The sequence below is a fragment of the Tachypleus tridentatus genome, chromosome 5, assembly GCF_004210375.1.
Source record: "Tachypleus tridentatus isolate NWPU-2018 chromosome 5, ASM421037v1, whole genome shotgun sequence".
NCBI lineage: Eukaryota > Metazoa > Arthropoda > Merostomata > Xiphosura > Limulidae > Tachypleus > Tachypleus tridentatus.
In genome coordinates this window covers 1,441,963-1,586,141 of record NC_134829.1, presented here as the reverse complement: position 1 = coordinate 1,586,141, position 144,179 = coordinate 1,441,963, and the positions used below count along the sequence as shown (strand labels likewise).

At 32.5% G+C, this 144,179-nt stretch overlaps 1 protein-coding gene across 3 annotated transcripts; it reads right to left on the bottom strand.

The window, feature by feature from the left end:
• Positions 1 to 61,204: 61,204 nt before the first annotated feature.
• On the bottom strand, positions 61,205 to 121,700 carry LOC143250213 (glutamate receptor ionotropic, kainate 1-like). Of its 3 annotated transcripts, none has more exons than XM_076500696.1 (3): positions 121,303 to 121,700; positions 67,424 to 67,585; positions 61,205 to 61,402 (listed from the first exon to the last, which is right to left on the bottom strand). In XM_076500696.1, exons 1-3 carry the CDS (start codon positions 121,394 to 121,396, stop codon positions 61,284 to 61,286), a joined length of 375 nt encoding a protein of 124 aa, XP_076356811.1. In that variant the 5' UTR covers positions 121,397 to 121,700; the 3' UTR covers positions 61,205 to 61,283. The 3 variants fall into 3 exon arrangements, with proteins under 3 accessions (XP_076356811.1, XP_076356812.1, XP_076356813.1); XM_076500697.1 differs by having other exon boundaries at positions 61,205 to 61,356; XM_076500698.1 differs by lacking the exon at positions 61,205 to 61,402 and adding an exon at positions 63,218 to 64,903.
• Between the last annotated feature and the right edge of the window lie 22,479 nt (positions 121,701 to 144,179).

The following is a 144,179-nucleotide window of genomic DNA, read 5'->3' as shown; positions in this document are numbered from 1 at the left end:
TATTGATATAAACAGACTGACGGTAAGGTAACTGTAATATTATTGATATAAACAGAATGACGGTAAGGTAACTGTAATATTATTGATATAAACAGACTGACGGTAAGGTAACTGTAATATTATTGATATAAACAGAATGACGGTAAGGTAACTGTAATATTATTGATATAAACAGAATGACGGTAAGGTAACTGTAATATTATTGATATAAACAGACTGACGGTAAGGTAACTGTAATATACCTATTGATATAAACAGACTGACGGTAAGGTAACTGTAATATTATTGATATAAACAGACTGACGGTAAGGTAACTGTAATATTATATAAACAGACTGATAAACAGACTGACGGTAAGGTAACTGTAATATTATTGATATAAACAGACTGACGGTAAGGTAACTGTAATATTATTGATATAAACAGACTGACGGTAAGGTAACTGTAATATTATTGATATAAACAGACTGACGGTAAGGTAACTGTAATATTATTGATATAAACAGACTGACGGTAAGGTAACTGTAATATTATTGATATAAACAGACTGACGGTAAGGTAACTGTAATATTATTGATATAAACAGACTGACGGTAAGGTAACTGTAATATTATTGATATAAACAGACTGACGGTAAGGTAACTGTAATATTATTGATATAAACAGAATGACGGTAAGGTAACTGTAATATTATTGATATAAACAGACTGACGGTAAGGTAACTGTAATATTATTGATATAAACAGACTGACGGTAAGGTAACTGTAATATTATTGATATAAACAGACTGACGGTAAGGTAACTGTAATATTATTGATATAAACAGACTGACGGTAAGGTAACTGTAATATTATTGATATAAACAGACTGACGGTAAGGTAACTGTAATATTATTGATATAAACAGACTGACGGTAAGGTAACTGTAATATTATTGATATAAACAGACTGACGGTAAGGTAACTGTAATATTATTGATATAAACAGACTGACGGTAAGGTAACTGTAATATTATTGATATAAACAGACTGACGGTAAGGTAACTGTAATATTATTGATATAAACAGACTGACGGTAAGGTAACTGTAATATTATTGATATAAACAGACTGACGGTAAGGTAACTGTAATATTATTGATATAAACAGACTGACGGTAAGGTAACTGTAATATTATTGATATAAACAGACTGACGGTAAGGTAACTGTAATATTATTGATATAAACAGACTGACGGTAAGGTAACTGTAATATTATTGATATAAACAGACTGACGGTAAGGTAACTGTAATATTATTGATATAAACAGACTGACGGTAAGGTAACTGTAATATTATTGATATAAACAGACTGACGGTAAGGTAACTGTAATATTATTGATATAAACAGACTGACGGTAAGGTAACTGTAATATTATTGATATAAACAGACTGACGGTAAGGTAACTGTAATATTATTGATATAAACAGACTGACGGTAAGGTAACTGTAATATTATTGATATAAACAGACTGACGGTAAGGTAACTGTAATATTATTGATATAAACAGACTGACGGTAAGGTAACTGTAATATTATTGATATAAACAGACTGACGGTAAGGTAACTGTAATATTATTGATATAAACAGACTGACGGTAAGGTAACTGTAATATTATTGATATAAACAGACTGACGGTAAGGTAACTGTAATATTATTGATATAAACAGACTGACGGTAAGGTAACTGTAATATTATTGATATAAACAGACTGACGGTAAGGTAACTGTAATATTATTGATATAAACAGAATGACGGTAAGGTAACTGTAATATTATTGATATAAACAGAATGACGGTAAGGTAACTGTAATATTATTGATATAAACAGACTGACGGTAAGGTAACTGTAATATTATTGATATAAACAGACTGACGGAAGGTAACTGTAATATTATTGATATAAACAGACTGACGGTAAGGTAACTGTAATATTATTGATATAAACAGACTGACGGTAAGGTAACTGTAATATTATTGATATAAACAGACTGACGGTAAGGTAACTGTAATATTATTGATATAAACAGACTGACGGTAAGGTAACTGTAATATTATTGATATAAACAGACTGACGGTAAGGTAACTGTAATATTATTGATATAAACAGAATGACGGTAAGGTAACTGTAATATTATTGATATAAACAGACTGACGGTAAGGTAACTGTAATATTATTGATATAAACAGACTGACGGTAAGGTAACTGTAATATTATTGATATAAACAGAATGACGGTAAGGTAACTGTAATATTATTGATATAAACAGACTGACGGTAAGGTAACTGTAATATTATTGATATAAACAGACTGACGGTAAGGTAACTGTAATATTATTGATATAAACAGACTGACGATAACTAAACATTATTGATATAAACAGACTGACGGTAAGGTAACTGATATAATAAACAGACTGACGGTAAGGTAACTGTAATATTATTGATATAAACAGACTGACGGTAAGGTAACTGTAATATTATTGATATAAACAGACTGACGGTAAGGTAACTGTAATATTATTGATATAAACAGACTGACGGTAAGGTAACTGTAATATTATTGATATAAACAGACTGACGGTAAGGTAACTGTAATATTATTGATATAAACAGACTGACGGTAAGGTAACTGTAATATTATTGATATAAACAGACTGACGGTAAGGTAACTGTAATATTATTGATATAAACAGACTGACGGTAAGGTAACTGTAATATTATTGATATAAACAGACTGACGGTAAGGTAACTGTAATATTATTGATATAAACAGACTGACGGTAAGGTAACTGTAATATTATTGATATAAACAGAATGACGGTAAGGTAACTGTAATATTATTGATATAAACAGACTGACGGTAAGGTAACTGTAATATTATTGATATAAACAGACTGACGGTAAGGTAACTGTAATATTATTGATATAAACAGACTGACGGTAAGGTAACTGTAATATTATTGATATAAACAGACTGACGGTAAGGTAACTGTAATATTATTGATATAAACAGACTGACGGTAAGGTAACTGTAATATTATTGATATAAACAGACTGACGGTAAGGTAACTGTAATATTATTGATATAAACAGACTGACGGTAAGGTAACTGTAATATTATTGATATAAACAGAATGACGGTAAGGTAACTGTAATATTATTGATATAAACAGACTGACGGTAAGGTAACTGTAATATTATTGATATAAACAGACTGACGGTAAGGTAACTGTAATATTATTGATATAAACAGACTGACGGTAAGGTAACTGTAATATTATTGATATAAACAGACTGACGGTAAGGTAACTGTAATATTATTGATATAAACAGACTGACGGTAAGGTAACTGTAATATTATTGATATAAACAGACTGACGGTAAGGTAACTGTAATATTATTGATATAAACAGACTGACGGTAAGGTAACTGTAATATTATTGATATAAACAGACTGACGGTAAGGTAACTGTAATATTATTGATATAAACAGACTGACGGTAAGGTAACTGTAATATTATTGATATAAACAGACTGACGGTAAGGTAACTGTAATATTATTGATATAAACAGACTGACGGTAAGGTAACTGTAATATTATTGATATAAACAGACTGACGGTAAGGTAACTGTAATATTATTGATATAAACAGACTGACGGTAAGGTAACTGTAATATTATTGATATAAACAGACTGACGGTAAGGTAACTGTAATATTGATATAAACAGACTGACGGTAAGGTAACTGTAATATTATTGATATAAACAGAATGACGGTAAGGTAACTGTAATATTATTGATATAAACAGACTGACGGTAAGGTAACTGTAATATTATTGATATAAACAGACTGACGGTAAGGTAACTGTAATATTATTGATATAAACAGACTGACGGTAAGGTAACTGTAATATTATTGATATAAACAGACTGTACGGTAACTGTAATATTATTGTAAAACTGACGGTAATATTATTGATATAAACAGACTGACGGTAAGGTAACTGTAATATTATTGATATAAACAGACTGACGGTAAGGTAACTGTAATATTATTGATATAAACAGACTGACGGTAAGGTAACTGTAATATTATTGATATAAACAGACTGACGGTAAGGTAACTGTAATATTATTGATATAAACAGACTGACGGTAAGGTAACTGTAATATTATTGATATAAACAGACTGACGGTAAGGTAACTGTAATATTATTGATATAAACAGACTGACGGTAAGGTAACTGTAATATTATTGATATAAACAGACTGACGGTAAGGTAACTGTAATATTATTGATATAAACAGACTGACGGTAAGGTAACTGTAATATTATTGATATAAACAGACTGACGGTAAGGTAACTGTAATATTATTGATATAAACAGACTGACGGTAAGGTAACTGTAATATTATTGATATAAACAGACTGACGGTAAGGTAACTGTAATATTATTGATATAAACAGACTGACGGTAAGGTAACTGTAATATTATTGATATAAACAGACTGACGGTAAGGTAACTGTAATATTATTGATATAAACAGACTGACGGTAAGGTAACTGTAATATTATTGATATAAACAGAATGACGGTAAGGTAACTGTAATATTATTGATATAAACAGACTGACGGTAAGGTAACTGTAATATTATTGATATAAACAGACTGACGGTAAGGTAACTGTAATATTATTGATATAAACAGACTGACGGTAAGGTAACTGTAATATTATTGATATAAACAGACTGACGGTAAGGTAACTGTAATATTATTGATATAAACAGACTGACGGTAAGGTAACTGTAATATTATTGATATAAACAGACTGACGGTAAGGTAACTGTAATATTATTGATATAAACAGACTGACGGTAAGGTAACTGTAATATTATTGATATAAACAGACTGACGGTAAGGTAACTGTAATATTATTGATATAAACAGACTGACGGTAAGGTAACTGTAATATTATTGATATAAACAGACTGACGGTAAGGTAACTGTAATATTATTGATATAAACAGACTGACGGTAAGGTAACTGTAATATTATTGATATAAACAGACTGACGGTAAGGTAACTGTAATATTATTGATATAAACAGACTGACGGTAAGGTAACTGTAATATTATTGATATAAACAGACTGACGGTAAGGTAACTGTAATATTATTGATATAAACAGACTGACGGTAAGGTAACTGTAATATTATTGATATAAACAGACTGACGGTAAGGTAACTGTAATATTGATATAAACAGACTGACGGTAAGGTAACTGTAATATTATTGATATAAACAGACTGACGGTAAGGTAACTGTAATATTATTGATATAAACAGACTGACGGTAAGGTAACTGTAATATTATTGATATAAACAGACTGACGGTAAGGTAACTGTAATATTATTGATATAAACAGACTGACGGTAAGGTAACTGTAATATTATTGATATAAACAGACTGACGGTAAGGTAACTGTAATATTATTGATATAAACAGAATGACGGTAAGGTAACTGTAATATTATTGATATAAACAGACTGACGGTAAGGTAACTGTAATATTATTGATATAAACAGACTGACGGTAAGGTAACTGTAATATTATTGATATAAACAGACTGACGGTAAGGTAACTGTAATATTATTGATATAAACAGACTGACGGTAAGGTAACTGTAATATTATTGATATAAACAGACTGACGGTAAGGTAACTGTAATATTATTGATATAAACAGACTGACGGTAAGGTAACTGTAATATTATTGATATAAACAGACTGACGGTAAGGTAACTGTAATATTATTGATATAAACAGACTGACGGTAAGGTAACTGTAATATTATTGATATAAACAGACTGACGGTAAGGTAACTGTAATATTATTGATATAAACAGACTGACGGTAAGGTAACTGTAATATTATTGATATAAACAGACTGACGGTAAGGTAACTGTAATATTATTGATATAAACAGACTGACGGTAAGGTAACTGTAATATTATTGATATAAACAGACTGACGGTAAGGTAACTGTAATATTATTGATATAAACAGACTGACGGTAAGGTAACTGTAATATTATTGATATAAACAGACTGACGGTAAGGTAACTGTAATATTATTGATATAAACAGACTGACGGTAAGGTAACTGTAATATTATTGATATAAACAGACTGACGGTAAGGTAACTGTAATATTATTGATATAAACAGACTGACGGTAAGGTAACTGTAATATTATTGATATAAACAGACTGACGGTAAGGTAACTGTAATATTATTGATATAAACAGACTGACGGTAAGGTAACTGTAATATTATTGATATAAACAGAATGACGGTAAGGTAACTGTAATATTATTGATATAAACAGACTGACGGTAAGGTAACTGTAATATTATTGATATAAACAGAATGACGGTAAGGTAACTGTAATATTATTGATATAAACAGACTGACGGTAAGGTAACTGTAATATTATTGATATAAACAGACTGACGGTAAGGTAACTGTAATATTATTGATATAAACAGACTGACGGTAAGGTAACTGTAATATTATTGATATAAACAGACTGACGGTAAGGTAACTGTAATATTATTGATATAAACAGACTGACGGTAAGGTAACTGTAATATTATTGATATAAACAGAATGACGGTAAGGTAACTGTAATATTATTGATATAAACAGACTGACGGTAAGGTAACTGTAATATTATTGATATAAACAGACTGACGGTAAGGTAACTGTAATATTATTGATATAAACAGACTGACGGTAAGGTAACTGTAATATTATTGATATAAACAGACTGACGGTAAGGTAACTGTAATATTATTGATATAAACAGACTGACGGTAAGGTAACTGTAATATTATTGATATAAACAGACTGACGGTAAGGTAACTGTAATATTATTGATATAAACAGACTGACGGTAAGGTAACTGTAATATTATTGATATAAACAGACTGACGGTAAGGTAACTGTAATATTATTGATATAAACAGACTGACGGTAAGGTAACTGTAATATTATTGATATAAACAGACTGACGGTAAGGTAACTGTAATATTATTGATATAAACAGACTGACGGTAAGGTAACTGTAATATTATTGATATAAACAGACTGACGGTAAGGTAACTGTAATATTATTGATATAAACAGACTGACGGTAAGGTAACTGTAATATTATTGATATAAACAGACTGACGGTAAGGTAACTGTAATATTATTGATATAAACAGACTGACGGTAAGGTAACTGTAATATTATTGATATAAACAGACTGACGGTAAGGTAACTGTAATATTATTGATATAAACAGACTGACGGTAAGGTAACTGTAATATTATTGATATAAACAGACTGACGGTAAGGTAACTGTAATATTATTGATATAAACAGAATGACGGTAAGGTAACTGTAATATTATTGATATAAACAGAATGACGGTAAGGTAACTGTAATATTATTGATATAAACAGAATGACGGTAAGGTAACTGTAATATTATTGATATAAACAGACTGACGGTAAGGTAACTGTAATATTATTGATAAAAACAGAGTGACGGTAAGGTAACTGTAATATTATTGATATAAACAGACTGACGGTAAGGTAACTGTAATATTATTGATATAAACAGACTGACGGTAAGGTAACTGTAATATTATTGATATAAACAGACTGACGGTAAGGTAACTGTAATATTATTGATATAAACAGACTGACGGTAAGGTAACTGTAATATTATTGATATAAACAGACTGACGGTAAGGTAACTGTAATATTATTGATATAAACAGAATGACGGTAAGGTAACTGTAATATTGATATAAACAGACTGACGGTAAGGTAACTGTAATATTATTGATATAAACAGACTGACGGTAAGGTAACTGTAATATTATTGATATAAACAGAATGACGGTAAGGTAACTGTAATATTATTGATATAAACAGACTGACGGTAAGGTAACTGTAATATTATTGATAAAAACAGATATGATAACTGTAATATTATTGATATAAACAGACTGACGGTAAGGTAACTGTAATATTATTGATATAAACAGACTGACGGTAAGGTAACTGTAATATTATTGATATAAACAGACTGACGGTAAGGTAACTGTAATATTATTGATATAAACAGAATGACGGTAAGGTAACTGTAATATTATTGATATAAACAGACTGACGGTAAGGTTACTGTAATATTATTGATATAAACAGAATGACGGTAAGGTAACTGTAATATTATTGATATAAACAGACTGACGGTAAGGTAACTGTAATATTATTGATATAAACAGACTGACGGTAAGGTAACTGTAATATTATTGATATAAACAGACTGACGGTAAGGTAACTGTAATATTATTGATATAAACAGACTGACGGTAAGGTAACTGTAATATTATTGATATAAACAGACTGACGGTAAGGTAACTGTAATATTATTGATATAAACAGACTGACGGTAAGGTAACTGTAATATTATTGATATAAACAGACTGACGGTAAGGTAACTGTAATATTATTGATATAAACAGACTGACGGTAAGGTAACTGTAATATTATTGATATAAACAGACTGACGGTAAGGTAACTGTAATATTATTGATATAAACAGACTGACGGTAAGGTAACTGTAATATTATTGATATAAACAGACTGACGGTAAGGTAACTGTAATATTATTGATATAAACAGACTGACGGTAAGGTAACTGTAATATTATTGATATAAACAGACTGACGGTAAGGTAACTGTAATATTATTGATATAAACAGACTGACGGTAAGGTAACTGTAATATTATTGATATAAACAGACTGACGGTAAGGTAACTGTAATATTATTGATATAAACAGACTGACGGTAAGGTAACTGTAATATTATTGATATAAACAGACTGACGGTAAGGTAACTGTAATATTATTGATATAAACAGACTGACGGTAAGGTAACTGTAATATTATTGATATAAACAGACTGACGGTAAACTGTAATATTATTGATAAAACAGACTGACGGTAAGGTAACTTAATATTATTGATATAAACAGACTGACGGTAAGGTAACTGTAATATTATTGATATAAACAGAATGACGGTAAGGTAACTGTAATATTATTGATATAAACAGACTGACGGTAAGGTAACTGTAATATTATTGATAAAACAGACTGACGGTAAGGTAACTGTAATATTATTGATATAAACAGACTGACGGTAAGGTAACTGTAATATTATTGATATAAACAGACTGACGGTAAGGTAACTGTAATATTATTGATATAAACAGACTGACGGTAAGGTAACTGTAATATTATTGATATAAACAGACTGACGGTAAGGTAACTGTAATATTATTGATATAAACAGACTGACGGTAAGGTAACTGTAATATTATTGATATAAACAGACTGACGGTAAGGTAACTGTAATATTATTGATATAAACAGACTGACGGTAAGGTAACTGTAATATTATTGATATAAACAGACTGACGGTAAGGTAACTGTAATATTATTGATATAAACAGACTGACGGTAAGGTAACTGTAATATTATTGATATAAACAGACTGACGGTAAGGTAACTGTAATATTATTGATATAAACAGACTGACGGTAAGGTAACTGTAATATTATTGATATAAACAGACTGACGGTAAGGTAACTGTAATATTATTGATATAAACAGACTGACGGTAAGGTAACTGTAATATTATTGATATAAACAGACTGACGGTAAGGTAACTGTAATATTATTGATATAAACAGACTGACGGTAAGGTAACTGTAATATTATTGATATAAACAGACTGACGGTAAGGTAACTGTAATATTATTGATATAAACAGACTGACGGTAAGGTAACTGTAATATTATTGATATAAACAGACTGACGGTAAGGTAACTGTAATATTATTGATATAAACAGACTGACGGTAAGGTAACTGTAATATTATTGATATAAACAGACTGACGGTAAGGTAACTGTAATATTATTGATATAAACAGACTGACGGTAAGGTAACTGTAATATTATTGATATAAACAGACTGACGGTAAGGTAACTGTAATATTATTGATATAAACAGACTGACGGTAAGGTAACTGTAATATTATTGATATAAACAGACTGACGGTAAGGTAACTGTAATATTATTGATATAAACAGACTGACGGTAAGGTAACTGTAATATTATTGATATAAACAGACTGACGGTAAGGTAACTGTAATATTATTGATATAAACAGACTGACGGTAAGGTAACTGTAATATTATTGATATAAACAGACTGACGGTAAGGTAACTGTAATATTATTGTAATATTATTGATATAAACAGACTGACGGTAAGGTAACTGTAATATTATTGATATAAACAGACTGACGGTAAGGTAACTGTAATATTATTGATATAAACAGACTGACGGTAAGGTAACTGTAATATTATTGATATAAACAGACTGACGGTAAGGTAACTGTAATATTATTGATATAAACAGACTGACGGTAAGGTAACTGTAATATTATTGATATAAACAGACTGACGGTAAGGTAACTGTAATATTATTGATATAAACAGACTGACGGTAAGGTAACTGTAATATTATTGATATAAACAGACTGACGGTAAGGTAACTGTAATATTATTGATATAAACAGACTGACGGTAAGGTAACTGTAATATTATTGATATAAACAGACTGACGGTAAGGTAACTGTAATATTATTGATATAAACAGAATGACGGTAAGGTAACTGTAATATTATTGATATAAACAGACTGACGGTAAGGTAACTGTAATATTATTGATATAAACAGACTGACGGTAAGGTAACTGTAATATTATTGATATAAACAGAATGACGGTAAGGTAACTGTAATATTATTGATATAAACAGACTGACGGTAAGGTAACTGTAATATTATTGATATAAACAGACTGACGGTAAGGTAACTGTAATATTATTGATATAAACAGACTGACGGTAAGGTAACTGTAATATTATTGATATAAACAGACTGACGGTAAGGTAACTGTAATATTATTGATATAAACAGACTGACGGTAAGGTAACTGTAATATTATTGATATAAACAGACTGACGGTAAGGTAACTGTAATATTATTGATATAAACAGACTGACGGTAAGGTAACTGTAATATTATTGATAAAACAGACTGACGGTAAGGTAACTGTAATATTATTGATATAAACAGACTGACGGTAAGGTAACTGTAATATTATTGATATAAACAGACTGACGGTAAGTAACTGTAACTGACGGTAATATTATTGATATAAACAGACTGACGGTAAGGTAACTGTAATAATTGATATAAACAGACTGACGGTAAGGTAACTGTATTATTGATATAAACAGACTGACGGTAAGGTAACTGTAATATTATTGATATAAACAGACTGACGGTAAGGTAACTGTAATATTATTGATATAAACAGACTGACGGTAAGGTAACTGTAATATTATTGATATAAACAGACTGACGGTAAGGTAACTGTAATATTATTGATATAAACAGACTGACGGTAAGGTAACTGTAATATTATTGATATAAACAGACTGACGGTAAGGTAACTGTAATATTATTGATATAAACAGACTGACGGTAAGGTAACTGTAATATTATTGATATAAACAGACTGACGGTAAGGTAACTGTAATATTATTGATATAAACAGACTGACGGTAAGGTAACTGTAATATTATTGATATAAACAGACTGACGGTAAGGTAACTGTAATATTATTGATATAAACAGACTGACGGTAAGGTAACTGTAATATTATTGATATAAACAGACTGACGGTAAGGTAACTGTAATATTATTGATATAAACAGACTGACGGTAAGGTAACTGTAATATTATTGATATAAACAGACTGACGGTAAGGTAACTGTAATATTATTGATATAAACAGAATGACGGTAAGGTAACTGTAATATTATTGATATAAACAGACTGACGGTAAGGTAACTGTAATATTATTGATATAAACAGACTGACGGTAAGGTAACTGTAATATTATTGATATAAACAGACTGACGGTAAGGTAACTGTAATATTATTGATATAAACAGACTGACGGTAAGGTAACTGTAATATTATTGATATAAACAGACTGACGGTAAGGTAACTGTAATATTATTGATATAAACAGACTGACGGTAAGGTAACTGTAATATTATTGATATAAACAGACTGACGGTAAGGTAACTGTAATATTATTGATATAAACAGACTGACGGTAAGGTAACTGTAATATTATTGATATAAACAGACTGACGGTAAGGTAACTGTAATATTATTGATATAAACAGACTGACGGTAAGGTAACTGTAATATTATTGATATAAACAGACTGACGGTAAGGTAACTGTAATATTATTGATATAAACAGACTGACGGTAAGGTAACTGTAATATTATTGATATAAACAGACTGACGGTAAGGTAACTGTAATATTATTGATATAAACAGACTGACGGTAAGGTAACTGTAATATTATTGATATAAACAGACTGACGGTAAGGTAACTGTAATATTATTGATATAAACAGACTGACGGTAAGGTAACTGTAATATTATTGATATAAACAGACTGACGGTAAGGTAACTGTAATATTATTGATATAAACAGACTGACGGTAAGGTAACTGTAATATTATTGATATAAACAGACTGACGGTAAGGTAACTGTAATATTATTGATATAAACAGACTGACGGTAAGGTAACTGTAATATTATTGATATAAACAGACTGACGGTAAGGTAACTGTAATATTATTGATATAAACAGACTGACGGTAAGGTAACTGTAATATTATTGATATAAACAGACTGACGGTAAGGTAACTGTAATATTATTGATATAAACAGACTGACGGTAAGGTAACTGTAATATTATTGATATAAACAGACTGACGGTAAGGTAACTGTAATATTATTGATATAAACAGACTGACGGTAAGGTAACTGTAATATTGATATAAACAGACTGACGGTAAGGTAACTGTAATATTATTGATATAAACAGACTGACGGTAAGGTAACTGTAATATTATTGATATAAACAGACTGACGGTAAGGTAACTGTAATATTATTGATATAAACAGACTGACGGTAAGGTAACTGTAATATTATTGATATAAACAGACTGACGGTAAGGTAACTGTAATATTATTGATATAAACAGACTGACGGTAAGGTAACTGTAATATTATTGATATAAACAGACTGACGGTAAGGTAACTGTAATATTATTGATATAAACAGACTGACGGTAAGGTAACTGTAATATTATTGATATAAACAGACTGACGGTAAGGTAACTGTAATATTATTGATATAAACAGACTGACGGTAAGGTAACTGTAATATTATTGATATAAACAGACTGACGGTAAGGTAACTGTAATATTATTGATATAAACAGACTGACGGTAAGGTAACTGTAATATTATTGATATAAACAGACTGACGGTAAGGTAACTGTAATATTATTGATATAAACAGACTGACGGTAAGGTAACTGTAATATTATTGATATAAACAGACTGACGGTAAGGTAACTGTAATATTATTGATATAAACAGACTGACGGTAAGGTAACTGTAATATTATTGATATAAACAGACTGACGGTAAGGTAACTGTAATATTATTGATATAAACAGACTGACGGTAAGGTAACTGTAATATTATTGATATAAACAGACTGACGGTAAGGTAACTGTAATATTATTGATATAAACAGACTGACGGTAAGGTAACTGTAATATTATTGATATAAACAGACTGACGGTAAGGTAACTGTAATATTATTGATATAAACAGACTGACGGTAAGGTAACTGTAATATTATTGATATAAACAGACTGACGGTAAGGTAACTGTAATATTATTGATATAAACAGAATGACGGTAAGGTAACTGTAATATTATTGATATAAACAGAATGACGGTAAGGTAACTGTAATATTATTGATATAAACAGACTGACGGTAAGGTAACTGTAATATTATTGATATAAACAGACTGACGGTAAGGTAACTGTAATATTATTGATATAAACAGACTGACGGTAAGGTAACTGTAATATTATTGATATAAACAGACTGACGGTAAGGTAACTGTAATATTATTGATATAAACAGACTGACGGTAAGGTAACTGTAATATTATTGATATAAACAGACTGACGGTAAGGTAACTGTAATATTATTGATATAAACAGACTGACGGTAAGGTAACTGTAATATTATTGATATAAACAGACTGACGGTAAGGTAACTGTAATATTATTGATATAAACAGACTGACGGTAAGGTAACTGTAATATTTGATTGATATAAACAGACTGACGGTAAGGTAACTGTAATATTATTGATATAAACAGACTGACGGTAAGGTAACTGTAATATTATTGATATAAACAGACTGACGGTAAGGTAACTGTAATATTATTGATATAAACAGACTGACGGTAAGGTAACTGTAATATTATTGATATAAACAGACTGACGGTAAGGTAACTGTAATATTATTGATATAAACAGACTGACGGTAAGGTAACTGTAATATTATTGATATAAACAGACTGACGGTAAGGTAACTGTAATATTATTGATATAAACAGACTGACGGTAAGGTAACTGTAATATTATTGATATAAACAGACTGACGGTAAGGTAACTGTAATATTATTGATATAAACAGACTGACGGTAAGGTAACTGTAATATTATTGATATAAACAGACTGACGGTAAGGTAACTGTAATATTATTGATATAAACAGACTGACGGTAAGGTAACTGTAATATTATTGATATAAACAGACTGACGGTAAGGTAACTGTAATATTATTGATATAAACAGAATGACGGTAAGGTAACTGTAATATTATTGATATAAACAGACTGACGGTAAGGTAACTGCAATATTATTGATATAAACAGACAGACGGTAGGGTAACTATAATATTATTGATATAAACAGACTGACGGTAAGGTAACTGTAATATTATTGATATAAACAGACTGACGGTAAGGTAACTGTAATATTATTGATATAAACAGACTGACGGTAAGGTAACTGTAATATTATTGATATAAACAGACTGACGGTAAGGTAACTGTAATATTATTGATATAAACAGACTGACGGTAAGGTAACTGTAATATTATTGATATAAACAGAATGACGGTAAGGTAACTGTAATATTATTGATATAAACAGACTGACGGTAGGGTAACTGTAATATTATTGATATAAACAGAATGACGGTAAGGTAACTGTAATATTATTGATATAAACAGACTGACGGTAAGGTAACTGTAATATTATTGATATAAACAGACTGACGGTAAGGTAACTGTAATATTATTGATATAAACAGACTGACGGTAAGGTAACTGTAATATTATTGATATAAACAGACTGACGGTAAGGTAACTGTAATATTATTGATATAAACAGACTGACGGTAAGGTAACTGTAATATTATTGATATAAACAGACTGACGGTAAGGTAACTGTAATATTATTGATATAAACAGACTGACGGTAAGGTAACTGTAATATTATTGATATAAACAGACTGACGGTAAGGTAACTGTAATATTATTGATATAAACAGACTGACGGTAAGGTAACTGTAATATTATTGATATAAACAGACTGACGGTAAGGTAACTGTAATATTATTGATATAAACAGACTGACGGTAAGGTAACTGTAATATTATTGATATAAACAGACTGACGGTAAGGTAACTGTAATATTATTGATATAAACAGACTGACGGTAAGGTAACTGTAATATTATTGATATAAACAGACTGACGGTAAGGTAACTGTAATATTATTGATATAAACAGACTGACGGTAAGGTAACTGTAATATTGATATAAACAGACTGACGGTAAGGTAACTGATATAAACAGACTGACGGTAAGGTAACTGTAATATTATTGATATAAACAGACTGACGGTAAGGTAACTGTAATATTATTGATATAAACAGACTGACGGTAAGGTAACTGTAATATTATTGATATAAACAGAATGACGGTAAGGTAACTGTAATATTATTGATATAAACAGAATGACGGTAAGGTAACTGTAATATTATTGATATAAACAGAATGACGGTAAGGTAACTGTAATATTATTGATATAAACAGAATGACGGTAAGGTAACTGTAATATTATTGATATAAACAGACTGACGGTAAGGTAACTGTAATATTATTGATATAAACAGACTGACGGTAAGGTAACTGTAATATTATTGATATAAACAGACTGACGGTAAGGTAACTGTAATATTATTGATATAAACAGACTGACGGTAAGGTAACTGTAATTATTGATATAAACAGACTGACGGTAAGGTAACTGTAATATTATTGATATAAACAGACTGACGGTAAGGTAACTGTAATATTATTGATATAAACAGACTGACGGTAAGGTAACTGTAATATTATTGATATAAACAGACTGACGGTAAGGTAACTGTAATATTATTGATATAAACAGACTGACGGTAAGGTAACTGTAATATTATTGATATAAACAGACTGACGGTAAGGTAACTGTAATATTATTGATATAAACAGACTGACGGTAAGGTAACTGTAATATTATTGATATAAACAGACTGACGGTAAGGTAACTGTAATATTATTGATATAAACAGACTGACGGTAAGGTAACTGTAATATTATTGATATAAACAGACTGACGGTAAGGTAACTGTAATATTATTGATATAAACAGACTGACGGTAAGGTAACTGTAATATTATTGATATAAACAGACTGACGGTAAGGTAACTGTAATATTATTGATATAAACAGACTGACGGTAAGGTAACTGTAATATTATTGATATAAACAGACTGACGGTAAGGTAACTGTAATATTATTGATATAAACAGACTGACGGTAAGGTAACTGTAATATTATTGATATAAACAGACTGACGGTAAGGTAACTGTAATATTATTGATATAAACAGACTGACGGTAAGGTAACTGTAATATTATTGATATAAACAGACTGACGGTAAGGTAACTGTAATATTATTGATATAAACAGACTGACGGTAAGGTAACTGTAATATTATTGATATAAACAGACTTACGGTTAGGTAACTGTAATATTATTGATATAAACAGACTAACGGTAAGGTAACTGTAATATTATTGATATAAACAGAATGACGGTCAGGTAACAGTAATATTATTGATATAAACAGACTGACGGTAAGGTAACTGTAATATTATTGATATAAACAGACTGACGGTAAGGTAACTGTAATATTATTGATATAAACAGACTGACGGTAAGGTAACTGTAATATTATTGATATAAACAGACTGAAGGTCAGGTAACTGTAATATTATTGATATAAACAGACTGACGGTAAGGTAACTGTAATTATATTGATATAAACAGACTGACGGTAAGGTAACTGTAATATTATTGATATAAACAGACTGACGGTAAGGTAACTGTAATATTATTGATATAAACAGACTGACGGTAAGGTAACTGTAATATTATTGATATAAACAGACTGACGGTAAGGTAACTGTAATATTATTGATATAAACAGACTGACGGTAAGGTAACTGTAATATTATTGATATAAACAGACTGACGGTAAGGTAACTGTAATATTATTGATATAAACAGACTGACGGTAAGGTAACTGTAATATTATTGATATAACTGTAATATTGACGGTAAGGTAACTGTAATATTATTGATATAAACAGACTGACGGTAAGGTAACTGTAATATTATTGATATAAACAGACTGACGGTAAGGTAACTGTAATATTATTGATATAAACAGACTGACGGTAAGGTAACTGTAATATTATTGATATAAACAGACTGACGGTAAGGTAACTGTAATATTATTGATATAAACAGACTGACGGTAAGGTAACTGTAATATTATTGATATAAACAGACTGACGGTAAGGTAACTGTAATATTATTGATATAAACAGAATGACGGTAAGGTAACTGTAATATTATTGATATAAACAGACTGACGGTAAGGTAACTGTAATATTATTGATATAAACAGACTGACGGTAAGGTAACTGTAATATTATTGATATAAACAGACTGACGGTAAGGTAACTGTAATATTATTGATATAAACAGACTGACGGTAAGGTAACTGTAATATTATTGATATAAACAGACTGACGGTAAGGTAACTGTAATATTATTGATATAAACAGAATGACGGTAAGGTAACTGTAATATTATTGATATAAACAGACTGACGGTAAGGTAACTGTAATATTATTGATATAAACAGAATGACGGTAAGGTAACTGTAATATTATTGATATAAACAGACTGACGGTAAGGTAACTGTAATATTATTGATATAAACAGACTGACGGTAAGGTAACTGTAATATTATTGATATAAACAGACTGACGGTAAGGTAACTGTAATATTATTGATATAAACAGACTGACGGTAAGGTAACTGTAATATTATTGATATAAACAGACTGACGGTAAGGTAACTGTAATATTATTGATATAAACAGACTGACGGTAAGGTAACTGTAATATTATTGATATAAACAGAATGACGGTAAGGTAACTGTAATATTATTGATATAAACAGACTGACGGTAAGGTAACTGTAATATTATTGATATAAACAGACTGACGGTAAGGTAACTGTAATATTATTGATATAAACAGACTGACGGTAAGGTAACTGTAATATTATTGATATAAACAGACTGACGGTAAGGTAACTGTAATATTATTGATATAAACAGACTGACGGTAAGGTAACTGTAATATTATTGATATAAACAGACTGACGGTAAGGTAACTGTAATATTATTGATATAAACAGACTGACGGTAAGGTAACTGTAATATTATTGATATAAACAGACTAAGGTAACTGTATTATTGATATAAACAGACTGACGGTAAGGTAACTGTAATATTATTGATATAAACAGACTGACGGTAAGGTAACTGTAATATTATTGATATAAACAGACTGACGGTAAGGTAACTGTAATATTATTGATATAAACAGACTGACGGTAAGGTAACTGTAATATTGATATAAACAGACTGACGGTAAGGTAACTGTAATATTATTGATATAAACAGACTGACGGTAAGGTAACTGTAATATTATTGATATAAACAGACTGACGGTAAGGTAACTGTAATATTATTGATATAAACAGACTGACGGTAAGGTAACTGTAATATTATTGATATAAACAGACTGACGGTAAGGTAACTGTAATATTATTGATATAAACAGACTGACGGTAAGGTAACTGTAATATTATTGATATAAACAGACTGACGGTAAGGTAACTGTAATATTATTGATATAAACAGACTGACGGTAAGGTAACTGTAATATTATTGATATAAACAGACTGACGGTAAGGTAACTGTAATATTATTGATATAAACAGACTGACGGTAAGGTAACTGTAATATTATTGATATAAACAGACTGACGGTAAGGTAACTGTAATATTATTGATATAAACAGACTGACGGTAAGGTAACTGTAATATTATTGATATAAACAGAATGACGGTAAGGTAACTGTAATATTATTGATATAAACAGAATGACGGTAAGGTAACTGTAATATTATTGATATAAACAGAATGACGGTAAGGTAACTCAAATATTATTGATATAAACAGAATGACGGTAAGGTAACTGTAATATTATTGATATAAACAGACTGACGGTAAGGTAACTGTAATATTATTGATAAAAACAGATTTGATAAGGTAATATTATTGATATAAACAGACTGACGGTAAGGTAACTGTAATATTATTGATATAAACAGACTGACGGTAAGGTAACTGTAATATTATTGATATAAACAGACTGACGGTAAGGTAACTGTAATATTATTGATATAAACAGACTGACGGTAAGGTAACTGTAATATTATTGATATAAACAGACTGACGGTAAGGTAACTGTAATATTATTGATATAAACAGACTGACGGTAAGGTAACTGTAATATTATTGATATAAACAGACTGACGGTAAGGTAACTGTAATATTATTGATATAAACAGACTGACGGTAAGGTAACTGTAATATTATTGATATAAACAGACTGACGGTAAGGTAACTGTAATATTATTGATATAAACAGAATGACGGTAAGGTAACTGTAATATTATTGATATAAACAGACTGACGGTATGGTAACTCTAATATTATTGATAAAAACAGATGACGGTATAACTGTAATATTATTGATATAAACAGACTGACGGTAAGGTAACTGTAATATTATTGATATAAACAGACTGACGGTAAGGTAACTGTAATATTATTGATATAAACAGACTGACGGTAAGGTAACTGTAATATTATTGATATAAACAGACTGACGGTAAGGTAACTGTAATATTATTGATATAAACAGACTGACGGTAAGGTAACTGTAATATTATTGATATAAACAGACTGACGGTAAGGTAACTGTAATATTATTGATATAAACAGACTGACGGTAAGGTAACTGCAATATTATTGATATAAACAGACTGACGGTAAGGTAACTGCAATATTATTGATATAAACAGACTGACGGTAAGGTAACTGTAATATTATTGATATAAACAGAATGACGGTAAGGTAACTGTAATATTATTGATATAAACAGACTGACGGTAAGGTAACTGTAATATTATTGATATAAACAGACTGACGGTAAGGTAACTGTAATATTATTGATATAAACAGACTGACGGTAAGGTAACTGTAATATTATTGATATAAACAGACTGACGGTAAGGTAACTGTAATATTATTGATATAAACAGACTGACGGTAAGGTAACTGTAATATTATTGATATAAACAGACTGACGGTAAGGTAACTGTAATATTATTGATATAAACAGACTGACGGTAAGGTAACTGTAATATTATTGATATAAACAGACTGACGGTAACTGTAATATTATTGATATAAACAGACTGACGGTAGGGTAACTATAATATTATTGATATAAACAGAATGACGGTAAGGTAACTGTAATATTATTGATATAAACAGACTGACGGTAAGGTAACTGTAATATTATTGATATAAACAGACTGACGGTAAGGTAACTGTAATATTATTGATATAAACAGACTGACGGTAAGGTAACTGTAATATTATTGATATAAACAGACTGACGGTAAGGTAACTGTAATATTATTGATATAAACAGACTGACGGTAAGGTAACTGTAAACAGATTGATATAAACAGACTGACGGTAAGGTAACTGTAATATTATTGATATAAACAGACTGACGGTAAGGTAACTGTAATATTATTGATATAAACAGACTGACGGTAAGGTAACTGTAATATTATTGATATAAACAGACTGACGGTAAGGTAACTGTAATATTATTGATATAAACAGACTGACGGTAAGGTAACTGTAATATTATTGATATAAACAGACTGACGGTAAGGTAACTGTAATATTATTGATATAAACAGACTGACGGTAAGGTAACTGTAATATATTGATATAAACAGACTGACGGTAAGGTAACTGTAATATTATTGATATAAACAGACTGACGGTAAGGTAACTGTAATATTATTGATATAAACAGACTGACGGTAAGGTAACTGTAATATTATTGATATAAACAGACTGACGGTAAGGTAACTGTAATATTATTGATATAAACAGACTGACGGTAAGGTAACTGTAATATTATTGATATAAACAGACTGACGGTAAGGTAACTGTAATATTATTGATATAAACAGACTGACGGTAAGGTAACTGTAATATTATTGATATAAACAGACTGACGGTAAGGTAACTGTAATATTATTGATATAAACAGAATGACGGTAAGGTAACTGTAATATTATTGATATAAACAGACTGACGGTAAGGTAACTGTAATATTGATATTGATATAAACAGACTGACGGTAAGGTAACTGTATTATTGATATAAACAGAATGACGGTAAGGTAACTGTAATATTATTGATATAAACAGACTGACGGTAAGGTAACTGTAATATTATTGATATAAACAGACTGACGGTAAGGTAACTGTAATATTATTGATATAAACAGAATGACGGTAAGGTAACTGTAATATTATTGATATAAACAGAATGACGGTAAGGTAACTGTAATATTATTGATATAAACAGAATGACGGTAAGGTAACTGTAATATTATTGATATAAACAGACTGACGGTAAGGTAACTGATAATATAACTGTAATATTATTGATATAAACAGACTGACGGTAAGGTAACTGTAATATTATTGATATAAACAGACTGACGGTAAGGTAACTGTAATATTATTGATATAAACAGACTGACGGTAAGGTAACTGTAATATTATTGATATAAACAGACTGACGGTAAGGTAACTGTAATATTATTGATATAAACAGAATGACGGTAAGGTAACTGTAATATTATTGATATAAACAGACTGACGGTAAGGTAACTGTAATATTATTGATATAAACAGACTGACGGTAAGGTAACTGTAATATTATTGATATAAACAGAATGACGGTAAGGTAACTGTAATATTATTGATATAAACAGACTGACGGTAAGGTAACTGTAATATTATTGATATAAACAGACTGATAACTGTAATATTATTGATAAAACTGTAATATTATTGATATAAACAGACTGACGGTAAGGTAACTGTAATATTATTGATATAAACAGACTGACGGTAAGGTAACTGTAATATTATTGATATAAACAGACTGACGGTAAGGTAACTGTAATATTGATATAAACAGACTGACGGTAAGGTAACTGTAATATTATTGATATAAACAGAATGACGGTAAGGTAACTGTAATATTATTGATATAAACAGACTGACGGTATGGTAACTCTAATATTATTGATAAAACAGACTGACGGTAAGGTAACTGTAATATTATTGATATAAACAGACTGACGGTAAGGTAACTGTAATATTATTGATATAAACAGACTGACGGTAAGGTAACTGTAATATTATTGATATAAACAGACTGACGGTAAGGTAACTGTAATATTATTGATATAAACAGACTGACGGTAAGGTAACTGTAATATTATTGATATAAACAGACTGACGGTAAGGTAACTGTAATATTATTGATATAAACAGACTGACGGTAAGGTAACTGTAATATTATTGATATAAACAGACTGACGGTAAGGTAACTGTAATATTATTGATATAAACAGACTGACGGTAAGGTAACTGTAATATTATTGATATAAACAGACTGACGGTAAGGTAACTGTAATATTATTGATATAAACAGACTGACGGTAAGGTAACTGTAATATTATTGATATAAACAGACTGACGGTAAGGTAACTGTAATATTATTGATATAAACAGACTGACGGTAAGGTAACTGTAATATTATTGATATAAACAGAATGACGGTAAGGTAACTGTAATATTATTGATATAAACAGACTGACGGTCAGGTAACTGTAATATTATTGATATAAACAGACTGACGGTAAGGTAACTGTAATATTATTGATATAAACAGAATGACGGTAAGGTAACTGTAATATTATTGATATAAACAGACTGACGGTAAGGTAACTGTAATATTATTGATATAAACAGACTGACGGTAAGGTAACTGTAATATTATTGATATAAACAGACTGACGGTAAGGTAACTGTAATATTATTGATATAAACAGACTGACGGTAAGGTAACTGTAATATTATTGATATAAACAGACTGACGGTAAGGTAACTGTAATATTATTGATATAAACAGACTGACGGTAAGGTAACTGTAATATTATTGATATAAACAGACTGACGGTAAGGTAACTGTAATATTATTGATATAAACAGACTGACGGTAAGGTAACTGTAATATTATTGATATAAACAGAATGACGGTAAGGTAACTGTAATATTATTGATATAAACAGACTGACGGTAAGGTAACTGTAATATTATTGATATAAACAGACAGACGGTAAGGTAACTGTAATATTATTGATATAAACAGACTGACGGTAAGGTAACTGTAATATTATTGATATAAACAGACTGACGGTAAGGTAACTGTAATATTATTGATATAAACAGACTGACGGTAAGGTAACTGTAATATTATTGATATAAACAGACTGACGGTAAGGTAACTGTAATATTATTGATATAAACAGACTGACGGTAAGGTAACTGTAATATTATTGATATAAACAGACTGACGGTAAGGTAACTGTAATATTATTGATATAAACAGACTGACGGTAAGGTAACTGTAATATTATTGATATAAACAGACTGACGGTAAGGTAACTGTAATATTATTGATATAAACAGACTGACGGTAAGGTAACTGTAATATTATTGATATAAACAGACTGACGGTAAGGTAACTGTAATATTATTGATATAAACAGACTGACGGTAAGGTAACTGTAATATTATTGATATAAACAGACTGACGGTAAGGTAACTGTAATATTATTGATATAAACAGACTGACGGTAAGGTAACTGTAATATTATTGATATAAACAGACTGACGGTAAGGTAACTGTAATATTATTGATATAAACAGACTGACGGTAAGGTAACTGTAATATTATTGATATAAACAGAATGACGGTAAGGTAACTGTAATATTATTGATATAAACAGACTGACGGTAAGGTAACTGTAATATTATTGATATAAACAGAATGACGGTAAGGTAACTGTAATATTATTGATATAAACAGACTGACGGTAAGGTAACTGTAATATTATTGATATAAACAGACTGACGGTAAGGTAACTGTAATATTATTGATATAAACAGACTGACGGTAAGGTAACTGTAATATTATTGATATAAACAGACTGACGGTAAGGTAACTGTAATATTATTGATATAAACAGACTGACGGTAAGGTAACTGTAATATTATTGATATAAACAGACTGACGGTAAGGTAACTGTAATATTATTGATATAAACAGACTGACGGTAAGGTAACTGTAATATTATTGATATAAACAGACTGACGGTAAGGTAACTGTAATATTGATATAAACAGACTGACGGTAAGGTAACTGTAATATTATTGATATAAACAGAATGACGGTAAGGTAACTGTAATATTATTGATATAAACAGACTGACGGTATGGTAACTCTAATATTATTGATAAAACAGATAATAACTGTAATATTATTGATATAAACAGACTGACGGTAAGGTAACTGTAATATTATTGATATAAACAGACTGACGGTAAGGTAACTGTAATATTATTGATATAAACAGACTGACGGTAAGGTAACTGTAATATTATTGATATAAACAGACTGACGGTAAGGTAACTGTAATATTATTGATATAAACAGACTGACGGTAAGGTAACTGTAATATTGATATAAACAGACTGACGGTAAGGTAACTGTAATATTATTGATATAAACAGACTGACGGTAAGGTAACTGTAATATTATTGATATAAACAGACTGACGGTAAGGTAACTGTAATATTATTGATATAAACAGACTGACGGTAAGGTAACTGTAATATTGATATAAACAGACTGACGGTAAGGTAACTGTAATATTATTGATATAAACAGACTGACGGTAAGGTAACTGTAATATTATTGATATAAACAGACTGACGGTAAGGTAACTGTAATATTATTGATATAAACAGACTGACGGTAAGGTAACTGTAATATTATTGATATAAACAGACTGACGGTAAGGTAACTGTAATATTGATATAAACAGACTGACGGTAAGGTAACTGTAATATTATTGATATAAACAGACTGACGGTAAGGTAACTGTAATATTATTGATATAAACAGACTGACGGTAAGGTAACTGTAATATTATTGATATAAACAGAATGACGGTAAGGTAACTGTAATATTATTGATATAAACAGACTGACGGTAAGGTAACTGTAATATTATTGATATAAACAGACTGACGGTAAGGTAACTGTAATATTATTGATATAAACAGACTGACGGTAAGGTAACTGTAATATTATTGATATAAACAGACTGACGGTAAGGTAACTGTAATATTGATATAAACAGACTGACGGTAAGGTAACTGTAATATTATTGATATAAACAGACTGACGGTAAGGTAACTGCAATATTATTGATATAAACAGACTGACGGTAGGGTAACTGTAATATTATTGATATAAACAGAATGACGGTAAGGTAACTGAAATATTATTGATAAAAACAGACTGACGGTAAGGTAACTATAATATTATTGATATAAACAGAATGACGGTAAGGTAACTGAAATATTATTGATATAAACAGACTGACGGTCAGGTAACTGTAATATTATTGATATAAACAGACTGACGGTAAGGTAACTGTAATATTATTGATATAAACAGAATGACGGTAAGGTAACTGTAATATTATTGATATAAACAGACTGACGGTAAGGTAACTGTAATATTATTGATATAAACAGACTGACGGTAAGGTAACTGTAATATTATTGATATAAACAGAATGACGGTAAGGCAACTCAAATATTATTGATATAAACAGAATGACGGTAAGGTAACTGTAATATTATTGATATAAACAGAATGACGGTAAGGTAACTGTAATATTATTGATATAAACAGACTGACGGTAAGGTAACTATAATATTATTGATATAAACAGAATGACGGTAAGGTAACTGAAATATTATTGATAAAAACAGACTGACGGTAAGGTAACTGTAATATTATTGATATAAACAGAATGACGGTAAGGTAACTGAAATATTATTGATAAATACAGACTGACGGTAAGGTAACTGTAATATTATTGATATAAACAGAATGACGGTAAGGTAACTGTAATATTATTGATATAAACAGACTGACGGTAGGGTAACTATAATATTATTGATATAAACAGAATGACGGTAAGGTAACTGAAATATTATTGATATAAACAGACTGACGGTAAGGTTACTGTAATATTGATATAAACAGAATGACGGTAAGGTAACTGTAATATTATTGATATAAACAGACTGACGGTAAGGTAACTGTAATATTATTGATATAAACAGAATGACGGTAAGGCAACTCAAATATTATTGATATAAACAGAATGACGGTAAGGTAACTGTAATATTATTGATATAAACAGAATGACGGTAAGGTAACTGAAATATTATTGATAAAAACAGACTGACGGTAAGGTAACTATAATATTATTGATATAAACAGAATGACGGTAAGGTAACTGAAATATTATTGATAAATACAGACTGACGGTAAGGTAACTGAAATATTATTGATAAATACAGACTGACGGTAAGGTAACTCTAATATTATTGATAAAAACAGAGTGACGGTAAGGTAACTGTAATATTATTGATATGAACAGACTGACGGTAAGGTAACTGTAATATTATTGATATAAACAGAATGACGGTAAGGTAACTGCAATATTATTGATATAAACAGACTGACGGTTAGGTAACTGTAATATTATTGATATAAACAGACTGACGGTAAGGTAACTGCAATATTATTGATATAAACAGACTGACGGTAGGGTAACTATAATATTATTGATATAAACAGAATGATGGTAAGGTAACTGTAATATTATTGATATAAACAGACTGACGGTAAGGTAACTGTAATATTATTGATATAAACAGAATGGCGGTAAGGTAACTGTAATATTGATATAAACAGACTGACGGTCAGGTAACTGTAATATTATTGATATAAACAGACTGACGGTAAGGTAACTGCAATATTATTTATATAAACAGACTGACGGTAGGGTAACTATAATATTATTGATATAAACAGAATGACGGTAAGAACTTTGCAGGAACAAGTATACACGGTTTTCCGAAACGGTGACGTATGAACTATGCTACCTGAGTTTTTCACGCAAGTTTCGAATGTTTTGTTAATCCTGTTATACGTAAAATACGTTAATATATATATTTGTAACAGTTCGTTTAAATTTTATAAGGAACTTTTCCCATCAAACATTTAATTCTTTATTCAGTAACTTGAATTAGCGGAATCCTGTGATCCGATGTTTGTTAATAAAAGTTAAAATTCCCCTAGTCTTGGAGTGTTTCGTCATAAAATGTACAGTGAACCTACCATCCTAATTTTTAATATGGTTAACCATCATGAAAAGTTGACACTTAGCTATAGGAAGGATTATGTAATCTTGTCGGTTACTTATTAAAGATTTCTCCACGTCAGAAAAATTTGTTTGTTGTTAATCGCAAACCTACACAATGAGCTATCCATGCTATATTGTGTTCACAACGTGTATCGAAGTCGAACCATTTCCCATTATAAGCGTTTAGACTTACCATTTATTAATTCAGTAAGCGAGTCACTGACTTGAGATCCGTTTAAGAGAAATACAAGTTATTAACGCTAATTTAGCCAAATAAATGTCCAATCAAAACATAGTAATAAACTCCTTGACTCATTCTAGTGTTTCAACCTTGGAAATCGGGGAATCGAATGAGACTGGAACTGGAGGGATCTGGAAGCTAATGTGTTATTAACTAAAGAAATTCGGATCCAGTCAAATTTGTATCTTTATTTAAAAGAAAATTCAGTTTTTCAGAACTGTATACCAGTAATAAGATTTTTTGTTTTAAATTTTCGCGCAAAGCTACTCGAGGGCTATCTGCGCTAGGCGTCCCTAATTTAGCAGTGTAAGACTGGAGGGAAGACAGTTAGTCATCACCACCCACCGCCAACTCTTCGGCTACTCTTTTACCAACGAATAGTGGAATTAACCGTCACATTATAACGCCTCCACGGCTGACAGAACGAGTATGTTTGGTGCGAGCGGGATTCAAACCCGCGACACTTGGATTACGAGTCGAACGCCTTAACACACTTGGCCAAGCCGGGCCCCATCAATAAGAAAACAATTTCAAATTACAAGAACGTGGTCCACTATGGAACTGAGCACGTGCTTCGTACTAATTTGAGACTCATGTTCATAAGTAAATATATACTCCTCAAAAAAGAAACGCAAAAGGGATATTTTGTTATTTTAAAGAGAAATATATGTAATAACGTTACAAGCTCAGAGTATGTGATGTTACACGTGTTAAGGCACTGATTGTCAGACCAAAATGACAATAAAAGTTGTGCACTTTGAAAACGGAGGAAATCATCGGATTTTTCGCCAAAACGCATGCGTGTCCAATAAATTTGTTTGAGAGATTTGCATGTTCTGCAAGTGCATGTGCAAAATCCCTATAAAAGTGACGGGTTCTCGGTTTCCATAACTTAGTGTTAAGCCACCGACACGCAATACAATTACGCCAAGACTGACTGAAGCACAACGCAACAACGCCATTGGTCGCTTGGAAGCAGGCGAATCTCGATCAAATGTTGCCAGAGCTGTGAATGTCCATCCAAGCACCATCACAAGGCTATGGAATCGTCACCAACAACATGGATCAACTTGTGACCGTCACGATCTGGCAGACCTCGTGTGACCACGCCCGCACAAGATCGCTACATCCGGTTACGTCACCTTCGGGATAGGACCACCACTGCGACTTCTACTGCCTCAACCATACCAGGGATGCATAGGATTTCCGATCAGACCGTACGCAACCGTCCACGAGATTCTTAGGCCCCATGTGCAACCCATCATGGTGAACGTCAACGACGTTTTTCAACATGACAACGCCCGTCTTCACACAGCCCGACTCACCACTGTCTTCTTGAGACACCACAACATTAACGTTCTTTCCTGGCCCTCCAGATTACCAGATTTAAACCCTATCGAACATTGTTGGGACGAGTTGGACCGACGTCTGCGACGGCGACAACCTCAACCGCAGACTCTACCTCAGCTTGCAGCAGCTTTGCAGGCTGAGTGGACAGCCATTCCACGGGATGTGATTCGTCATCTCATCGCTTCCATGGGCAGGAAATGCCAAGCAGTTATTGATGCTCACGGGGGGCATACTCGTTATTGACGTTGAGTGACGTTAAACTTCACCTAGTGAGCGTGGACTTCGCCTTTGCAGACTTTGGATGTTCAGCAGTGAATGTGCAAAGTTTCACACATGTCATACAGAAATACCCGGAATAAACTTGTTAACAATTTGTCTCATATTTTGCCTTTTGCGTTTCTTTTTTTTGAAGAGTATATTTATGTATCTGAATTTAGCCTAATCTCTGTAATTAACAAACTGAACAACAAAACGTCTGCGTTGAGTAACATCTAATTATAATAGCCTGCCAGATTCACTTTAAAACTACCTGATCTGAGTATCTATCGTATCTGGAAAAAGGGTTTGAATTTTCTTCAACAGACATCTTCAAGTATGTCCTGGCATTATGGAATATTTCAAGAAATTCGAGTGAAAATTAGAAAGTTTGTATAAGAAACCCGGATTTATTTAACGTCAGTTTCAACTGAATAACTAGGCTACAAATCGGTAAAAACGGAACTGATATATTTACGATTAAATCTAAGTGAACAGACTAGGAGTTTCAATAAGAAGTATCAGTCATGAACACGTTACAATAGGACGAGAGACAAGAATATTAGGTTGTTTGCACAAACCTAAATACAGAGACCTAAACTGCATTATTTCTCTCAGACAACCTAGAATTCCAACAGACAAAGATAAGCAAAGTTTCTAGGTAGTTCAATCACCAGGAAAAGGCACGTGTATTTCCGTTTCCATAGATACACTGTTAAACAGATAACACACTTACCATCAACAGAATAAATTATGTTACCGGCTAACGAGTTATTTTGTGGAATTAAAATATTAATTACGTAGCATATTTGCACTTGGAAGAATAAACTTCAAACAAATACGTTTCCATGGCTACCAGCATCAGTTAGGTACGAAGGACGAGTTCGTTTCTTAAGTTGTAATTGGCGCATCAAGAACGTTGTTACAGAGAAATGTGCTTTATTTAACCTAATAACAATATCGCAAAGGGAACATCAGAACTTTTGTAGAGGTTACTAAGAGGAAGAATCCTGTGTTGTAATTTATTCAGTAGTCCAGGCTTCGTGAAGAGCATCAGTAAGCAATATTCAGTAGTCCATGCATCGTGAAGGGCATCAGTAAGCAAGATTCAGTAGTCCAGGCTTCGTGAAGAGCATCAATAAGCGAGATTCAGTAGTCCAGGCTTCGTGAAAAGCATCAGTAAGCAAGATTCAGTAGTCCAGGCTTCGTGAAGAGCATCAGTAAGCAAGATTCAGTAGTCCAGGCTTCGTGAAGAGCATCAGTAAGCAAGGTTCAGAAGTGCAGGCTTCGTGAAGGGCATCAGTAAGCAAGATTCAGTATTCCAGGCTTCGTGAAGGGCATCAGTAAGCAAGATTCAGTAGTCCAGACTTCGTAAAGGGCATCAGTAAGCAAGATTCAGTAGCCCAGGATTCGTGAAGGGCATCAGTAAGCAAGATTCAGTAGTCCAGGCTTCGTGAAGAGGAATCAGTTATCAAGATTCAGTAGTCCAGGCTTCTTGAAGGGCATCAGTAAGCAAGATTCAGTAGTCCAGGCTTCGTGAAAGGCATCAGTAAGCAAGATTCAGTAGTGCAGGCTTCGTGAAGAGCATTAGTAAGCAAGATTCAGAAGTCCAGGCTTCGTGAAGGGCATCAGTAAGCAAGATTCAGTAGTCCAGACTTCGTGAAGGGCATCAGTAAGCAAGATTCAGTAGTCCAGGCTTCGTGAAGAGGAATCAGTTATCAAGATTCAGTAGTCTAGGCTTCGTGAAGGGCATCAGTAAGCAAGATTCAGTAGTCTAGGCTTCGTGAAGGGCATCAGTAAGCAAGATTCAGTGATCCAGGCTTCGTGTAGAGGAATCAGTTATGAAGATTCAGTAGTCCAGGTTTCGTGAAGGGCATTACTAAACAAGATTCAGTAATCCAGGCTTCGTGAAGGGCATCAGTAAGCAAGATTCAGTAGTGCATGCTTCGTGAAGAGCATCAGTAAGCAAGAATCAGAAGTCCAGGCTTCGTGAAGGGCATCAGTAAGCAAGATTCAGTAGTCCAGACTTCGTGAAGGGCATCAGTAAGCAAGATTCAGTAGTGCAGGCTTCGTGAAGAGCATCAGTAAGCAAGAATCAGAAGTCCAGGCTTCGTGAAGGGCATCAGTAAGCAAGATTCAGTAGTCCAGACTTCGTGAAGGGCATCAGTAAGCAAGATTCAGTAGTCCAGACTTCGTGAAGGGCCTCAATAAGCAAGATTCAGTCGTCCAGGCTTCGTGAAGGGCATCAGTAAGCAAGATTCAGTAGTCCAGGCTTCGTGAAGAGCATCAGTAAGCAAGAATCAGAAGTCCAGGCTTCGTGAAGGGCATCAGTAAGCAAGATTCAGTAGTCCAGACTTCGTGAAGGGCATCAGTAAGCAAGATTTAGTAGCCCAGGCTTCGTGAAGGGCATCAGTAAGCAAGATTCAGTAGTCCAGGCTTCGTGAAGAGGAATCAGTTATCAAGATTCAGTAGTCCAGGCTTCTTGAAGGGCATCAGTAAGCAAGATTCAGTAGTCCAGGCTTCGTGAAAGGCATCAGTAAGCAAGATTCAGTAGTGCAGGCTTCGTGAAGAGCATCAGTAAGCAAGATTCAGAAGTCCAGGCTTCGTGAAGGGCATCAGTAAGCAAGATTCAGTAGTCCAGACTTCGTGAAGGGCATCAGTAAGCAAGATTTAGTAGTCCAGGCTTCGTGAAGAGGAATCAGTTATCAAGATTCAGTAGTCTAGGCTTCGTGAAGGGCATCAGTAAGCAAGATTCAGTAGTCTAGGCTTCGTGAAGGGCATCAGTAAGCAAGATTCAGTGATCCAGGCTTCGTGAAGAGGAATCAGTTATGAAGATTCAGTAGTCCAGGCTTCGTGAAGGTCATTACTAAACAAGATTCAGTAATCCAGTCTTCGTGAAGGGCATCAGTAAGCAAGATTCAGTAGTCCAGGCTTCGTGAAGGGCATCAGTAAGCAAGATTCAGTAGTCCAGGCTTCGTGAAGAGGAATCAGTTATCAAGATTCAGTAGTCCAGGCTTCGTGAAGGGCATCAGTAAGCAAGATTCAGTAGTCCAGGGTTCGTGAAGAGCATAAGTAAGCATGATTCAGTAGTCCAGACTTCGTGAAGGGCATCAGTAAGCAAGATTCAGTAGTCCAGGCTTCGTGAATGGCATCAGTAAGCAATATTCAGTAATCCAGGCTTCGTGAAGGGCATCAGTAAGCAAGATTCAGTAGTCCAGACTTCGTGAAGGGCATCAGTAAGCAAGATTCAGTAGTCCAGGCTTCGTGAATGGCATCAGTAAGCAAGATTCAGTAATCCAGGCTTCGTGAAGGGCATCAGTAAGCAAGATTCAGTAGTCCATGTTTCGTGAAGAGCATCAGTAAACAAAATTCAGTAGTCCAGGCTTCGTGAAGGGCATCAGTAAGCAAGATTCAGTAGTCCAGGCTTCGTGAAGAGCATCAGTAAGCATGATTCTGTAGTCCAGGCTTCGTGAAGGGCATCAGTAAGCAAGATTCAGTAGTACAGGCTTCGTGAAGGGCATCAGTAAGCAAGATTCAGTAGTACAGGCTTCGTGAAGATGAATCAATTTTGATTATATATTTCACTAATTTTTATTAAAAATTCCATGACAACATTCTTAAAATAAATAACTAGAACAAAAAGGATTCATGACAACATTACCATTACAAATAGTTACAATACCCAAAATCCATAACAACGTTACCAACGTGAACAACTAAAATAACCAAGATTCATGACAATATTACCACCACAAACAACTGTAATAACCAAGATTCATAACAACATAACCAACATAAACAGCTACAATACACAAGATTCATGACAACATTACCACCATAAACAACTGTAATAACCAAGATTCATGACAACATTACCAACATAAACAATTAGAATAACCAAGATTCATGACAACATCACCACCATGAACAAATACAACAACAGAGATCTGAGTGTCAGGTGTATGAAGCCTATGAACTGTTGTATTTTCTTTTTATTTGGTTTACCTTCGGTTCACCTATTTATGTTCATATAGGTAACAGTTGTAATTAGAGTTAGGTTTGGACTGTGAGAGGACATTAGAGTTTTACACGGTCGATCTCTGGTTGGAATCCTGCTATCAATGAGTTATAAAAGTGACAGTTCATGTCTCATCATGGTGGTTGCATGTTCAACAATTCTAAATAAGATACTTGTCAGATAACATAAGTAGTTTTGTCATAAATACTGTGAGGAATAGGAGAAGTAATGAAATGTGGGTTACTTCTTGACAGTCACGCTTTATATACTGTGTTGTTACGCCTGTAGTAATTTGTGTGTTTGTCTTGTTCAAATGTTTGTCACTTGTTTTGTGTTTGTCTTGTTAAAATGTTCGTCACTTGTTTTGTTTCAGAAAATAGTGGAGTACTTCTTGTGGAGTATATCTTGTGGAGTACTTCTTGTAGAGTGTTTCTTGTGGAGTACTTCATGAGGAGTATTTCTTGTGAAGTACTTTTTGTGGAGTGTTTCTTGTGGAGTATTTCTTGTGAAGTATTTCTTGTGGAGTATTTCTTGTGGAGTACTTCTTGTGGAGTATTTCTTGTGGAGTATTTCTTGTGGAGTACTTCTTGTGGAGTATTTCTTGTGGAGTATTTCTTCTGAAGTATTTCTTGTGGAGTACTTCTTGTGGAGAATTTCCTGTGGAGTATTTCTTGTGGAGTACTTCTTGTGGAGTATTTCTTGTGGAGTACGTCTTGTGGAGTATTTCTTGTGAAGTATTTCTTGTGAAGTATTTCTTGTGGAGTATTTCTTGTGGAGTACTTCTTGTGGAGTATTTCTCGTGAAGTATTTCTTGTGGAGTATTTCTTGTGAAGTATTTCTTGTGGAGTATTTCTTGTGGAGTACTTCTTGTGGAGTATTTCTTGTGAAGTACTTCTTGTGGAGTATTTTTCGTGGAGTATTTCCTGTGGAGTATTTCTTATGAAGTATTTCTTGCGAAGTACTTCTTGTGGAGTATTTCTTGAGGAGTACTTCTTGTGGAGTATTTCTTGTGAAGTATTTCTTGTGGAGTACTTCTTGTGGTGTATTTCTTGTGGAGTACTTCTTGTGGTGTACTTCTTGTGGAGTATTTCTTGTGGAGTATTTCTTGTGGAGTATTTCTTGTGGAGTACTTCTTGTGGAGTATTTTTCGTGGAGTATTTCTTGTGGAGTACTTCTTGTGGAGTATTTCTTGTGGAGTACTTCTTGTGGAGTACTTCATGTGGAGTATTTCCTGTGGAGTATTTCTTATGAAGTATTTCTTGTGAAGTACTTCTTGTGGAGTATTTCTTGAGGAGTACTTCTTGTGGAGTATTTCTTGTGGAGTATTTCTTGTGAAGTATTTCTTGTGGAGTACTTCTTGTGGTGTACTTCTTGTGGAGTATTTCTTGTGGAGTATTTCTTGTGGAGTACTTCTTGTGGAGTATTTCTCGTGAAGTATTTCTTGTGAAGTATTTCTTGTGGAGTACTTCTTGTGGTGTACTTCTTGTGGAATATTTCTTGTGGATTACTTCTTGTGGAGTACTTCTTGTGGAGTATTTCTTATGAAGTACTTCTTGTGAAGTATTTCTTGTGGAGTACTTCTTGTGGAGTATTTCTTATGAAGTACTTCTTGTGAAGTATTTCCTGTGGAGTATTTCTTGTGGAGTACGTCTTGTGAAGTATTTCTTGTGGAGTACTTCTTGTGGAGTATTTCTTGTGGAGTACTTCTTGTGGAGTACTTCATGTGGAGTATTTCCTGTGGTGTATTTCTTATGAAGTATTTCTTGTGGAGTACTTTTTGTGGAGTATTTCTTGAGGAGTATTTCCTGTGGAGTATTTCTTGAGAAGTACTTCTTGTGGAGTATTTCTTGTGGAGTACTTCTTGTGGAGTATTTCTTGAGGAGTACTTCTTGTGGAGTATTTCTTGTTGAGTACTTCTTGTGGAGTATTTCTTGTGGAGTATTTCTTTTTTTCCTTTTTAAATACTATTTTTTTCTTATTTTTTGTAGTTTCACAAAAACCTGTTGAAGATCATATACGTTATTTACAATAAAGTTATTTCTGTTCTCATTAAAACAGCTTTCAACTGGTTATTACCTTGTCTCTATTTTTCATTCTCGGTGATTTCTCAAAGACAATTAAAAACTTTTATGGGTTTCAATTTCTTCCTTTTGGAAGTGTTCACTAGGTGTCAGCTTTTAACCTTTGTTCACAATAGAATCACAGCTACTAACCATGGACGTAGCATAAGGTATTGAATTTACAATACACATACACCGTGAACTATCACTACAATTCTGGTGAGTTGACACTGAATGTAGTGGTTCGCTAGTTATTAGTGAACAAAGGTACAGGGATATTTCTCAGAACGGCTGGTGTAACACTTTTACCAAAATAAAACAATGTTTCGACCTTCTTAGGTCATCTTCAAGGTAACAAAGAGAGTTTCAAAGTGACCATTGCCAAGTACATGTCTTAGGAACGAGAGTATAAATGGGTACGGGATTGCAGGGGGCGTTGCAGGTGTCTATTAAGCTATTAATTAGTATAGTTGCTGTACAAGTAAGGCTTCTTTGATTTTGTCTTTGTTTATATTTGTTTCCCTACTTAAAATCTGGGTGTTTTCTATAATTATGTTGTGTTTATTTGATTTGCAGTGTTTTTTTTGTGTTCTTTGAATCTGGTTTCTATTTTTCTGCTTGTTTGGTTTGCTCAGTTGCAAACTTTCTCTTTGTTAACCTGAAGATGACTTTAAGAAGGTCGAAACGTTGCTCTCTGTAACATTTTAGTAATAGTATTAACACCCATATCAGCCGTTCTGAGATTTTTACTTCAAGTGGGTTTCTCGCCATCACGAATAGGCACAGAGACGTTTGTCAAACAATGGTTTAAAAGATACTGATTTACATAATTCATGTTCTAGAACAAATACAATAAACTACGTTGTTCATCAAGCTTACAACTGAGACTGATTTCGATGAAGCTATTAAACATTTATAGCAAAAGAAACATCAGACTAAAGATGTTTGTTGAAAAGATAATTAATAGGATAGTTTCACTGTTCTCATCCCACGTGGTTTGGTTTGTTTTGAATTTCGCGCAAAGCTACTCGAGGGCTATCTGCACTAGCCGTCCCTAATTTAGCACAGTGTAAGACTAGAGGGAAGATAATTAGTCATCACCATCTACCGCCAACTCTTGGGTTACTCTTTTACCAACGAATAGTGGGAGTAACCACACATTATAACGCCCCCACGGCTGAAAGGGCGAGCATGTATAGTGTGACGGGGATTCGAACCCGCGATCCTCAAATGATGAGTCGAGTGCCTTAACCACCTGACCAAGCCGTGCCCACCCGAGGTGTCAAAGCCAAGTTCTAGCGTTCTATGTACACTTATGGTGAGTGAAAATACAAGTTTTTTCTGGACTTTCTTAATTAGAAGTATTGTTCTTACTTTAAACAATAAATCTGTCTGTCTGTTCTCAGACACAAAACGATCCGTTAAAAGTATGAAGAATGCTTTTGATTTACGTAACGTAATTTGAAGTAAAAACTCAATTAAGTTTACCAGTAACTCTGCGAAAACCAGAAAGGTTGAATGGAACGATTGTACTTTTATCACACCAAGTTAACTGATTTATTAAATGAAATAATTTAAATGTTAAGTAATAAAATCAACTACTAGTAGTCGTGACGTAAAGGATTTGACAAATTCAAAAATAGTCAGAAAGCACTCACTTGGCGAGATTTAATTCTGTCGTGTTTTGTAGACCAATAGCTGAAATAATTCATGAGAACATATGTTTCCTAGTGACTGTAATCTAGAGCTTTTACTGCTTAGTAACGTGTATTGTTATCATAATGCCTCATCTAATTACTACCATGAGGCGTATTACGTGTAACTTAGTATGGATAATTTTAATGGTATAATTTTTAATGCAAACTTCTATTCATAAGGGAAGGAATGAAAGGCCTAAGTTTCGCAGTTTATTATTTCTATCCAATAAAACTGTGATCTCTAAATCATCTTTGTCTTTAATTATGTAAACAGAGCTCATTAAATTAAAGTATTTTTACCAGAATTCCGCCAGATGGCAATAGAGATGTTGTTTAAAGTTGAGCTAATGGTCCACACAATAAACCAATAGAAGGATTCTTACACATGTCTGTATCAATAAACTGTTCATTGTGGAATACGAAACGTCATTAGATGGTTAACAATCCAATGTTGTTTTATAACTACTATTTGTTTCAGAAAAGTCTTTTCGGGGTTTTATAAATATAAGAATTTTAACAATTCATTTCCTCGAAAGGGTTAAAGTGATAACACAGATTGGCGATAATAAAAACATAAAGTATACGCGTCTGTGATATAAATACAACCATCTTACCAAAACATAAAAACGACTGTAACTCAAGTTGTATAAATCGTTTGGATAAACAGAAGTATGATTCTATATAATATTGGTAGAGATGATGAAAATATTCTATTGTTTCAATATAGCATTGTTAGAGATAGTGAAAATATTCTATTGTTTCAAACTAGACTGGACATAAAATATTGTGTTACTGATATTGAATTGTTACACAAGTTATTTTTTAATTAGTGTTACTAGTAAAAGCTTAGAACTATAGTTGTTCAGTGGATTAGGCTAACTAATTATTGAATGATTTTGTTACATCCTTTGGTGTAGTAATAGTTAGGAACCATCTAGGTCCACGAAACTTGTATATAAATACAGACAGAAGTACAATTAGGTTTATAAAAATTGTATTTAACTCAGTGAAAGTCACATCAACGCATGTGATTTGTTTTAGGCCGTTATAAGTCTATATTTATATATATGATTTGTTTAAGGCCGTTATAAGTCTATATTTATAACTTATCTTTAATATATTGAAAAATAGTTCTAACATGGACACTTTCAAAACATCAAATAATTTTAGTAGTGTTAAGGAGTAAACCACGGATATGATAACACTGAACTTTGACTGGTTCTGGTTATATGAGATCAACAAATAATTTTAGTAGTGTTAAAGAGTAAACAACGGATATGATAACACTGAACTTTGACTGGTTCTGGTTATATGAGATCAACAAATAATTTTGGTAGTGTTAAGGAGTAAACCACGGATATGATAACACTGAACTTTGACTGGTTCTGGTTATATGAGATCAAGAAATAATTTTGGTAGTATTAAGGAGTAAACCACGGAAATGATAACACTGAACTTTGACTGGTTCTGGTTATATGAGATCAACAAATAATTTTGGTAGTGTAAAGAGTAAACAACGGATATGATAACACTGAACTTTGACTGGTTCTGGTTATATGAGATCAACAAATAATTTTAGTAGTGTTAAGGAGTAATCCACGGATATGATAACACTGAACTTTGACTGGTTCTAGTTATATAAGATCAACAAATAATTTTGGTAGTGTTAAGGAGTAAACAACGGATATGATAACACTGAACGTTGACTGGTTCTGGTTATATGAGATCAACAAATAATTTTAGTAGTGTTAAGGAGTAAACCACGGATATGATAACACTGAACTTTGACTGGTTTTGGTTATATGAGATCAACAAATAATTTTAGTAGTGTAAAGAGTAAACAACGGATATGATAACACTGAACTTTGACTGGTTCTGGTTATATGAGATCAACAAATAATTTTAGTAGTGTTAAGGAGTAATCCACGGATATGATAACACTGAACTTTGACTGGTTCTAGTTATATAAGATCAACAAATAATTTTGGTAGTGTTAAGGAGTAAACAACGGATATGATAACACTGAACGTTGACTGGTTCTGGTTATATGAGATCAACAAATAATTTTAGTAGTGTTAAGGAGTAAACCACGGATATGATAACACTGAACTTTGACTGGTTCTGGTTATATGAGATCAACAAATAATTTTGGTACTGTAAGGAGTAAACAACGGATATGATAACACTGAACTTTGACCGGTTCTGGTTACATGAGATCAACAAATAATTTTAGTAGTGCTAAGGAGTAAACCACGGATATGATAACATTAAACTTTGACTGGTTCTGGTTATATGAGATCAACCAATAATATTGGTAGTGTTACGGAGTAAACCACGGATATGATAACACTGAACTTTGATTGGTTTTGGTTATATGAGATCAACAAATAATTTTGGTAGTGTTAAGGAGTAAACCACGGAAATGATAACACTAAACTTTGACTGGTTCTGGTTATATGAGATCAACCAATAATTTTGGTAGTGTTAAGGAGTAAACCACGGATATGATAACAGTGAACTTTGACTGGTTCTGGTTATATGAGATCAACAAATAATTTTAGTAGTGTTACGGATTAAACCACGGATATGATAACACTGAACTTTGACTGGTTCGGGTTATATGAGATAAACAAATCATTTTGGTAGTGTTAAGGAGTAAACCACGGATATGATAACAGTGAACTTTGACTGGTTCTGGTTATATGAAATCAACAAATAATTTTGGTAGTGTTAAGGAGTAAACCACGGAAATGATAACACTGAACTTTGACTGGTTCTGGTTATATGAGATCAACAAATAATTTTGGTACTGTAAGGAGTAAACAACGGATATGATAACACTGAACTTTGACTGGTTCTGGTTACATGAGATCAACAAATAATTTTAGTAGTGTTAAGGAGTAAACCACGGATATGATAACACTAAACTTTGACTGGTTCTGGTTATAAGAGATCAACCAATAAATTTGGTAGTGTTACGGAGTAAACCACGGATATGATAACACTGAACTTTGATTGGTTTTGGTTATATGAGATCAACAAATAATTTTGGTAGTGTTAAGGAGTAAACCACGGAAATGATAACACTAAACTTTGACTGGTTCTGGTTATATGAGATCAACCAATAATTTTGGTAGTGTTAAGGAGTAAACCACGGATATGATAACAGTGAACTTTGACTGGTTCTGGTTATATGAGATCAACAAATAATTTTAGTAGTGTTACGGATTAAACCACGGATATGATAACACTGAACTTTGACTGGTTCTGGTTATATGAGATCAACAAATAATTTTAGTAGTATTAAGGAGTAAACCACGTATATGATAACACTAAACTTTGACTGGTTTTGGTTATATGAGATCAACAAATAATTTTGTAGTGTTAAGGAGAAAACAACGGATATGATAACACTGAAATTTGACTGGTTCTGGTTATATGAGATAAACAAATAATTTTGGTAGTGTTAAGGAGTAAACCACGGATATGATAACAGTGAACTTTGACTGGTTCAGGTTATATGAGATCAACAAATAATTTTAGTAGTGTTAAGGAGTGAACCACGGATATGATAACAGTGAACTTTGACTGGTTCTGGTTATATGAGATCAACAAATAATTTTGGTAGTGTTAAGGAGTAAACCACGGATATGATAACACTGAACTTTGACTGGTTCTGGTTATATGAAATCAACAACTAATTTTGGTAGTGTTAAGGGGTAAACCACGAATATGATAACACTGAACTTTGACCGGTTCTGGTTACATGAGATCAACAAATAATTTTAGTGGTGCTAAGGAGTAAACCACGGATATGATAACATTAAACTTTGACTGGTTCTGGTTATATGAGATCAACCAATAATATTGGTAGTGTTACGGAGTAAACCACGGATATGATAACACTGAACTTTGATTGGTTTTGGTTATATGAGATCAACAAATAATTTTGGTAGTGTTAAGGAGTAAACCACGGAAATGATAACACTAAACTTTGACTGGTTCTGGTTATATGAGATAAACAAATAATTTTGGTAGTGTTAAGGAGTAAACCACGGATATGATAACAGTGAACTTTGACTGGTTCAGGTTATATGAGATCAACAAATAATTTTAGTAGTGTTAAGGAGTGAACCACGGATATGATAACAGTGAACTTTGACTGGTTCTGGTTATATGAGATCAACAAATAATTTTGGTAGTGTTAAGGAGTAAACCACGGATATGATAACACTGAACTTTGACTGGTTCTGGTTATATGAAATCAACAACTAATTTTGGTAGTGTTAAGGGGTAAACCACGAATATGATAACACTGAACTTTGACTGGTTCTAGTTATATGAGATCAACAAATAATTTTGGTAGTGTTAAGGAGTAAACAACGGATATGATAACACTGAACTTTGACTGGTTCTGGTTATATGAGATCAACAAATAATTTTAGTAGTGTTAAGGAGTAAACCACGGATATGATAACACTGAACTTTGACTGGTTCTGGTTATATGAGATAAACAAATAATTTTGGTAGTGTTAAGGAGTAAACCACGGATATGATAACAGTGAACTTTGACTGGTTCTGGTTATACGAGATCAACAAATAATTTTAGTAGTGTTAAGGAGTAAACCACGGATATGATAACACTGAACTTTGACTGGTTCTGGTTATATGAGATCAACAAATAATTTTAGTAGTGTTACGGATTAAACCACGGATATGATAACACTGAACTTTGACTGGTTCTGGTTATATAAGATCAACAAATAATTTTAGTAGTGTTAAGGAGTAAACCACGGATATGATAACACTGAACTTTGACTGGTTCTGGTTATATGAAATCAACAAATAATTTTGATAGTGTTAAGGGGTAAACCACGGAAATGATAACACTGAACTTTGACTGGTTCTGGTTATATGAAATCAACAAATAATTTTAGTAGTGTTACGGATTAAACCACGGATATGATAACACTGAACTTTGACTGGTTCTGGTTATATGAGATCAACAAATAATTTTGGTAGTATTAAGGAGTAAACCACGGAAATGATAACACTGAACTTTGACTGGTTCTGGTTATATGAGATCAACAAATAATTTTAGTAGTGTTAAGGAGTAAACCACGGATATGATAATACTGAACTTTGACTGGTTCTGGTTATATGAGATCAACAAATAATTTTGGTAGTGTTAAGGAGTAAACCACGGATATGATAACACTGAACTTTGACTGGTTCTGGTTATATGAAATCAACCAATAAATTTGGTAGTGTTACGGAGTAAACCACAAATATGATAACACTGAACTTTGATTGGTTTTGGTTATATGAGATCAACAAATAATTTTGGTAGTGTTAAGGAGTAAACCACGGAAATGATAACACTAAACTTTGACTTGTTCTGGTTATATGAGATCAACCAATAATTTTGGTAGTGTTAAGGAGTAAACCACGGTATGATAACAGTGAACTTTGACTGGTTTTGGTTATATGAGATCAACAAATAATTTTAGTAGTGTTACGGATTAAACCACGGATATGATAACACTGAACTTTGACTGGTTCTGGTTATATGAGATCAACAAATAATTTTAGTAGTATTAAGGAGTAAACCACGGAAATGATAACACTGAACTTTGACTGGTTCTGGTTATATGAGATAAACAAATCATTTTGGTAGTGTTAAGGAGTAAACCACGGATATGATAACAGTGAACTTTGACTGGTTCTGGTTATATGAAATCAACAAATAATTTTGGTAGTGTTAAGGAGTAAACCACGGAAATGATAACACTGAACTTTGACTGGTTCTGGTTATATGAGATCAACAAATAATTTTGGTACTGTAAGGAGTAAACAACGGATATGATAACACTGAACTTTGACTGGTTCTGGTTACATGAGATCAACAAATAATTTTAGTAGTGTTAAGGAGTAAACCACGGATATGATAACACTAAACTTTGACTGGTTCTGGTTATAAGAGATCAACCAATAAATTTGGTAGTGTTACGGAGTAAACCACGGATATGATAACACTGAACTTTGATTGGTTTTGGTTATATGAGATCAACAAATAATTTTGGTAGTGTTAAGGGGTAAACCACGGAAATGATAACACTAAACTTTGACTGGTTCTGGTTATATGAGATCAACCAATAATTTTGGTAGTGTTAAGGAGTAAACCACGGATATGATAACAGTGAACTTTGACTGGTTCTGGTTATATGAGATCAACAAATAATTTTAGTAGTGTTACGGATTAAACCACGGATATGATAACACTGAACTTTGACTGGTTCTAGTTATATGAGATCAACAAATAATTTTAGTAGTATTAAGGAGTAAACCACGTATATGATAACACTAAACTTTGACTGGTTTTGGTTATATGAGATCAACAAATAATTTTAGTAGTGTTAAGGAGAAAACCACGGATATGATAACACTGAACTTTGACTGGTTCTGGTTATATGAGATAAACAAATAATTTTGGTAGTGTTAAGGAGTAAACCACGGATATGATAACAGTGAACTTTGACTGGTTCAGGTTATATGAGATCAACAAATAATTTTAGTAGTGTTAAGGAGTGAACCACGAATATGATAACACTGAACTTTGACTGGTTCTGGTTATATGAAATCAACCAATAAATTTGATAGTGTTACGGAGTAAACCACGGATATGATAACACTGAACTTTGATTTGTTTTGTTTATATGAGATCAACAAATAATTTTGGTAGTGTTAAGGAGTAAACCACGGAAATGATAACACTAAACTTTGACTGGTTTTGGTTATATGAGATCAACCAATAATTTTGCTAGTGTTAAGGAGTAAACCACGGAAATGATAACACTGAACTTTGACTGGTTCTGGTTATATGAAATCAACAAATAATTTTGGTAGTGTTAAGGAGTAAACCACGGATATGATAACACTGCACTTTGACTGGTTCTGGTTATATGAGATCAACAAATAATTTTAGTAGTGTTACGGATTAAACCACGGATATGATAACACTGAACTTTGACTGGTTCTGGTTATATAAGATCAACAAATAATTTTAGTAGTGTTAAGGAGTAAACCACGGATATGATAACACTAAACTTTGACTGGTTTTGGTTATATGAGATCAACAAATAATTTTGTTAGTGTTAAGGAGTAAACCACGGAAATGATAACACTGAACTTTGACTGGTTCTGGTTATATGAAATCAACAAATAATTTTAGTAGTGTTAAGGAGTAAACCACGGATATGATAACACTAAACTTTGACTGGTTCTGGTTATATGAGATCAACCAATAATTTTGGTAGTGTTAAGGAGTAAACCACGGATATGATAACAGTGAACTTTGATTGGTTCTGGTTATATGAGATCAAAAAATAATTTTAGTAGTGTTAAGGAGTAAACCACGGATATGATAACACTGAACTTTGACTGGTTCTGGTTATATGAGATCAACAACTAATTTTGGTAGTGTTAAGGAGTAAACCACGAATATGATAACACTAAACTTTGACTGGTTCTGGTTATATGAGATCAACTGGGAGAACGTGGAATTTAAAAGAAATTTACTTTGTGTGGACTTGACATGATTTTATGTGAATTTGATAACATAACTTTGACGAACGCTCGATAACCTCAGTTCCAGAAAGCTGTTTAAAATAGTCACTTTATTGAAGTTTAAAGTAGATGTATTTTTTACCTTTATCAGAAATTCAATTGAGTATTTATTTTACAACATATGAGTCATAAGAATACCTTGAAAACAAAAAAGTGGAAAAATATTATACCACGAAAAATGGCTACTGTAAACAGATGTTTTTAAAATCTCAACGTTACTAAACTCATCAGAGAGAGGGCGCTCCTGCCCGATTTCTTGTCAATTTAAAACATATAGTTTTTTCAATTTTAGTTTTTGATTTGATCTCTTCACAGAAGTTTTTATTTGATTTTACAATAATAAAACCCGAATGTAAACACTTTAAAAGTTTTTACAATTTTTACTGAATAATGAAGCATCAGGAACACGTGAAAAAATATCATAAAACTGATTGCTAGAATACAGAAGTAACCAATCAAGTGATCTAGCTAAACTAACAACACTGAACAAGCAATCCAATTAAACTAACAACACTGAACAAGTGATCTAACTAAACTAACAACACTGAACAAGTGATCTAACTAAACTAACAACAATGAACAAGTGATCTAACTAAACTAACAACACTGAACAAGTAATCTAACTAAAGTAACAACACTGAACAAGTGATCTAAGTAAACTAACAACACTGAACAAGTGATCTAACTGAACTAACAACACTGAACAAGTGATCTAACTAAACTAACAACACTGGACAAGTGATCTAACTAAACTAACAACACTGCACAAATAAGCACTCGAGAAAGTACATATAGACAATAAAACAATTATAAAGAATAGCCACATTGGGCTATCTGCTGAGCCCACCGAGGGGAATCGATCCCCTGATTTTAGTATTGTAAATCCGTAGACCTATCGCCGTACTATCTGGAGCTATAAAGAAGAAAGCAACAATAATCAACCAATCACAGAAACACATAACAAAAAAACTGCTCTACAGCCGACCAATCAATAAAATTGGTACACAAGTGACCGAACAATCAACCAATCACACGAACACGTACCAACAGTTCTACAGACAACCAATCAATCGATGTGGTAGACATGTAACAAAACAACTAACCAATCAAGGAAACACATAAAGAAATGTTATAAAGCCGACCAATCATTTAAACGAGGTCATAAGTAACAGAACAATCAACCAATCACAGGAACACATAGCATGTCACTGAGACGACTTCTTTCATTTTCCCATCACCCCCGACTATAACTGACTACGCCTTCATTTTATATTCACCAAATGATCATAACAGAAATAAGATAATTGATTTCAAGACAACTGCTATATACTACATATCCAAAAATTATCTTATTGCTGTTTTATAGATATTATTGATATTTATCTCTTCATTAGCTATATTTGCAGCAGGTCTTTTCTATCTCTTTCATCAGTTACTGATGTTTGTTGTTTGTTTTTGCTGCCATATTGTTTCTCTGTCAATGGAGTTTTTAAGTATTATTCTTTTAATTAATTGTAGACATGTCGAGTCATTCTCGTTTCAATGGTCTTCAATATATTTCTCCTAAAAGTCCACAACTGATGATGAAATGATCATATACCCACCAGTTTACCTATATTATAATTCTTCCATACACCTCTCTGTGTATTATTATCTTTCCAGATATCAATCCATTTGTTATATATACATATGTATATACATCAGTAAATCACAGTTTGGGTATAAGTAAGACTGACATAGAGACACCACGCACGTTGATCAGGTAAAGTGTATTACAGAAAAGTAGTAACACACCTCAGGAAATATGATAGAAGGATACGGTATTCCCTGTTCTGTCAAGTGTGTAAACTTGAAGGGTCTAGGTCATCAGTTTGCAAGGTCTTAACATAAACAGAGGAATTATGTCGTGAAAAAGTTAAAGTAATTTTCTGAAATACAAGTATTCTATGAAGTGAAAAGCACGCACTATTCTATGAAGTGAAAAGCACGAACATTGTTCTACCTGTAAGTCCTGATGAGAGTGTCCAGTGTCAGCTCCAAATGTATTTCTCAGAAAACAACACTTAGGAAAGGAAACGTTTGCAAGCTACATTGCACATAACAGAAATATTGAAATATGTCTTTCAGCTCTAATGATAAGTCTTTGAATAACTAGCAACAAAATTACAGGTGAACATATAGTACAGCAAGCAAGACATACTCAAGATAAAACAATACTTACATAGTTTCTGTTTAAAAACACATATAACTAAACAATACTTACATGGTTTGTGTTTAAAAACACATATAACTAAACAATACTTACATGGTTTGTGTTTAAAAACACATATAACTAAACAATACTTACATGGTTTGTGTTTAAAGATACATATAATTAAACAATACTTACATGGTTTGTGTTTAAAGATACATATAACTAAACAATACTTACATAGTTTGTGTTTAAAAACACATATAACTAAACTATACTTACATAGTTTCTGTTTAAAAACACATATAACTAAACAATACTTACATAATTTGTGTTTAAAAACACATATAACTAAACAATACTTACATGGTTTGTGTTTAAAAACACATATAACTAAACAATATTTACATGGTTTGTGTTTAAAGATACATATAATTAAACAATACTTACATGGTTTGTGTTTAAAGATACATATAACGGAACAATACTTACATAGTTTGTGTTTGAAGATACATATAACTAAACAATACTTACATAGTTTGTGTTTAAAAACACATTTTACTAAACAATACTTACATGGTTTGTGTTCAAAGATACATATAATTAAACAATACTTACATGGTTTGTGTTTAAAGATACATATAACGGAACAATACTTACGTAGTTTGTGTTTGAAGATACATACAACTAAACAATACTTACATAGTTTGGGATTAAAGATACATATAACTAAAAACACTTACATAGTTTGTGTTTAAAGATAACTTTTAATGACAAGGGCTTCAGGTACTTGTTTATTTAAAGACTGGATGCACATCTACACAGGGTGATTGTTTCTAAACTATTTGTATGGATGTATATATACATGTGGTACCTGTTTCTATACTGGTTGGATGTATATCTAGATAGGGTAACTGTTTCTATAGAGACTTTATGTATATCTAGACAGGGTAGCTGTATCTCTATTGATTGGATGTATATCTAGACAGATTACTTGCTTCTCTATTGATTGGATGTATATCTAGACAAGGTACCTGTTTCTCTATTGATTGGATGTATATCTAGACAGGGTACATGTGTCTCTATTGATTGGATGTATATCTGGACAGGGTACCTGTTTCTCCATTGACTGGATGTATACCTAGACAGGGTACTTGCTTGTCTATTGAATGGATGTATATCTAGACAGGGTACTTGCTTATCTATTGTACGGATGTATATCTAGACAGGGTACTTGCTTCTTTATTGATTGGATGTATATCTAGACAGGGTACTTGCTCGTTTATTGATTGGATGTATATCTAGACAGGGTACCTGTTTCTCTATTGATTGGATGTATATCTGGACAGGGTACTTGTTTATCTATTGAATGGATGTATATCTAGACAGGGTACTTGCTTGTCTATTCAATGGATGTATATCTAGACAGGGTACTTGCTTATCTATTGAATGGATGTATATCTTGACAGGGTACTTGCTTCTTTATTGATTGGATGTATATCTAGACAAAGTACTTGCTTCTCTATTGATTAGATGTATATCTAGACAGGGTACTTGCTTGTCTATTGAATGGATGTATATCTAAACAAGGTACTTGCTTCTTTATTGATTGGATGTATATCTAGATAGGGTACTTGTTTCTCTATTGATTGGATGTATATCTAGACAGGGTACTTGCTTGTCTAGTGAATGGATGTATATCTAGAGAGAGTACTTGTTTCTCTATTGATTGGATGTATATCTAGACAGGTTACTTGCTTCTCTATTGATTGGATGTATATCTAAACAGGGTACCTGTTTCTCTATTGATTGGAAGTATATCTAGACAGGGTACGTGCTTCTCTATTGATTGGATGTATATCTAGACAGATTACTTGCTTCTCTATTGATTGGATGTATATCTAGACAGGGTACCTGTTTCTCTATTGATTGGATGTATATCTAGACAGGGTACCTGTTTCTCTATTGATTGGATGTATATCTAGACAGGGTACTTGCTTGTTTATTGATTGGATGTATATCTAGACAGGGTACCTGTTTCTCTATTGATTGGATGTATATCTAGACAGGGTACCTGTTTCTCTATTGATTGGATGTATATCTAGACAGGGTACCTGTTTATCTATTGATTGGATGTATATCTAGACAGGGTAGCTGTATCTCTATTGATTGGATGTATATCTAGACAGATTACTTGCTTCTCTATTGATTGGATGTATATCTAGACAGGGTACCTGTTTCTCTATTGATTGGATGTATATCTAGACAGGGTACATGTTTCTCTATTGATTGGATGTATATCTGGACAGGGTACCTGTTTCTCCATTGACTGGATGTATACCTAGACAGGGTACTTGCTTGTCTATTGAATGGATGTATATCTAGACAGGGTACTTGCTAATCTATTGTACGGATGTATATCTAGACAGGGTACTTGCTTCTTTATTGATTGGATGTATATCTAGACAGGGTACTTGCTCGTTTATTGATTGGATGTATATCTAGACAGGGTACCTGTTTCTCTATTGATTGGATGTATATCTGGACAGGGTACTTGTTTATCTATTGAATGGATGTATATCTAGACAGGGTACTTGCTTGTCTATTCAATGGATGTATATCTAGACAGGGTACTTGCTTATCTATTGAATGGATGTATATCTAGACAGGGTACTTGCTTATCTATTGTATGGATGTATATCTAGACAGGGTACTTGCTTCTTTATTGATTGGATGTATATCTAGACAGGGTACTTGCTCGTTTATTGATTGGATGTATATCTAGACAGGGTACTTACTTGTCTATTGAATGGATGTATATCTAGACAGGGTACTTGCTTATCTATTGAATGGATGTATATCTTGACAGGGTACTTGCTTATCTATTGAATGGATGTATATCTTGATAGGGTACTTGCTTCTTTATTGCTTGGATGTATATCTAGACAGGGTACTTGCTTCTCTATTGATTAGATGTATATCTAGACAGGGTACTTGCTTGTCTATTGAATGGATGTATATCTAAACAAGGTACTTGCTTCTTTATTGATTGGATGTATATCTAGATAGGGTACTTGTTTCTCTATTGATTGGATGTATATCTAGACAGGGTACTTGCTTGTCTATTGAATGGATGTATATCTAGAGAGGGTACTTGTTTCTCTATTGATTGGATGTATATCTAGACAGGTTACTTGCTTCTCTATTGATTGGATGTATATCTAAAGAGGGTACCTGTTTCTCTATTGATTGGATGTATATCTAGACAGGGTACCTGTTTCTCTATTGATTGGATGTATATCTAGACAGGGTACGTGCTTCTCTATTGATTGGATGTATATCTAGACAGATTACTTGCTTCTCTATTGATTGGAAGTATATCTAGACAGATTACTTGCTTCTCTATTGATTGGATGTATATCTAGACAGGGTACCTGTTTCTCTATTGATTGGATGTATATCTAGACAGGGTACCTGTTTCTCTATTGATTGGATGTATATCTAGACAGGGTACCTGTTTCTCTATTGATTGGATGTATATCTAGACAGGGTACTTGCTTTTCCATTGATTGGATGTATATTTATACAGGGTACCTGTTTCTCCATTGATTGGATGTATATCTAGACAAATTACTTGCTTCTCTATTGATTGGATGTATATCTAGACAGGGTACATGTTTTTCTATTGATTAGATGTATATCTGGACAGGGTACCTGTTTCTCCATTGACTGGATGTATACCTAGACAGGGTACTTGCTTGTCTATTGAATGGATGTATATCTAGACAGGATACTTGCTTATCTATTGTATGGATGTATATCTAGACAGGGTACTTGCTTCTTTATTGTTTGGATGTATATCTAGACAGGGTACTTGCTCGTTTATTGATTGGATGTATATCTAGACAGGGTACCTGTTTCTCTATTGATTGGATGTATATCTAGACAGGGTACTTGCTTATCTATTGAATGGATGTATATCTAGACAGGGTACTTGCTTCTTCTTTGATTAGATGTATATCTAGACAGGGTACTTGCTTGTCTATTGAATGGATGTATATCTAAACAAGGTACTTGCTTCTTTATTGATTGGATGTATATCTAGAGAGGGTACTTGTTTTTCTATTGATTGGATGTATATCTATACAGGGTACGTGCTTTTCTATTGATTGGATGTATATCTAGACAGGGTATTTGTTTCTCCATTGATTGGATGTATATCTAAACAGGGTACCTGTTTCTCTATTGATTGGATGTATATCTAGACAGGTTACTTGCTTCTCTATTGATTGGATGTATATCTAGACAGGGTACCTGTTTCTCTATTGATTGGATGTATATCTAGACAGGGTACGTGCTTCTCTATTGATTGGATGTATATCTAGACAGATTACTTGCTTCTCTATTGATTGGAAGTATATCTAGACAGATTACTTGCTTCTCTATTGATTGGATGTATATCTAGACAGGGTACCTGTTTCTCTATTGATTGGATGTATATCTAGACAGGGTACCTGTTTCTCTATTGATTGGATGTATATCTAGACAGGGTACCTGTTTCTCTATTGATTGGATGTATATTTAGACAGGGTACCTGTTTCTCCATTGATTGGATGTATATCTAGACAAGGTACTTGCTTCTTTATTGTTTGGATGTATATCTAGACAGGGTACTTGCTCGTTTATTGATTGGATGTATATCTAGACAGGGTACCTGTTTCTCTATTGATTGGATGTATATCTGGACAGGGTACTTGTTTATCTATTGAATGGATGTATATCTAGACAGGGTACTTGCTTATCTATTGAATGGATGTATATCTAGACAGGGTACTTGCTTCTTCTTTGATTAGATGTATATCTAAACAAGGTACTTGCTTCTTTATTGATTGGATGTATATCTAGAGAGGGTACTTGTTTCTCTATTGATTGGATGTATATCTATACAGGGTACGTGCTTTTCTATTGATTGGATGTATATCTAGACAGGGTATTTGTTTCTCTATTGATTGGATGTATATCTAGACAGGTTACTTGCTTCTCTATTGATAGGATGTATATCTAGACAGGGTACCTGTTTCTCTATTGATTGGATGTATATCTAGACAGGGTACCTGTTTCTCTATTGATTGGATGTATATCTAGACAGGGTACCTGTTTCTCCATTGATTGGATGTATATCTAGACAGGGTACTTGCTTGTTTATTGATTGTATGTATATCTAGACAGGGTACCTGTTTCTCTATTGATTGGATGTATATCTAGACAGGGTACTTGCTTCTCTATTGATTGGATGTGTATTTAGACAGGGTGCCTGTTTATCTATTGATTGGATGTATATCTAGACAGGGTACTTGCTTCTCTATTGATTGAATGTATGTCTAGACAGAGTACTTGCTTCTCAATTGATTGGATGTATGTCTAGACAGGGTACATGCTTGTCTATTGATTGGATGTACATCTAGACAGGGTACTTGTTTCTCTATTGATTGGATGTATATCTAGACAGGGTACATGCTTGTCTATTGATTGGATGTATAACTAGACAGGGTACTTGCTTCTCTATTGATTGAATGTGTATATAGAGAAGGTACCTGTATCTCTAATTATGCTATGGGTCAGTCATGCCTAAGTGGTCATCGTTCTAGGTGACACCAAGCGTTCAGATTCGTTTCAAATCATCGTAAAGTCGTGCTCTACACGTGAGAGTAGTGGATGTAAACCATAAGATTCAGTCCAGTTTCACTGTTCAATTACAGTAACCCCAAAGTAGACGGTGGATGTTATTGACCAGCTACAATTTGTATAGTCTATGCGTTTGAAATGACGGACGGCTATGCAAAGATAACCCTTTGGTAGCTTCCTGCGAATATTTAAAGACAGATATATTTGTACAACACTCATATTGTGGTTTATATGTATATATATTTTATTTATTTCCACGACATGTTATACTTTACTTGAATTATGTTTTGTGGAACGTAAGGTGAAATGTTTTAACAGTTTGAACCTTTGGCAAAAACTACTTTACGTAAGGAAGTTTAAGGTCTTTTAAATTTATAATTTAGTGTTAAATGTTAAACACCGTGATAAGACACTTTGTACCCGAGTGTTATTTCTGTGGTTTACTATTAACACAGTAATATTGAAATGTTTAAATAGTAGCAATGACAGTATATTCAGCTGCCAAGTAACTCATCTGTTTAACTAGTAACATTGGAAATATGGTAAGTTGCTTAGTAACACATCTGTTTAACTAGTAACATTGGAAATATGGTAAGTTGCTTAGTAACTCATCTGTTTAACTAGTAACATTGGAAATATGGTAAGTTGCTTAGTAACACATCTGTTTAACTAGTAACATTGGAAATATGGTAAGTTGCTTAGTAACACATCTGTTTAACTTGTAACATTGGAAATATGGTAAGTTGCTTAGTAACATATTTCTTTAACTAGTAACAATGAACATATAGTAAGTTGCTTAGTTACACATTTGTTTAACTAGTAACAATGAAAATATAGTAAGTTGCTTAGTAACACATTTGTTTAACTGGTAACAATGAAAATATAGTAAGTTGCTTAGTAACACATTTGTCTAACTAGTAACAATGAACATATAGTTAGTTGCTTAGTAACACATTTGTTTAACTAGTAACAATAAACATATAGTAAGTTTCTTAGTAACACATTTGTTTAACTAGTAACAATGAAAATATAGTAAGTTGCTTAGTAACACATTTGTTTAACTAGTAACAATGAACATATAGTAAGTTGCTTAGTAACACATTTGTTTAACTAGTAACAATGAACATATAGTAAGTTGCTTAGTAACACATTTGTTTAACTGGTAACAATGAACATATAGTAAGTTGCTTAGTAACACATTTGTTTAACTAGTAACAATAAACATATAGTAAGTAGCTTAGTAACACATTTGTTTAACTAGTAACATTGAACATGTAGTAAGTTGCTTAGTAACACATTTGTTTAACTAGTAACATTGAACATGTAGTAAGTTGCTTAGTAACACATTTGTTTAACTAGTAACAATGACAGTGTAGTTAGTTCTCAATTAATGCAGTGATGTCAGAGTTTTAACCCTAAAATGAAGGACTCTTTTATACTACAAAATTAGTTATTTTTCTTTAATTACACATTAAACGTTTCCTGTTAGAACTTCTACTAAAACAAATATTCTTAAGGTTTGTACTACCAGCGAATGTTTGTGTTTTAATGGACAGCACCTGAATAAGATGGAACTAAAAAGGTCGAGGATCGAGTTAATGAACTATGTGGTGATTCCATGTTCTGTGCTGGTAGCCGTCCCTAATTGGGTGGTAAGAAACCAGAAGGTGGAAAGCCAGTGACTTACACCCATTGACAACTCTTCTACTACTGTTTTACCGACGAATAATGGGACAGAGTGTCACATCACAAATGAATTGAGCCCACAACCTTAGCCAAGGCCATTCCAGGTTGATTAGTACTAACAAAGTGACCTATATTTATAAACTTGTGATATAATAGTAAGTGTATGTTGTTTCCATTATATTTTATTTGTAACAGGGACACTATATTTAAACAGTATATGAAAGGTAATCTTGAGACAAGCTATTTAATTATGATGGTTTGACATTTTCAGTTTATCCAGAAAAATTAATTTCTGGGAAAGTTCGTGATTCGACGGAGAGGTGTAGGTAAAAAAAACAAAAAACAAAACAAAAAACTTTAGCAACAAACGATGTGACGTTATACTAGTTTACCTTCAAACAATGATGTGACGTCACATTAGTTTACCTTTCAACAATGTGACGTTATACTAGTTTACCTTCAAACAATGATGTGATATTACATTAGTTTAACTTTCAACAATGTGACGTTATAACAGTTAACTTCAAACAATGATGTGATGTTACATTAGTTTAACTTTCAACAATGTGACGTTATAACAGTTAACTTCAAACAATGATGTGATGTTACATTAGTTTAACTTTCAACAATGTGACGTTATAACAGTTAACTTCAAACAATGATGTGATGTTACATCAGTTTACCTTTCAACAATGTGACGTTATACTAGTTTACCTTCAAACAATGTAACGTTACACTAGATTACCCTCCAATAATGTGACGTTATTCTAGTTTACTTTCAAACAATGTGACGTTACACTAGATTACCCTCAAATAATGTGATATTGTTCTAGTTTACCTTCAAACAATGTGACGATACACTAGATTACCCTCAAATAATGTGATATTGTACTAGTTTACCTTCAAACAATGTGACGATACACTGGATTACCCTCAAATAATGTGACATTGTACTAGTTTACCTTCAAACAATGTGACGATACACTAGATTACCCTCAAATAATGTGATATTGTACTAGTTTACCTTCAAACAATGTGACGATACACTGGATTACCCTCAAATAATGTGACATTGTACTAGTTTACCTTCAAACAATGTGACGATACACTAGATTACCCTCAAATAATGTGATATTGTACTAGTTTACCTTCAAACAATGTGACGTTACACTAGATTACCCTCCAATAATGTGACGTTATTCTAGTTTACTTTCAAACAATGTGACGTTACACTAGATTACCCTCAAATAATGTGATATTGTTCTAGTTTACCTTCAAACAATGTAACGATACACTGGATTACCCTCAAATAATGTGACATTGTACTAGTTTACCTTCAAACAATGTGACGATACACTGGATTACCCTCAAATAATGTGACATTGTACTAGTTTACCTTCAAACAATGTGACGATACACTAGATTACCCTCAAATAATGTGATATTGTACTAGTTTACCTTCAAACAATGTGACGATACACTGGATTACCCTCAAATAATGTGACATTGTACTAGTTTACCTTCAAACAATGTGACGATACACTAGATTACCCTCAAATAATGTGATATTGTACTAGTTTACCTTCAAACAATGTGACGTTACACTAGATTACCCTCCAATAATGTGACGTTATTCTAGTTTACTTTCAAACAATGTGACGTTACACTAGATTACCCTCAAATAATGTGATATTGTTCTAGTTTACCTTCAAACAATGTGACGATACACTAGATTACCCTCAAATAATGTGATATTGTACTAGTTTACCTTCAAACAATGTGACGATACACTGGATTACCCTCAAATAATGTGACATTGTACTAGTTTACCTTCAAACAATGTGACGATACACTAGATTACCCTCAAATAATGTGATATTGTTCTAGTTTACCTTCAAACAATGTGACGATACACTGGATTACCCTCAAATAATGTGACATTGTACTAGTTTACCTTCAAACAATGTGACGATACACTAGATTACCCTCAAATAATGTGATATTGTACCAGTTTACTTTCAAACAATGTGACGATACACTGGATTACCCTCAAATAATGTGACATTGTACTAGTTTACCTTCAAACAATGTGACGATACACTAGATTACCCTCAAATAATGTGATATTGTTCTAGTTTACCTTCAAACAATGTGACGATACACTGGATTACCCTCAAATAATGTGACATTGTACTAGTTTACCTTCAAACAATGTGACGATACACTGGATTACCCTCAAATAATGTGACATTGTACTAGTTTACCTTCAAACAATGTGACGATACACTGGATTACCCTCAAATAATGTGATATTGTTCTAGTTTACCTTCAAACTATGTGACGTTACACTGGATTACCTTCCAATAATTTGACATTGTACTAGTTTACCTTCAAACAATGTGACGATACACTGGATTACCCTCAAATAATGTGATATTGTACTAGTTTACCTTCAAACTATGTGACGTTACAATGATTTTACCAGAAACATTCTGATTCTTTACTAGTGTATCTATTATGTTGTTGTTGTTTACCTTGTAACTTAGTAAAATTATAGTTGTTTATAGAGTAATACGGTAAAATTATTGTTGTATACCTAGTTAGATGATGACATTTTTTTATATAATAATATGGTTGCATGTTGTTCTTTATATAGTAATATGGTGACATTGTGGTTTTTGCGAAGTTGTGTGGTGATTTTATATTTGTTTAGATAGTTACATAGTGTCGTTGTGATAGTTTACCTTGTAGTTTGGTAAAATTGTACTTGTTTAACAAAGAGCCTGGTGACACTGTGGTGGTTTATGTAGTAACATAGTAACATTATAATTATTTATATAGTAACATGGTGACACTATATTTCTTTATATAGTAACGTGGTGACATTGTGGTTGTTTACTTAGTAACCTGGTGACTTTGTAGTTGTTTATATAGTAACGTGGTAACATTATTGTTGTTTACCTAGTAATCAGGTGACATTGTGGTTGTTTTTGTACCAACCTGGTAACATTATGTTTTTAATAAAGTAACATGGTGACATTTTGGTCAATTACGAAGTAGCCTGGTGACATCATAGTTGTTTAGATAGTTGCATTGTGTCGTTGTAGTAATTAACCTAGTAACCAGGTGGCATTGTGCTTATTTAACAAGCAACCTGATGACACGGTGGTGGTTTATGTAGTAACATGGTGATTATGCACAAAGATCATGGGTATATTAAAGTGATTTTCCTGTTTCAACACAAGAAATGTATCATTTTATATTTTGCTGTTACACCTTATCCACCCTGAATATCTGAATTTAAGACTTTTGTCATTAAACATCAACATCTGTGTTGCTTAGGTAAAGGATTGTGTTTTACAAGTTTCTCTTTCCTAGCAAGTGTTAACAAAGGTTCACAGATTTTTGAGTACAAATTAATTAACGAAGAAGAAACACAAGTTCACAAAATATGAACTTGATTACCATCAGTAGTTTCGATGAACCCCACCGTCATTTTGAATAGTTAAAGCAAGCATTTTAAACATAAAAAAATCATACAAAAGACATTCATTATCTGAAGGAAACATGTAAGTAAAAATATATATAATTTATATCTTTTTCTCAGGCAAAAAGAGAAAGTTATATTTTTGTTTCCTGGTGTGTTTTGAAATTATTTTTTTCTTCAATTTAAGATTCTTTTAAGTCTTGGTGACTCTGACTTTGGGAGTAGATTGTTTTTTAATACGTTACAATATATATTTATATATTTTAGTTTTGAAAAGAGGGAAGTATTGTTACATTCACATGCCTATCTGCAGGAGAGAAGTATTGTTAAATTCACTTGCCTATCTGCAGGAGAGAAGTATTGTTACATTCACATGCCTATCTGCAGGTTTCTATCTCTGTTCTGTACATATATTGACAAACTAACACTCAGTTATAGTATCTTTATTTTAATGAGGATATAAATGTTCCTCAAAAAATGAGAAATACACACGGAGGTTCATGCCCACTTACAAGTTGTATCAGTAAACAGTTACTACTTCTATCAGCAAGTAGTTCATGACCACTCACAAGTTGTATCAGTAAACAGTTACTATTTCTATCAGTAAACAGTTACAACTTCTATCAGTAAGTAGTTCATGACCACTCACAAGTTGTATCAGTAAACAGTTACAACTTCTATCAGTAAGTAGTTCATGACCACTCACAAGTTGTATCAGTAAACAGTTACTACTTCTATCAGTAAACAGTTACAACTTCTATCAGTAAGTAGTTCATGACCACTCACAAGTTGTATCGGTAAACAGTTACTACTTCTATCAGTAAACAGTTACTACTTCTATCAGCAAGTAGTTCATGACCACTCACAAGTTGTATCAGTAAACAGTTACTATTTCTATCAGTAAACAGTTACAACTTCTATCAGTAAGTAGTTCATGACCACTCACAAGTTGTATCAGTAAACAGTTACAACTTCTATCAGTAAGTAGTTCATGACCACTCACAAGTTGTATCAGTAAACAGTTACTACTTCTATCAGTAAACAGTTACAACTTCTATCAGTAAGTAGTTCATGACCACTCACAAGTTGTATCGGTAAACAGTTACTACTTCTATCAGTAAACAGTTACTACTTCTATCAGTAAGTAGTTCATGACCACTTACAAGTTGTATCAGTAAACAGATACTACTTCTATCAGTAAACAGTTACTACTTCTAACAGTAAACAGTTACTACTTCTATCAGTAAACAGTTACTACTAGTATCAAGAGTTCATTAAACAGATAAAACAGTTACTACTTGTATCACTAGTTCATTAAACAGTTGCTACTTGTATCAGGATTCCATTAAGCAGATAATAGTTGCAATGGGTGTTTGGTAAACAGTTACTGGTTGTATTCCTTGTGTAAAAGACACATGAGGATTCTAAGAGTTTGTAGAACAGTTACTTGCTGGATAAATTAGTTTGTTATACCATGTTTTCATTACATGAAACTACAGTTCTTATATTGATGTAGGTATAGTAGGAAATCTTGGGCCACAAGGTACAGTTATTGTATTGCTGTAACTATAATGTACATATATTAGGAAATCTTGGGCCACAAGGCACAGTTATTGTATTGCTGTAATTATAATGTACATATATTAGGAAATATTGGGCCAAATACAAGGTAAGTTATTGTATTGATGTAATTATAATGTACATATATTAGGAAATCTTGGGCCACAAGGTACAGTTATTGTATTGATGTAATTATAATGTACATATATTAGGAAATCTTGGGCCACAAGGCACAGTTATTGTATTGATGTAATTATAATGTACATATATTAGGAAATATTGAGCCACACGGCACAGTTATTTTATTGATGTAATTATAATGTACATATATTAGGAATTCTTGGGCCACAAGGTACAGTTACTGTATTGATGTAATTATAATGTACATATATTAGGAATTCTTGGGCCACAAGGTACAGTTATTGTATTGATGTAATTATAATGTACATATTTTAGGAAATATTGGGCCACAAGGTACAGTTATTGTATTGATGTAATTATAATGTATAAATATTATGAATTCTTGGGCCACAAGGTACAGTTATTGTATTGATGTAATTATAATGTACATATATTAGGAATTCTTGGGCCACAAGGTACAGTTATTGTATTGATGTAGGTGCAATGGGAAATCATGGTAGCAGATTTGTTCTAAATCTGTAGTGGAAGAAAGGACACAGAATTATATTCTTCTTACCAAGACTTATGAGAATCTCTCTCGTTTACCGATATAAGTTTATAGTTAAAGTAGATATCTGTCTGAAGGTTTTTAACAACAGCACAAAATGTATCACAGGTTTTCTCTTTGCTTGTGTTCAGCCAAACATCGAAAAACTGTGTTAGAAAGAAACACCCAGGTTTACTGCATCTGTTGTGTGAGTCGAAATGAAAGATAGATACAGCTTATATAGTTATTTAGATTAAGAAACTCAGACTCAAATGAGATAAACAATCCTGGAATTTTGACAAGACGAACCTATATCGACAACTTTATCAGGTATTTATAATTTCTTTATTTTTTGAGACTCCTACAAATTACGGAGATTTTGAAAATGATGGATAGAAATACTTCAGAAATCGTTTTGCTGCTTTAGTTATATTTCATACGGTGAAGATTCCTTGTTCGGAACTCGTTTGGAACGCTTCCAGTCTCATTACTTCGGCTGGCAAAAAGTAATTCAAACTGAAACTCCAGCATGTGCATCATATCTAAACTAAACATGAAACGGATCTGAACATTATAGATGTAAGCGTTTTCGAACATCAACGGTGAAAGGAAATCTTTTAATCTTAAATACATTTTATTATTGAGCAGTTGTCGCGAGGATGTTTTAAAGACATTGTTGTGGGGGCCACCCTTATTGTTACACACCCTGTTATATTGTGTTGAGTAAAATAATGATAAACTTTGAAACAACACAGCGATCTCTGGAGGCCACATTAGGAAACAGATCTGAAGTGCTCTAAGAAACTGAATAATACATCGATGTAATTTCAAGATTTCTTCGAAACCTATTAAGTAAATCATCTGGAATTGAAACAAATGGCTTATTTGACAGCACATTTTCTGTTTCTACATCTGAACAAGTACAGCTTATAGTGGTTTCACACAGATCCCAGAACCGTTGTTTCAACACAACAGAAGGAAATACAACAGTAACAATTTAGGAAAAACTGTTACAAATATTTTTGTAAACGTTACCGTTTTGTTTACTGTTTTCCATCGCTTTTTCCAATAAAACAATAATACAAATATGTTCACTTGAAAATCAGGTACGTTTTTACACTACAGTTTACTGTCAACGCACAGGTGTCACTTGTTAAGTCTAACTGGTTCTTATAAAGGTTACAAACGTTTTAATATATATTATACTACAACTCGCTTCAATCTCGTCAATTTATAAACAGTAATGACGAGAAATTCACCTGAAGTAAAAATATATCTCAGGACGACTGGTACTAACTGGTACTAACACTTAGAGCAAAGAACAACGTATTGACCTTCTAAGTTCATCTTCAGGTTAACAAAGAGAGAGTTTACAAATGACCGTTGCCGGGAACATGTCTTAGGGACGAGAGGGTAAACGGGTACCAATTCTTTTAATTTGTTTAAACATCGGACAAACTGTTGGTAGTACCCATTGTTTTAGTTTGTTTAAACATCGGACAAACTATTGGTAGTACCCATTGTTTAGTTTGTTTAAACATCGGACAAACTGTTGGTAGTACCCATTGTTTAGTTTGTTTAAACATCGGACAAACTGTTGGTAGTACCCATTGTTTAGTTTGTTTAAACATCGGACAAACTGTTGGTAGTACCCATTGTTTTAGATTGTTTAAACATTGGACAAACTGTTGGTAGTACCCATTGTTTTAGTTTGTTTAAACATCGGACAAACTGTTGGTAGTACCCATTGTTTTAGTTTGTTTAAACATCGGACAAACTGTTGGTGGTACCCATTGTTTTAGTTTGTTTAAACATCGGACAAACTGTTGGTAGTACCCATTGTTTAGTTTGTTTAAACATCGGACAAACTGTTGGTAGTACCCATTGTTTTAGTTTGTTTAAACATCGGACAAACTGTTGGTAGTACCCATTGTTTTAGTTTGTTTGAACAGCAAACGTACAATTAGAAGTATCTATTGTTTCAGTTTGTTTAAACTGTAGACGTACAATTAGTAGTATCCATTGTTTTAGTTTGTTTAAACAGCAGTCGTACAATTAGCAGTACCCATTGTTTTAATTTATTGAAACAGCAGACGTATAGTTATTAGTACCCATTGTTTTAGTTTCTTTAAACAACAGACGTACAGTTTGTAGTACCCATTATTTTAGTTTCTATAAACAACAGACGTACAATTTGTAGTACCCATTGTTTTAGTTTGTGTAAACAACAGACATACAGTTTGTAGCACCCATTGTTTTAGTTTGTGTAAACAACAGACATACAGTTTGTAGTACCCATTGTTTTAGTTTGTGTAAACAACAGACATACAGTTTGTAGTACCCCTTATTTAAGTTTCTTTAAACAACAGACGTAAAATTTGTAGTACCCATTGTTTTAGTTTCTTTAAACAACAGACTACAGTTTGTATTACCCATTATTTTAGTTGGTTTAAACAGCAGACGTACAATTAGTAGTATCCATTGTTTTAGTTTCTTTAAACCTCATGTGTTCTTTACGAGTTACACGTTGCTTCAATTTGTTTAAATCGAATTGGATACTTTCTTCCTTTAATGGTTTTATGTGTTCACGTATGAATATGTATGTATGTAGGTAGACAGTGGATTCGGTATAAGTGTTGAGTTACAAGCAACAGTCTGAAGTGATTAGTTGGTGATGGATCCTTTGTATTTGAAACACGTTTTGGAACCGATAAAGTAATTTCCAGTTTAAACGAAAACACTCTCCTTCGTTATCACGTTTTTAGGTATTTTTTTCTACTCTGTTGATATTGAACGATTCTAATGGCATGATCATTACACTTGATAAGTTAAAGCCATAAAACATTCAATTTGAAGTCGAACGTAATCTAGAGATATAGACTTTTCTGTTTTGTTTTTTCACTTTCTGTACGAAGCTACTCGACCCTAATTGACAAATTATAGATTAGAGAAAAGAATGTTAGTCAACATCACTGCCCGCCAACTGTTACATACTTCTTTATAAATTAATAGCAGGAAATTTAAGGTTAACCAACACATTGTAACCCCAATACGAGTGAGGGGGCATTTATCTTTCGTAACAGGATTCGAACTTATGACTTGCATACTGCGAACACAACGCTCTAACGATGAACCATGGCAGGCCCTTACTGTTAAAATAAAAACTCGTTTAAATATGAGTTAGATATTCTTTAAACAAAAGAGTTTTGAACAGGAAATCTTTGTTTTAAACGTTGAATTAAAACTTGTATAAAGCGAAATATACTTGAACGTAGTAAGCATGCCTGTTTGTAAATTGATGGATCCAAGGTTCACACACACTTAACACACCGTTATAGATGAGACATTGTATTTGTTTTTTCTGTTAACGTAGTTAGCATGCCTGTTTGTAAATTGATGGATCCAAGGTTCATACACACTTAACACACCGTTATAGATGAGACATTGTATTTGTTTTCCTGTTAACGTAGTTAGCATGCCTGTTTGTAAATTGATGGATCCAAGGTTCACACACACTTAACACACCGTTATAGATGAGACATTGTATTTGTTTTCCTGTTAATGTAGTTAGCATGCCTGTTTGTAAATTGATGGATCTCAGGTTCACACACACTTAACACACCGTTATAGATGAGACATTGTATTTGTTTTCCTGTTAACGTAGTTAGCATGTCTGTTTGTAAATTGATGGATCCAAGGTTCACACACACTTAACACACCGTTATAGATGAGACATTGTATTTGTTTTTTCTGTTAACGTAGTTAGCATGCCTGTTTGTAAATTGATGGATCTCAGGTTCACACACACTTAACACACCGTTATAGATGAGACATTGTATTTGTTTTTCTGGTAACGTAGTTAGCATGTCTGTTTGTAAATTGATGGATCCAAGGTTCACACACACTTAACACACCGTTATTGATGAGACATTGTATTTGTTTTCCTGTTAAAACTAACCGTGACTGTTACTTGGTTGATGTCTGTGGTCAGCATGTCTGGGTCTGAGGTTCGTTAATCTGTTTTATTTGTTGTTCAGATCGAACTAATAAAATATCAAATCTGGTATTACAATACTGACCAACATTTTCATTTTGTTATCCATTTTGTTACACTCACACACCTACATATGATCCAACTTGTACATTCACAAAGATTATTATCTGGATTATATCTTATTCTGTTCAGAGTAATCCGTAGACAGATCCTATAAATAAATTCACTAAAACATGAAATAACTAGAAATGTAATACCTCCCATTTGTAGATGGTCCTGTTCTTTTGTTATTGACTAGAGGAGTGACAGTCAGTAGCACATGACACGACAAGGGTTGAGTTAGTGACAAAAGGAGAGACAATCAGTAGTACACAAAACGACAATGGTTGTGTTTGTGATAAAAGGAGAGACAGTCATTAGCACATAACACGACAATGGTTTTGTTAGAGACCAGAGGAGAGCCAGCTAGAAGCACATGACACAATAACAAGGTTTTCGTCAAAACTTTAAACCGAATAGCAGGACTGATTGTGATTTCTATGACGCACTTACAGATGAATGTACAGAACGTTTCGTATCCCATTCTGAATGGGTCACATATATTCCTCTCCAAGTTCCTTCACTCGTAGCATCTTGGGAATACAAAGCCTGTCGTTGCCTGCCTTATTTCAAACCTACATATGTTTTAAGTCACGTATTTCTATCTTCTTCATCCATACCACAATTTATACCCCAAGTAACTAACTTTCTAACTGCTAATTATAAGTAACTAACTGACTCTATAAGTGCCAGTTTTGCTATGTGGTATGAAGAAACCAGACAATAAAATGGTGATATATGTAATTCAACACAAACCAGATTTACATGACACAAGTCTGGTGATCATGTTTATATATATGTAATTCAACACAAACCAGATTTACATGACACAAGTCTGGTGATCATGTTTATATACATGTAATTCAACACAAACCAGATTTACATGACACAAGTCTGGTGATCATGTTTATATACATGTAATTCAACAGACAGCACAAACCAGACTTACTTGACACAAGTCTGGTGATCATGTTTATATACATGTAATTCAATAGACAACACAAACCAGACTTACTTGACACAAGTCTGGTGATCATGTTTATATACATGTAATTCAACAGACAACACAAACCAGATTTACATGACACAAGTCTGGTGATCATGTTTATATACATGTAATTCAACAGACAACACAAACCAGACTTACTTGACACAAGTCTGGTGATCATGTTTATATACATGTAATTCAATAGACAACACAAACCAGACTTACTTGAAACAAGTCTGGTGATCATGTTTATATACATGTGATTCAACAGACAACACAAACCAGACTTACTTGACACAAGTCTGGTGATCATATTTATATTCTTTGTAATTACACAAAAGTAATGACTACAAGCTTACACACTTTCTTAATTATCAAATTCACTACTTATGTTACAACATTCGTTACTGGTAGTGTACACATATTACATTGTGTTGAGTAGACTAAATTTGACTTGTTTTCACACATTTCGTTACTGGTAGTGTACACCTATTACATTGTGTTGAGTAGACTAAATTTGACTTGTTTTCACACCATTCCTTACTGGTAGTGTACATAAAATACAATGTGTTGAGTGGACTTATTTCGACTTGTTTTCACACCATTCGTTACTGGTAGTGTACACATATTACATTGTGTTGAGTAGACTAAATTTGACTTGTTTTCACACCATTCGTTACTGGTAGTGTACATAAAATACATTGTGTTGAGTGGACTTATTTCGACTTGTTTTCACACCATTCGTTACTGGTAGTGTACATATAAAATATATTGTGTTGAGAAGACTTAATTTGACTTGTTTTTACAACATTCGTTACTGATAGTGTACACATATTACATTGTGTAGAGTAGACTTCGACTTGTTTTTACACCATTTGTTACTGGTAGTGTGCACATATTTTAACTTATAAAATCATAACTTTATGTTTTGTTTGTTGCAACACTCAGAACGAGCAAGTGGCCAGAAATATTATATTTAATCACTGATTGCCTAAGTGAACACAGAGGGTACTCCAGCGACAAATAATGGGATGGATTACAAATTGTAATAGAATATTTAGTTTATCGTTTTTAATATGGTTTATGTGTTGTCTGAAACCCTATTAAAAGTACAAGGTAAAAGGAAAGAACTGTTCCTGAATCCGATAGTGATTCTAGTATTACATAATGACAAAACTTCTTTAATTAAAACGTCATAGAACGATTTATTAACCTCATAATTAGCAAAAAGAAAATTATTTTTTTATCCGAAATGTACAAAAATATATTTTATTATTCTGATGATCTATCACAAACTCCACCAAAAGTGAAATTATAAGAAATAAAAAAAACACAGATAAGGAGTTGAGTTAAACACATATTATTCCACACAGATAAGGAGTTGAGTTAAACACATATTATTCCACACAGATAAGGAGTTGAGTTAAACACATATTATTCCACACAGATAAGGAGTTGAGTTAAACAAGTTATTCCTTTTACCTTTCTTCGACGCTCGAAAACTGTCCTGTTTAGGAATGTACTTAATGTCATAAACTAAGCTTGTATTTGGTAGAATTGTTCGATCCTTGTTGATTCGATAAACAGCATACTTGAAAGCTAGTTCTATTGGACTGTTCTTCTGACTGTCAAGAAATAAAGCACCTGCAAAGATGAAAAAAACAACACAATAAGTTGGTAGGTACATACAACAATATAAGAATAAATCAATTGGTACTTAACAACAATGTAAGAAGAAATCGCTAAGTACATATAACAATGTAAGAATAAACCACTAGGTAGTTAACAACAATGTATGAATATATCACCAGGTACTTACAACAATGTATGAATACATCACCAGGTACTTACAACAATGTAAGAAGAAATCAAATGGTACTTAACAACAATGTAAGAATAAATCACTAGGTACTTACAACAATGTAATAATAACTTACTAGGTATTTAACAACAATGTAACAATAAATCACAATGTTCACACAACAATGTAAGAATAAATCAATTGGTACTTAACAGCAATGTAAGAATAAATCAGTAGGTACTTACAACAATGTAATAATAACTCACTAGGTATTTAACAACAATGTAACAATAAATCACAATGTTCATACAACAATGTAAGAATAAATCAATTGGTACTTAACAGCAATGTAAGAATAAACCACTAGGTACTTAACAACAATGTATGAATAAATCACTAGGTACTTACAACAATGTACGAATAAATCAGTAGGTACTTACAACAATGTAAGAATAAATCGCTAGATATATATAACAATGTAAGAATAAATCAGTAGATACTTACAACAATGTAAGAATAAATCAGTAGGTACTTACAACGATGTAAGAATAAATCGCTAGATATGTATAACAATGTAAGAATAAGTCAGTAGGTACTATTTTCATGAATGATTTGTAACTTAAGATATTGATGTATCGCTGGTTCAGATATGTAAATCATGTCAGAATGACATAGAGTGCAAGTAAGAAATTGAAGTAAATTTGAGACAGTAAAGGTAAACTACATAATTAACAGGTCGTTTTGCGTAATTTCTCAAGTGAAAATTTAGTTTTTATTGTAATAACAGAAATAAAGGAGAAATTATTCCTCTAGTCAGTTTGGTTCTATGGTAGTAACTTAACTAGCACTTATGGACTTTAAACAAGAAGAGAATTAATTATATAGCTAGTAAATGAAGTCTGGTAGCTTAGAGTTTGTTTGTTTAGAATTTCGTATAAAGCCACACGAGAACTTTTTGCACTACCCATAACCAATTTAGCAGTGTAAGACTAGAGAAGCGATAGATTTATTATTTACACTTTATATATATTTCTTACTATTAAGATAAAGATAATAATAGGACTTTATCTCCTCTAATCGACAGACATCCTGCATCTTTCTGAATACGTGTTTTAATAACATACATACTTATTACATTAGTCCTTTATATCCATAACCACCAAACAAAATTTATAGTTATTTCTTAGTAATTAGAGTTATATTTCAATCAATGTTTTTAATAACTTCACTTGAACTGCATGACAAAATAAATTTAATAAATTACAAGTGTGATGTGAATTGTGAAAAAAATTACACTACCATTTCATGATAACAGACTAAACAGTATAGGGTAACACATCTAGTTCTGTTATTTTATTACCTGCTTTGGTAAGCTGTTTTAATCTAGACATTTGTTTGGTAGAGGGAGCTAATCATTACGTCATCATCTGGTTGTTACCTGTAATGAGTCTAAAACAAGTAACGAACGATATTTATACCAGTGAAGTGAACTATTGCATCAATGAAATATTCGGTTGAGATGGAATAGTGAGTTAATACTGTTTTTAGTTAATCAGTCAGAGTGCTTGTTATCCATAGGACAGCGACAGAATTCTGCATGAAAGTTTATAAGACAGGCATACGTTGAGATACTGTTTAATAAGTTAGGTTTACAACGTAGCCTGTATTTTAGCAAACGTTGTTGAACAAATATCGTGCTGGGAACTAAACCTTAGATAATATTTTAACAAATAATCCATGAGAATCCTCCTAATAATATAATACTTTATAACAATACAGTTAACTTATAGTATGTATCCCCATATTTCGACCCGAACTGTTACATCTAAGAAAGACGTTTCACCAAAAATGTAAGCCAGAGGGAAAAACATGAAAAACGAACAAGTTTGATTTGTTTTGAATCTCGCCCAAAGTTAAATGAGAGCTATCTGCGCTAGTCGTCCCTAATTTAGCAGTGTAAGACTAGAGGGAAGGCAGCTAGTCATCACCACCCACCGCCAACTCTTGGGTTACTCTTTTACCAACGAATAGTGGGATTGACTGTGACGTTATAATGCCCCCATTTGTATTGACTTGGGTGACAGGAGATTCAAAAGTCATTTAACAAAGTTTAGAATCTTATCGGATAGTCAACGGTGGTTTCACTTAGGGAAAATCCTTCCTTACAAATCTTTTACATTCTTCGCAAATGTCATTGTTTATGTAGATGATGGTAAGGGTGTAGATTTGATGTAACTGGATTTTTAGAAAACATATGACAAGGTGGCACATAAAAGACTTGTTAAATATATATCATTAGGTGTGTGGGATACGTTAATTTATTGGACAGATGAGTGGCTTGAGAGAAGAAAGCATATGGTTGTTACAAATGGAGTTTAATCAAACTGGATTAATGTTACAAGTGGAGTACCTTAGGGTTCTATCTTTGAACCTATGCTCTTTTTGGTTTACGTTAATAACATAAATGAAAGAATGTTCTATAATTATTGAAAGCTGCTGGCGATGTTACGTCCTTGGGTGTTGCAAGCTATAAACAGGATACTGTTGACTAAAAAAATTATTTAAATAATGTATTGAGTTGGATAAATAAAAAGGAGATGGTTTTAACTATAACAAATGGAAGATAGTGCACATGGTTTATAATTTGAATTATAAATACACTTTAGACAGGAATAACTTTAACGGTGTCTAAAAGAAAGAGATATATTGGTGTAATAGTCAATCAGTATCTAATGACACACAAGCACCGGGCTGTTCATACAGGCAGATAAAATAGGATTGTAGGTTATATACACAGCAATATTGAATACAAGTCAATAAAGATACTAATTTCATTGTACAGGTCACTGGTAAGGCCACGTTTGGAGAATTATGTTCAGTCTTGGGCTCCTTACTTCAGTAAAGACATTGCATTGTTGGATACTATTCAGAGAAAGGTTACATGAATGGCTCCTTGGATAGAGAGGTTGTCATATGGGGAGAGACGTAAATCTCTTATACAGTTTTAACTTGAGAAACGAATGAGATGTAAGAGATGGTAAAGAGAATGACAGTGAGATGGATCATATTTAACAGTGAGGAGAATGATAGTCTTGATGCACCATATTAAACAGTAAAGAGAATGATAGTGTTGATGCACCATATTAAACAGTAAAGAGAATGATAGTGTTGATGCACCATATTAAACAGTAAAGAGAATGATAGTGTTGATGCACTATATTAAACAGTAATGAGAATGATAGTGTTGATGGATCATATTAAACAGTAAAGAAAATGACAGTGTTGATGCACCATATTAAACAGTAAAGAGAATGATAGTGTTGATGCACCATATTAAACAGTAAAGAGAATGATAGTGTTGATGCACCATATTAAACAGTAAAGAGAATGATAGTGTTGATGCACCATATTAAACAGTAAAGAGAATGATAGTGTTGATGGATCATATTAAACAGTAAAGAGAATGATAGTGTTGATGCACCATATTAAACAGTAAAGAGAATGATAGTGTTGATGCACCATATTAAACAGTAAAGAGAATGATAGTGTTGATGCACCATATTAAACAGTAAAGAGAATGATAGTGTTGATGGATCATATTAAACAGTAAAGAAAATGATAGTGTTGATGCATCATATTAAACAGTAAAGAGAATGATAGTGTTGATGCACCATATTAAACAGTAAAGAGAACGATAATGTTGATGCACCATATTAAACAGTAAAGAGAATGATAGTGTTAATGCACTATATTAAACAGTAAAGAGAACGATAATGTTGATGCACCATATTAAACAGTAAAGAGAATGATAGTGTTGATGCACCATATTAAACAGTAAAGAGAATGATAGTGTTGATGGATCATATTAAACAGTAAAGAGAATGATAGTGTTGATGCACCATATTAAACAGTAAAGACAATGATAGTGTTGATGGATCATATTAAACAGTAAAGAGAATGATAGTGTTGATGCACCATATTAAACAGTAAAGAGAATGATAGTGTTGATGGATCATATTAAACAGTAAAGAGAATGATAGTGTTGATCGATCATATTAAACAGTAAAGAGAATGATAGTGTTGATGGATCATATTAAACAGTAAATAGAATGATAGTGTTGATGGATCATATCTAACTACACCTACATTACACCTATATCATGACTCTACCAGACACACTATGGATGAAGTGTATCAGAGGATAACGTTTATACTGAATCAGGTGATATGTGAGCTTATCTAAAAACAACAACATAACTTGCATATCATAAGTATGTTGGGTTTATAAACCCCATTTATTTGTACATATAGACTGGTTGATAAGGTTATTAGTTTATTACCTCACTTCATACTGTGTTATTAGTATATGTACCACACACCTAGAGTTATTAGTTTATTACCTCACTTCATACTGGGTTATTAACACATGTATCACACACCTAAAGTGATTCGTTTACTACCTCACTTCATCCTGGGTTATTAACACACGTATCACACACCTAAAGTTATTAGTTTACTACCACACTTCATATTGGGTTATTAACACATGTACCACACATCTAAAGTGATTAGTTTACAACCTCACTTCATTCTGGGTTATTAACACATGTACCACACACCTAAAGTAATTAGTTTACTTTCCCACTTCATACTGGGTTATTAACACATGTATCACACACCTAAAGTGATTAGTTTACTACCTCACTTCACTTCATACTGGGTTATTAACACATGTACCACACACCTAAAGTTATTAGTTTACTACCTCACTTCATACTGGGTTATTAACACATGTACCAAACACCTAAAGTTATTAGTTTACTTCCCCACTTCATACAGGGTTATTAACACATGTACCACACACCTAAAGTTATTAGTTTACTTCCCCACTTCATACAGGGTTATTAACACATGTATCACACACCTAAAGTTATTAGTTTACTACCTCACTTCATACTGAATTATTAACACATGTACCACACACCTAAAGTTATTAGTTTACTTCCCCACTTCATACAGGGTTATTAACACATGTACCACACACCTAAAGTTATTAGTTTACTTCCCCACTTCATTCAGGGTTATTAACACATGTATCACACACCAAAAGTTATTAGTTTACTACCTCACTTTCTATTTACAGCTGGTATTATTAAAACTATTTTCAGTTGGTATTATAAAAACTATTTACAGCTGGTATTATTAAAACTATTTACAGCTGGTATTATTTAATCTATTTACAGCTGGTATTATTTAATCTATTTACAGCTGGTATTATTTAGTCTATTTACAGCTGGTATTATTTGATTTACGCATTTCAACATTTAATTTATCTAATTAAAGTATTAAAATAATTTTGAAGTTTGTAATGTAGGAGGAAGTTCCTGTCTCTAAAAAAAGTTAACATTTTCAATGAAGTTTGTAATGTAGGAGGAAGTTCCTTGTTTGTAATGTAGGAGGAAGTTCCTGTCTCTAAAAGAAAGTTAACATTCTTAATGAAGTTTGTAATGTAGGAGGAAGTTCCTGTCTCTAAAAAAAAAGTTAACATTTTCAATGAAGTTTGTAATGTAGGAGGAAGTTCCTTGTTTGTAATGTAGGAAGAAGTTCCTGTCTCTAAAAGAAAGTTAACATTGTTAATGAAGTTTGTAATGTAGGAGGAAGTTCCTGTCTCTAAAAGAAAGTTAACATTCTTAATGAAGTTTGTAATGTAGGAGGAAGTTCCTGTCTCTAAAAGAAAGTTAACATTTTCAATGAAGTTTGTAATGTAGGAGGAAGTTCCTGTCTCTAAAAGAAAGTTAACATTATTAATGAAGTTTGTAATGTAGGAGGAAATTCCTTGTTTGTTATGTAGGAGGAAGTTCCTGTCTCTAAAAGAAAGTTAACATTCTTAATGAAGTTTGTAATGTAGGAGGAAGTTCTGGTCTCTAAAAGAAAGTTAACATTGTTAATGAAGTCTCTAATGTAGGAGGAAGTTCCTTGTTTGTAATGTAGGAGGAAGTTCCTGTCTCTAAAAGAAAGTTAACATTCTTAATGAAGTTTGTAATGTAGGAGGAAGTTCCTGTCTCTAAAAGAAAGTTAACATTCTTAATGAAGTTTGTAATGTAGGAGGAAGTTCCTGTCTCTAAAAGAAAGTTAACATTCTTAATGAAGTTTGTAATGTAGGAGGAAGTTCTGGTCTCTAAAAGAAAGTTAACATTGTTAATGAAGTCTCTAATGTAGGAAGAAGTTCCTTGTTTGTAATGTAGGAGGAAGTTCCTGTCTCTAAAAGAAAGTTAACATTCTTAATGAAGTTTGTAATGTAGGAGGAAGTTCCTGTCTCTAAAAGAAAGTTAACATTCTTAATGAAGTTTGTAATGTAGGAGGAAGTTCCTTGTTTGTTATGTAGGAGGTAGTTCCTGTCTCTAAAAGAAAGTTAACATTATTAATGAAGTTTGTAATGTAGGAGGAAGTTCCTTGTTTGTAATGTAGGAGGAAGTTCCTGTCGTTGAAAGAAAGTTAACATTGTTAATGACATAACAGATTGATATTCAATGAGTATTTTGAGTCATTCAAAATACAATTTGCAGTCCAGACGTTACTTAATTCGCAGTAACAAAATATTATTTATAATTTCAACTCCAGTTTTCCTTAAAGTTTATAGATACTGTTTGTCATGATGCTATATTCAGAGAATGGTGTTCATGCTCGTAGATTTTGTAATATAGACGTCACGAGTTTCAAACTGGGGGCGGAAGTGTGGGGAACACGGTAAGTCCATTTATCACAGAAAGAGAAATCAGTTTTAAGGCCCAGGCCTTAATGGATTGTAATGGACGTGCACGAAGGACAAAGAAACAACAGCATGACGTGTCTAGTGCCTCAAACTGTTCTTTCTTTTTTCGCTAAGTTACTTAAACCTATTTACCTTGACGGACCGACAGTCAAGGTCTCTCTATTTCTCTCCTTGCTCATGGTCCATCGAGATGCATAAAAACTCCAAGAAAACATACAACTTTCATGTTATCAAATGTAATTTTGTGAAGTTTGAGCAGCTAAGGAATAATATGAGACGAGCAGTTTATTAAAAACGATATTTTATTATCATAAGTTGTGTAAACTAAAATAACACAAGTTGTGGCTAAAACTGTTTTTAAATAATTTTTTTAGAAACATTGCTTTGAAGACGGGAATTCTATTTCAATAATGACCAAACCTTGTAGTATCTGATGATGACCAAACCTTGTAGTATCTGATGATGACCAAACCTTGTAGTATCTGATGATGACAGAACCTTGTAGTATCTGATGATGACCAAACCTTGTAGTATTAAATGATGACCAAACCTTGTAGTGTCTGATAATGACCTAACCTTGTAGTATCTGATGATGACCAAACCTTGTAGTGTCTGATGATGAACAAACCTTGTAGTATCTGATGATGACCAAACCTTGTAGTATCTGATGATGACAGAACCTTGTAGTATCTGATGATGACCAAACCTTGTAGTGTCTGATGATGACCAAACCTTGTAGTATCTAATGATGACAGAACCCTGTAGTATCTGATGATGACAGAACCTTGTAGTATCTGATGATGACCAAACCTTGTAGTGTCTGATGATGACAGAACCCTGTAGTATCTGATGATGACAGAACCCTGTAGTATCTGATGATGACCAAACCTTGTAGTATTAAATGATGACAAAACCTTGTAGTGTCTGATGATGACCAAACCTTGTAGTGTATGATGATGACCAAACCTTGTAGTATCTGATGATGACAGAACCTTGTAGTATCTGATGATGACAGAACCTTGTAGTATCTGATGATGACCAAACCTTGTAGTATCTGATGATGACAGAACCCTGTAGTATCTGATGATGACCAAACCTTGTAGTGTCTGATGATGACCAAACCTTGTAGTATCTGATAATGACAGAACCCTGTAGTATCTGATGATGACCAAACCTTGTAGTGTCTGATGATGACCAAACCTTGTAGTATCTGATGATGACCAAACCTTGTAGTATCTGATGATGACCAAACCTTGTAGTGTCTGATGATGACCAAACCTTGTAGTGTCTAATGATGAACAAACCTTGTAGTATCTGATGATGACCAATCCTTGTAGTATCTGATGATGACAGAACCTTGTAGTATATAATGATGACCAAACCTTGTAGTATCTGATGATGACCAAACCTTGTAGTATCTGATGATGACAGAACCCTGTAGTATCTGATGATGACCAAACCTTGTAGTATATAATGATGACCAAACCTTGTAGTATCTAATGATGACCAAACCTTGTAGTATCTGATGATGACAGAACCCTGTAGTATCTGATGATGACAGAACCCTGTAGTATCTGATGATGACAGAACCCTGTAGTATCTGATGATGACCAAACCTTGTAGTATTAAATGATGACCAAACCTTGTAGTATTAAATGATGACCAAACCTTGTAGTATCTGATGATGACCAAACCTTGTAGTATCTAATGATGAACAAACCTTGTAGTATCTGATGATGACCAAACCTTGTAGTGTATGATGATGACCAAACCTTGTAGTATCTGATGATGACAGAACCTTGTAGTATCTGATGATGACAGAACCTTGTAGTATCTGATGATGACCAAACCTTGTAGTGTCTGATGATGACCAAACCTTGTAGTATCTGATAATGACAGAACCCTGTAGTATCTGATGATTACCAAACCTTGTAGTATTTGATGATGACCAAACCTTGTAGTGTCTGATGATGACCAAACCTTGTAGTATCTGATGATGACCAAACCTTGTAGTATCTGATGATGACCAAACCTTGTAGTATCTGATGATGACAGAACCTTGTAGTATATAATGATGACCAAACCTTGTAGTATCTGATGATGACAGAACCTTGTAGTATCTAATGATGAACAAACCTTGTAGTATCTGATGATGACAGAACCTTGTAGTATATAATGATGACCAAACCTTGTAGTATCTGATGATGACCAAACCTTGTAGTATCTGATGATGACAGAACCCTGTAGTATCTGATGATGACCAAACCTTGTAGTATATAATGATGACCAAACCTTGTAGTATCTAATGATGACCAAACCTTGTAGTATCTGATAATGACAGAACCCTGTAGTATCTGATGATGACAGAACCCTGTAGTATCTGATGATGACAGAACCCTGTAGTATCTGATGATGACCAAACCTTGTAGTATTAAATGATGACCAAACCTTGTAGTATTAAATGATGACCAAACCTTGTAGTATCTGATGATGACCAAACCTTGTAGTATCTAATGATGAACAAACCTTGTAGTATCTGATGATAACCAAACCTTGTAGTGTATGATGATGACCAAACCTTGTAGTATCTGATGATGACAGAACCTTGTAGTATCTGATGATGACAGAACCTTGTAGTATCTGATGATGACCAAACCTTGTAGTGTCTGATGATGACCAAACCTTGTAGTATCTGATAATGACAGAACCCTGTAGTATCTGATGATTACCAAACCTTGTAGTATCTGATGATGACCAAACCTTGTAGTGTCTGATGATGACCTAACCTTGTAGTATCTGATGATGACCAAACCTTGTAGTATCTGATGATGACCAAACCTTGTAGTATCTGATGATGACAGAACCTTGTAGTATATAATGATGACCAAACCTTGTAGTATCTGATGATGACAGAACCTTGTAGTATATGATAATGACAAAACATTGTGTTATCTGAAGACAAGCAAACTTTATCGATACCTAACTAATTCCACCCGTAACAAAAGAGGTTCAGTTTCATAACTTGTCATATATAGTGGTATAAACGAAGCTAATCCTTTGCTTCTTTGATGATAAACTCCTTCTTGGGAAGTTCTAATTTTCACTGACATCTGTAAACCAAATCCATTCTATAATGACGGCAATGTACTTCTGAAATTTGTGGTATTTTGTGATATCTTGCAATATCATCTATTTAACAATGATGATGAGGTACATTTTCTGAAACTTGTGGTGTTTTGTGACATCATGATATCTCATACATTCAACAGCAAAAATGACGTACAACTGAAACTTGTGGAGTTCAGTGACTCATGGTACCTCATCCATTCAACAGCAAAGATGACGTACATCTGAAACTTGTGGAGTTCAGTGACTCATGGTACCTAATCCATTCAACAGCAAAGATGAAATACATCTGAAACTTGTGGTGTTTAGCGACATCATGATATCTCATCCATTCAACAATAAAGATGACGTACATCTGAAATTTGTGGAGATTAGTAACTCATGGTACCTCATCCATTCAACAGCAAAGATGACGTACATCTGAAACTTGTGGAGTTCAGTGACTCATGGTACCTAATCCATTCAACAGCAAAGATGAAATACATCTGAAACTTGTGGTGTTTAGCGACATCATGATATCTCCTCCATTCAACAATAAAGATGACGTACATCTGAAATTTGTGGAGATTAGTAACTCATGGTACCTCATCCATTCAACAGCAAAGATGAGGTACATCTAAAACTTGTAGTGTTTAGTGGCATCATGATATCTCATCCATTCAATAGTAAAGATGAGATACATCTGATACTTGTGGTGTTTAGTTACATCATGATATCTCATGCATTGAACAGTAAAGATGAGGTACAACTGCAACTTGTGGTGTTTAGTGACATCATTATATCTCATGTATTCAACAGTAAAGATGATGTACATCTGAAACTTGTGGTGTTTAGTGACAACATGATATCTCATGCATTCAACAGTAAAGATGACGTACATCTGAAACTTGTGGAGTTCAGTGACTCATGGTACCTCATCCATTCAACAGCAAAGATGAGGTACATCTAAGACTTGTTTTGTTTAGTGACATCATGATATCTCATCCACTCAACAGTAAAGATGAGATACATCTAAAACTTGTGGTGTTTAGCGACATCATGATATCTCATCCATTCAACAGCAAAGATGAGGTACATGTGGAGAACTTGTGGTGTTTAGTGACATTATGATATCTCATTCATTCAACAGTAAAGATGAGATACATCTGAATCTTTTGGTGTTGAATGACATCATGATATATCATGCATTCAAGAGTAAAGTTGAGGTACATCTAAATCTTGGTGTGTTCAGTGGCATCATGATATATCATCCATTGAACAGTGAAGATGAGATACATCTGAAACTTGTGGTGTTTAGCGACATCACGATATCTTATCCATTCAACAGTAAAGATGACGTACTTCTGAAACTTGTAAAGTTCAGTGACTCATGGTATCTCATCCCTTCAACAGCAAAGATGAGATACATCTGAAACTTGTGGTGTTAGCGACATTATGATATCTCATCCATTCAACAGTAAAGATGAGATACATCTGAAACTTGTGGTGTTGTATGACATCATGATATATCATGCATTCAACAGTAAAGATGAGATACATTTGAAACATGTGGTGTTTAGCAAAATCATGATATCTCATCTATTCAACAGTAAAGATGACGTACATCTGAAACTTGTGGAGTTCAGTGACTCATGGTACCTCATCCATTCAACAGTAAAGATGAGGTACATCCAAACTTGTGATGTTTAGTGACATCATGATATCTCATTCATTGAACAGTATAGATGAGATACATCTAAAACTTGTGGTGTTTAGTGACATTATGATATCTCATCCATTGAACAGCAAAGATGAGGTGCATCTAAAACTTGTAGTGTTCAGTGACATCATGATATCTCATTCATTCAACAGTAAAGTTCACAACAAACAATAATAACGTTGTAACAACATCACTACTTAAGTTCACAACACACAATAATAACGTTGTAACAACAGCACTACTTAAGTTCACAACACACGGTAATATTCAAAACTGGCTTCTCTAATTACACATCTAATTACCAATTTATCACAGACTTCCATACTTATCCATGTAATAAATGTAGGCTTCTATTACTTTGTAAAAAATATTGTGTCCGTCATAAAAATATCCTGGATGAATGTTTTTAAAAAAAATCATTCTAAATACTCATTTAAGAAAATAAATATATAATGTTTGTAAACAGACAAACTGAAAAACATTACCTTATTCATTTTACACTCCGACAGTTTTGCAATATGCTTAATGTTACGTATAGTTAATAACAAGGTTTTGTATTGTTCAATTATAGTTAATATTAAGGTTTTCATTGTTCAATTATAGTTAATATTAAGGTTTTGTATTGATCGATTATAGTTAATATTAAGGTTTGGTATTGTTCAATTATAGTTAATATTAAGGTTTTGTATTGTTCAATTATAGTTAATATTAAGGTTTTGTATTGTTCAATTATAGTTAATATTAAGGTTTTGTATTGTTTAATTATAGTTAATATTTAGGTTTTGTATTGCTCAATTATATTTAATATTAAGGTTTTGTATTGTTTAATTATAGTTAATATTAAGGTTTGGTATTGTTTAATTATAGTTAATATTAAGGTTTGGTATTGTTCAATTATAGTTAATATTAAGGTTTTGTATTGTTCAATTGTAGTTAATATTAAGGTTTGGTATTGCTCAATTACAGTTAATATTAAGGTTTTGTATTGTTCAATTATAGTTAATATTAAGGTTTTGTATTGATCGATTATAGTTAATATTAAGGTTTGGTATTGTTCAATTACAGTTAATATTAAGGTCTTGTATTGTTCAATTATAGTTAATAATAAGGTTTTGTATTGTTCAATTATAGTTAATATTAAGGTTTTGTATTGTTCAATTATAGTTAATATTAAGGTTTTGTATTGTTCAATTATAGTTAATATTAAGGTTTTGTATTGTTCAATTATAGTTAATATTAAGGTTTTGTATTGATCAATTATAGTTAATATTAAGGTTTGGTATTGTTCAAGTATAGTTAATATTAAGGTTTGGTATTATTCAATTATAGTTAATATTAATACCAACAGTAATGTTCCTATGTCTACAGTGAACAGAATGGAATGGTGACGTACACCAACAGTAATGTTCATCTGTGTACAGTAAACAGAATGGAATGGTGACGTACACCAACATTAATGTTCCTCTGTGTACAGCAAACAGAATGGAATGGTGACGTACACCAACATTAATGTTCCTCTGTGTACAGTAAACAGAATGGAATGGTGACGTACACCAACATTAGTGTTCCTCTGTGTACAGTAAACAGAATGGAATGGTGACGTACACCAACAGTAATGTTCCTCTGTGTACAGTAAACAGAATGGAATGGTGACGTACACCAACATTAATGTTTCTCTGTGTACAGTAAACAGAATGGAATGGTGACGTACACCAACAGTAATGTTCCTCTGTGTACATGAACAGTATGGAATTGTGACGTACACCAACATTAATGTTCCTCTGTGTACAGTAAACAGAATGGAATGGTGACGTACACCAACATTAATGTTCCTCTGTGTACAGTAAACAGAATGGAATGGTGACGTACACCAACAGTAATGTTCCTATGTCTACAGTAAGTAAACAGAATGGAATGGTAACGTACACCAACATTAATGTTCCTCTGTGTACAGTAAACAGTATGGAATGGTGACGTATACCAACATTAATGATCCTCTGTGTACAGTAAACAGAATGGAATGGTGACGTACACCAACATTAATGTTCCTCTGTGTACAGTAAACAGAATGGAATGGTGACGTACACCAACATTAATGTTCCTCTGTGTACAGTAAACAGAATGGAATGGTGACGTACACCAACATTAATGTTCCTCTGTGTACATGAACAGTATGGAATTGTGACGTACACCAACATTAATGTTCCTCTGTGTACAGTAAACAGAATGGAATGGTGACGTACACCAACATTAATGTTCCTCTGTGTACAGTAAACTGAATGGAATGGTGACGTACACCAACAGTAATGTTCCTATGTTTACAGTAAACAGAATGGAATGGTAACGTACACCAACATTAATGTTTCTCTATATACAGTGAACAGAATGGAATGGTAACGTACACCAACATTAATGTTTCTCTATATACAGTGAACAGAATGGAATGGTGACGTACACCAACATTAATGTTCCTCTGTGTACAGTAAGTAAACAGAATGGAATGGTAACGTACACCAACATTAATGTTCCTCTGTGTACAGTAAACAGTATGGAATGGTGACGTACACCAACATATAGTTCCTCTGTGTACAGTAAACAGAATGGAATGGTGACGTACACCAACATTAATGTTCCTCTGTGTACAGTAAACAGAATGGAATGGTGACGTACACCAACATTAATGTTCCTCTGTGTACAGTAAACAGAATGGAATGGTGACGTACACCAACATTAATGTTCCTCTGTGTACAGTAAACAGAATGGAATGGTAACGTACACCAACATTAATGTTCCTTTGTGTACAGTGAACTAATTGGAATGGTGACAAACAACCCATACAAACTGCTATAAACTGTTTTCAGTTCAGTTAAGGTTGTGTGAATAATTAGTCACCACCAAAGCCCTTTGCTCTGTGAGATGGTTTATACAGAGGAGAGGTAGGATTGGTTTGAATTTCGCGCAAAGCTACACGAGAGCTATGAGCACTAGCCGTCCCTAATTTAACAGTGTAAGACTAGAGGGAAGGCAGCTAGTCATCACCACCCACCGCCAACTATTGGGCTACTCTTTAACCAACAAATAGTAGGACTGACCATCACATTGTAATGCGCCTACAGCTGAACGGGCGAGCATGTTTGTTGTCTATGGAATGGAGGAGAGAACACCGCGAAAAAACGAGATTCCTGTATCTTTAAATCAGAATATATTAACAGTCATCTGGTGATCGCATCGCAGTCTTTGTCCTCTAAAAGTATGAGTGTTATTATTTCTGTTCTACCTCCTTGGTAAATTCACTTGGCTTATGTTTATACCCCGAAAATAATAACAAACTGTTTTCTGACCTGTGCTTACTTGTATACTCCTCAGTTTAAGCTTAATATGTAGGTTTTCATCAAAATAAAATCCCGAGCACTTCCAGAAAATGTTTTATTCTTTCACCAACCATAAATAGAACATAGACAAAAAACAGATACCCCTGATGAAGGACACTACAGTTTCTGAGATATTTGATTGATTGATTCTCTTTGTTGAAGATCGTTTAAATACAATGGGTTTGTTGGTGGTTATTAATCATCGCATGAAAGCTTCAAAAATCATATTTGAGGTTTTGAAACATTGGTTATAATCTTGTGTTTATTTGTTTCTTCGTAAGCACAAAATTTAGCAATGGGCTATCTGTGTGTGCTATGCCCACAAACGAGAATCATAACCCGGTCTTTAGCGTATATACTCTTGTGTTCTATTATTAAAGTGAAAGTGTTCTTCCAAACCGATAATTTCTATAGATATTAGGTGATGTTTTATAATTGTGTGTATAACAGTATTATGTCATTCAGATGAGTTAATCTTTCTGCTTGATACCATAGCAATGTAATAAGACTGTCGTTCGTATAGATTTTCATATCTGATAAAAGTAAGTCCGGGAGGTTTCTCATATCTGTGTGTTACCACTATATGAGGACTAGATTATACATATGGGTTATCGTGTCTGTGTGTTACCACTATATGAGGACTAGATTATACATATGGGTTATCGTGTCTGTGTGTTACCACTATATGAGGACTAGGTTTTACATATGGGTTATCATGTTTGTGTGTTACCACTATATGAGGACTAGATTATACATATGGGTTATCATGTCTGTGTGTTACCCCTATATGAGGACTAGGTTTTACATATGGGTTATCATGTCTGTGTGTTACCACAATATGAGGACTAGGTTTTACATATGGGTTATCATGTCTGTGTGTTACCACTATATGAGGACTAGATTACACATGTGGGTTATCATGTCTGTGTGTTACCACTATATGAGGACTAGGTTTTATATATGGGTTATCATGTCTGTGTGTTACCACTATATGAAGACTAGATTTTACATATGGATTATCATGTCTGTGTGTTACCACTATATGAGGACTAGGTTTTACATATGGGTTATCATGTCTGTGTGTTACCACTATATGAGGACTAGATTTTACATATGGATTATCATGTTTGTGTGTTACCACTATATGAGGACTAGGCTTTACATATGGGTTATCATGTCTGTGTGTTACCACTATATGAGGACTAGGTTTTATATATGGGTTATCATGTCTGTGTGTTACCACTATATGAGGACTAGATTTTACATATGGGTTATCATGCTTGTGTGTTACCACTATATGAGGAGTAGGTTTTACATATGGGTTATCATGTTTGTGTGTTACCACTATATGAGGACTAGGTTTTACATATGGGTTATCATGTCTGTGGGTTACCACTATATGAGGACTAGATTTTACATATGGGTTATCATGTCTGTGTGTTACCACTATATGAGGACTAGGTTTTACATATGGGTTATCATGTCTGTGTGTTATCACTATATGAGAACTAGGTTTTACATATGGGTTATCATATCTGTGTGTTACCACTATATGAGGACTAGGTTTTACACATGGGTTATCATGTTTGTGTGCTACCACTATATGAGAACTAGATTATACATGTGGGTTATCATGTCTGTGTGCTACCACTATATGAGAACTAGATTTTACATATGAGTTATCATGTCTGTGTGTTACCACTATATGAGGACTAGGTTTTACATGTGGGTTATCATGTCTGTGTGTTACCACTATATGAGGACTAGGTTTTACATATGGGTTATCATGTCTGTGTGTTACCACTATATGAGGACTAGATTTTACATGTGGGTTATCATGTCTGTGTGTTACCACTATATGAGGACTAGGTTTTACATGTGGGTTATCATGTCTGTGTGTTACCACTATATGAGGACTAGGTTTTACATATGGGTTATCATGTCTGTGTGTTACCACTATATGAGAACTAGATTATACATGTGGGTTATCATGTCTGTGTGTTACCACTATATGAGGACTAGGTTTTACATGTGGGTTATCATGTCTGTGTGTTACCACTATATGAGGACTAGGTTTTACATATGGGTTATTATGTTTGTGTGTTACCACTATATGAGGACTAGGTTTTACATGTGGGTTATCATGTCTGTGTGTTACCACTATATGAGGACTAGGTTTTACATATGGGTTATCATGTTTGTGTGTTACCACTATATGAGGACTTGGTTTTCACATCGTGTTAAAAGGTATCAGTATAGAGTTTGTTTGTTTTTGAATTTCGCGCAAAGCTACTCGAGTGTTACTTGCGCTAGCCGTCCCTAATTTAGTAGTGTAAGACTAGAAGAAAGGCAGCTAGTCATCACCACCCACTGCCAACTCTTAGGCTACTCTTTTACCAACAAATAGTGGTTTTGAGGGGAACATTATAACGCCCCCAACGGCTGAAAGAGCGAGCATGTTTGTTGCAACGGGGATGCGAAATCGCGACCCTCAGATTACGAGTCGCACGCCTTAACCCGCCTGGCCATGTCAGGCCCAGTATATGGTCGGTTAGGTTGGTTTTCATGTTTTCATATCTGTATCCTATAAAACGTAATAAAAAACTGTTCTGACAAAATCTTGTGTGCTTTTGTTAACAATAATTTCAGATTCTTCATTTAAAACTGTACTACTTGGAATTAATCCAGACTTTACATTATTGTGTTGTGTGTAATGTATTATTTAGAACAGTCATCCAGACTTTACATTATTGTGTTTCAACTGTTTCCTCGCAATAAATTCTGTTTTGTTACCAACACTTTCATTCCAGAAATTTTAATATGATTGCATGTACATGAACGTGTAGTTTTATCTTATATTTATATACAGTCAATCTTCTAGTAACTTAACTACTAAAACTCTAGCATTTTTCAATGATGAGAATGTATTATCTGTGTTAAAATAGTATTGTAGAATTTGGGGAAGATATATCCAATCAAATCACACGTGAGAGCGAGTCACTAATTCAATAGTATTGTAGAATTCGGGGAAGATATATCCAATCAAATCACGCGTGAGGACTAGTCACTAATTCAATAGTATTGTAGAATTCGGGGAAGATATATCCAATCAAATCACGCGTGACGACTATTCACTAATTCAATAGTATTGTAGAATTCGGGGAAGATATATCCTATCAAATCACGCGTAAAGGTTGGTCACTAATCCTTCTTTTGTGTATGTATAATCAGTTAGATGTACACAAAGTAAATAGTTGTTAGACGCGTGCTTATTACAAAGAAACCCATTGGTAATACCTACATCAAGACACACTGCAGTACATCGTGCGGCCATAAAGAACCTGGAGGGTACATCTATGCTTTTTTAATTAGAACCTGTAGGGTACATCTATGCTTTTTTAATTAGAACCTGTAGGATACATCTATGCTGTTTTAATTAGAACCTGTAGGGTACATCTATGCTGTTTTAATTGATATAAAATATATTTGATTTTTATAGTTCGTTTTCACATTTGGTACACTAATAGATCTTCAAAACCGACAAAAAGGTGTGAAATTTAGTCTACGTGTAAATTGCACAAGCAAAGTTATTCCACAACAAACGCTCAATTTTGACCGTAATTGTTGTGGACGTTTACGCAAAATGTCACGTGATTTATCGGTTTAATTTAATTCGTAATAGCTTTATTTAAGAGGAAGGTTAGACCGGGTTTAGAACTTTGTCATTCGGATTAAAGACAGTTGCATTAGAACAGCAAATCTATAGAATGAAAGGACATCCATATACATATATAGGGAAAGTCAAGCGAAATAAATTAGCAGTTCCTAATTACGGACGGACAGTTATTACTCAATGCCAACTTTCAAATACTAATTTATGAAATTCTACTCATTAAAAGTGTTTAACGCACACGATATTAGTGTAAATAATGACTATTAATTCGGCTGTACCGAATGCATGCGGTTGATGACAAGAAGCTGTTAATGTAGCTTCCATAGCGTTACTATTGAGTGACACTTTCTTAAATTCTGTGGTTTGTTCTTGTGTGTCAACAAAAAACCATAATACCTAATGAAAAAGACTTTAGATGTGAAGAAAATGTAAGTAGTAGATACATATAACCGTGTATTGTTGTAACATATTTTTTGCTTATATTTCGAAAACAACCATTTGTATACCTGAAAAAACAATGATTTATGAAAGAACCTTAAATTACACGAGGTTTATCTGCATACATAAGTCCCTAAATGTAATGTAGAACTAGAGGGAATGCAGCTAGTTAAAACACACGCAATCTTTAAATTTTTAAATACATTTTCTCTGTACAGATAACAGGCTGTAATTGTTACTTTTCCAACGTACTCGTGATCTTAGCTTGAAGAATGTATTTTAGCGGCAGTGTTTTAGTTAGAAGAGAAGTCACAAATTTAAAACATGTAAAGGTTATGTATCTTTATACACGATTTAAAATATGTAAAGGTTATGTATCTTTATACACGATTTAAAACATAAGCATGAAGAAAACTAAAACTGCAGTGTTTAAAAACAAACTAATTGGTTTTTACCTTTTGATTTAATTACATCTTTTTAATCAGGATCTGTTACTATATGACTTACGTTTAAACATTTCTATACATGAAATTTTGTATAGTCAGTATCTGTTACTGTATGACTTAAGTTTACACATTTCTATACATGATATTTTGTATAGTCAGTATCTGTTACTGTATGACTTAAGTTTACACATTTCTATACATGAAATTTTGTATAGTCAGGATCTGTTACTGTATGACTTAAGTTTACACATTTCTATACATGACATTTTGTATAGTCAGTATCTGTTACTGTATGACTTAAGTTTACACATTTCTATACGTGAAATTTTGTAAGCTCAATAATCCGTTACGTCATCAACCAACTCTGGAACATCCGAACTAAAGACGCCGGAAATGAAGAAATAATTTCACTAATCAGCACGTGCATTTTAAATGAAGTAGTGAACAATAGTGACAGGATGTGGAATGAGACATTAAATTATGCATTTTTAATGCAAAATAAGCTTTAGGTTCATCGTTTCTTTGACACAGAACATACAGTAACACTAATAACTACAAAGAATATAAAGTAACACTAATAACTACATAGGACATACAGTAACACTAATAACTACAAAGAATATAGAGTAACACTAATAACTACAAAGGACATACAGTAACACAAATAACCACATAGGATATAAATTAACACTGATAACTACAGAGGACATATAGTAACACTAACAACTATAGAGGATATATAGTAGCACTAATAACTACAGAGGATATAAATTAACACTAATAACTTCAGAGGACATATAGTAATATTAATAATTACAGAGGACATATAAGAACACAAACAAATATAGAGGATATAAATTAACACTGATAACTACAGAGGACATTGTAATATTAATAACTACAGAGGACATATAATAACACTAATAACTACAGAGAACATATAGTAACACTAATAACTACAGAGAACATATAATAACACTAATAACTACAGAGGACATATAGTAACACTAATAACTACAGAGGACATATAATAACACAAACAAATATAGAGGATATAAGTTAACACTGATAACTATACAGGACATATAGTAATATTAATAATTACAGAGGACATATAGTAACAGTAATATAACTACAGAGAACATATACTGACACTAATATAGCTACAGAGAACATAATGGTGACGTGCACTAAAATTTAGAGGGTGAGTTACTGACAGGCGGAAGTTGTCATGCCTCCGTGACAATGGAAGTTTTGTGCTGTTACACAGCATGTTTCATGGCTTGGTATAATAGTTATAGTGTTACATAACATGAAACGTTTCCTAGAACCATGGAATGACACCAGAGTGAGCACTGGTATGGTGAGAAAGCAGTAAAATGAACATGACATTAACTTTAGAGAAACAATCAAAGTCTTAAAATTAATAATTTTATCTAACTTGCCTAAATTTGTGCATACAATTTCCCTTCATAAATAAAACATTAAATACTATTTTTATAAAGGAGGAATATAGGTAGACTTTGTTACCTATAGAGAGATGGTGTTACCAAGTTCCCTAGGCGGATGGTCTTATTAGGCACATTGTGTGTTTTACAAAGGCGGATGGTGTTTCCATAAGAAGCATTGTAACTATACCTCTGTAGGACTGCACACAGACCTAAACTTGTCTGAACTTATGTTGATGTTTTTATTCATATATTTAAGAGTATTCACTACATAAAAGGATAGTGTTACTAAAGACCCGTAGGTGGATGACGTCATTAAGGACAGTCTTAGCATAATTCGTAAACTTATTGATTAATCAATAGAATATTACCTGATGCATTGTTTTTACAGTTGTTTTTGTGTACAACACTTCACCAATTCGTTAGACCGAAATTCGTTTCTTTTACACTTAATTTGCCAGTCACACTTTTAGTTGTTTTATGACCTGGATCGTGTTACTACCATATTGAATCCATGCTGAAAAGTTTTTATCATACCTAATGTTTTGTTTTTAAAATATTGAATGAGACAGCCAATTCTATTTTAAAAACTTAATACACAATTAACGTATTGTGGTATAGTTTTTGCTTCTGTAATTGATTTAAGTAACATTTTTTTTACAAATATCCTGAAAAGGATGTTTATTTAAATCTCTAAAAATCATGCAATAATTATTGTAGAAGTTAATAGTTTATCTGTTTCATAATCGAAGACGAGTTGACAATTATAGTCTTAGAAAGATACCTAGTTAAGAAACAACTGATTATTTTGTTTATTTGTAGTTTAAGCAGCAAACTACACAATGGGATATCTGTGCTGTGCGCACCAAGGGTATCAAAACCCAATTTCTAGAGATATAAAAGGATTTTACATGAAATGTGTGCTAAATGATAAAATCACAATCTTCTGCCTTGTTCAACATTCATAATAACAAAACCGTAGGTGTTATAAAAACTTATTAGCAGTAAGTTAAATGTGTTAGTGAGTTTTCTGTTTATGGGAAAACATGTAACAGAGTTAAGAATATTCAGTCACCTTTTACATATGGTCGAGCAAACAAAATAAACAACCTCTCTGCCCTATCTGTTTACCACAAGAAAACATTTACTGGCTTATACACTCGTTTCCATAGTCTGATATCAGATCCCTGAAACATATCTTTGATCTAAAGCTCCTGAACAGATGATGTAATAACTGTTCTAATTACGTCTCCACTCACAAGTTTAAACAATTCATGACATATTACAAAGTAATAGTTACCTCTTAACTTATTATACTTTCTCACATGAAACCTTTCAGCAAATAAAACAGAATCTACCAAAACGTCACACACTTTCACAAAACAACCACTAATATTTATCACTCCTTTAGCTGTGAAATTTTAAACTGAAATATGAAAACATATTACCCACAAATTAAGCTACCTTTAGAATTTACGTCAAAATTTAGAAAAATATCTTTAAAACCAAAGACCCTCTACTGATGTCTATGTGCTTATTGGTAGTATGTAAATACACTCGTAATAGGTGTAAAGCTACCTTTTATTGGTAGAACTACGCGTCACCTACAAACACGTGCACACGAGCATAAGGGAATTTCAGTAAGAAACAAAATATATATGTAAAAACGACTGGTTTGGATTGAGAAAACTTTTTATGTAGATGAGTGAACAACGTTTCAACCTTCTTCGGCCATCGTTAGGTTCACAAAGAAAGAGGTAATTGACCGATAGCTGACCACATGTTTGAAGTATGTTGTGTACTATATACAAACAAATGGCCTAAGCATGGACAACCCAGTATCACCACTTCTAGCCACTAGTTTTATGACACAAGTTGAAACATAAGCAGTTAACACAGCATTACATCCACCACTATACTGGTACAGATATGTAGACGACACGGTTGCGGGATTCACATCTACAGAACACACACTTAATTTTTTCAATCACATTAACTCTATTTCCAACATCAACTTCACATGTGAACACGAAGGCAATCAAATATCATTTCTTAACCTAAAAATTACAAGAACCGATGCATAACTTAAAACAGAAATCCACCGAAAAATCACCCATACTGGACTATATATTCCTTGGGACTCAGCACATGACACAAAACAAAAACTCAACATACTAAGAAACTAAATAAACAAAGCCATAAAACTATGTTCACCAGATAAAATTAACGATGAATTAGACAAAATAAAACAATACTTCATCAACATCAATAAGTTTCTTCCACAAACCGTAGAAAACATTATACGCATACACCTAGACAGAAAGCAAAATCAGCCAACAAAAGTAAATATATCTCACGAATCAAAAAATCACGAAACCATATACTGCTGCATACCATATATTCCTGACATCAGCAGACAAATAACCAACATTTGGCAAAAATTAATAACAAAATATGACATTCCAGTTAATACCAAATTTATTCAAAAACCAGGCACAAAACTAAAGTCCATATAATGTAAAAACTACACTGACAAAAACAACACCAAAATTATTTATAAAATACATTGCGATAACTGCCACGACTTCTATATTTAAGAAACAAGTAGAAAAATGGAAACCAGATTCAAAGAACATAAAAAGTCACCTTCACACGTTTTCGAACACTGCAAGTCAAATAAACACAACATAACTATCGAAAACACTCAAATACTAAATAAAGAAACAAACATAAACAAACACAAAATTAAAGAAGCCTTACTTATACAACAACTTAAACCCAAAATAAACCAATATAAATGAACGCCATTATACCTATATTAATATAATAAAATAAATAAAATTATATATTCAAACATCTAACACCGCCCTCTACATTGCGACACTCAGTTACACTGAGGAAGAGCACGTATGTGATGGGACGAAGATTCGAACCAGAAACTCTCAAATTTCGAGGACAATTTTTTCTTTATAAACTTTCGAGGCCCATCATGGCCAGGTGGTTAAGTCACTTGACTCGTAATCTGAGGGTCGAGGGTTCGAATTTCCCTTACACCAAACATGCTCGCCTTTTCAGCCCTGAGGGAGTTATAATGTTTCGTTCAATCCCACTATTCGTTGGTAAAAAAGTAGCCCAAGAGTTGGCGGTGGGGACAAGCTGCCTTCCCTCTAGTCTTACATTGCTAAAATAGGGACAGCTAGCGCAGATAGCCCTTGTGTAGCTTTGCGCGAAATTCGAAACAAAGTAAACTTTCGATTAAATACACTCCCATGGTGGAACAGCATTAGGTCCTCGGACTTACAACATGAAAATAAGGGGTTAGACTCCTCTTGGTGATCACTGGATATAGCATGTAGCTCGATGTGACTTTGCTATAAGAAAACACTCATACGCTCGACTGAATAAGAAAACTTACGCAATAGCTATTTTTGTTTTTAGTAGTCGGACTGGTGTTAACCAAACAGTTTTAGGTTTCAGTGCAGATGTAAAAATCAGAAGAAATTCTGAAATAAATATGTTTTTTGGTATTACCGTCATTTTAATATTTTTTTATATAAAACTCGTTAAATATCGAGAGTCTGGAACACTGTTGGGTACACTGAGTAAACCCGTCCAAAAACCAGGGTGGTTTTTATCTTGATTCTTTGCGCTAACTGTTTAGTTCGAGCCTGTAGAATCTACACTAATATTAATATTTCAATCTCTATAACGTACGTAGTATGTAATACGCGTGTTGAAAGTCCACCATAGTGTGTCAGACATGTTTGATGGAACATGTATCATCAGTTTAAAGCTATAACAAATGTATTTTACCACTTAGCCACACGGTATCAGCCTAAATCACGAGACATACGATAAAATAATTTTCAAAAAATCACACCCCACTTGATTTATTTTCCAATAATCGATTCCAGAAATATAATTGATTATCTTAAAAACAAAATGAACGAATCTAACCTTTCGTACGTTCATGTAGCCTAAAAACAAGTCATGTTGAAATAAAACACCAGGTTGGTTTAACAAGTTATCTTAAGCGTACAGTATCTAGATACATGTTGAATTTCATTTTTTTTTCAATTTAACCGGTATCTACAGGCTTAAATGGTTTTAAATTTACAACACTTAGATCTTTGAATACACGTGTGTGATAAATCAGTAATTTTAAACTAATAGACCCTCCACTGTTGTTTGAACGGTTACGTTTACACTACACTATTGTTTGTAAAATTATGTCTATACTGCATTATTGTTTGTACGGTTATGTTTATACAACATTATTGTTTGTTCAGTTATGTTTATACAACACTATTGTTTGTTCAGTTATGTTTATACTGCACCACTGTTTGTTCAGTTATGTTTATACTACACTATTGTTTCTATAGTTATGTTTATACCACACTACTGTTTGTTCAGTTATGTTTATACTACACTATTGTTTGTTCAGTTATGTTTATACTACACTATTGTTTCTACAGTTATGTTTATACTACACTATTGTTTGTTCAGTTATGTTTATACTACACTATTGTTTTTACAGTTATGTTTATACTACACTACTGTTTGTTCAGTTATGTTTATACTACACTATTGTTTGTTCAGTTATGTTTATACTACACTATTGTTTCTACAGTTATGTTTATACTACACTATTGTTTGTTCAGTTATGTTTATACTACACTATTGTTTCTACAGTTATGTTTATACTACACTATTGTTTGTTCAGTTATGTTTATACTACACTCATTGTTTCTACAGTTATGTTTATACTACACTACTGTTTGTTCAGTTATGTTTATACTACACTATTGTTTGTTCAGTTATGTTTATACTACACTATTGTTTCTACAGTTATGTTTATACTACACTATTGTTTGTTCAGTTATGTTTATACTACACTATTGTATGTTCATTGATGTTTATACTACACTATTGTTTCTACAGTTATGTTTATACTACACTATTGTTTGTTCAGTTATGTTTATACTACACTACTGTTTGTTCAGTTATGTTTATACTACACTATTGTTTGTTCAGTTATGTTTATACTACACTATTGTTTCTATAGTTATGTTTATACCACACTACTGTTTGTTCAGTTATGTTTATACTACACTATTGTTTGTTCAGTGATGTTTATACTACACTATTGTTTCTACAGTTATGTTTATACTACACTATTGTTTGTTCAGTTATGTTTATACTACACTATTGTTTCTACAGTTATGTTTATACTACACTATTGTTTCTATAGTTATGTTTATACTACACTACTGTTTGTTCAGTTATGTTTATACTACACTATTGTTTGTTCAGTTATGTTTATACTACACTATTGTTTCTATAATTATGTTTATACTGCACTACTGTTTGTTCAGTTATGTTTATACTACACTATTGTTTGTTCAGTTATGTTTATACTACACTATTGTTTGTTCATTGATGTTTATACTACACTATTGTTTCTACAGTTATGTTTATACTACACTATTGTTTGTTCAGTTATGTTTATACTACACTATTGTTTATACAGTTATGTTTATACTACACTATTGTTTCTATAGTTATGTTTATACTACACTACTGTTTATTCAGTTATGTTTATACTACACTATTGTTTCTATAGTTATGTTTATACTACACTACTGTTTGTTCAGTTATGTTTATACTACTTTGTTCAGTTATGTTTATACTACACTATTGTTTCTATAATTATGTTTATACTGCACTACTGTTTGTTCAGTTATGTTTATACTACACTATTGTTTCTACAGTTATGTTTATACTACACTATTGTTTGTTCAGTTATGTTTATACTACTTTGTTCAGTTATGTTTATACAACACTATTGTTTCTACAGTTATGTTTATACTACACTACTGTTTTTACGGTTATGTTTATACAACACTATTGTTTGTTCAGTTATGTTTATACAACACTATTGTTTGTTCAGTTATGTTTATACTACACTATTGTTTCTACAGTTATGTTTATACTACACTATTGTTTGTTCAGTTATGTTTATACTACTTTGTTCAGTTATGTTTATACAACACTATTGTTTCTATAGTTATGTCTATATTGCATTATTGTTTGTACGGTTATGTTTATACTACACTACTGTTTGTAAAATTATGTCTATACTGCATTATTGTTTGTACGGTTATGTTTATATTACACTATTGTTTGTTTAGTTATGTTTATACCATACTATTGTTGTTTATATGGTTATGTTTATACAACACTATTGTTTGTGTCAGTTATGTTTATACAACACTATTGTCTGTTCAGTTATGTTTATACTACACTATTGTTGTTTATATGGTTATGTTTACATTACACTATTGTTTGTATGATTATGTTTATACTACACTAGTGTTTGTTCAGTTATGTTTATACTACACTATTGTTTCTACAGTTATGTTTATACTACACTATTGTTTGTTCAGTTATGTTTATACTACACTATTGTTTTTACAGTTATGTTTATACTACACTACTGTTTGTTCAGTTATGTTTATACTACACTATTGTTTGTTCAGTTATGTTTATACTACACTATTGTTTCTACAGTTATGTTTATACTACACTATTGTTTGTTCAGTTATGTTTATACTACACTATTGTTTCTACAGTTATGTTTATACTACACTATTGTTTCTACAGTTATGTTTATACTACACTATTGTTTGTTCAGTTATGTTTATACTACACTATTGTTTTTACAGTTATGTTTATACTACACTACTGTTTGTTCAGTTATGTTTATACTACACTATTGTTTGTTCAGTTATGTTTATACTACACTATTGTTTCTACAGTTATGTTTATACTACACTATTGTTTGTTCAGTTATGTTTATACTACACTATTGTTTCTACAGTTATGTTTATACTACACTATTGTTTGTTCAGTTATGTTTATACTACACTATTGTTTCTACAGTTATGTTTATACTACACTACTGTTTGTTCAGTTATGTTTATACTACACTATTGTTTGTTCAGTTATGTTTATACTACACTATTGTTTCTACAGTTATGTTTATACTACACTATTGTTTGTTCAGTTATGTTTATACTACACTATTGTATGTTCATTGATGTTTATACTACACTATTGTTTCTACAGTTATGTTTATACTACACTATTGTTTGTTCAGTTATGTTTATACTACACTACTGTTTGTTCAGTTATGTTTATACTACACTATTGTTTGTTCAGTTATGTTTATACTACACTATTGTTTCTATAGTTATGTTTATACCACACTACTGTTTGTTCAGTTATGTTTATACTACACTATTGTTTGTTCAGTGATGTTTATACTACACTATTGTTTCTACAGTTATGTTTATACTACACTATTGTTTGTTCAGTTATGTTTATACTACACTATTGTTTCTACAGTTATGTTTATACTACACTATTGTTTCTATAGTTATGTTTATACTACACTACTGTTTGTTCAGTTATGTTTATACTACACTATTGTTTGTTCAGTTATGTTTATACTACACTATTGTTTCTATAATTATGTTTATACTGCACTACTGTTTGTTCAGTTATGTTTATACTACACTATTGTTTGTTCAGTTATGTTTATACTACACTATTGTTTGTTCATTGATGTTTATACTACACTATTGTTTCTACAGTTATGTTTATACTACACTATTGTTTGTTCAGTTATGTTTATACTACACTTGTTGTTTATACAGTTATGTTTATACTACACTATTGTTTCTATAGTTATGTTTATACTACACTACTGTTTATTCAGTTATGTTTATACTACACTATTGTTTCTATAGTTATGTTTATACTACACTACTGTTTGTTCAGTTATGTTTATACTACTTTGTTCAGTTATGTTTATACTACACTATTGTTTCTATAATTATGTTTATACTGCACTACTGTTTGTTCAGTTATGTTTATACTACACTATTGTTTCTACAGTTATGTTTATACTACACTATTGTTTGTTCAGTTATGTTTATACTACTTTGTTCAGTTATGTTTATACAACACTATTGTTTCTACAGTTATGTTTATACTACACTACTGTTTTTACGGTTATGTTTATACAACACTATTGTTTGTTCAGTTATGTTTATACAACACTATTGTTTGTTCAGTTATGTTTATACTACACTATTGTTTCTACAGTTATGTTTATACTACACTATTGTTTGTTCAGTTATGTTTATACTACTTTGTTCAGTTATGTTTATACAACACTATTGTTTCTATAGTTATGTCTATATTGCATTATTGTTTGTACGGTTATGTTTATACTACACTACTGTTTGTAAAATTATGTCTATACTGCATTATTGTTTGTACGGTTATGTTTATATTACACTATTGTTTGTTTAGTTATGTTTATACCATACTATTGTTGTTTATATGGTTATGTTTATACAACACTATTGTTTGTGTCAGTTATGTTTATACAACACTATTGTCTGTTCAGTTATGTTTATACTACACTATTGTTGTTTATATGGTTATGTTTACATTACACTATTGTTTGTATGATTATGTTTATACTACACTAGTGTTTATATAGGCATGTTTATATTACACTTATATTTATATGGTTATGTTTATAATACACTGTCGTTTGAAAGGTTATATTAATAATACACTGTCGTTTGTAAGGTTATGTTTATACCACACTATTGTTTATATGGATATGTTTATACTACGCTATTGTTTGTACAGTTATGTTTATAGTGTATTATTGTTTGTTCGGTTTTATTAATTAGATATTAAACAGTTCATATGATAAGAACTTGTAAAAAACAACAGTATTGAGCCTACGTCTGTTCTCTGACGTTTACTAATTGGTTGTTTCTTGACGTTGGTTAACTTATGAACCGTATAGGAGTAAGGACACCACACCTGAAAATTGAAACTGATGATTCAGATAAAACCATTCACCCTGTAAGAACACTGACGTGCATTTAATAATGGAAAGTGTAAATCAACTGCTAGTCACAGAATCACATTTGGAGCCCTCACAAATTTCATTTCCGCGAAGAGTCTTTAGGGCAAAGAAAAGCCGAACGTTTGGTAAAAAAACAACAACAACTCATTTTATCAGAATATTCGAATATTCGTGGCCATTATATTTATTCTTACCATTCCGTTTTCATCAACAGATCGCTTGTCTCTTGGAAGTCAAGAAAAATACACACGGCTTGTCACTAGGATAACATGAACAATATAGAACACACGGCTTGTCACTAGGATAACATGAACAATATAGAACACACGGCTTATCACTAAGATAACATGAACAATACAGAATACACGGCTTGTCACTAGGATAACATGAACAATATAGAATACACGGCTTGTCACTAGGATAACATGAACAATACAGAATGCACGGCTTGTTACTAGGATAACATGAACAATATAGAATACACGGCTTGTCACTAGGATACATGAACAATACAGAATACACGGCTTGTCACGAGGATAACATGAACAATATAGAACACACGGCTTGTCACTAAGATAACATGAACAATACAGAATACACGGCTTGTCACTAGGATAACATGAACAATATAGAACACACGGCTTGTCACTAAGATAACATGAACAATATAGAATACACGGTTTGTCGCTAGGATAACATGAACAATACAGAACACACGGCTTGTCACTAGGATAACATAAACAGTATAGAATACACGGCTTGTCACTAGGATAACATGAACAATATAGAATACACGGCTTGTCACTAGGATAACATGAACAATATAGAATACACGGCTTGTCACTAGGATAACATGAACAATATAGAACAGTCAGCTTTTTTTTTGGAAATTATATACAACATGGAATAGAGAGTTTGTCTCTAGGAAATTATCAACAACATAGAATAGATAGTTTGTCACATGGAAATATTGAACAATATAGAATATACGGCTTGTCATTAGAAAATAATTAACAATATAGAATAGACAGTTTGTCTCTAGCAAATCATAAACAACGTAGAATAGACAGTTTGTCACATGGAAATCACGAAAATGCAGAACAGACAGCTTGTCTCTAGGAAATCTTGTACAATATAGAATAGAGAGTTTGTCTTCAGGAAATTATCAACAATATAGAAAAGAGAGTTTCTCTGTGGGAATATACAAACAACAAAGAATAGAGAGCTTGTCTTTGGGAAATCATGAACAACATAGAATAGACAGTTTGTCTCTAGGAAATCTCGAAAAATGCAGAATAGACAGCTTGTCTCTAGGACATCTTGAACAATATAGAATAATAGAGCTTGTCTATAGGAAGTCATGATCAACATAGAATACACAACTTGTCTCTAGGAAAACATGAAGAATATAGAATAGAGGGCTTGTCACTCGGAAATTATGAGCAATATAGAATAGAGAGTTAGCGTCTAGAAAATCACATATAAAATAAAATAGACAGCTTGTCTCTAGGAAATGACAAAAAATATAGAATAGGGAGCTTGTTTCTGAAAGCCAAGAACAATATAGAATAAGAAAGTTTGTCTATAGGAAAACACAAACATTATAGAATAGATATCTTGTCTGTATGAAAACATATATGTTATCGTATACGTTCTTAATTTGATTAACTTACTTATTTTATATTCCATGATTTTGAAACACGTTTCTTTGATCTGTATGTTTCTTCTTACTGTAATTTAATTTACTATTTTTATAGAATTTGGTGTGAAACACGTTTCTCAGATCCACATCTGTTTTCTTCTTACTTGTGAATTAATTTGGAATATTTTCAATGTAGATATCGAACGTATTATTTGAGAAAAAAAAAATGAAATAGCAGACGGAAAAGACGTTCTGTTTGCAAAGTGTCTCGTGGGTGACTCCATGACAAACATATTATTATATCTCGTTTGACTGTGTCACGTGGGTGACTCCATGACAAACATATTATTATATCTCGTTTGACTGGAAAGAGAACCGTGGAAAACATACCAATACATTTACTGATAATAAACTTTAGACCAACGGTGAATAAAAGGACAAAGTTACGTTAAATAATTAATAAAATGAAATAAACATAAATAGACGATAACAGCTTGGGAATAATAATGTATTGAACCAAATACACACTAATATGTATTCCTTTAAAATACAGTGTTAAGAATAGAAAGTATTTGTATCACTACAATATAATATTGTCAATAAATTAGAAACTGAAAGATTCTATTAGAAACAGTTGTTTGTTTTTAAACAACACAATATACTACCTACACTCTATCCAATGTGAGTATCTTAGCACAATGTGCCAAACAATGAACACGTGTTTAGATTTCAGAGGTGGTAAACTGAAAGTACAGAATCTTCTCTGGGAGGTCCCTTCACCATGTACAGGTATCTGGCTCGTAAGAGACCTGGTGCTAAGACTAAACTATTATGTATACAGTTTGTTTTGTTCTTTCAACTGATTATGATATCTTTAAGTGCCACAAAACGAGCTAAGTAGAATATTGAGAATGAATAACAGTTAAAATAAAAAAAAAGAGCTTTGATCGACATCTAAATAGATGATGTGCACATGGGATGTGTAAGGAACACAGATTATGTGCACATGGGATGTGTAAGGAACACAGATTATGTGCACATGGGATGTGTAAGGAACACAGATTATGTTCACATGGAATGTGTAAGGGACACAGAGGATGTGCAATTGGGATGTGTAAGGAAAACAGATGATGTGCACATGGGATGTGTGAGGGACACAGATTATGTTCACATGAAATGTGTAAGAGACAGAGATGATGTGCACATGGGATGTGTAAGGGAAACAGATGATGTGCACATGGGATGTATAAGGGAAACAGATGATGTGCACATGCGATGTGTAAGGGACAGAGAATATGTGCACATGGGATGTATAAGGGAAACAGATGACGTGCACATAGAATGTGTAAGGGACAGAGATGACGTGCACATGGGATGTGTAATGGACACAGATGATGTGCACATAGAATGTGTAAGGGACAGAGATGACGTGCACATGGGATGTGTAATGGACACAGATGATGTGCACATAGAATGTGTAAGGGACAGAGATGATGTGCACATGGGATGTGTAAGAGACACAGATGATGTGCACATAGGATGTGTAAGGGAAACACATGATGTGCACATGGAATGTGTAAGGGACACAGATGATGTGCACATGGGATGTGTAAGGGAAACAGATGATATGCACATGGGATGTGTAAGGGAAATTTCGTGAGACATTAAAACGAAATACCTAAAATACCTGAGACGTTTTTTCTACCTGAAATAAAGTTCACATCTAATGAAAGCTGTATGTCATCAGTAATAAAAACTGGCTTACTCTTAAATGATAGAGATTTGATTAACTGAAGTGTGAGTAGAAGACGTCATGTTGTATAATTAATGTCGAGAAGAGAAAGGTCACGAATTTGTTACATGTTTTTGTTAGTTGAATGTTAAAAGTACACCAAAGTTCTTCATACTTTAGCGAACCTTATTTCTTAGTTTCAATACAACGGTTTTATTTATTCATTAAGTTATTTAAAATGTCCCATTACTTTTTTTATTTCCTCGTTATGACAATGTATCATAACGTTGTTAAAAGTAATTTTACTGTCGTTTTTCAATGCAATATATAAATCTGGTTGCCAATTATCGTATCGTTTTACCGGTGCTGTTTCGGAAACTTTTACTTAAGTTATATATTATCATTAACGATATTCGCTTCTACAGCAGAGTTAAAAATTATGACAATAACTCCTTGAAAAGGTTCAACAAACTTTAAGAGTCCCCAATAATGTAATAAATTATCTTTGTACAAGAAGCATCTCGAATTCTTAATAAGCTCCATAAGACGAGGACACATTTAACACCAAAGTAACCTTACATTATTTATGATACATGCACTGATGGCATATATTTAAAACAATTAAGTCGTCTATGGAGAAATATATAGACTATCTATGTAATATTTACAGCATTTTTGGCTTCTAGTTTATTATTTTGGCAGTATGTCATTTAAACCAAACGAAATTTTAATATTTAACCGCCTGAATGCACGAGCTGTCAAATAATTAGTTGGAAAAAAACATTTTCTTAGCTCGACATTATGAAATGACTTACACTTTATATTTCAAGCATACTGATCCCCAAGCCGCATCTTTGAATTTCGCGCAAAGTTACACGAGGGCTATCTGCGCTAGCCGTCCCTAATTTAGCAGTGTAAGACTAGAGGGAAGGCAGCTAGTCATCACCACCCACCGCCAACTCTTGGGCTACTCTTTTACCAACGAATAGTGGGATTGACCGTCACATTATAACGCCCCCACGGCTGAAAGCGCGAGCATGTTTAGTACGACAGGGATTCGAACCCGCGACCCTAGGATTAAGGGTCGAGCGCCTTAACCACCTGGCCATATCTTCTATAGTTAATATTATTGGTTTATTTAACGGGCGTTTAATTAAGCTGTTACACTAAAATGAAATCTTTTAATTAATTAGGTATCCTAACTAACATTAATGATAATAGAAACATTTTGTTCCATATAAATATTGTTCAAAATTCCAGAATTAGCCACATTTCTTGAACACTTACTGTATAATATCCAACTCTAATTGTATATCATTTTAATGCCACTAAATGTAATGATTATCCAATAGAAAAATTTCCGAATGTAATTAGAAATAATTTGAAGTCAAGTTAGGTCACAAACTTTTAGTTATATTATATAATTATTTTATATCATAAAATCTAAAGATACCAGGACAGTAGCGATATCGTGGAAACAGTGTAGGACTGAGACAGTCATTTCAAATATACATACTATATAATTATCTATAATACTGTTGATATAACGCTTCGGGTAATGCCCTTCTGGTATCACTAACTGAACAGTAAATCCGCAAACAAAAACATTCTAAACTGAAGGTCGTGTGACAATGTAACAACTAAACGTGTGTAACAATGCAACAACTAAGCGTGTGTAACAATGCTTACATATACTTGAAACAACAGGAAGTTGTATATATAAACACACGTACCTCTTTATATACATATACGGCCCGCGAAATTCAAAACAAACCAAACAAAACATGTATATAGATATACATAGAAACATCCAGGTACGGTGCACTAATTGAAAAGATCCCAGGATACAAACTATAATGTGGGATTATAAAATGTACTCCAGGTTTTGGAGGTGACTATGTAGGTAGGATCCACATTACGGTGGGGATACACCGTCTATCAGTCCTAACCTCCATTCGCCAGTCTCACATCAGAAATAAAATAGTAGAAACAGATATAGAAATATAAATTAGGAGAGTGAGATGTGGGTGCTCAGGCCCACAACGTCCCACATCTATATCACCCTTCACTGCTTGCAGACAGTTGTAGGAAGATAAGTGATCTCCAAAGTAAAGAAGACAAAATAATTCATTGAAATAAAAATAAGGAAATGAGTCACTACCATTTGGGGGTAAGTAAGATAAAAACTCTTGAAGTTATCATTCCAGCATCCAATATGGTAGAAAGGCAATAATTGATAGCACAGAAAACGATCTATACCAGCGTGAAGAGTCTCATCCAGCTGTCCATCAAACAAGTATAACCCCCAACCACCACCACCCGTTCACGTGCACACGCGTAGGATAAAATGTTATAGTTTCAAAATGTGAATAGACAGACACACAATTGATTATGTAAAACATTTTAAGTGTAGGAAAACACAAAAGCGAGAAATATTACAAGAAACTAGTCCTCCGCTGGAACTGCGGCAAGTTTTGGATTTACAAAGCTAAAATTCAGGGTTCAGTTCTCGTCGGTGGACACAGCAGATAGCCTGTTGTAGTTTCGCTATAAGAAAAACACACGCACGATAAACTCAAATATTCATTTAGCACATAGGTGGTGGTGGTGGTGGTGGGGGGGGTTACCAGGATAAAAACTATTTGTTTTACTGCAGTTTACGGTTATTTGTAGATGGACTTCTTCAAAACAAGTATTCGGAAACGGTCAAGGGTGTAGTAATACAAATTAATGTGTCGGGCCATCGGTTTATCTGAGTTACAATTTATTATAACTCTAAGAAGGTATTCGGTACCTTTTGCAAATAATTTTGAACTCAAAATGTGCAGTTATGTTTACCTTTAATATGAAAACTAGATTTACAATCCCACGGGTGTTATCCAGTGAATCTAAGTCACAGCATATTTCATGGAATATTACTATTACTGGAATAAGCTACTTGGAATAAAACATGGATCTGTTGAGATGCGTGTTTTAAGGTTACTGTCACCAATGCTGGTATCATGATATTATAGAGGAACTTTGAAAAATATTGTTTGATTTGTTTAAAATGTCAAAATTATTTAATGTAACATATTTAACTTGTTTGTTGTGAGTGTGGCAGGTAAAGGGTGGCCTATATGTATATACCATTGTTCATGCAAAGTTTCGAGTAATGATTCGAGGAGTCCAGTTTGTTCTTAACTGACAGAGAGTCCATAGAAGAATTCGGAAAGACATATAGACATCACAAAGAGTCAGAACTACGAGAAATAAAGTTGTAACTTACGCCATAACGTTTATAATACGGTTACTTATTATTTATCATTAAAGATGAATGTAAGATATGTCAACCGAACTATATATCAACGATCACCTACACCGTATTAGAAAAGCTAATGTTTGCCTACCAGTAAATAGTTATCATGGAACCAAATAGTTTAAAACGATATTTAAACTATTAGATTTTATGATAACTATTTCCATAATGCTATACTATTAGGTTCCATGATAACTATTTCCATAATGTCAAACTTGTAGGTTCTATGATAACTATTTCCATAATGTCGTCAAACTTGTAGGTTCTATGATAACTATTTCCATAATGTCAAACTTGTAGTTCTATGATAACTATTTCCATAATGTCAAACTTGTAGGTTCTATGATAACTATTTCCATAATGTCAAACTTGTAGTTCTATGATAACTATTTCCATAATGTCAAACTTGTAGTTCTATGATAACTATTTCCATAATGTCAAACTTGTAGGTTCTATGATAACTATTTCCATAATGTCAAACTTGTAGTTCTATGATAACTATTTCCATAATGTCAAACTTGTAGTTCTATGATAACTATTTCCATAATGTCAAATTATAGGTTCTATGATAACTATTTCCATAATGTCAAACTTGTAGTTCTATGATAACTATTTCCATAATGTCAAACTTGTAGTTCTATGATAACTATTTCCATAATGTCAAATTATAGGTTCTATGATAACTATTTCCATAATGTCAAACTTGTAGGTTCTATGATAACTATTTCCATAATGCCAAACTTGTAGGTTCTATGATAACTATTTCCATAATGTCAAACTTGTAGTTCTATGATAACTATTTCCATAATGTCAAATTATAGGTTTTATTATAACTATTTCCATAATGCTATACTATTAGGTTACATGATAACTATTTCCATAATGTCAAACTTGTAGGTTCTATGATAACTATTTCCATAATGTCAAACTTGTAGGTTCTATGATAACTATTTCCGTAATGGAAGACTAGCTTCAGGTTTAAGGCTAAGCCTAATATATCAAGCAGGACTATTTCAAGAATTTCATATATAATATATCATAAATTGGTTAATGTTAATTAATTCAGTTTACTAAGCTGGACTATTTTCTTGTGTTATAAATAAACACTGACATATAGATAACGACATAATTAGGTTTGAAATGATCTATTAACAGCTGCGACTAGAGACACTAAATGTGATCAAGAAGGACATTCTTGATGAATAAACAGTTCAATGAGTCATTCACAAGCTTGTGAATACGAAAAAAGGGCTGTCAGTAGGTCCATTTGTGTACAACGCTGTCAGTAGGTCCATCTACGTACAACGCTGTCAGTAGGTCCATCTACGTACAACGCTGTCAGTAGGTCCATCTATGTACAACACTGTCAGTAGGTCCATCTATGTGACGAAGGTTTTATTATAGGAAACAAGTGATTTGAAAATGAGTATTTACGACCTAAAACCATTATTTTAAACCGACCTACAAAATAGAAAGTTGTAGTAGGTGCTGCACATAATTTATCAGGTATGTTTTATTTATCAGGATCGTTCTTTAGAAAGCTTAGTTTGAAATCCACTCTGAGATTATAACATTCTGAGACAATACTGATAGTACTGTTTGTAACACAGGTATATCAAACGTAATGTATTGTTGTAACACAGATATACAAACGTAATGTGTTGTTTGTAACACAAACGTAATGTGTTGTTTCGAGTTATTTTAAAACTGATGGTTAAGTGTGTATGTGCACTCTTCTGTTAAAACCGTCTGATTTCTGCTAAAAGTTTGTCCCAACATATTCTGCGACAGAATACATTTGTAAGAAATACATGAACAATATTTCAGTAAACTTACGTATCATAAACTTCAAAATGGAACATTTATCACTATTGTCACATGTGAGAGTGCCGTATGTTGGGTAATCGCAGTGTGCTCACATGGATAACCTGGCAGTTCTAACAAATATAAACCATACATTTATCACACATATTTTATTAAGTAAATATCGGGAGAGAATCACTTCATCACTGGTGATATAGAACTTAAAATAAAGGTGTATTTGACGTCATACCGTGTTAGATCAATATGCAGTACGTCTACAGAAACATTTAATACATGGTAATGACAAGAAATGGGTCACTGAATTAACGCAACCGAAGCGGATAATGTTTGGGTTATTACAGTTTCCACCTGTGCAATCGGTTACAGTGACACACTAAACCTTCTTTCTGTTTACTTACACGGCTCGTTATTGAATATATCATAACACGGTTATCTTCACACATCAAACGTATAACCATTTTATACACGTGCCAGCTACATCTCATGAGTAACACACATTAAATGTACATCATGTGCATCACTGACATTCTTAAACCTCTTACAATAACGAATTACTTACGAGTGTGATAACAATAATACATACAAAATTATACACTAGGGAAAGAATGGAAATAGATATGTATCTATCTTTTAATATCTGCTTTTAGTGTAGTAACTCGTAAGTAATACAACATGTGCAGAAACAAACAATGTGATAACATCCGTAAACACAAACTAAAATAACTGATTTAAAATAATATTAGTGTGGTCAGTGTAACACAGAAACCATGTTCATCAGAATCTGACGACAAAATATTCGAAAGAAATCTGGACCATAGAATAGTCTTTCATAAATATGAATAGCAACATTAATCATGTTGAACATACAAAACACAAATATTAACCATAATCATGTTGAACATACAAAACACAAATAGTAACCATAATCATGTTGAACATACAAAACACAAATATTAACCACAATCATGTTGAACATACAAAACACAAATATCAACATTAATCATGTTGAACATACAAAACACAAATATTAACATTAGTCATGTTGAACATACAAAACACAAATATTAACCATAATCATGGTAAACATACGAAACACAAATATTAACCATAATCATGTTGAACATACAAAACACAAATATTAACCATAATCATGTTGAACATAGAAAACACAAATATTAACCATAATCATGTTGAACATACAAAACACAAATATTAACCATAATCCTCTTAAACTTACGAAACCTTAATATTATCTACAATCATATTTAACAGAAGAAAAACCCTAATATTAACTACAACCATATTTAACAGAAGAAATACCTTAATATTAACTGTAATCATATTTAACAGAAGAAAAACCCTAATATTAACTGTAATCATATTTAACAGCAGAAAAACCTTAATATTAACTGTAATCATATTTAACAGAAGAAAAACCCTAATATTAACTGTAATCATATTTAACAGAAGAAAAACCTTAATATTAACTGTAATCATATTTAACGGAAGAAATACCTTAATATTAACTGTAATCATATTTAACAGAAGAAAAACCCTAATATTAACTGTAATCATATTTAACAGAAGAAAAACCTTAATATTAACTGCAATCATATTTAACAGAAAAAAACAAATATTAACTATAATCATATTTAACAGAAGAAAAACCCTAATATTAACTATAATCATATTTAACAGAAGAAAAACCCTAATATTAACTGTAATCATATTTAACAGAAGAAAAACCCTAATATTAACTGTAATCGTATTTAACAGAAGAAAAACCCTAATATTAACTGTAATCATATTTAACAGAAGAAAAACCCTAATATTAACTATAATCATATTTAACAGAAAAAACCCTAATATTAACTGTAATCATATTTAACAGAAGAAAAACCCTAATATTAACTGTAATCATATTTAACAGAAGAAAAACCTTAATATTAACTATAATCATATTTAACAGAAGAAAAACCTTAATATTAACTATAATCGTATTTAGCAGAAGAAAAACCCTAATATTAACTATAATCATATTTAACAGAAAAAACCCTAATATTAACTGTAATCATATTTAACAGAAGAAAAACCCTAATATTAACTGTAATCATATTTAACAGAAGAAAAACCTTAATATTAACTATAATCATATTTAACAGAAGAAAAACCTTAATATTAACTATAATCGTATTTAGCAGAAGAAAAACCCTAATATTAACTATAATCATATTTAACAGAAAAAAACCCTAATATTAACTATAATCATATTTAGCAGAAGAAAAACCTTAATATCAACTATGATCATATTTAACAGAAGAAAAACCATAATATTAACTATAATCATATTTAACAGAAAAAAACCCTAATATTAACTATAATCATATTTAACAGAAAAAACACTAATATTAACTATAATCATATTTAACAGAAAAAAACCCTAATATTAACTATAATCATATTTAACAGAAGAAAAACCTTAATATTAACTATAATCATATTTAAAAGAAGAAAAACCTTAATATTAACTATAATCATATTTAACAGAAAAAAACCCTAATATTAACTATAATCATATTTAACAGAAGAAAAACCTTAATATTAACTATAATTATATTTAACAGAAGAAAAACCTTAATATTAACTATAATCATATTTAACAGAACAAAAACGTTAATAATAACTATAATCATATTTAACATAAAAAAACCATAATATTAACTATAGTCATATTTAACAAAAGAAACAACTTAATATTAACTATAATCATATTTAACAGAAGAAAATCCCTAATATTAACTGTATTCATATTTAACAGAAGAAAAACCCTAATATTAACTATAATCATATTTAACAGAAGAAAAACCATAATATTAACTGTAATCATAATTAACAGACGAAAAACCCTAATATTAACTATAATCATATTTAACTGAAGAAAAACCCTAATATTAACTATAATCATATTTAACTGAAGAAAAACCCTAATATTAACTATAATCATATTTAACTGAAGAAAAACCCTAATATTAACTATAATCATATTTAACAGATATTATTCATCCAGGATATTTTTATGACGGACACAATATTTTTTACAAAGTAATAGAAGCCTACATTTATTACATAGATGAGTATAGAAGTCTGTGATAAATTGGTAATTAGATGTGTAATTAGAGAAGCCAGTTTTGAATATTATCGTGTGTTGTGAACTTAAGTAGTGCTGTTGTTACAACGTTATTATTGTGTGTTGTGAACTTAAGTAATGCTGTTGTTACAACGTTATATCGTAAGTCTTCCCGCTTTCTATTGTTGTGAAACTGGATTTGGAACTTATTTTTAAAACGTTGTTTTTATTTGACGTGTAATATAAAACTGTTTTGTTTATTTTTTCAGTACGGTAGCTTCACTGTGACAGCCATGTTGTAGATGACTGATTCGAGAGGTTGTTAGTTCTGTATAAAATTTATCAAACCAATTTTTATATTTTGTCAAATATTGTAATACCAATTTTTAGATTAGTTTATAAATCAATATTATCTCCAAATCAAAGGTAACTAACAACTTATATCAAATGTAAAAAACTTTACGATAATAAATACACTTTTATTATGTTCATAGTCATAAAATTACTGTGCATTGTTTAAACATTTGATGGCTGTTAAAGATGTTTTCGGCCATAAACCAAATAATATCTCAGGATATTATTATATGGCCTCTGTACTACAACATCGTACTAATTTATTTTTTAAATCATCAATATGTAAATCATGTATCAGAAAAATAGCCCCGGCATGGCCAGGTGGATTAAGGCGTTCGACTCATAATCTGAGGGGCGCGAGTTCGAATCCCCATCACACCAAGCATGCTCGCTCTTTCAGCCGTTGGGTTGTTATAATGTGACGGTCAATCCAACTATTCTTTGGTAAAAGAGTAACCCAAGAGTTGGCGGTGGGTGGTGATGACTAGCTGCCTTTTCTCTAGTCTTACATTACTAAGTTATAGATGGCTAGCGCAGATAGCCCTCGTGCAGTTTTACGCGAAATTAAAAAAACAAACAAACAGATACCACATTTATCCTAGTCCAACGTGATGAACAGAATCCAGGAAAGTCCAAAAACCACCTACAAACACCTATACTGTTTTTTCACAAGAACCGTGTCCTCATCATCACAGTTTTCTGGTGACGGTTTCTGAGTCAAAAAACGACGTTGGAGATTTTTATTGATGTCTTTTAAAGACTGTCATTTCGATACATTTGTTCGACCGCTACTTTCAGCTTATCGTATTGAAATATCGATGTTTCACACTCAGTTTTTCTCCCTAAGAAAATACTTTTAACGTGTAACTGAGAAAAAGGTTTGTATGCACGAGCTTCAGACGGTTCCATTGATTCATTGTTTCTTAAAAACTCGACTTTCACAGATGAAATCTGATTTCTTGCGACTGAAACAGTTAAAAGATAAATGAAATATTTTGATATGTAACAACAACTCTGTTTGACAACACTGCTCGTTTCTTATATCAATACAGCATATACTGATACACACAGTATTACTGATTGAATCATTCATTTTTTATTTGTGTTTCTCATACTAAATAATACTTGGTACTGGAATCATAGCAACCAAACCTTGGTAAAATAGCACGCATTTCATTACTGAGAATCTAACGTGTATATTAAGGGTGAGAAACGAACGTGTAATCTAATGTTGAGAAATTTATATTCACTTTAATTGCCAGAAACGAACTTGTACAGCGACAGTCAGGAAGTAAGTCCCGTTTTAATGTTGACAAAAATAACCTTCAATAGAACAGTTATAAAGGAGTAACACAAATTTCAATTCTAAAAAAAGAAATTTTGAAAAATGTCTTTCGAGAGGTAGAAACTTGAGGTATCTAATACGGTAAATGTAAGCCCTTTTATACCTAAGAAACCGCCGAGCATTTGGACTCTGACGCATTACAAACCTGAGAAATTGAATCGAATTTCTACACCAGAAAAGTAAATCTCATATTTGATGTTGAAAGCTCAATAACACATTCCAGCATGAGAGGTAAATAACTCGCATTTCAATGTTGAGAAAACATCAAATACACGTTCTGATTCAACAAGAAAATATAACTCACTTTAATACCAAGAGAAAATAAATAAATATTGTAATGATACTTAATACGTAAAATATATTCAGTTCCAGAAAGTACATAATTAAATACACATAGAAAAACTTATTTAATACACAAAAAACTAACATGTATTTAATACACACAAAAAGGTAACACACATATAATACACAGCAAAAGGTAACATGTATTTAATACACAGAAAAAGGGAAAATGTATTTAATACACAGAAAAAGGTAACGTATTTAATAACAGAAAAAGGTGACATGTATTTAATACACAGAAAAAGTGACATGTATTTAATACACAGAGGAAGATGACATGTATTTAATACATACAAAAAGGTAATATGTATTTAATACACACAAAAAGTTGACATGTATTTAATAAACAGAAAAAGGTAACGTGTTTAATACACACAAAAAGGTAACATGTACTTAATACACAGAAAAAGGTGAAAGGTATTTAATACACAGAAAAAGGTGATATGTATTTAATACACAAAAAAAGGTGACATTTATTTAATAAACAGAAAAAGGTGACGTGTTCAATACACAGAAAAAGATGACATGTATTTAATACACAGAAAAAGGGAACATGTATTTAATACACAGAAAAAGGGAACATGTATTTAATACACAGAAAGAGAGAACATGTATTTAATACACAGAAAGAGGTAGCGTATTTAATAAACAGGAAAAGGTGACATGAATTCAATAAACAGAAAAAGGTGACACGTATTTAATACACACAAAAAGGTAACATGTATTTAATACACACTAAAAGGTGACATGTATTTAATACACACAAAAAGGTCACATGTATTTAATACACAGCAAAAAATAACATGTATTTAATACACAGAAAAAAGTGACATGTATTTAATACACAGAAAGAGATAACATGTATTTAATACACCCAAAAAAGTAACAAGCATTTAATACAACCGTAAAAATAAAGTAACATGTATTTAATACACAGAAAAAAGGTAACTTATTTAATACACAAAAAAAGTAACATGTATTTAATATACACAAAAAGGTAAAATGTATATAACACACAGAAGAAGGTGGCATGTATTTAACACACAGAAAAAGGTGACATGTATTCAGTACACAGAAAAAAGTGACATGTATTCAGTACACAGAAAAAAGTGACATGTATTTAATAAACAGAAAAAATGACATGTATTTAATAAACAGAAAAAGGTGACACATATTTAATACACAAAAAAAAGGTAACATGTATTTAATACACACTAAAAGGTGACATGTATTTAATACACACAAAAAGGGAAAATGTATTTAATACACACAAAAAGGGAAAATGTATTTAATACACACAAAAAGTAACATGTATTTAATACACAGAAAAAGGTAACGTATTTAATAACAGAAAAAGGTGACATGTATTTAATACACAGAAAAAAGTGACATGTATTTAATACACAGAAAAATCGTGACGATGTTAATAATACAGAAAAAAGGTGACATGTATTTAATAATACAAAAAGATTGACATGTATTTAATAAACAGAAAAAGGTAACATGTGTTCAATACACAGAAAAAGATGACATGTATTTAATACACAGAAAAAGGTGACATGTATTTAATACACAGAAAAAGGTGACATGTATTTAATACACACAAAAAGGTGACATGTATTTAATAAACAGAAAAAAGTAACATGTATTTAATATACACAAAAAGTTAACATGTATTTAATACACAGCAAAAAATAACATGTATTTAATACACAGCAAAAAAAATTCTTGTATTTAATACACAGAAAAGGTGAGATGTATTTAATATACACAAAAAGGCGACATGTGTTTAATACACAGAAAAAGGTGACATGTATTTAATACACACAAAAAAGTAACAAGTACTTAATACACCGTAAAAGGTAACATGTATTTAATACACAGAAAAAGGTAAATTTATTTAATACACACAAAAAGTAACGTATTTAATACACAGGAAAAGGTGACATGAATTTAATAAACAGAAAAGGTGACATGCATTTAATACACACAAAAAGGTGACATGTATTTAATAAACAGAAAAAGGTAACATGTGTTCAATACACAGAAAAAGATTACATGTATTTAATACACAGAAAAGATTGACATGTATTTAATACACAGAAAAAGATTGATTGACATGTATTTAATACACACAAAAAGGTGACATGTATTTAATAAACAGAAAAAAGTAACATGTATTTAATATACACAAAAAAGTAACATGTATTTAATACACAGCAAAAAATAACTTGTATTTAATACACAGAAAAGGTGAGATGTATTTAATATACACAAAAAGGCGACATGTGTTTAATACACAGAAAAAGGTGACATGTATTTAATACACAGCAAAAAGTAACATGTATGTAATACACAGCAGGTAAAAAGGTAACATGTATTTAATACACACAAAAAGGTAACATGTATTTAATACACAGAAAAAGGTAACATGCATTTAATACACACAAAAAGGTAACATATATTTAATACACAGAAAAAGTTACATGTATTTAATACACAGCAAAAGGTGACATGTATTTAATACACAGAAAAAGGTGACATGTATTTAATACACAGAAAAAGGGAACATGTATTTAATACACAGAAAAAGGTAACACGTATTTAATACACACAAAGAGTAACATGTATTTAATACACAGAGGAATGTTATGTGTATTTTTACGCTAATTATTGAAGTTTAAAATAACTTAAATCCTCTTTTCTGTCCAAAGTTCTTCAGTTGTAAGATAATAAACAGTAAATTTAGAGTTAGTGCATTCAGTGAACGTAACTAAAATTTATCATAACTCCATATGTCCACTAGTTTCATTCAGACTCTGCTATTGTATGTTATAATATTCTTGAAACTCTTATAAAACACCTAAAACACTAAGAGGGAGGCGAGCCACAAACATCCGGATTACCTAACGGATTGGCCAACCTGGTTCATACTGAAATTGTTTTATCCCTGCTGGTAGTGTTGTAAAGTGTACTTAATATTAACTCTCACTTATAGCGATCTAACACCCTTAAAACTGTCGCTGATCAGATAATAAACACTTTACATTAAAACATAACCTAACAACCTGAGGTTAAGCAGTTTTATATTCTTGTAATAAAATACAAAGAGAAAATAATAAATATTTATTGTAAAACATTCATCAATCTTTACGATGCACCGGAGGGAAAATACACGCACTTCAGATAAACACACAGTTCGATACAACGTATTGATTTCAGCACTGAGAATGACAAACACATTAAAATGCTTGTAAATACTGGTGATAACTTATAACAGAAGACCACAATGGTCTGCTTCAGTGTTGAGCTGATTGCTTCTTGCATGAATTAACCAAGGCTACCACTAATCATGGATCATGTGTGTTCCTTGTTAAACAGCGAGTTATGCAACTGTTTCTTACATAAATTAATTTAAATTTATCTGTTCTTAAACATAAAGAAACACAAGTGATTAACTTCGTTATGCTTACCACAGGGATCGGTCTTCGTTACAATACCTCAAGTTGACTGATGAGACACGAGATGGTTGGAAAATCTTTGATTAACATATTATTAAGATTCATATGAGAGATATTAGTTACTTTGTACTTTATATATGTGAAAGAAAATATAGAAGGAATTTACAGAGCACCAGTGTTAAGACAGCATTTACAACACGTTGCAGATACATTTTTTAAACAACCAAATTCATATATTTGGATATTTTTACATTCACAACAGGCTACAAATAGATTTTTTAAACAACCAAATTTATATATTTGGATATGTTTAAATTTACCTTGATATGAATCAGAAATCGACTAAAGAAACGCGAAACAAAGAAACAATAACTCAGTAATTTGCGTGATATTTAGCACCTCTTAGGCCTCTATTGGTTTCTAATGGTTCATCTTATTCCTGGTTTTAAAGTGTCGTCTGACATGTTATATATAGATGGCGCTTCATGGAATCTTTCCTACTTAGCACCCAGTCCAGATGATCACTTCCGGTACTGAACTAAAGATTATTGGTTTGTGGTTCGTGAGATATAGATTTGAAATGATATTTGCACACGACTCTGAATTTTTAAATCGAAATTGAGTAAATTATGAAGCACGTAAAAACATTAACGAGTTTTATAGTTTATATAATTTAGTTAGTAATATTTAGGCTGAGATGGACATTTAAAAAAATGTTATATGCATCGATACCTTGGATAATTCTAAAATACGCAATGTATTTAAGAGACAAAGTTTCGTAAGTAAATATAGGAAATTCAATAATAGTATTCTATTGTCTGTAAGACAAGTTTTAAAAACCCTGTTTAACAGGTTGAGAGATGGACCATCGGTATATTTACGGATTTACAAGGTCGAGGGTTATATTATTTATGGATGGCAAAGTGTAGCTGTGTAAGAACACCGTCTGTTTAGCAATGATATTTAACAGATTTTGTAAGATATCCATTAAGAGGTTTATTTAAAAACCAAACTGATGTGTTTATAAAACAGTTAAATATAGATAACAAACAACTGAAGGGTGAAATACTTGGGGATAATTGTAATGTTAAAGAATTTCTCGGTCATCCCTTGCTTGTTTGCTTGATTTTTGAATTTAGAGCAAAGCTACACGAGGGCGTTAGTTGTCCTTAATATAGCAGTGTAAGACTAGGAGGAAGGCAGCTAGTCATCACCGCACACCACAAACTCTTGGGCTACTCTCTTACCAACGAATAGTAGGATTGACCGTAATATTATAACGCCTCCCCCCGGCTAAAAGGGCGAGCATGTTCGGTACAATGGGGATTCGAACCCGCTACTTGTTGGTCGTATAGGACAATGAAAATGTGTAGATTTATTCCTATTCGATCTATTCCAACTTAAGTATACATTTTCTTCATGAATATGTGAAAAGATAGAACCTATATGAGTACTATATGTATATTTATCCATGAATACCTGAGAAGTGTGTACGCATATAAGTGGGTAATATGAGCAAGTGTATGTATTTACTTGCATACACACACACACTCACATGTATTACTCATAGTTACATACGTACATACAAATGTTCGGATATTCATGGATAAATGTATACACTGATACTTATAGTACTAGTATGTAAATGTTTATAGATGTATTCATAAATACCTGAGAAGTGTGTATGTAGCAAAGTATATGTATGCATGTATGTGAGTAGCTGAAACGTATATATGTACGCACATAAACACCAGAACTGTATGCACGTGTGTACATATTTATCTACGAATAATTATATGTACATATGCAACAGAACTATATATGTAAGTGTGTATATATTTATCTATTAATATGTGAAAAGTCTATACATGTGAGTATTATATATACGAATGTATATGTATATGAACACTTGAAAATAAGGTACACACACATGATGTATAGAAGAGTGTGCCATACGTAGGTATGTATTTATCAACTAATATATGAAACGTATGTATGTTTACAGGAATGAGTAACATATATACGTGTATATATACTCTTAAAAAAACACGCAAAAAAGATATTTTTGTTATTTTAAAGAGAAATATATGTAATAACGTTACAAGCTCAGAGTTTGTGATGTTACACGTGTTAAGGCACTGATTGTCAGACCAAAATGACAATAAAAGTTGTGCACTTTGAAAACGGAGGAAAACATCGGATTTTTCGCCAAAACGCATGCGTGTCCAATAAATTTGTTTGAGAGATCTGCACGTTCTGCAAGTGCAACATGTGCAAAATCCCTGTAAAAGTGACGGGTTCTCGGTTTCCATAGCTCAGTGTTAAGCCACCGACAGTTACGCTAAGACTGACTGAAGCACAACGCAACAACGCCATTGGTCGCTTGGAAGCAGGCGAATCTCGATCAGATGTTGCCAGAGCTGTGAATGTCCACCCAAGCACCATCACAAGGCTATGGAATCGTCACCAACAACATGGATCAACTCGTGACCGTCCACGATCTGGCAGACCTCGTGTGACCACGCCCGCACAAGATCGCTACATCCGGTTACGTCACCTTCGAGATAGGACCACCACTGCGACATCTACTGCCTCAACCATACCAGGGATGCGTAGGATCAGACCGTACGCAACCGTCGACGAGATTCTCAGGCCCCATGTGCAACCCATCATGGTGAACGTCAACGACGTTTTTCAACATGACAACGCCCGTCCTCACACAGCCCGACTCACCACTGTCTTCTTGAGACACCACAACATCAACGCTCTTCCCTGGCCCTCCAGATCACCAGATTTAAACCCCATCGAACATCTTCGGGACGAGTTGGACCGACGTCTGCGACGGCGACAACCTCAACCGCAGACTCTACCTCAGCTTGCAGCAGCTTTGCAGGCTGAGTGGACAGCCACTCCACAGGATGTGATTTGTCATATCATCGCTTCCATGAGCAGGAGATGCCAAGCAGTTACTGATGCTCACGGGGGGCATACTCGTTATTGACGTTGAGTGACATTAAACTTCACCTAGTGAGCGTGGACTTCGCCTTTGCAACTTTGGATGTTCAGCAGCGAATGTGCAAAGTTTCACACATGTCATACAGAACTACCCGGAATAAACTTGTTAACAATTTGTCTCATATTTTGCCTTTTGCGTTTCTTTTTTTGAAGAGTGTATATTTGTTCATGAACACCTTAAATTAGGATGTATATTTGTGTTAGTAGTACACGTATTTGTGTGTATATTTAACTATGAATACGTAACACGTGGCAGTACACGAGTTTGATTACCATGTACGTGTGTAAATATCTTTCAATGTTAACTATATAGAATTGATAAGGTATTAATTAACTCAGTAACAAATACAGTTAACTAAACACACTGATTTTACGTTTGTTTTAATAACAAACTTGTAAGTCAATGTAAGACAGGTCTGTAGTTAAAATATAACGGTAAAACTATTCTACAATAGAGACTATTTTGGTAAGAAACTGTTATCCAACAATGTTGTATAGTCAGCAAAACGTAATGAGTTTTTTTATCACCAGTCAAAGTAAATGTTTCTAAAAAAAGAGCTTTCGCAGTCGGTAAACGAAAGAGATTGCTATTCAAAATTTTTAAATCATTCTCTTATCAATGAATACCTTGGCAAATACAAATTTATTGGTCGATAGCCAATAAACTCGTGAGCTTGCATACTTTTCAGTTTACCAATCAAAACGTTGAAACCTAATTTACTAAACTGATAGTTCCTGAACCTTGAACTACGAGTTCTTTTATTTAAAATGTAAAGGAATATTGTCAGTATTACCAGTATATTCGTTTTAAACATGACACACTAATAGTTAATGTTTATTTCACGTAACGTGCTTATTTTTATAAGATATCAATTAAATGTTTGTAAGGTCACAGGTTGCGGAGATAACAGTAAAAAGAGGACGGTGTGTTAACTGTTCTAATAATATTTTAGAGATGAACATTTAGAAACTCTCGAGAGGACTAAACCTAAGATTTGAATAATACATTTCTTTACTAAACAAAAACATTTAAAAGTTCAGCAGATCACTATATCTGAGCTTGTAATAAAACACTGTTTGTCAATCATATTCAGCCAATTGAGAGCACCGATAGCACAGACTAACGTTTACTCTGTTAGTAGTATAATACAGTTAAACTGATAGTATTATATTACAGTTAAACTAACAATGATACAACACAGTTAAACTTATAGTGATACAACACAGTTAAACTGTTAGCAATATAATACAGTTAACCTGTTAATAATATGACACATTTAAACTGTTAGTAATATAATACAGTTAAACTATTAGCAATATAACACGTTAAACTATTAGCAATATAATTAAGCTGTTAGTAAATAACACAGTTAAGTTGTTAGTAAATAACACAGTTAAGCTATTAGTAATATAATACACTTAAACTGTTAGTAATATAATACAGTTAAACTGTTAGTAGTATAACACAGTTAAACTGTTAGTAATATACTACAGTTAAACTATTAATAATATAACATAGTTACACTGTTACTAATAATAATACAGTTAAACCGTTAGTAATATAATAGAGTTAAACAGTTAGTGAATAACACAGTTAAACTGTTATTAATATAATACAGTTAAGCTGTTAGTAATATAATACAGTTAAACTGTTAACAATATAACACAGTTAAACTGTTAGGAATATAACACAGTTAAACTGTTAGGAATATAACACAGTTAAACTGTTAGTAATATACTACAGTTAAACTATTAATCCTATAACATAGTTAAACTGTTACTAATAATAATACAGTTAAACCGTCAGTAATATAATACAATTAAACTGTTAGTGAATAACACAGTTAAACTGTTAGTAATATAACACAGTTAAACTGTTAACAATATAACACATTAAACTATTAACAATATAACACAGTTAAACTGTTAGTAATATAATACAGTTAAGCTGTTAGTAATATAATACACTTAAACTGTTAGTAATATACTACAGTTAAGCTGTTAGTTATATAACACAGTTAAACTGTTAGTATTATACTACAGTTAAACTATTAATAATATAACATAGTTACACTGTTACTAATAATAATACAGTTAAACCATTAGTAATACAATATAGGTAAACAGTTAGTAATATAATATAGTTAAACAGTTAGTAATATAATACAGTTAAGCTGTTAATAATATAATACAGTTAAGCTGTTAGTAATATAATACAGTTAAACTGTTAGCAATATAACATAGTTAAACTGTTAGTAATATAATACAGTTAAACTGTTAGTAATATAATACAGTTAAACTGTTAGTAATATAACACAGTTAAACTGTTAGTATTATACTGCAGTTAAACCGTTAGTAATATAATACAGTTAAACTGTTAGTGAATAACACAGTTAAACTGTTAGTAATATAATACAGTTAAACTGTTAGTAACATAATACATTTAAACTATTAGCAATATAACACAGTTAAACTGTTAGTAATATAATGCAGTTAAACTATTTGTAATATAATTCATTGAAACTATTAACAATATAACACATTTAAACTATTAACAATATAACACAGTTAAACTGTTAGTAATATAATGCAGTTAAACTGTTAGTATTATAATACATTTAAACTATTAGCAATGTAACACAGTTAAACTGTTAGCAATATAACACAGTTAAACTGTTAGCAATATAACACAGTTAAACTGTTAGTAATATAATACAGTTAAACTATTTGTTATATAATAGAGTTAAACCGATAGTAATATAATACAGTTAAGCTGTTAGTAATATAACACAGTTACACTGTTACTAATATAATACAGTTAAACTGTTAGTAATATAATACAGTTAAGCTGTTAGTAATATAACACAGTTACACTGTTACTAATATAATACAGTTAAACTGTTAGTAATATAATACAGTTAAGCTGTTAGTAACATAACACAGTTACACTGTTACTAATATAATACAGTTAAACTGTTAGTAATATAATACAGTTAAGCTGTTAGTATTATAACACAGTTACACTGTTACTAATATAATACAGTTAAACTGTTAGTAATATAATACAGTTAACTTGCTGGTAATACAGTAGTTGAACTGTTAGTATGAAAACACAGTTAACCTTTGTGATATAACGCAGTTAAATGGTTACTTATATAGTGCAGTTAAATTGTTAATAATATAGAAAAAATGTTTATACTGCAATTAAGACACATAATAATATACAGTGCAAGTAATGTGCCAATAATATTGTGAAATAAAACTATAATTCTATTTATGAAGATTATTTGAACTTTAGAATAATAATAGAACGTCTTCTATTTAATATAATTCTGACTTTGTAAATTAGTAATATACGTATTATTATATTTAATATAATTCTGACTTTGTAAATTAGTAATATACGCTACTTACCGATCTTAAATGAAACCCATTAGTAATATACGCTACTTACCGATCTTAAATGAAACCCATTAGTAATATACGCTACTTACCGATCTTAAATGAAACCCCACTGATATTCACGACTTGTGTTGTTGACAGTAGCAGTACACTAGAAACTGCTTGGTAAAAGTTAAAGGTTATCATATCTTTATAAATATGAAACGAACTACAACTGATTGTGGGTGAGTAAATCTCTATGAAATAAAGTCACAATTTGAAGTGTGACGATTATTGGAGGGTCAGTATTCCTACTCTCCAATCAAGATATAGTTCCTAACTTTGAATTAAAACTTCGTAAGAAATACCGCGAGCCAGTCTGCACAGAACTCAACAACAAGCAACCCTTGTCTTTAACATAACCACAATGTAATGATACCATTGTCACGAGTAGCCCATCCTAAGTCTCTCGCCACTTACAACACGTAAATGAAACTAGTGAGACCTTAGTTCGTCGTTACTGGCTCTGACGTAACGACTCCTGCCGCCAGAGGGCTGCAACATCTTTCGACAACGATTTTTTCTGTGTTTTGCACACTTCCCTAATTTGGTTTGTTATCGGGTGTTCAACATTCAAAGGTGTATTTTTCGTTTATTACATTCGATAATTATAATCGCATCATAATATTTTTATCTTGATAATTAGTAAGTTTTCAAATATTTAAAGAGGTAACTTGTGACGAATCTAAAAATTGAAGAGAGCTAAATTCATTTCGTATGTTAATACACTACTGCTAACTTTATTTATATACAAGCCTAAAACAGAGTACAGTCAGGAAGTTCAGAGAAATAAACTGATTTGTTCTTCACATGGAGTGGACTTTCCGTTATGTTGATTTATAAAAAATAAATCATCCAACAGAAAAACAAACATTAGAAAACTAAGTTAATGTTATGGTTAAATTTTAAAAAACAAGTACTTGTTTTTGTTTTGTTTTCTTTTAATTTCGCGCAAAGCTACACAAATGTTATCTGCGCTAGCCGTCCCTAATTTAGTAATGTAAGACTAGAAGTAAGGCAGCTAGTTATCAACACCCACCGCCAACTCTTGGGCTACTCTTTTACCAACGAATAGTAAGATTGTTCGTCACGTTATAACGCCCCTACGATTGAAAGGGTGAGCATGTTTGGTGCGACGGGGATTCGAACCCGCCTTAATCACCTGACCATGTCGGGCTAAGCTATTATGTTCTTATTCTTTCTAATATAAATATTAAAAGAACAGAAGCCTGCGAATTTGAACCTCATAAAAGCTGTTTTGGTTTTAATGACGGATTGTTTTATTTTTACATATTGGGAAGAAAACAGAAACTCCCACGTTAATTCAGTTTATCACACATACAACATAGTACGTTTAGATCATATAAGCAATCTCTTGTTGCTATAGCGACGAGTGAATAACATTGAAAAGAAACAAATATTATTAAACTTCACATACAAACAACTACTATACAGAAACGACACGTCATGCGGCCTGTTAACCTGTTATATACTAGCGGTGTTTCTGTCGTGGGTTTTAGAACGATCGATAAGATACACGTTGCGATTGGTCCAGAGAAATCTATAGCCAGTGGTTGTCAACATTTTCAGCATAAGAAAATGTGACCAGTTTTCAATGAAAATAATATACTTATGTAAAAATACATATGATGTTTTGTGCAAATTCTGCACGTGATGGAAAAAATATGGATATCTTTTTTGGACTCAGCATACAGGAATTACGTCAGGACAATAACATCTTTGCTGGCTCGTGCTATTGGTTTCTTGCTTAACAAATGACTTCTTCTCTAATCTATAGTTCCTGTCGTATATGAAAGATGTAACCTCTAGATATTGTTTCACTGAATGGACCTCAGCCATTATTTCGGTTCATCTGTAAATTTAAAAACTTAAAATGTTAAAATCCAGGGTTCTTTTCCTGGTAGTATAAAGTGCGGATAACCCATTGTGTAGCTTTGTGCTAAAAACAAGGAAACATCAGATCCTGGACATGGAGCTTCGATAATTATAGAAATATAACACGTTTAAAGGGTAATAGAATATTACACGGAATATTGAGAAGTCTTATCTTATCTTATCTCTTTATCCCGATATTTTATATATTTATTTAATGCAATTTCTTACCTATACTTGTAAAATTAGTATCCGTGTAATTCACACAAATATACATTGAGATAATACTCGTATTATCCAAACAGGGCGTTATAACAGTAATTAAAATGTTAGAAAATTGGTTATTAATTGGTGTTCATAGACAAACTTATTAATATTAATTAAATGACACAGTATTAATACTGGAATAATATTATCAAAAACAACTGTTTTCATTATATATGTCTGTTTGTAATAAAAGTGCAATAGAATAAAAAGATGTCGATTTTTCCTGCTGTTTGAACTTCGCGCAAACCTACACGAGAGCTATCTGCGCCACCCGTCCCTAATTTACAAGTTTGAGACTAGAAGAAAGGCTAGTCATCACCACCCACCGCGAACTCTTGGACTCCTCTTTTACCAACGAATACTGGGGTTGACAGTCACATTATAACGTTCCTATGGCTGGAAGGGCGAACATGTTTGGTGTGAGAGGGATTCAAACCCGCAATCTTCATATTTTGAATCGAATACCTTAACCACCTGGCCATGCCAAGCCTTCTTCTGTTTTGTTTCTTAATATATACAAACGTTCGGCTCAAGAGTTTTTTCACCAGAAGCTGAATATTATTCTTGTTTATTTTGGTTGATATCAAATTTGTGTAAATGAGAAAATAACACTGAAATAGTAATAAATTGTAAGATTTATATAAGTAACATCCGCCTTACTCAAACAGGGTGTATTTGTTAAAGTAATATCCGTCTTACTCAAACAGGGTGTATTTATTGAAGTAACATTCGTGTTACCCAAACAGGGTGTATTTGTTAAAGTAACATCCGTGTTACCCAAACAGGGTGTATTTGTTAAAGCAACATTCGTATTATTCAAACAGTGTGTATTTGTTAAAGTAACGTCCGTTTTATCCAAACAGGGTCTATTTATTAAAGTAACGACCGTATTACCCAAACAGGATGTATTTGTTGAAGTAACATCCGTATTACTCAAATAGGGTGTATTTATTAAAGTAACATCCGTCTTACTCAAACAGGGTGTATTTATTGAAGTAACATTCGTGTTATCCAAACAGGGTGTATTTGTTAAAGTAACATCCGTCTTACTCAAACAGGGTGTTTTTATTAAAGTAACATCCGTGTTACCCAAACAGGGTGTTTTTATTAAAGTAACGTCCGTATTATCCAAACAGGGTGTATTTGTTAAAGTGACATCCGTGTTACACAAACAGGGTGTATTTGTTAAAGTGACACCCGTATTATCCAAACAGTGTGTATTTGTTAAAGTGACATCCGTGTTACACAAACAGGGTGTATTTGTTAAAGTAACGTCCGTATTACCCAAACAGGGTGTTTTTATTAAAGTAACATCCGTGTTACCCAAACAGGGTGTATTTGTTAAAGCAACATTCGTATTATTCAAACAGTGTGTATTTGCTAAAGTAACGTCCGTATTATCCAAACAGGGTGTATTTATTAAAGTAACGACCGTATTACCCAAACAGGATGTATTTGTTGAAGTAACATCCGTATCACTCAAATAGGGTGTATTTATTAAAGTAACATCCGTCTTACTCAAACAGGGTGTATTTGTTAAAGTGACATCCGTGTTACACAAACAGGGTGTATTTGTTAAAGTGACACCCGTATTATCCAAACAGGGCGTATTTGTAAAAGTAACATCCGTATTATCCAAACAGGGCGTATTTGTAAAAGTGACATCCGTGTTACCCAAATAGGGTGTATTTATTAAAGTAACATCCGTCTTACTCAAACAGGGTGTATTTATTGAAGTAACATTCGTGTTACCCAAACAGGGTGTATTTGTTAAAGTGACACCCGTATTTTCCAAACAGGGCGTATTTGTTAAAGTAACATCCGCCTTACTCAAACAGGGTGTATTTATTAAAGTAACAACCGTGTTACCCAAACAGGACGTATTTGTAAAAGTGACATAGAACGTAAACAAGGTTCTTTATTATGACGAAAGACACTTCGTTCTATTTATCGACCTAACGTAGTTGTAACACGACTGTGTTTAAGAATACGACTAAAGATTTCATTTGAACCTTGTAAAGAATGTTAAATTCTAGATATCTGTTGTCGTATTAGAGATACCAATCTTTATAACTGAACCTGACCTTAACCTTGTTTCATAACAGTGATGTCAGTTTTGTCAACATTCTGACTGTTATAATGTTCTATATATATTTGTTCAAACTAACAATTATAACTAATTACAAATAAGCTAAGAAACTATGAAACATTGAACATTTTATTACCTCTTCATATTTATTTTTTCATAAACACAGTAGTTACACATGTACCACTGTTTTGGTTCTAGCTAGATCCAAGAAAATATTTTTTTACATTGAACTAAAACAAAGTATTATCCCATTATTAACAAGATAAGAAACGAATTTCAATTTTGAAAATAACAATTGCCCCATATGAAAAACCCATGCCTGTTAAAGGACCGATTAATGAGGATTCTCCGTCAGTAATACATCAATATAAGTTTGTACGGAAATGCAAATCATTCAGAATATCCATAGAAAAAATGTAAGAAATATTCTGACATCTATCAGGTACTCTTTGAACTAACAAGTGTAGTGGTGGTTAATATAAACTGTACAGTATACTGTGTATTTAATGTAATGTTTAATGTAAACTGTTCAGCATAGAGTGTAGTGGTGGTTAATGTGAACTGTTCAGTATACAGTTTAGTGGTTATTAATATAAACAGTACAGTATACAGTGTCGTTGTGGTTAATGTAAAATATATAGGGTGCAGTGGTGTTTAATGTAAACTCTTTAGTGTTCATTATACAGCGTAGTGGTGTTTAATGTAAACTCTTTAGTGTATAGTATACAGCGTAGTTGTGTTTAATGTGTTCAGTATACAGCGTAGTGGTGTTTAATGTAAACCCTTTAGTGTTCATTATACAGAGTAGTGGTGTTTAATGTGAACTCTTTAGTGTATAGTATACAGCGTATTAGTGTTTAATCTGTACAGTATACAGTGTAGTGGTGTTTAATGTGTACGGTATACCGTGGTTCCTCTCTCATGATTTAAATTCCTGAGGTTATTTCGTACCAATAAGTTACGAATGTCTATATTATTATATTATTATGTCTATGTCATTGTATTATTATGTCTATATTATTATATTATTATGTCTATGTTATTATATTATTATGTCTATATTATTATATTATTATGTCTATGTTATTATATTATTATGTTTATATTATTATATTATTATGTCTATGTTATTATATTATTATGTTTATATTATTATATTATTATGTCTATATTACATTGATAAAAATGCTTTATACAACACTGGTTGAAAACAATTAAAATATTTCTCCAGACCATTAAAGAAAACTTTCATAATTGACCTTTCTTTCGCTCAAAGACAGTATTGAAATTTGTTGACATATAATTCTTTATTTATTATAATTATATAGGTGAAGTAAATCTGAGAACATTTGTTCGATTTTAACCACTACATTGTTTCTTGTGTGATTTAAAACCTGCTTGTTTCGTCAGATACATTAATTCACATGAGGACCCAAGCAACACCCTGCTTTACCATGTAGAAAGGTCTTTGAAACCTTCCTTTATCGTCAGATATATGATTCACATGAGGACCCAAGCAACACCCCGCTTTACCATGTAGAAAGGTCTTTGAAACCTTCCTTTATCGTCAGATATATGATTCACATGAGGACCCAAGCAACACCCCGCTTTATCATGTAGAAAGGTCTTTGAAACCTTCCTTTATCGTCAGATATATGATTCACGTGAGGACCTAATCAACACCCCGCTTTACCATGTAAACAGCTCTTTAAAACCTCCCTTTATCGTGAAGTATATGATTCGCATGAGGACCCAGGCAATTTTCTGCTTTACTATGTAGACAGCTCTTTAAAACCTCCCTTTATCGTGAAGTATATGATTCACATGAGGACCCAGGCAATTCCCTGCTTTACTATGTAGACAGCTCTTTAAAACTTCCCTTTATCGTGAAGTATATGATTCGCATGAGGACCCAGGCAATTTTCTGCTTTACTATGTAGACAGCTCTTTAAAACCTCCCTTTATCGTGAAGTATATGATTCACATGAGGGCCCAGGCAACTCCCTGCTTTACTATGTAGACAGCTCTTTAAAACCTCCCTTTATCGTGAAGTATATGATTCACATGAGGACCCAGGCAACTCCCTGCTTTACTATGTAGACAGCTCTTTGAAACCTTCCTTTATCGTGAAGTATATGATTCGCATGAGGACCCAGGCAACTCCCTGCTTTACTATGTAGACAGCTCTTTAAAGCCTCCCTTTATCGTGAAGTATATTTTATTCACATGAGGACCCAGGCAACTCCCTGCTTTACTATGTAGACAGCTCTTTAAAATCTACTTTTACACGATTCATATGGGATCCAAGCAGCACCGTATCTTACGATGTAGACAGCTTAATAAAACCTGGGTTTTCGTCATATATATGATTCACATTACGAACCCCTGCTTTACGACTTAAGTAACAGTTTTTAACATACAAATGCAAATCGCTGCTGAGACGAAACCAACGAAAATTATTAATATTATAAATTATTTATATCTCCTTGGAAACGTGCCTGAATATCAAAGAACGGAAGCAGAAAACTTTCGAGTCGACACAATTCATGTTTTCCGTCACTTCTGGTATAGGTGTCTCTCCAGCAAAGGTCTCAACTTCCGTCTGCATTTGAAACTGAAAACTACCAGCTACAACGTGAGATAAGCTTCTATTATAAATTCGAACGACGAAACACACAAAGATCTATATACGTCAGCAACTTCAACTAGTGAATTGTTTTATTTGACTTTCGTTTTTACTTCTGTTGGTGAATTAACTTCTCGTAAGATTCTGTATAAAAGATGTGTTATCACCACATATACTGATAGTTACGTGAACTCATTACTTGAATAATAGCAAGTGGCACAAATAATTTTTATCTGTCAATCGTTTTACTTTATGTAATTTCTCTCACTGACACAGTTTATCACTGATAGGTTTATCCTATTATTATGTTATAGAACAAGCACGTGGTTTATCCTATTATTATGTTGTAGAACAAGCACGTGGTTTATCCTATTATTATGTTGTAGAACAAGCACGTGGTTTATCCTATTAATATGTTATAGAACAAGCACGTGATTTATCCTATTATTATGTTGTAGAACAAGCACGTGGTTTATCCTCTTATTATATTATAGAACAAGCACGTTGTTTATCCTATTATTATGTTATAGAACAAGCACGTGGTTTATCCTCTTATTATATTATAGAACAGGCACGTTGTTTATCCTATTATTATGTTATAGAACAAGCACGTGGTTTATCCTATTATTATGTTATAGAACAAGCACGTGGTTTATCCTATTATTATGTTGTAGAACAAGCACGTGGTTTATCCTATTATTATGTTGTAGAACAAGCACGTGGTTTATCCTATTAATATGTTATAGAACAAGCACGTGATTTATCCTATTATTATGTTGTAGAACAAGCACGTGGTTTATCCTCTTATTATATTATAGAACAAGCACGTTGTTTATCCTATTATTATGTTATAGAACAAGCACGTGGTTTATCCTCTTATTATATTATAGAACAGGCACGTTGTTTATCCTATTATTATGTTATAGAACAAGCACGTGGTTTATCCTATTAAAATGTTATAGAACAAGCACGTGGTTTATCCTCTTATTATATTATGGAACAAGCACGTTGTTTATCCTATTATTATGTTATAGAACAAGCACGTGGTTTATCCTATTACTATGTTATAGAACAAGCACGTGGTTTATCCTATTACTATGTTATAGAACAAGCACGTGGTTTATCCTATTATTATGTTATAGAACAAGCACGTGATTTATCCCATTATTATGTTGTAGAACAAGCACGTGGTTTATCCTATTATTATGTTGTAGAACAAGCACGTAGTTTATCCTATTAATATGTTATAGAACAAGCACGTTATTTATCTCATTATTACGTTATAGAACAAGCACGTGGTTTATCCTCTTATCATATTATGGAACAAGCACGTTGTTTATCCTATTATTATGTTGTAGAACAAGCACGTGGTTTATCCTATTAATATGTTATAGAACAAGCACGTGATTTATCTCATTATTACGTTATAGAACAAGCACGTGGTTTATCCTCTTATTATATTATGGAACAAGCACGTTGTTTATCCTATTATTATGTTGTAGAACAAGCACGTGGTTTATCCTATTAATATGTTATAGAACAAGCACGTGATTTATCTCATTATTACGTTATAGAACAAGCACGTGGTTTATCCTCTTATTATATTATGGAACAAGCACGTGATTTATCTCATTATTACGTTATAGAACAAGCACGTGGTTTATCCTCTTTTCCTGTTACAAGTTTAAAATATTTTCCGTATGTTTTATTGTTTCAATGGTACAACGGTACAGAAGTATGAACGATGTTAAATTTTGAAGACCGTCAGCTATACACAGTACCGTCTGTATAGTCCTTGTTAATACAGGCGATATTTATTAGGTTCAAAATAATATTTTACCTTGTGAACACAGTTCTATCGGAATATCCATCCCGCGTCAAATTTATATTAGGATGGATTTCTCGTTTAAACTGTACACAAACATAACATGAAATTCATTAAATTATCAGTTAGTTTTTAATTTTTCAATGTTTAACAGTTTGCTACAACTATTAACCATGTATAGAACCTTGGAATGATTGTTTATAAGTAAACCTACTGAGAGGACCGCGTGATAATAGCTAGTTGATTTGTTAGGAATTTTATTACTTACACGAGCTACACAGATCTTTAATATTTATTATTCATCACACGATAAACTTTAAAAAAAATACACCATAAAATATGAGTTGTACATTGTAAAACCAATAACAAGCATTGATGTTTACTAAAATGCAGAGAAATTAGCTTTCGTTAAATTAACAAACCAATACATAAAAAATAAACATTAAACTAAAGATTGTAAATGTTGAATATTAGAATTTTGAAAATGTTGAGTCACTGTTAATTTGTACAATTATGTAGTACAAGTATTAATTAATAACATATTCATTTATTTACTGGACATTAATCGTTAACTAGAAAACGTCTTTCTAAACTAAACTTCTTTTTAATGCATACAATAAATAAATTCACTCAAAACTTTTCATATTTATATCATATTCAGAAAGCATTGAGCACGTGCCGCTCGAAGTTCCGAGTTTAATTCGTCATATAGATGAGGGTAAAGTGTGTTGTTTTTTCCTGCTCGCACTTCAAATCAGATGTGCTTGGAACCAGCAGAAAGGAAATTTGGCCATTTTTTAGCAAAATGTATTTTATTTCGCATGGACGGTTCTGACTTTATCCACTTCAATAAGAGAATCAGGCGGGCTTTAAGTTTTCTCCATAGAGGAATGAAACGCTTGAGATATTTTCTTCAACATGCACGACATGGTAATAGGTTTGATTACTTCGGATATTCAATCAATTCTATAACACACACAGGGCTCGAAAATAATTCAAACATTCACACTAATCCGAAACAAACATGAACAGTTGTGTGTTATATAACCTTATTTCAAACCAAATATTAACAGCTCTAAAATCAACTTGCTGTGTAGAGAGTGTGTAATATTAATATAACCAACGGAAACTGTGGATTTTTTGTAAATCATGTTAAACTTTGTCATAAAATGTAATTTTAAATGTTAATGTAACAGCTACATTACATTATGTATATTGTACATAGAACTACATTATAGAATGTAAATTGTGCCTAAAACTACATTACAGGATGTATAATGTACCTAAAACTATCTTACAGAATGTATGGTGTACCTTATAACTACATTACAGGACGTATAATGTACCCTAAAACTATCTAACAGAATGTATGGTGTACCTTATAACTACATTACAGGATGTATAATGTACCCTAAAACTATCTTACAGAATGTATGGTGTACCTTATAACTACATTACAGGACGTATAATGTACCCTAAAACTATCTAACAGAATGTATGGTGTACCTTATAACTACATTACAGGATGTATAATGTACCCTAAAACTATCTTACAGAATGTATGGTGTACCTTATAACTACATTACAGGACGTATAATGTACCCTAAAACTATCTAACAGAATGTATGGTGTACCTTATAACTACATTACAGGATGTATAATGTACCCTAAAACTATCTTACAGAATGTATGGTGTACCTTATAACTACATTACAGGATATATAATATACCCTAGAACAACTGTACAGGATGTATGTTGTGTCCCAAAACTACATTACGGAATGCATTGTGTACCCTAAAATTACAGTACACGATGCATAATGTACCCTAAAATTACAGTACACGATGCATAATGTACCCTAGAACAGGATGTATTTTGAATCCCAGAACTACATTACAGAATGTAATTTTGTCGTAAGTTGTGTAATCCCTTTGTGAAGGAACTGGATATACAAAAACTACTTTCAATATACATAATGTATATTTTGAGTGTTTAGTTTTTTCATACATGGAGAAGGTACCTTAATATCATGGTTAGTATCAAATAGAAATCGTAAGAGGAAGAACCTCTCTGACTTCTAGAGGTACATAACACATCCATCAATGTTCTTAAACAACGAAAATCGTAAGGAAAAAGGTCATTCATATTATTCATACTGTCTTTATCTTTTGATTGGTCGTCTGTATTAGATAAGAAATACATTGAAACATATGTATGTATATATAATGAACTACATTAAAACATATGTATGTATATATAATGAACTACATTAAAACATGTGTATGTATATATAATGAACTACATTAAAACATATGTATGTATATATAATGAACTACATTAAAACATATGTATGTAAATATAATGAACTACATTAAAACATGTGTATGTATATATAATGAACTACATTAAAAGATATGTATGTATATATAATGAACTACATTAAAAGATATGTATGTATATATAATGAACTACATTAAAAGATATGTATGTATATATAATGAACTACATTAAAACATATGTATGTATATATAATGAACTACATTAAAACATATGTATGTATATATAATGAACTACATTAAAACATATATATGTATATATAATGAACTACATTAAAACATATGTATGTATATATGATGAACTACATTAAAACATATGTATGTATATATACTGAACTACATAAAACATATGTATGTATATATAATGAACTACATTAAGACATATGTCTTAACATTAAGAACTACGTTAAAACATCTGTATGTATATATAATGCATATATATGTATATACACATACACAGTATAGAATGAATAATTCATTTGAGTTAGTGAAGATACGCTGTCAACCTGGGTTGTTAGTTTACATAAGAAAGGTACAAAGTCACCCCGGGTTGCAAGTTTAGATAAGAAAGGTACACTGGAATCCCGGGTTGTTAGTTTTGATATAAAAGATACACTGGAACCCCGGGTTGTTAGTTTTGATATAAAAGGAACACTGGCACACCGGGTTGTTACTTTATATAAGAAAGGTACACTGGCACACCGGGTTGTTAGTTGAGATAAGAAAGGTGCATTGGTAACCTCTCTTAGTTTAGAGTAGAGAGGTACACTGGGCACCCCGAGTTGTTAGTTTAAGAGTAGAAAGATATTTTGTTGGCACCCTGGGGTGTTAGTATATTTTGTTCGGCTGAGAGTGTTTTGCGTATTTGTCCTTTGTTGATGACCAAACCTTGTAAAGATCTTACACTTTTGTTACTTTGTTAAACTTGAAATAAAGTTTCTATTTTCCATCCAAAGTGTCATCAGACTTTACTGTCTCAGAGTGGGTTCCTTTCCATCAAAACCGAAATAAGATAAATTAGTATGTAAGCAATTACTACAAGATAATTAAAAGTCTATAAGCCGTAAATTTTCCAATTACGAGATAACATTCGATATTATAACTTTATAATTAAAGTGTCTTTCTAAGATGTTGATGAAGGACTCCAATTCTGTTTGCCTTGAAACGTATTACAATTTTTTAATATGGGAATCCTTTATATGAAGCAGAATCAGTGATAAGTTAAATGTATTACACGTGATGGTCTCGTATCCTCTCTTAGGATAATGTTATTAGACAGGCATTCACTGCTGTTGTTATGATAAGGAAGGAAACATTTAAAAAATAGCAAAAATTTCACGAGTTGTTCTCAGTAATTAACGTCATGATAGTAAAAAGAAAGAAAATTTCCGTGGGTTAAGCGCGACCTATTAGTGAGCGTGTCTTATGTGAATCTTAAATTCCGTGTTTCGCCTTATGTCCGAAAGTTTGTTATAAGCGTGACAGTCAAATAAAATTATTCACTTACAGTGACCAAAAAGTTGGCGGTGAGCGCTCTTAACTGGCTCTCTCCTCCCTAGTCTATCACTTTAAATCTAGGGACGATAAACGGATTTAGCTACGTTGTACGTGTACACAATTACCTAAAACAAAGAAGCAGTTCTGGGTATCGTTTGAAATATGGAAGTGGATTAAAGCTAAATTATTCGACCAGTGAAGTTGGTTATACGTCGTGGTAACCCAATAAAAGAACAAAAATATTGGTTATTCTGTCTAGAAATTGGATTGCTGAACCATAAGTCATGCTTTTGTGACACGGAGGTTTGTCACGCTAAGAAATAACTGATTGAAACGTTCGATTTTCTATAATCTCCTCTGCTAACATCTAACATCCCACAACTCGTTTTGCTTCCGTTTGTTGGAAGACATTGATTTGGTTCTGATTAGCTGTTACCTTCAACTGATGGACGTACTGCTTGACTCAGGAAATAGGGATTTAGGTTTAGACTACATGGCAGAAGACGGCAGAAAATTCCAAACTTAGTGTTTGATTAGCAACTGGAAACTTCGGTTCACTGAACAAAAATAGCAACAAATATCACTTTAAATATTTTCTGAAGATAAAAGGAGTTATTTAACTTCTTGTAGTAAGATAGGTAACAGGTAATGAGGTGGTGGGTCTACCAATATAAGCGTTAATTTTACAGTTGTGAACATGCAGACTACTGCTTCCACCTGGCGTTAGTCATGTCATGGTCAGTGATGACGAGAAACCCACTTGTTGAGAAATTTATATGCAAAAACGGCTCGTTTGGGCTGAGAAACACTTTACATGGAAGAGCGAAGAACGTTTCGACCTTCTTCGGTCATCGTCAGGTTCACAAACCTGGTGAACCCAAACGACCGAAATTGCATATAAATTTCATGTCATGTGTTACTTATACCAATGTACAGATACATTGAAAAAAAAACACAACTTGATACTGAGTGAGTAAAACACAGTCACAAATGTGGACAGTCAAATAACACCACTAGTAACTGACAAAACGGTCTGATCATGTAACAATCGAAGTATAGTTTTGTCTTATTTCTAATTTATTAACGTCTAGAAATATAATACCTTTTAAATCTATTGTACTTAGAATCATAAACTTATATGAGAAGTTGCGAATGAACAAACCTTTGAGATTACTTGTTAAATTACTCTGCAAAACAAATGGTGTCCGTTTTGGTTTTATTTTTAGATTACTGACACAATTAAGACTGAAGTTTAGTAAAATATAAAATACATTCACTGACGTTGGTTATGAGATAAAACTTTCTATTTTTTTCCTTACAGACATTTCTAAGCCGGTAACAGCTAATTCTTCGATATACACTCCACAAATGCTTTTCAGTATTATCTCTCCTTCGTAACAAAGAAAGTGCTTATTTCTTCAGAAGTTTGTTTCTAATTATGTTTATCTCATAAATCCGTGTTGTTAACATGTTTACTGAAGCAGCCCCAGAGCTCTTTTAACAGGGAAATTAAAGTGTGTGAGTACACCAGATAAGAACTAGTTGTTAGTTGTATATCACTTGTGCTTTATAAAACAGACAGTATGTTTAGCTGTTTCCCAACGTTAGCAAGGAGAGATTTTGATTTAACCTAGTCGAAATTCTCAGCTTTGAAAAAAACTCCGACAATGAATTTCGAAATAACAGCACGAGCTACGCAAACAGCTTTGTTGTTCTAATATCCTCTTACGTTTCTTTTCGTTGTCCTTAAGTATACAAGCGTATTTAAAGTATCTTTAATACTGATCTGTTCATGTGGATATATTTTATGTTGCGAAACACACGTTTCAAAGCGTCTATAGAATTATAAACAGAGCATTTTAAGGCTACCTATCAACACTAGGTTACGTAATTCAAAGAAAATTACTGTTTTTACTCAAGAAGAATGTATGAATGTGCCAGACTTGTATGCACATCAAAGATATGGTTATTTGTGATCACTATGTCTTTCCTTATAAAAACTTTCATGTTAATATTAACAATTGTTCTACAGAGTTCCATTAAGTGAAACTTGTGTTTCCCGAGTAAGAGGTGTGTAGAGTAATGTTTTGGTGTATGATGTGATCCGTGTTTTTCTATAATATTAGGGGTAGGGAGAGGTGTAAGGGTGTATTACGTTAAAGCTGGTGACCAGTGTTTTTCTGTAACATTAGGGGTAGGGAGAGGTTAAGGGTGTATGATGTTAAATCTGGTTACCCGTGTTTTTCTATAATATTAGGGGTAGGGAGAGGTGTATGATGTTAAGGCTGGAGATCCGTGTTTTTCTATAATATTAGGGGTAGGGAGAGGTGTAAGGGTGTATTACGTTAAAGCTGGTGACCAGTGTTTTTCTATAATATTAGGGGTAGGGAGAGGTGTAAGGGTGTATTACGTTAAAGCTGGTAACCAGTGTTTTTCTATAATATTAGGGGTAGGGAGAGGTGTAAGGGTGTATGATGTTAAAGCTGGTGACCAGTGTTTTTCTATAATATTAGGGGTAGGGAGAGGTGTAAGGGTGTATGATGTTAAAGCTGGTGACCAGTGTTTTTCTATAATAATAGGGGTAGGGAGAGGTGTAAGGGTGTATGATGTTAAAGCTGGTGACCCGTGTTTTTCTATAATATTAGGGGTAGGGAGAGGTGTAAGGTTGTATGATGTTAAAGCTGGTGACCCGTGTTTTTCTATAATATTAGGGGTAGGGAGAGGTGTAAGGTTGTATGATGTTAAAGCTGGTGACCCGTGTTTTTCTATAATATTAGGGGTAGGGAGAGGTGTAAGGGTGTATTACGTTAAAGCTGGTGACCAGTGTTTTTCTATAATATTAGGGGTAGGGAGAGTTGTAAGGGTGTATGATGTTAAAGCTGGTGACCAGTGTTTTTCTATAATATTAGGGGTAGGGAGAGGTGTAAGGGTGTATGATGTTAAAGCTGGTGACCAGTGTTTTTCTATAATATTAGGGGTAGGGAGAGGTGTAAGGGTGTATTACGTTAAATCTGGTTACCCGTGTTTTTCTATAATATTAGGGGTAGGGAGAGGTGTATGATGTTAAGGCTGGTGATCCGTGTTTTTCTATAATATTAGGGGTAGGGAGAGGTGTAAGGGTGTATTACGTTAAAGCTGGTGACCAGTGTTTTTCTATAATATTAGGGGTAGGGAGAGGTGTAAGGGTGTATTACGTTAAAGCTGGTAACCAGTGTTTTTCTATAATATTAGGGGTAGGGAGAGGTGTAAGGGTGTATGATGTTAAAGCTGGTGACCAGTGTTTTTCTATAATATTAGGGGTAGGGAGAGGTGTAAGGGTGTATGATGTTAAAGCTGGTGACCAGTGTTTTTCTATAATAATAGGGGTAGGGAGAGGTGTAAGGGTGTATGATGTTAAAGCTGGTGACCCGTGTTTTTCTATAATATTAGGGGTAGGGAGAGGTGTAAGGTTGTATGATGTTAAAGCTGGTGACCCGTGTTTTTCTATAATATTAGGGGTAGGGAGAGGTGTAAGGTTGTATGATGTTAAAGCTGGTGACCAGTGTTTTTCTATAATATTAGGGGTAGGGAGAGTTGTAAGGGTGTATGATGTTAAAGCTGGTGACCAGTGTTTTTCTATAATATTAGGGGTAGGGAGAGGTGTAAGGGTGTATGATGTTAAAGCTGGTGACCAGTGTTTTTCTATAATATTAGGGTAGGGAGAGTGTAAGGGTGTATTACGTTAAAGCTGGTGACCCCTGTTTTTCTATAATATTAGGGGTAGGGAGAGGTGTAAGGGTGTGTGATGTTAAAGAGTAGTATTGGAGGAGAAACTAAAAACGAATCATTCTATACGGATACAACATTTTGGTTGACATTACAAACTGTAGTATCGATTGAAATAGTTTTTCGTTTGTGTCTTACAACAGTTTACATATACTTGAAGTGTTATTAACACTATAAACACAGTTTAAATATACTTGAAGTGTTATTAACACTATAAACACAGTTTAAATATACTTGAAGTGTTATTAACACTATAAACACAGTTTACATATACTTGAAGTGTTATTAACACTATAAACACAGTTTACATATACTTGAAGTGTTATTAACACCATAAACACAGTTTAAATATACTTGAAGTGTTATTAACACTATAAACACAGTTTAAATATACTTGAAGTGTTATTTACACTATAAACACAGTTTAAATATACTTGAAGTGTTATTTACACTATAAACACAGTTTAAATATACTTGAAGTGTTATTAACACTATAAACACAGTTTAAATATACTTGAAGTGTTATTAACACTATAAACACAGTTTAAATATACTTGAAGTGTTATTTACACTATAAACACAGTTTAAATATACTTGAAGTGTTATTAATACCATAAACACAGTTTAAATATACTTGTAGCGTTATTAATACCGTGTAAACGAATCACATTTTTTTTATCCTGGGCTTGAATTATAACAACGAGGATCCAAATAATATTTGGAAATATCCTAACGCAATATTGAAAATAATAATATGAAACCAGTAAATTAATTTTAATATCTGATGGAAAGAAATTGTAAATACATGTTCTAAGCAAATATTTTCGTTCCCCGGTGAGACACGTTAACTTTTCAACTTACAACGATGAAATCAGAGGTACAGTTCCCTTCTGTGAATAGAGCAGAAATACCTTCACTACCATTCCTGGTTTTCACGTTCGCTTTATCAGAATAAGAAAATATATTAGTTGAATCGTTTGCCGTAATTCACTTTGTTTTAACTATTTGATTCAAACAAAATGCAAAGAAAACCTGCCAACTAAATAGCTGGCCTTTGTTTACAGTAAAAAAGTAGTTAATGGACACCTTACCTTCACACGTTTATACTGCTACTGTAATAAAGTAGATAACAGACACTTGAACTTTAGAAGCATACCTTATATCTGTAGTTCTTAGAAACTGCCCGACATGGCCAAGCGTGTTAAGGCGTGCGACTCCTAATCTGAGGGTTGCGCGTTCGCATCCCCGTCGCGCTAATCACGCTTGCCCTTTTAGCCGTTGGGGCGTTATAATGTAATGGTCAATCCCACTATTCGTTGGTAAAAGTGTAGCCCAAGAGTTGGCGGTGGGTGGTGATTACTAGCTGCCTTCCCTCTAGTCTTACACTGCTAAATTAGGGACGGCTAGCGCGGATAGCGCTCGTGTAGCTTTGTGCGAAATTAAAAAAAAACAAATCTTAGAAACCACCTTGGTTTACAATGTTTCAACTACCACCCAAATTTGAGGTCAGGTGGTCAGGACACTTGACTCGCAATCAGAGGGTGGCGGGTTCGAATCCCCGTCGCACCAAACATGTTCGCCCTTTCAGCCGTGGGAGTATTATAACGTGACGATCAATCCTACTATCCGTTGGTGTAAGAGTAACCCATGAGTTGGCGGTGGGTACTGATGACTAACTGCCTTCCATCTATACTTTCATCGCTAAATTAATGACGGCTAGTGCAGATAACCCTCGTCTATCTTTGAGCAAAATGCATAACAAAGTGAACCATCTATGTTATAGTAGCCTCACTGTACGAAAAATTTTGTTTATTTGATTTATCAACGAAGTCTGTGATAACTTCGTATCAAAATTACCGGAAATGACGTTATTAACGACTTGCTAGCCTCAGAATGACTTAGTCGTTTAAAAACTATTTTATTCGCTCTGTTATGTATATCACGACTGTAGATATATCTGATCATTTGAACGATGTAATAATGTGTGTATTTACAGCATTCTGACAGTAGATGTCTCATGAGTCTCACTAATTACGTGAGTCATGGGCGACGCTCAGCGATCAAAATAATACACAAACTCTGTGAGGTTGACCATGAAAAGAACACCAAAATTACCCTCCAACAGCTCCTACAGGGAAACCTTTTATTATCGTCATGGTTACTTAAACTGTGAACAAAATGAAAACATAATTTTCGATCAGTTTGTCTCGCATCTGTTCTCCGTTCATGAAGGGGAGTCGACCCCTGACTTAAGGGCTGTCTGCAAACTTACATGTGAGCTATTTTTAAGTGGTACTTTAAAAATATTCAAACAATAAATAATATTTATGTAATATGAATAATGTCTTATAAAACCAAAACAAAAATATTATTTGTCTGACAACAGACGGAGGGCAGTATCTTGTGACGTCACCAAGAGACATATCAGATACGATTATACTAATGGAAGAGAGATTCTAATGAGGTTTTAATAATTTCGTCTTAAACGAGCAAAAACTGGACGGTTTCAAGCTAGAATAATCATTCATTTCCATAATACTCCGAAACGTTTGCTGCTATGGTTCTAACAATTTGATTATTAAGGTGCAATCTATACGATGACGTAGAACTGAAATTATAAAACGGGTTTATTCATTTCTGATAACGACTTCAAGCAGAAAAATTTTCCTTTGATATTCTTGGGGGCGTTTAAAATTGGAAAATGATTTGAAACTTAATAAATAAGTTGTTGTTTTGAATTAAGCACAAAGCTACACAATGGGCTATCTGTGCTCTGCCTACCACAGGTATCGAAACCCGTTTGTTAGCGGTGTAAGTCTGCAGACATACCGCTGAGACACTGGGAACTAAGAGTAAGGGATTTTTATAAACTGAAATAAACATCTGAGATAATGAAAACAAAGTATAACTTTCTCTAAAAATCTATGAAACGGAAAGAGTATTTCTTGTTCGATCAACATGTTTATATTTACACTGAATAATGTCAGTAAATGTTTATATAAATTGAACAAAATAATAAACATTATTCGTTTCATTTGTAAAATTAAGATATTATTGCCAAGTTTTGCTTCGAATAAAAGGTTTATCCATCAACTGGCATTCAGAATAGTGGAGGGTTGTTTTTCTTTAATATAACCTTACTTACTATAGTGGAGAGTTGTTTTAATATAACCTTAATTACTGTAGTGGAGGGTTGTTTTTCTGTTGGGAACAGAACAGTTTATAGTGATTTCTATCGACTAGATTTCTAGTGATCGAACAGCTAAAAATCTCGTTTCCTAGATTCGTGTTGTGATTGTTTGCGTTTTGAGCTACTTAATTGTTTGTGTGAAAACCGTATGTGTATTTGAACTTATGTACATGTGTGAAAGGTTTTAGTTTTAACACCACACTCATCACATCCTATTGAAAAAGTTATTTGCTGCTTACATATATTTTTCCTTTTTCGTGTATCTTGTACGAAATGATTTCTTCAGATTTATTGTCTTCCTAACAAACACTTTCTCTTCTATTCAAGGTTTTAATGTTGAAGTTAAAAAACATTTTCTAGAAACTCGTGTTTGGAAGCTCCTTCAGTGTTTAACTCTTCAAGAGCACAAAGGACAGTCGTGTGTCCTGTTTTTGGTTCCAAAGCTTTCCCGAAATCGGTGTTGTTCTGTAAGAAGTGTGAAGAGAAGAAATAGACGCGATCGTTTCTAGTCTGGATGTGTAGCTTTCTGGTTTAACGTTTCTTTCACTCCGGGACTTTTTTTTATTTGTACTTCACGAGGTCATCCATCATACGCTCCATGGAGACACCCGGAGAATTAGTGATCACGACGACTCCAAAGATATTTTTTTACACGTTATTTTGAAGAGAGCATGAATTTAACTCACTCATGCTTGTAGTTCTCATTGACTGTTTTATATAACTCTGAGAAAGTCAGTCATAGTAGGGTGAATTAGGGAATGTCGTTACATTTGTCGAACATTATTTGGTGGACAGAATTTATATACTAAATATTTATATATTTAATGGCTCCTCTGAACAAATTAAATGCTATATGGAAGTTCTAAACTGATGAAATATAATATACATAAAACTAATATCGAAGTAATTACTCTACATTTCTCACTCAACTTTCTTACACTCAATTGTACGGGTTTAGAAGAAAGTCAGATAATTTGCAAATAAAAAAACAATAATACGACATTTATAAGGAAATCTAACAATTAACAAATAAAAAACAATAATACGACATTTATAAGGAAATCAAACAGTTAACAAATAAAAACAATAATACAACATTTATAAGGTTAGGTTTGTTTTGAATTTTGCGCAAAGCTACACAGGGCCTATCTGCGCTAACCGTCCCTAATTTAGCAGTGTAAGACTAGAGGGAAGGCAGCTACTCATCACCACCCACCGCCAACTCTTGGGCTACTCTTTTACCAACGAATAGTGGGATTGACCGTCACATTATACGCCCCCACGGCTGGGAGGGCGAGCATGTTTAACGCGACTCGGGCGCGAACCCGCGACCCTCGGATTACGAGTCGCACGCCTTACGCGCTTGGCCATGCCAGGCCAAATTAAGAAAGAAGAATCAATTTTAGGGCGAATATTTATAAGAAATGTATATAGTTTTAAGATATAAAATAATAATACGAGAGAAAAACCATCAACTGATAAGTAGGAAACGAGTGAGATGTGACTGGATAAAGTTTGTAATGACTTTTGGTATAACAGAACTGGTTAACACCAGTGGCCATACGTTTCGAAACCTTTTTTCAGTGGACACTGAGTTGTCTGTCGGCCATTAATACATGCAAGGGTCATTAGAAAGGCATGGTCGATGAAGTGGATAAGGTAACGCTGGACATGTAACATTTTCTACAGACTGTAACTAACCACACAAGATGCGCATAAGATTGTTCGTAATATGTCAGGAAATGCCACTTTTGGGTCAAAGATCCAATAATTTTATTAATAAGAAAGATAGCCGTTAAAAATTATTTGAAACTAGTTTGAGATTATAAACGATGATTCTTTCTGGATGTTAAATGAATCAAAATATGTTTTTCCTCTTTCAACAACCTTCCTTTGGTCACTGCGACACATAAATAAATAAATAACGTTTGAATTTATTTTATTTACATTTTTACTCTGATGTAAACAGTTCATCATCTTCAATGCGTTTCACTCAGTTTGTTGTATTTTGTTACTGAATACAGGAACTAAGAGCTGGAAACATTTCATGGAAGGAGCCGCTTAATAATACAATTATTGGATCTTTGACCCAAAAGTGGCATTTCCTGACATATTATGAACTGTCTTCTGCGCATGCTATTGTTAAAATAGAGCATCTTAGTTGCAGTCTGTAGAAAAGAGTTCCAGGTTCGTTTAGTTAGCTGTACTTAACAATCCCATGGTCAGACACAGGACATAAACAACAACAGTTCATTCAATCATCCAGCAGAAGCTGGCAACCACAGTTTTCTTGGTCGGTTACAAACACGAAAGGCCCTGATCACATTGAACAGTCGTATCAGAGATGGAATATAATAACAACAAATATAATAACAATATAATAACAACTAATATATTAACAATATAATAACAACAAATATAATAACAATATAATAACAACTAATATAATAACAATATAATAACAACTAATATATTAACAATATAATAACAACTAATATAATAACAATATAACAACAACTAATATAATAACAATATAATAACAACTAATATAAAAACAATATAACAACAACTAATATAATAACAATATAATAACAACTAATATAAAAACAAAATAATAACAACTAATACAATAACAATATAATAACAACACCATTTTGTACGAGAACAACCTATCATAACCCCATTAATTCACCAGTACCAGCTATCATAACCCCATTAACTAACTAGTACCGGTTATCATAGCCCATTAATTTACTAGCACTGGCTACCATAACCTCATTAATTTACGAACATCGGCTATCATATCTATATTAATTTACAAACACCGGCGAGTATATCTATATTAATTTACGAACACCGGCTAGTATATCTGTATTAATTTACAAACACGGGCTAATATATCTGTATTAATTTACGAACACTGGCTAGTATATCTATATTAATTTCCCAACACCGTATAATATACCTATATTAATTTATCAACACCGGCTAACATATCTATATTAATTTACGAACACCGGTTAGTATATCTATATTAATTTACAAACACTCACTAGTATATCTATATTAAATTACGAACACCGACTAGTATATCTATATTCATTTATTAACACTGGCTGTCATATCTATATTAATCTACAAACACTAGCTAGTATATCTATATTAATTTACGAACACCGGCTAGTATATCTATATTAATTTATCAACACCGGCTATCATATCTATATTAATCTACAAACAGTAGCTAGTATATCTATATTAATTTACGAACACCGGCTAGTAAATCTATATTAATTTATCAACACCGGCTATCATATCTATATTAATCTACAAACACCAGCTAGTATATCTATATTAATTTACGAACACGGCTAGTATATCTATATTAATTTACCAACACCGAGTATCATATCTATATTAATATACGAACACCGGCTAGTA

Excerpts from the sequence above, each read along its gene's own strand:
- LOC143250213 (XM_076500696.1), bottom strand. The coding sequence starts at position 121,396 with ATGATAACCTTTAACTTTTACCAAGCAGTTTCTAGTGTACTGCTACTG. Across the intron at positions 67,586-121,302 it reads TGGGGTTTCATTTAAGATCG|GTGCTTTATTTCTTGACAGT; the intron begins GTAAGTAGCGTA and ends TCATCTTTGCAG. Across the intron at positions 61,403-67,423 it reads TTTTCGAGCGTCGAAGAAAG|ATATGATGCACATGCTGGAG; the intron begins GTAAAAGGAATA and ends TGTTTAGTTTAG.